This window comes from Vulpes lagopus, chromosome 4 (genome assembly GCF_018345385.1).
Source record: "Vulpes lagopus strain Blue_001 chromosome 4, ASM1834538v1, whole genome shotgun sequence".
Lineage (NCBI taxonomy): Eukaryota > Metazoa > Chordata > Mammalia > Carnivora > Canidae > Vulpes > Vulpes lagopus.
The window spans coordinates 14,247,231-14,391,409 of NC_054827.1; the positions used below are offsets into that span (position 1 = coordinate 14,247,231).

The window sequence follows — 144,179 nt, forward strand, 5'->3', positions numbered from 1 at the left end:
TTTTTTGCATTAAAGAAGCCAATCTTAGTAACTTCAAAGCTACCAATGATGGCCAAAATTCTTTAAAATTTAGTTATAAGAATGGGGTATCTGGAGTCAAAGGGTCTGAGTTCCAGCTCCACTTCTTAATAATGGCAGTACCTTAGAGAAGTTATTGAACCTCCCTAAGCCTCAATTTCCTTTCCTGTAACATAGAGATGGAGCAGATAATAATACCTATCTATATTAATCTTGGGGCATAGCAAGTACTCAATGTCAGTTTATCAAAATAAACTGGAGACATCATTTAATATAATTTCTTATTTATAAATCTTTATTTTACATCGCTCCTCTATGTGTATCATATTCTGCATCCAGACTAGATTACACATAATTTTCTTATTTTTTTTTTCACATAGTTCTCTTAACACTGGAAGGTATTTTATACTCCTTAGCAATACTCTTCCCTTCACGGACTACCTGGCAAACTTCTATACACACTTCAAGACTCAGTTCACATTATCTTTCATTCATTTGGTCAGTCATCATCCAACATTTTTTTTTTAAACATTCACTCTAAATAGCATCCTCCTTCTGGAGATACATCTACCAGCAAATTAAACATAAATAGAATTAACACTGCTTAGAAGACTGCCCGTTGAATATGCATCTTAGATCATTTTCCTCTTTAGAAAATTTCCCACATGCTACATGTTCAGTAATAACTCCAGCTGCTTGCTCATAAGATAGTATTTCTTCCCCAAATGTAATACTTCTATTTTTGTGCTCCACCAGTTTTGTTGTTTTTAGAAAGCTTTTAGGCCCATTACTAAGAGTAAACCAGATACTTAGCTGAGACATAATTTTTCTGAAACATTTGAGCAACGGACAAGCAGGAAGTGATTAAAAGGAGAAAAGCTTTAACAACTACTCGCAAAATTCCGTTTCCTTGTGAAACTTACATATATAACAAGAATTCAACAGTAATGACCAGACTTAACACCTGCGGCATAGAATCTTGTTTTAAATAAATTTGTAATATGGAGGCAGATTCACTGCACCAATATCCCATTGCACATGTTAACTGCAATATATGCTTAGAATTCTAATAATTTCTCTGATAATACCTTGCATCATTTAAGAATTCCTAAAGATGAATTCTAAAATTCAATTTCATCTGTGCAAACCTGAAAATTTCATTATATGCTTTTTAAAAAACAGTGCTTACCTAACTGATACATAAAAGGGAAATTGGCCATGTGATCATGTGTTCTCACATATCTCTGACATTCTGCAAATACCATAAGTTTTTTGAATGGTTTCAACATAAAAAAAAAAACACCTGAACACAAGCATGATTCTGTGTTTGAACCTAAATACACACACATACACTTATGTTCAGATATGCATACGAATAACAATGTTGAAAACTACCCCTTGTACTTGGGATGATCACTGGGTGTTATATGATGTTGGCAAGTTGAAGTAAAAAAAAAAAAATAAATGAGTGGGAAAAATCTGAGAGGGTGACAAACCATGAGAGACTCCTAACTCTAGGAAAGGAACAAGGGGTAGTGGAAGGGGAGGTGGGCGGGGGGTGGGGGTGACTGGGTGACGGAAACTGAGGGGGGCACTTGGCGGGATGAGCACTGGGTGTTATGCTATATGTTTGCAAATCGAATGCCAATAAAAAATACACATTAAAAAATAAAATAAAAAATAGATAACTAAGAAAAAAAGAAAACTTGTTTTATGGCTTAATACGACATAATCAAGATCCTGTAAGCAAAATTAGAACTAAAGGGCCAGTCACCCAGCTTGTCCCCTAAAAGCATAATAGACACCCTCTCTTTATCAGCCCTGCTCTCAAAGGTACCAGTAGTCAGAAGTAAAGCACTGATGATGTCTAAATAAAGGTTGGAGCTTTTGTTTTTTTTTCGGCGGGATTAATCTGAAAAAAGCGTTTAGGCAAGGGCAGTGCAGAGGTGATGGATGCCGTGGACGCTGCGGCCTGAAGTGGTCCAGAAGGACTGGCTGGAGCAGGCCAGCCGGGAACTCCGGGGAGCCACTGCCCCGCCCGCGCTGTGCCCTCCGCGCCCCCCCGCCCCGGGACCAGCCCCTTCGGTCACAGACGCCCGCGGCCCGGTCCTCCCCCATGGGGGCTGCTGGGGCCCATAGGTCCCTTCCCAGGCGGCCGAGGGGCGCGCTTCCACCTGTCGCCAGGAGGGGACGCGGTACAACGGTCGGCTCATTTCGCCGGATTTCCCAACAGGGGCCCGGTGTCCCCGAAAGGGCCCGATTTGAAAAATCATTTAGTTTTTTGGGGGAGGGCGGGGGTGGTCGGAGCAGTCGCGGGGAGTAAACCCATCACCTCCGTTCACATTAGCCAACCTCCCCGCCCCTCGCCGCCCCACCCGGCAGCCCCCGCTTTGCTCCCTCCAGGCCCAGGGCGTCGGGGGCACGGGGGGCGGAGCGGTCCCGGGGTCAAGCCCATCCCCCTCCACTACGTTAGCCCCTCTCCCCTCCCCCAGCTCCCCCCCCAGCCCAGGGCGTCGGGGGCACGGGGGGCGGAGCGGTCCCGGGGTCAAACCCATCCCCCTCCACTGTTAGCCCCTCTCCCCTCCCCCAGCTCCCCCCCCAGCCCAGGGCGTCGGGGACACGAGGGGCGGAGCGGTCCCGGGGTCAAGCCCATCCCCCTCCGCTACGTTAGCCCCTCTCCCCTCCCCCAGCTCCCCCCCAGCCCAGGGCGTCGGGGGCACGAGGGGCGGAGCGGTCCCGGGGTCAAACCCATCCCCCTCCACTGTTAGCCCCTCTCCCCTCCCCCAGCTCCCCCCCAGCCCAGGGCGTCGGGGGCACGGGGAGCGGAGCGGTCCCGGGGTCAAGCCCATCCCCCTCCACCACGTTAGCCCCTCTCCCCTCCCCCCGTCCCCCAGCTCCCCCCAGCTCCCCCCCTCCAAGCCCAGGGCGGCGGGGACCGGCGAGCGGTGGGGGGCGGGGGGGAGATTTTGAACGTGACGCCAAAGCAGCTCTTCCTTCCTCGGGAGCCGGAGGGTGGGGGGCCCGGCGCCAGCAGCACGCTCGGCGGCTTCCCAAGGCGGCGCTGGCGCGGGGCTCTGGCTTCCTGGTTACGTGCGCGCCCGCGACTCCCGCATCTCCACAGGGACCAGAGGGCCGGGCCCGCTGCCGTGAGACGTGTCCAGCTCCGCGCGCCTCATGGCCGCCGCCGAACCCCACCGCCCCGCGGCCTCGGCGGCGCACGCGCACGGGCGCCCCGCGGGGGTCACTCCGGGCCCCGCCCCGCGGTGGGCGGGACTGCGCCCCCGGCCGGCCAATCAGCGGGCGGCCCTGCGCCGGCCTCCCCCGCCGGCCTCCCCCGCCGGCCGGGCGGCGACACGTGCGGGTGTTTGCGTACGTGCGGCTCCCGCGGGGGCGGGGCGGGGGCGGGGCGGGGGCGGCCCGCGGCCCGGGCAATCTAAATTCCCCGGCCCCGGGCGGGCGGCGCATTCGTACCTCCCGGTCCGCGGCGACTGCTCCGCCGCTCTGCGCTGGCCCAGGGCCTCCGGTCCTCTGCGTCAGGCGGAAGATGCAGTTGCTGGACTGCAACCCGGAGGTGAGGCGCGGCCCCTTCCTTCTCGGGAGGTCCTTGTGTCTGTCTGTCGGGGGCAGTAGCGAGGGGACTGGGCACCGAGCGCGGCCGGGTCAGGCCTCGGCTTAGATCTGGGGCGTGGGGGCGTTCGTGCAGCCGCGGGCGAGGCGGGAGCGGGACCCGGAGCGGGAGCTGGAGCTGCGGTTCTGCCCCCGCAGGTGGATGGCGTGAAGCACCTGCTGGAGGCCGGGGCCTCGGTCAACGCGCCGCCGGACCCCTGCGAGCAGGCGCCTGTCCACCTGGCCGCGGGTGGCGGCCTTGCTTGCTTTCTTCTGTGGCAGCTGCAGAGCGGCGCTGACCTCAACCAGCAGGTAACCAGGTTACGGGCCGTGGCCGCGAGCCCCCCCCCTCCACGCACCGCCGCACGGACGGCTGCCGGCGCCCCAGTGCTGCTGCCCTCGTCCTCCATCAGCCCGTGGCCCAGGTGCCCGAGAGAAATACTCGAGCGAGACGCTTCCGTGGTGTGAGATTTTCTCGTGGCCACGTTAGGGAGGTGGAACAGGAAGCTAATGTTATGATTTAGCTCAATTTACCTAGATGTTTCAATATGCAAGCAGTGTAAAAAAATTGCATATATCTTTTTTTTTTTTAAATTTATTTATTCATTCATGAAAGACACAGAGAGAGAGAGAGGAGAGAGAGAGAGAGAGAGAGGGGCAGTGGCAGGCAGAGACACAGGCAGGCTCCATGCCGGGAGCCTGATGTGGGACCGGATCTCAGGGCTCCGGGATCACGCCCTGGGCCAAAGGCAGGCGCCAAACCGCTGAGCCACCCTGGGATCCCCCATCTTCCGTTTTCTTCTCAGACCTGCCTGGTATGTATGTTGCATTTACAGCCTGTTTCAGCTCGGTCTGGCCACGTTGGTTTGGCCACATTTCAGGTGCGCGTTAGGCATCGGCGGCTCCTGGCTGCCACACTGCACAGCGCACACAGGTCTACAGTTTATTTCAAAGGGAGCAGTTGCTACATGACTAGGTTAAAAGGGTCAGTACAGTAATTACTTAAATAACGGTTGTGAGGCAAACTCATAACCATGAGAGCTTTCTGCAGAACTTTACGATCTTATATTGAATTTAAAGTAGAGTGAATTTACTTACTTTTATCCCCGGGTGGCGCAGCGGTTTGGCGCCTGCCTTTGGCCCAGGGCGCGATCCTGGAGACCCGGGATCGAGTCCCACGTCGGGCTCCCGGTGCATGGAGCTTGCTTCTCCCTCTGCCTGTGTCTCTGCCTCTCTATCTCTCTGTGACTATCATAAATAAATAAAAATTTAAAAAAAAAGATTTTCTTTAATTATTCATGAGACACACACACACACAGAGGCAGACACTTAGGCAGAGGGAGAAGCAGGCTCCCTGCCGGGAGCCCCATGTGGGACTCCATCCCAGGACCCCAGGATCACGCCCTGAGCCAAAGGCAGACGCTCAGCCATTGAGCCACCCAGGCGACCCGTAAAGTAGGGTGAATTTAAATTGTAAACTGTTAAAAAAAATTTAAAAAAAAATTGTAAACTGCTTTACCTTTGTAAAACTCTACTTCACTTTTATTCACTTAAATTTTAATGTATGGAGCTGTGGCTGCATGTATTTTTATTTATGGAAATTTTGCATTTGACAGAACACAAAGTGGACTTTATTAAAAAATTTTTTTGAAGTAAAAACTTCAGTACAATGTAGTTCTCACTGGCTTACTTAAACAGTCATTAGACTTCCCCTGCCACCTTCCACAGAAATTGTTTTGGGGAGAGGCTAGAATGTACTGTCTTATCTTTAAGGATGTTTTTGGAGAAGCACCACTACACAAGGCAGCAAAAGTTGGAAGTCTGGAATGCCTTAGCCTGCTTGTCGCCAGTGATGCCCAAATTGAGTAAGTATAAAATCAGTGGTTTCAAATTTCACATTTTATTGGATTAAGCTAATCAGACTCCTGAAGCATAATTATGTACTTTTAAAAAAAATGATGCTTGCCTAATTGACCGTTTAGTTATTTAAATGTTAACTTAGGCTGTTAACAATACCTAATACTATTAAATTTTAGTAAAAAATGGATCCTTAGCAATCGGAGATGGAGTTCTTTTCATCTGTTTTGACAGTATTACGTCTTAGGTTTGGTTTGGGATAATATATTGATTTCCTTTGAGTATTACTTATTAGATTGAGCACAGAACACACTTTTATCCATTCAGAAATGGAATGTTCACTGTGCTGAACTCTGTGCTAGCCACTGAGCATGCAATAGGAGGGGATATTGGAATTTCTTGGATTCCTTTACTACTTGTATTCTGAAACCAACATTTGTATGAGTCCAAAGCTCTTTTGTAGAGAGATTATTTAAAAAAAAAAAAAAAAGGCTAACAATTGTCAATTTTTATGTAACTCAATTTTTGTCTTAAATTCAGTTTATGTAATAAGAATGGGCAAACAGCTGAAGATCTTGCGTGGGCATGTGGATTTCTAGAATGTGCCAAGTTTCTTACAACAATTAAATGTATGCAGACTATAAAATCGAGTGACCGATCCGATAGAGATCACTGTGTTCCAGTGCTTAGACAGAAACGAAGTTTTGGAAGTGCAGAAAATACAACTGGAAAAAGGAAATGTTGGTACGTAACTCAGTTGTTTTCTTCCTCCCTCGGAGATTGCTTATTCAGCACAGTTAGTTTTTTTCATTTAGATATTGGCACTCTTATTTCAGTGTATCTTTTTATTTTCATGAACACATTTTAATACTGGTTGTAGTAACTACTGCTGATTCTAGAAACAGGAAATCATCCTGCATGATGGAAGGATGGGGAGAAAGCCTTTTTAAAAAAGTTTTTAATGTCACTATGTTTTATCACAGATTCATGTTGGTTCTGAAAAGGTCTGAAGAAAGGCTTTACTCCGTGCAGATCTACTGCTCAGCTCTAAGCTATGGCTTTTGGCTCACCAGGCGTATCTCCCAACTCCTTCTAAGAAGGAGGAAAACTTTCTTCTAAGTGAAGATAACATTTAAGAATACATGTTTTTACATGCTTGTAATATTTTGGTTGTGTGTGCTTTTTGTCTTTTAAGTTATTAAAGAATGTCTAAAGAATAAACTTTTCTTTGTGGAGTATCTACAGCCTTTGAAAAAACTTGTACTTTAAACCATCAGACTACACCCAGGATTTAACTGAAGTTAAACTTAGTCTTTATTAACAAATTTATAATACAACTTTACTACAGTATTTGAGTCTGAGATACTTTAAAAAATATTTGGTCGCTGAGGAAGACATAAATTATAGTAAGCATCTTTGTTCCAAAAGTCTGGGCCTTTCCATCCACACCAGCCCTAGATTTGGGAGAAGGGATAAGAAAACCTTTTACTAAATTATAGGATTACATGATCAAAATCATAACATTTTACAATCCTGTTCTGTCAACTGGATCCCAGAAAAGACTCTTATCTATATAACTCAAAAGATCTGAACTCTATAAAGCACAGAAAAGTAACATACTTGGGTCCATTTCAGATAGAGTTCAAAAAAAAAATGTCAATTCTATAGTATTTAACCAAAGAAATGATAAAAAAAAGAAAAAGCTTCGTTATGGTAACCTTACTCTTGATTCTAAGTTTTATGATTCTGGTAGCCAATGGCAGGTAATAGTTGAATGGGCAATCTGCTTTTGTGATCCATTAAAGGCTGTTCTAGGGATCATGATGTGCATCTCAGCTACGAGGAAATGTGGCAGGAAGAAATCTACTGGCCTCTTGAATTGCCCTTCACTGTCCTTCCACTTTCCAATCTTTTCCATCCTTTTCCCCAGCAGAGAAAATTACTTTCAAACAAAATCTCACTGTGAATACAAAAGTCTATCAAATTTCCTCTAGGGCCGTCAATTTTCTTAAAGACCCAGCTAATGACTAGTCTGAGTCTTTCTAGAGCGGGGCCCTTGCAAGACTGAATGTTTGTGTCCTTCCAAAATTCATGTTGAAACCTAATGGCTGGTACCCAAGGTGATGGTATGTGGAAGCGGGGCCCTTAGGAGGTGACTAGGTCATGAGTGTGGAGTCCTCATGGATGGGATTAGTGCCTTCATAAAGGAGGCCTCAGAAAAGTCCCCAATCCCTTCCACTTTGTGCAGACACAGTGAAAAAGACTGCTGTCTGAACTAGTAAGTGGGGCTCACCAGACCAAATCTGCTGGTGCCTTGGGTTTTCCCACCTCCAGAACTGTGAGGAATAAATTTCTATTGTTTCTAAGCCACCTGGGCTATGGTGTTATAGCAGCCCAGGCTATAAGACACTGCTCTAGATTCTTGAGTCAAGTGAGAGTCAATAGTTCTAGTGATGGCCAGGCCTTGGCTTCATGGTGCCTTATTATGTGCTAACAGGGCAAAGGGTTTTCTAACATTGAAAATTCTTCAGAAATAGAACTAGCAAAGAAGGACAGTACAATCCACAGAGAAAGTAATCCAGGACAATGCCTTATTCTATCCAACTGCTTCAGAAAACACTACCTACACACTTCCATGTACTGCAAAGTTCCTTAAACCAGCCAGAAAGCAGTAATTTTATTATCTATATCACACTTTTAATTAAAATGATTAAGGCTTCCCATTGCCTCTAAGATAAATCTAAATGCTCCTTTTCTCTGCCTGGCTTACAATTTTAGTTCTTGCCTCTCCCTCCAGCCAAACCTCTTCGACAGCTCTAATCATGTTAAGATTGCTTAGTTCTGGGAACATGTCTGACGTCCTTTCACTGTCTCTAAGAGATCCCCCTACTGCATCAGCCTTGTTGTGAATTCCACCTTAGATAATCATATTTTTTCTTGGGAATACTTTTTTAGATTGCTTTTGTCTTCTACACTAGACTAAGAGCTTCTTAAAGACCTTTGTAATGCTCCTATTACCTTGGACAGTGGATGGCACATAGTAGGTACTTAATGCTGAATAGGTGGATACTTTGCTACATAAAGAGAATAAATACTGATCTCATTTTCATGTACCAGCCAAAAACATTTCATAGATTTAAAAGTCCAAATGTTTTGAAAGAAAAATGCAGGACACATATATATCCTGTTAGTATTTATAGTCTTATCGCTGGTAAAATACTAAACTGGCCTATAAAGAGTTCAGCTATACACACCCCAAAGCTCAAACCCCTTATCCTTAGGGCTTTGGTAACCTCATGCAGTTACATTCTTTTCAACTTCTGAAAGTGTCTCACCAATGAATTTCAATGCTAAACCATGTAATTTCCCAAGAATTGTGCTTTTTTTTAAAAAAGGACCTAATTAAATTATAACTTCAAAGTTTAGAGAAAGCTATTTCTTGGTATTAATGATATTGACTTAAGTGACAGCATGAGAAAAATGAAGGGTAGTGGGTAAGAGTGATATATTCCTTGGTTTGTGGCTGAAAAAGTTGTATGCATTCTTTGTGATTTTAATATATTTGGCAAAGAATACAGAAGTTAAAATTCAAGTTAATTAAGTCTTATACTTGCCTACTATGAGTTTTCACATGTAGAATTAGTTGCCTATAAATTAAGTTACATTTATAACTCCTTTCACTGATATTATTAGTATCAATGAATACTCTTAAATTTGTCTCAAATTCAAATATTTTATAGAATGAGATTAAACTATATGTAAATAAATTAAAAGGTAAGCCTCCATAATATCTAACACACTGCTTAGTTTATTTTTGGCTAATAATACAATTATAAGGTTATTTAATCCACTCTATTTTAATACATTTGTTTATGCAAAGCTGTAACATCTCCAGAGGAATATATAAACTCTTTGTTCCATTAAGTTTAATAACTAAGAAACTCTTCATAAATCTAACCTAAATTTTGTTCTCTGCAATTCATGTTAGTTCCCTCTTATCCTATCTTTTTTTTTTTTTTTGGTTTGTCCTCCCTATCTAGACAGATACTACTCACAGCCCTGAAAATACCTCGAGTGTGGCTCACAGCCCTTGCTTTATAATCTTTCTGTTAATGGCCATTTTGGTCTCCTTTTCTTCCAGGTTCTTTGCCATGCATCTAAATTTGTTTTAAACAGATACTTACCTTTTCCAAAATAACTTGCAGATCTTCAGCGCCTGTGTAATGTGGATCTAAAATCAGAAATTTTATCTGCCCTGTAATCTCATTCCATGCCACTCCGAGTATTGTGTGGGCCAAAACTCCTCCTCCTATAGCAAGGGAAATATGAAATATGAAAGGGCATATATGAAATATGAAAAGGCATATATGAATCTCAGCTTCCTATTCAATTTCAATTTAAAAAGATTATTTTGCCAATTAATTGATCTAACACCTTAAAATAGACTAGCTTATATTACTAAAGACCACAGATAATGTCAAGTATACTCTGAGAAGATATTTTAAAGAATTATATCTTTAAAATCAGAAAAGATTCAATCATATTTGTAATCATAGCAGGTTTATATTCCACTGCCATATCCATGGAATTACCTAAACTGGATTTAGAAAGGGCTATGAGGATCACAGTCACTGCTGTGATGTCTCTCTCAGCATATGGACAATGCTCTGAGTACCTCCAGTGGGACAGCCCACCTCCCTGTTCAGGTCTTTCTGATATTCTGCTAAAATCTGTCTGCCTGCATATTTTATATTCCAGTGTTTGTTTGCCCTCTGTCATCACATCACAGATCAAGTCTTATTCTTTACAAAATCATCAGCGTTTAGATCAATGAATCTGATCCTCTTTACAAATAGAGCCCAGAGAGGTGAAGCAATTTATATAATGTTACATAGCCAGCTAAGTTAGAGACAACACCATGACTTAACTGGCTCAGTTGAGTGGCCTCTTTTCTATACTGCTCTTGACTCTAGGTATTTCAACAGTTAGCACTTCTCAGCTTTTACTTCTGTTTATTACAATCTTTTTTATAACTTTCCTCCCACCTTGCAAACTGAAAAATAAATATCCAGAGATCAGTAATGGTATAAAAGCTAATTTTAAAATGTTTTAAAATGACTGATATTATGACATTATTTATATTAACAATGAATTTTATATATTCTCCCCTTTACTCAAAGAGCCCAAGATGTCCAAAACACCTTACCGATCATGACCGGAGTTCCTTCAGTCTGGAAATGATTAGCCAGCTCCCGTCCTTGAGAGGCCATTTCACAACCTTGGCTAGAAAGAAATCATTTTCCATCAGATGAACAATTTCTCACACTAATGTCAAATAAGGGGTTTGGGAGCCAGTGTTTTCTACTGTTTTTGGTTTTGTTTTTTGGTTATTGAAAAAAAAAAAAAACGGTATAAATTTAACTAACATTAAGTAGTAGGGAACTGACTTGAGAAGAACTTAAAACACCATAACCTCTCTAAGTATTTAAGGCCACTAAATGTGCTAGGCCACTAACATTATATAAATTGCTTAGTACCATACAAAATTTTAATGTGCCAAAATGTTCACTCTTTCATCACCATATGCTTCACTACTTAATCTATCATTTATTTGTTAGTTCTGGTTTCCACAGAAAATCCAAACTGCAATTGTGAAATCATATGTTCTTGGACATAATCACATGGACAAAAAAGGATAATGTTACTCTATCTATTGAGATTATTATAATAGAAAACTTACTTAAAACATAAGGTCACTAACAAGGAATAGGCTAGCTATTGTCATAGAAATCAATATTATTTAGTTAATATTTGCTCATTTTTTATTTTTATTTTTTTAAGGATGTATTTATTTAGAGAGAGTAAGTGCAGGGGTGGGGAGGAAGAGAGGGAGAGGGAGAGAAAATCTCAAGCAGACTCCACACTGAGTTTGGAGCCTGATGCAGGGCTCAATCCCAGAGCTCTGAGATCACATGTTCATATTTTAATACTAGAATTATGGTTAAACTGTATTGGGAAAAAATGACTATATTACTTTGACACATTATTAGCTTACTGACATCTTAAGAGGAAAAAGAGCAGTCACAGATCAAATTTGATTTTCTTCTTTCAAGACTTTCTAAGGACTTGAGGATAAAAAAAATTTATTTTCTGTAACTCTAGTCAAAATTTACATATTTCCAAGTTTTCTTCTTCCTGGCTAAAATTAAGCCTACAACCTGCAAGTATATATCACAAAGTTTATTCATCAACTCAAAGTCTTCTAAAAAATAACCAAAAAATTTAGGGTTTAAAAATGAGATTTATAAAGTAATGAGGCAACATGGAGGAGAGGAAGTAAAAACAGCATGGAGGAAGAGAAAGGAGAGAAATATGCAATTTTCCTCTTACTTTAATAAAATGACAAACTTGTTTTGAAAGGATTTCACTAATTTCTTAAAGTATCCTCACCTGACAAACAATATTTTTGAAGTTACACCAATCAGTTGGTTCAGTACCAGCTGTACCTCGATGGATCCAATCCATTGTCGTGATCCAACAAATGTTGCTGGTTTGTCCCCGGCATCAACTAGGGCCTTTGTGTATTTAAAAACACAAAAAGATCCATATACAAGACAGCTATTAAAAACTATAGTTAGGATCTCTTCCCTGATTACCAGTATATTTTTTTCCTTCAAAACAGAAATAAGTCTATAACCATGAGGTAATAATAATTATTAATAGTATATTAAGGCTAATGAAATGTACAATTGATTATAACTTTAAGTGGCATGTTCTGTACCTGCTGAATTTCTCTGTGTGTTGGAATGGATCTCTCTGTGTAGCCTTGGTGTTTGAACCAAGAGCAGATTGTCTGCAGAGATCTGTAAGCACAGCCCCAGCCATTGTCATCTACCCGATCCTGCATATAGTGATGATAGCCATAGATACCCTGGACCATATAAATCTAGATAAAAAGAAGAAATATAGTAACATATTAACTTAGGATAGATACACATATTTTATACACACATCCAAGCCAAGTTTACTGTTCGCAGAGCTAGACAGTTACTTAGTTCCTTACAAAAATGACTTCAGAAAACTACAGTTGAACATTATATTTTCTTGTTTTTTTATTAAATGTTCCAAGTCCTTACCATAGGCTATAAAGCCTGGCAAGTCCTGCCCTCTGGCCTCCTCTCCAGTTTCATCTTGTACCACTTTCCCTGTTGCTTGCTCTGCTTTAGGTTCAGGTATACCAGGGGTAATCTAATGTCAAAGCCTTATAGTTCCCTCTGCCTGGAACACTTTGTTCCCAAATAATTTGCAGCTCTGCCCCTTACTTCACTCAGGTCTCTGCTCAACCTTCTGTGATCACCCAGCCTAAAAATGGCACGCTTACCCCCTCACCACCCATCTCCTGCTCTGGTTGTCATTCTATCCTGCTTTATTTATTTTTCAGAGCACCACTTGACACTTACTACTGTTTAAATCTCTGCTTAACCACACTAATATGTGAGTTTAATAAGAGCAAATACTATCTTATTTATTTCTGGGCCCAAGCTTCTACAGTGGGTCTGGCAAATGGTTAATAGATAATAAACGTTTGTTGAATAAATGATGAAAGAAGGAAGGAATAAAAGAATGAACAAAGGGGCCATATGGGGATATATGAAGAATATTTCTCCAATTTTGTAAATCTGCCATTGGTTACAGCCCAGGAATGCTATTTAAATATCCTTAAATAGAGGCCAAGGTCATATAACTTCTTTCTTGTAGTATAAAGTTAAGAATATGTTTTTAAAAATTTTTCCCCACAAACTGGTATTATTTTTTAAAAAAATTAGGTAAGAGGAGGCATGGACAGATATAGAATCCTTACCCAACAATTAGACAATATATTCTCAAGCACACACAGAAAATTTATAACTAGAAAAAAAAAAAAAAAAAAAAAAAAAAAGAAAATTTATAACTAGAACATTGTGGTAGGCTGAAAAATGGTCCCCAAATGGTATCTATCTCCTAATCCCTAGAACCTGTGAAGTCTACCTTCAAAAAACAAAACAAAACAAAAAAAGGGTGGGAGGGATTCCTTTGCAAATGTGGTTAAAGATCTTAACATATGGGGAATTTTCCTGGACTATCCAAGGTGGGCCTGAAATGCAACCACAAAGTATCCTTGTGAGGGAGGAGAAGGGGAAATCTGACACAGGAGAAGAGGAGGCCAAGTGACCACAGAGGCTGATGGGAGTGATGCAGCCAAGTAGCACTGGCAGCTACCAGATGCTGGAAGAGGCAAGGGATGGATTCTCCCCAAAGCCTTTGGAGGGAGTGTGGCCCCCCTAACACCTTGGTTTCAGCCTACTGATAGAGATTTCAGACTTGTGGCCTCCATAACTGAGAGAATACATTTTTGTCATTTTAAATACCACATTTTTGGTTTCTATAGCATTCACAGGAAATGCCCATGTCTCAATGAATTTCAGAATCTATATCATAAAAATTGTTTCTGCCAGTAGGCAAAAGAGTCAGAAATTAGTAAAAATACATATACACATACCTACATAAATACACCTACCCTATCTAGAGGAGTTCCAAATACAGTCTGAGAAAAGACATCTATACAATCATCTACTAGAAAGCCATCAAGAGTTATGTTGTTAGAGACTCTACATTTTGCATTGCATATTCTGTGACTCTAGGACTGTGACAGAGCAAGATTTTTAACCAGGAAGAGGTCTCCCAGGATTTCCTCCCACATAAGCAAAATATATGAAAGGATTTAGTATCATTGACGTGCTGACTAGAGACTCATCTGTCCGCATGTAATGGTAAGTGCCCAGCCTGGGTCTCTCTGTGGGAAGCTGGTCTGTCCACAGCTCTTGCGGATACAGGTGCTGTCCTCAGTGCACTCTGATGGCCAGGACTAGAAGTGAGCCCCTAAGTCCTCTAGGTAGACATGGTATCATATATTCATTTTTTATTCTTAAGATTTCCTTACAAAGCACATAGAGACTCAGCAGATACTGAATAAATGCCATGACGTAACAGACAATTCCTCTTGGGAATGTAAGTTGAGAGGTACAGTGAATCAGGCAGTATGGGGTGGGAATGGAGCTGAAGTGATATGGGCAGTGAGCAGCTTTGAGGGTGGTAAGAAACAGTTGGAAACAATGAGGAAACAGGCTGAGAAAACACAGAGTAAAAGCAGGCCAGTCAGGATCAAAGCATTCCCCTGGAAAGCAGTAGAAATGTCACCAAAGAGTCAGTGGAGACCTGAGACAGGAGGCTGCCAGTTACAGGGCTGCTCTGCTCTAAGAGGCTGGGCTGAGCAAGTATTCCTGTTCTTGAATGCCTAGCAGATCCTTTCTTCCTGTCTAGAGATGCCCTTAAAGAACCCCTCCCCACGCTCCGCCAATCCACTGTTATTTGAGCTTTCATTAGTGAGGATCCACCACTTGCACCTGGGTACTTGCTGCGCAGTAACATGCTTTGGGGAGAAAATGCTCTTCAATTAGTGTGACTTCTCAGGATCAGAATGAAAATAAATGGGGATAAGCCTTTAAATAAATTAGGGAATGGGATTTTAGTAGGAAAAATGTGGTACATACTATCTATTCCCTATCTTTTTAGACTATTGTGAATACTGCTATTTTAGGCAATGATTATTAAAAGAAACTAAATAAATTTTAGTAAATTTTGTTTTAGAGATGACATACATTCTGAATCGATCCTTAAAACTTCCATTGGATACAAACAAAAATACCACTGACATTGACGATCAGTTGACTCCATAAATAATTATTAAACTCACCATACCAGTCTCTATGTTAGGTGGATTGAGATAAGTATGTGGATTTCTAATGTAACCATCTTTGTATGGTTCATCTGGAAAGTGATAGGCATTAGATCTTCTGAAATACGGTCTGTCATGAGGCAGATTGAAGAGGTCATGTAACTCCTAAATGAAATCAGAATCAATAGAAGAGGAAAAAGTTAAATGTTAGATTCCTCGCTCATCAGTAAACAAACTCAAACTAAAGATATAAAAAAAAGGTACCTATATATTGGTATAAAAGTTGTCAAACACTTATAATTCACTAAGGTCAAAGAGGGTGAGATTTAAACTAAAGCCAAATGAGAGATATAAATGTTTTTCCACGGATATGGGTAGAAACTGGAAGGGAACACAGAAAAAATGAAAATGCAGTGAGCCTTCAACAATGCAGGGAACAGAAGCACTGACCCCTCACACTGTCGAAAATCTACATTTAGCTTTTGACTCCTCAAAAGATGAATAGCCTAGTGTTGACTGGAAGCCTTCTGATAACATACACGTTAATGATTAATACATATTTTGTCGTAATATATATTATATATTGTATTCTTATAATAAAGCAAGCTACAGAAGAAAATGTTATTAAGAAAATTATAAGGAAGGGAAATACATTTACAGTGCTGTACTGTATTTATTGAAAGTAATCTGTGAATGAGTGGACTCTTGCAGTTCAAACCTGTATTATTCAAGGGTTGACTGTAATTTGTCCGAGTGAAAAATAACATGATTTCAAATTAATTATTTATTATAACACAGTCTGTTAAAAGACATTCAGGCTCAAGACTGGTTTTGAAACAGCCTTGTGAATGAGTAAATTATAATTAACAATGACAGAATTGCATGACAGTATTTTGAAAAGTCATGATTAGAGTACTTAGCAAATACAAGTGGTGGGGATTAAATTAGGAGGAGAAATTGGTGGTAGGAAACCAAAAATATGGCATCAAAATTAAAATGCACATACACGTTTGAAACGTGTAAAATTTTCCCAACTATATAAAAACATGACCATTCCTTTGTAAAGCCTGACATTTTCTTTTTCGTATCTCCTAAGTCCTCTCTGTTGGAATGGGACCATCTGGTGCCTTTGTAGGTCAATTCCACCAGCACTAACAGACGATGCTGAGGGATACAGTACTCCACCTCCTCCCAGGGACAGATGAGCAAGACGCTCCCATGGAATAATTTGATGGGTGCCAGGCAAGACCATACATCAAAGATATGTACTCCAATACCAGTCATTTCATTAATAAATCTCAGTTCTTAGAATGTTGACCATTCTTCTTTCAAAATGTCTCTAATAAAACCCAAATAATACTGGGAGGTGGGGGATGAAGTATTATTATAAGTCTGACACAGAATTAGCTATAAATTCTAACTTTCCTTCTTTTTTTAAAAAATATTTTTAAATATTTTTTCAATTTATTTATTTATGATAGTCAGAGAGAGAGAGAGAGAGAAAGAGAGAGAGAGAGGCAGAGACACAGGCAGAGGGAGAAGCAGGCTCCATGCACCGGGAGCCCGATGTGGGACTCGATCCCAGGTCTCCAAGATCGCGCCCTGGGCCAAAGGCAGGCGCCAAACCTGCTGCACCACCCAGGGATCCCTAACTTTCCTTCTCTAACTGTAATCTTGTCTCTTTCACAAATCTGAAAGTAACAGAAGGGAAAAGGAATTTATTTATAAACACTCAGCAGCAGCTCCAGGCATGTAAGCATCTTTTCATTTCGGTATTTCATTATGGAAAAATTTCACAGAACATATGAACTACACTGAATGTCTGAAATCAAAATGTTACATATGGCTTAGCATACTTTTTCATTAATATACTTTTTAAAAAGTTACATATCAACACAAATTAAGTAACACGTAAAAATAGTAGTCTGATTCTACTTTCATATTAAATCACAAAAGAATTTCCATTTATTAGAAATGTTTAATAGAAAATGAATGATGGTCATAGTTTTTCTAAGAATAAATGTATTGGTTTTACCTTTCTATAAGCCTGCAGCTGACCATCTGGAATTCCTGATGGATATGAAATTGTTACAAGATTGTTTTCCCCTGGCAATAGAAAGTGCAGTGGTTCAGGAACCACAATAGATGTTCCTTTCATATGTTTCAAAAGGCACTTTTCCATATCCCTTAGTTGGTTATGAATTGCATCAACTAGAAGTTTACGAACTCTGTGAAGGGAAATATTTGAGTACATTAACAAAAGTTATAGTGGCCATGATAAATGAGAGTGGAGAGTTAAGATAACCCAAATACAGTAAAAAACTTGATTAGACCAAGATTATTAAATTATGCAAAGTTAAGTAAACTGTGTATTTCCTCTGTGTAGCTAAAGAGAAAACCCTATAGATTTGTATACTACTCTAATTCCTCCAAATAAACATTTAATTACTAGATGACGCAGTTTAATAACAAACAAGGAATAAATCATAGTAAAAATAACAATAATTCTGGATATGCCTACATGATCTTTAAAAATGGGCTCTGAATACTCTGCGGAGGAGTGCTTATTTAAATGTGCCAGTAGAAGAACAAGACACTTACTTTCCCCATGTTTCTTCTGGAGCAACAGATAGAACTACGTCAACAGGTAAAGTCATACTAACATAGTGGTGTCCTCCACTTTCTCTTTCAATGATGGGGGTTATAGCTCCCAGAGAGGTTGACACTTCCAGCATAAGATCTATATTTACTATTTGATGCTATAAAGATAAACAGTAATAGTCAACTTTTAGCACATTGAACATTAAATATAAAAGGCGAGTAAAAGGACTTTTTAAGGGCTACAGAAAGCTGTATTACAGTAAATTGCTTAAAAATACAAATCTTAAAAAAAAAAACTCTTCTCTGCTTCAAAATAATCTGAGGAGAGGCAGAGGGTAAGTGAGGATGAAGTCAGATTGATCATGTGTTGATAAATATACTTTTAAACATTTGTGTGTGTGTGCTGTGAGAGAGAGAAAGCATGTGTGTGTTGATAAACATTAAAACTGGTATAAGTTCACCAGGATTCATGTATTATTCTGCTTTTGTACAGACTTAAAAAAAATCAAAAACAAGATACAATAACCACAAACCAAAGGAACTTTAGAAAATACATTAGATTTATAAACCCATGGTCTAAAGAAAGAGAACCATAAACATACACTGAACACCATTAGTAGGTTTGATTTTGCTGTGGTACGTAGTAACCACTCAGAAAATACTTTCTATTTTAAACAAATCTGGCAAAACATTGAGAATACTGGAAGCCATGTTTTTCACTGGCAAAAAGTTATGAATTGTGTGAGGGAGAAGTAGAATTGGAAATTTTATTTATTTATTTATTATTTATTTATTTATTTATTTATTTTTAAACTTTTTAAAAAAATTTTATTTATTTTTATTTTATGATAGTCCCAGAGACAGACAGAGAGAGAGAGGCAGAGACATAGGCAGAGAGAGAAGCAGGCTCCATGCACCGGGAGCCCGATGTGGGATTCGATCCCAGGCCTCCAGGATCGCGCCCTGGGCCAAAGGCAGGCGCCAAAGCGCTGCGCCACCCAGGGATCCCTGGAAATATAATTTAGATAAATAAATAGGAATGTATTTTGTGTGTGTGTGTGTGTGAACATACATATGGTATATATGTATACATGTGCGTGCTCCTGGGAGAAATGGCTGATTCCTGAGCTGGAATATCGATAGTACATGATGTGCCTAGAACATCTTGTGGAAGAAAGTAGGAAGTACTCAAAAATAGCATCAGAAGGACATTGGAGCCAGCTTGAAGAAGCTTTCATTGGCCAAATCTTGGAAAATGTGAGCATCCAAATAACCAGTAAGAGTAACAGATTGTAACTCATTGCATAAAATAGGAACCCATGCTTCCGTGCCTATAATAAATAGGGAACAACAACTCTTCTTTATGGTATAATGTCATCTAATAAATGTAGAAGGAAATGACAGAAAAATCACCACTTTGTAATCATCAGGTTAATGTTGGACTCAGGCAAAAATTATCAGTTGATACTGGAAGTGGTGGGTAAAACTTTGGTGAGGAATAGGAGATACACACACACACACACACACACACACACACACACACACACACATATATAGCTCAAAGTATCTTACCACTTACCAAAGATACTTACTACTTACAAGGGAAAAAAATAGTGCCCTCACAGAGAAGGAAACCAGTAGACACCATGTTAAGAGATCAGAGTTAACATGACAACTACTAGGAGCAGACTGATAGCACACACCTCTTTAATATGATGTGCTGAAGAGGACAGTATATTACTTCTTATTCCTACCAATAGAGTACTACCTGAATTAATGATGAGGAAACCTAAAACAAACCCCAACTGAGGAACATCCTACAAGATAACTGACCTGTATTCCTCAAAATGTCAAGCTACAACTACTGGTAATTATGAAATCATTTGATGTACACCCCACGTGTTTTTTCGTACATTCCATATTTGTAAATCTAATAGGTCATGTGGATGTCTCATGATGGAAACTGACCTCATGCTTTCCCCATCATCTTTACCAGAGCAAGAAAATGGTCATTCCCCTATCCAGTTCATTTCCAAGTATCATCCATTTTATCCCCTAAATATCTCTTGTATCGCTTCCCTCCTCTTCATGACCATAGCTACTGGCTTAGTTCCATTTCTTCTGAAGAGGCCCCCACCTGCGTCTTTAACATCATGTCCAGCCTATTTCCCCATAACAGTCTAAAAAAGCACTGTAGTCATATTAAGTTCATACAACTTCCTCCTTTGAAGTAGCTCCATTTTTTACCTCCAGGATCTGCCAAGTTTGTGGCATCTGGCAGGTCCTCAATAACTGGTTAAAAAGCAGATCTAAGAACAATGTGAAGAAAAGTAAATTCTGTATTATTTACTCTCACCGCATAATGTGTCACTGTCATGTTTCAGGATGATTCCTTTTTATTTATTTTTAAGTAATTTGTAAACATTCTCGAGCTGTGTATTTTTGTGGGAGCAAAGAAAGCATCCCCAAAAAGGTATGTACTGAGATACATATTAATATGGAACAAAAGCTTAGATGAGTACAACAGAGATAGAACCTCTGACTAGTCATTTTCTGGACCTCAATAATCTGATCTGTAAAAAATAAGGGAGCTGCATTAAATAATCGCTCAGTTATCCTCCAATCCAAATTAAAAGATTATATATTTTTAACACCAAGAAGACAGGTGACTTGCTTACCATGTCTGGTACCTTTCTGTCTTTCTTTCTCATAAATTTTCGTTTTGTGTCTTCTTCCTGTTCAAAGCTAAACATTTAATACACAAAGATGTTTATTTTTTTAAAAAGATTTTATTTACTTATTCATGAAAGAGAGGGGGGCAGAGACACAGGCAGAGGGAGAAGCAGGCTCCATGCAGGGAGCCCAACATGGGACTCGATCCCGGGTTTCCAGGATCACACCCTGGGCTGAAGGCAGCACTAAACCGCTGAGCCACCTGGGCTGCCCGACAAAGATGTTTACAGTAAGAAATGACATTTTGAAAACATTTCTAGCAATTTTCAAACATACTCACTGAATAAAGCGCATTATGCTCTTACAAGGAGAACTATCAGCCAATTCTCCTGGGATGGTGTTAATATCACTGTTTGGCCATATGTACACTGAACTGTGGCAGATTTTGAACACAAGGGCATTTGAAGAAAGCTTGGTTGACAGGTCACTCAGCACATGTTTTAGTGCTTTCTTGATAAATATTTCTAAATTATAAAAATATAAATAGAAGTTAATATTAAAAATTTTAAACTTTTCAACATGAATGGTTCCAAACACATGAAAGTAGAACATAGTAAAATTGACTCCCAATGAACTAGTCTCTGGATTCAATCATATGAAAAAACCATTTTGCCTTTCTTTTTAAAAAATTGAGATAAAATTCACAGATCACAAAATTCATCCTTTTAACGTATACAATTCAGTTGCTTTTAGCATATTGACAAGATTTTACAATCATGATTATCTAATTTCAGAACAGTCATCAACCCAGAAGAACCTGACACTTATCAGCACTCACTTCCCATTCCTCTGACACTTACCCACAGCAACCACTAATCTACTGTCTGTCTCTACAAATTTGTCTATTCTGGACACTTCCTATAAATGTAATTACACAGTATGTGTCCTTTCACGTCTACCTTTCACTCTGTATAGTACTTTCAAGATTCATTCATATTGTTGCATAAATCAGTGCTTCATTTCTTTTCATGGCTGAATGATATTCCTTTGAATGGATACAACACACTTTGTTTATCCATTTATAAGCTGATACACATGCATTGTTTCTTTGCTTTCTGGTTATCATGAATAATGCTATGAACATTTGTGTGCAAGTTACATTTGTGTGCATATTTGCTTTCAAGTCTCTTAGGTGATCACACCTAAGAGTAGAATTGCTGGGTCACAGGGTAACTCTATGTTTAATCTTTTGAGGAACTGCCAAACTGTTTTCCAAAGGAGCTGTGCCATTTTATATTCACACCAGCAATGTTTGAGGACACCAATTACTTTCAAAATACCATATAACTTAGAGCAGTAAAACTGTTGAATGAAATTTAAATCTTTTTGGTGTTAAATCTTTTTCTCTTTGGACTACATTCCACTAAGACTGTACAACCAAAGTACTGTATTCTAAAATCACAGTTTTTTTGGGGGTAATGTGTCATTAACCTGACACTTGTTTGACTTCATTTTCAGGGATTTCCTTTTAATTTACTGCAATTTTTGGAATGTGCAAAACATATTCATGGCTCAAGAAGATAATATTAAAAGAAGACAATACATATATATTTATTTTAGCTTTATATTTTTGAATCTTAAACCTATTTATTTATTTTTAATTTTTATTTATTTATGATAGTTACACAGAGAGAGAGAGAGAGAGGCAGAGACATAGGCAGAGGGAGAAGCAGGCTCCATGCACCGGGAACCCGATGTGGGATTCGATCCCGGGTCTCCAGGATCGTGCCCTGGGCCAAAGGCAGGCGCCAAACCGCTGCGCCACCCGGGGTTCCCTTAAACCTATTTAACCTTGTGGTTAAAATATTTATTTAACTATCACATTGATATCTTGATAAATAAATACCTCAGGGATGTGGTAGAGAAAAGATTACTTATAACAGGTTAGATTTTAAGACATCTTGGTATGTTTTAGAAAGCCAAATTTAAAGATTCTTAGCTGCACTACAAAAGACAAACATAATTCCTGGATTATCTTCTGTATATCCTTGAAGAACCAAGAGGTAAAGTAATCTAAAAAAATTGTGATGTCTTTAAAGTTAAGCTCCTCCTTTCTCTATATTTTCTCATTAATGATTCCCTTCATTGAGTGTTTGAAAGAGTTTAATATTGTAGGAGGAATATAATCAAGTTGGAAGACAAACTCATATAAATTAATTACTTGGTAGAAAGCATTGTAGGCCTTGCTTACATTTGAAATTGCATTATTGTATCTACTAACTACTGGATTAATTATACTTTGCAATAAGGTCATATATAATAAAGTATATCTTCAATTTATATGAAGTTGTGAAATATAAGGCATTAACCACACAAGTAACGTATTACTGAACAACTACACTTTACTGACAAGATAGACCTGAAAATGAGTTTGATTTAGTCTTTGTAAGTTGGTTCTCATCTTGATGGCACATTACAAACACCCAGAAAGCTTAATAATGCCTGGGTCTCTGTCCCAGAGATACACTTTCATTCATCAGGAGTGGGGACTAGAACCAAGACTGAGAACAAGTTATTTAGCAGGAAGGGATGAGTCAGAAAGAACATTCTACATTCTTTCCCTTCCTATTTCCATGGGGCCAGGAAATGATGACCAGCTAGTGGAACTGGCACTTTTCATTCCTTATCCTTCTGAACTTCTCTGTGGTTTCTGACACCACTGATCATACTTTTCAGGAGTTATTTTATTTTACAGTGTTAATGACCATCCCTCAGAGATATTCTCTCTTTCTAGGCCTGACCACACTCCCCTAAGTTTCAGATTCAAGTTACCCGATGCCTGCTGGGAATCTGCACTTGATATACTCTGGCATCTCAAATGAAACACCTTTCAAACACAGTTCCTCACCTTCCTCCTCTGATATTCTTTACTTCTGTTTGTGGCCTTAGCCCAAGTCAGAAAGAGGAAGACATCCTAGAGTCTGCTTTATACAAACTCTGCTGATATTTCTCCCATAGAATTCATACATCATTCCAAAACAACATAACTTCCAACAGTGTGGGTTCTGGGGACTCAGAGTTTTGTATAGGTGCAAGTGTGCAATGTACAAATCTGCATGCCTCATTTACATTGTGCTCAGTGTGGATATTTATATATATTCTGACAATTTTCTGCCAGTGGGCAGTAAAGTTTTTTTTTAAGAAAGGGGACATCTTTTTCTAATTTGTAGAGAGGAGCCTCACAGGCTAGTGGTGGTGCTGGAACACAGTGCCTAAGTTTAAATCCAATTTCTGGAGCTTACTAACTATGATTTTCATTTATTTATCCTATCTCTCACTCAGTTTCATTTGCAAAATGAAAAAGTTCCCAGTATATTTCATCATCAACGTTAAAATAAAAAAGGAGAGTTTTCTGGTCAGACCTACCATTAGCAGTAGCTAGCTGAAAAGCTAGATCAAGGCCTCCTCTTATTCTGAAGAGTATATCCATAGCCTCTGAAATTACAGAAACAAACAGAATCAAAATTCCTTTGTAAAACAAAATGAATTTATTCTCATACAAATGAGACTCTACCTGAGTTTGGGTTAAGGCATTAGTTAATTCTGATTCTAAAAATTATTTCATGAGTTGATTTTGTTTTATGCAGAAAAATAAAACACCCTAAATTCAAAATCAGGGGTTCTCAATCTTTGTTCCTCATTGAAATCACCCGAGGAGCTTAAAATTACTTACACTTGGGCTGCAAGTGTAAGTATTCTTACATATCCTGCTTTAGGGATTCTGATCAATTGATCTGGGGAGAGTCCAGGCATAGAGATATCTCAAAGTTCCCCTATGCCAGTGATTCTAATGTGAAGAGGCTGAGGACCAAAGATTCTAAACAAATTTTGTTACAATCTTAGCAATGTGTTTAAGAATGACAGGAAAACATCAATGGTAAAGAACTAGTTTTAGAATGGGACAAGAACATTGAATCTAATAGAATGACACCAATGGCCAAGACAATGAGAGGAAACTAATGGTGGGAATATGAACTGTAGAAGTGGTCACAGGGCAATTATGGCCATAAGACTCAGAAGTCTTATATTCACATTCTTGGCTTAGTGATTCTGTATTTAGAAATGGAGTCTGAGGAAATCTGTGAAGCAAACAAAGATCCAGGTCAAAGGATGTTAAACTAAATGTCAGCAACAGGAGATTAGTAAAACAATTATGAATATTATGCATCTATGAAAAACACATATGCTTTAGAAGAATACTTAATGGCAGAGGAAAATGCTTGCAACTTATAAAGGGAAAAAGCCCTTGTAAAATGGAATCTCTTAGTAGTTCTTAATGTGGGTTTATATGTTGAGTTTCAAGTAGTTGATGACATGGCAAATGCCAGGAATCATTTTGTTGAGGGGGAAAGAGAGAGGAAGGGAACATCTAAGAGGTTTCAAGGCTTTATTAGATACTAAAAATAGGTCTCAATCAGGCTGAAGAACCACACTACACAGTAAGAATCCTATTTTGAAATAAGTGAATAAGTACTAACAATTACTGATCTCATAAAATGTAAAATCCCTTGATAAGGGATTGGACTATTTATTAAAAATCCTCAGAACAGGGGCAGCCCGGGTGGCTCAGTGGTTTAGCGCCGCCTTCAGTCCAGGGCATGATCCTGGAGACCTGGGATCAAGTCCCATGTCAGGTTCCCTATGTGGAGCCTGCTTCTCCCTCTGCCTGTGTGTCTGTCTCTCTCTCTGTGTCTCTCAAAAATAAATAAATAAAATCTTAAAAAAAAAATCCTCAGAACATCATGAAGTAGGTACCATTACTATTTTTTCTTTTTTCAATACCCTTGTCACTTTTCTTTTTTTCAGAGAGAGACAGACAGACAGACACTAGAGGGAGGGAAAGAGCAGAGGGAGAGGGAGAGAATCCTAACCAGGCTCCATGCTTGATCTCACAACCCTAAGATCATGACTTGAGCTGAAATCAAGGTTGGATGCTTAACCAACTGAGCCACCCAGGTGCCTCCTGCCACATTTTTTAAAGGATGATTGCTTTTATTTATTCCAGAAATTCTAACCTGTTGAAAGGTCATACCCTTTGCCTCAATCCTATTTCTGTATATTTGTTCTGAGGAAATAATCAAAGTTCCATAAAAAATTAACTTCAGTGTTGTCCACTGTTGTTCATCATAGCAAAAAAAAAAAAGAAAAAAAAAAGGAACCACCTAAATAATAGTTAATCAATAAGCAGTTGGTTAAAGAACAATATTACCATACAAATATTAGGCAGCCATTTTAGCAAAAAATAGTTTTTAAAATTTATTTATTCATGAGAGACACAGAGAGAGAGGCAGAGACACAGGCAGAGGGAGAAGCGGACTCCCTCGGGGAGGGGGGTGAGGGACTGGATCCCAGGACCCCGGGATCAGGCCCTGGGCCTAAGGCAGATGCTCATCCAATGAGCCGCCCAGGTTGTCTGGAGCAAAAAAATTTTAATGACCATGAAAAATACTGAAGACGACGACAAAAGTTAAAAAAGACAGGCAGGAGCAAATGTAACTGTGTATGATTTCGCACAACGGAACTGATCACCTTTGTACTCTTCTGTAAAATGACAAAAATCTACTATTTCACAGAAATGTGAAGATTCCCACAAAAGATCGAAATAAAATTTAAATGTTTTTTTCCCCAAGGTTTTTAATTTATTAATGACACACACACACACACACACACACACACACACACACACACAGGCAGAGGGAGAAGCAGGCTCCATGCAGGGAGCCCGACATGGGACTCGATCCCGGGTCTCCAGGATCAGGCCCTGGGCCGAAGGCAGGTGCTAAACCGCTGAGCTACCCGGGCTGCCCAAGATCGAAATAAAATTTAAACTGAGATGTGAAGGTTAAGTAGGTATGGGTATTAACAATTTCAAAGGGAAGACCGCGCGGGGGGGGGGGGGCGGTGGTGGTGGTGGTGATGGAGAACCTGTTCTACTCAGGGGCACAGACTGGGGGAAGATCTGCTGGAAAGGATGCTAAGGATGCTTCAGACACCCCCCCCCCCGACCCCCCGCAGATGCTTGGATCTGATGCGGCAAGGACGGGGATGGCAGGGGCAGAGTCAGTGACCATTGCCGCCCACGCAGTGAACAGAATGCACAGGGGCTGATTATCGCTCAGCTCTTCAGAAGTCGAGAAGAGGAAGAGCCAAGGATGATTTCGAGGGTTTCGGTCTGCACAACACGGTGGAGTCACGAAAAATGGGGCTCACTGGAGGAAGAGCGGGTGTGTGGGATGGGGGGGGGAGGGAGAGGCGGGAAACAGGGAGTCAGTTTTGAACCTGCTGAGTTTGAAATACATACGAGTTCTCCGAAGTGAAGGTGCAATTAGTGGGAACAGACCTAGAGCTCGCAACACAGCTTTAAAAGCTGGAGATGTGAATTTGGGAGGAAGCGCAGGGTGCAAAGAAAAGCATCCCTGAAGGACACTACCTCAGCCATAGGGCTTGGAGGGCCCCGGCTGAGCAATTAGGAGGAGAACCGGGCCGACACTTCTTCAAACCGTTGAGGAATCCAACTAGCACCTGGTTCTCGAAGTGCTTTTGAGGAGGAGGAGGCGCGGGCCGCCCGGGTCACCGCCCCCCCTCCCCGCCCCCCTCCCCGCTGAGCCGGGACATTTAGTCCAGCCTGTTTGGGGCCGACCGAGAGGAAGCCGGCCCAGAGCACCGCGGGACCCGCCAGCGCCAGCTCCTTCCAAGGGCTTGGCCCCACCGCTGCTACGAAAGTCCGAGGGGGAGCGCGGGGGTCGCTGGCGAGCACAGGTACTCACCACGGTGGCTCCGGGGCCGTGACGATGCGGGCGCCGACGTCAGCCCACGGGCTCAGCGCGCCGGCCCGGAAGTGGCGTTCCGAGGGGCGGAGCCTGGGGCGGCGGACTACAACTCCCGACATGCCCCGCGGAACGTCGAGGGACGAATCTTGCCACACCTCCTCGCGGATGGATAACGGGGCGGGGAGCCGAAGCCTTTGTTCGGTAAATTCTATTGGCGGAGTCGTTCGAGTTCCGCTGCCAAGGCTTTTCCGTGCGTGCCTCGCCGCGGCTTGGAACTGTCTCCACGGCCCCGTCCCCGAGGCGACGCGCCACGACCGGCACCTGCGGCCACGGTCAGCGCCCGCTGTGCGCGGGGCGTGCGGAGGGCGCTCCGCGGCGAGGTGGCCCCGCGGCGAGGTGGCCTCGCTGTCCCCGCTGCCCCTGTCGCTCCTGCTGCTGCTGCTGCTCCTGCTGCCTGAACCCGGACCCGAGCTCAGACGACCCGGGCTCGCCTGTCGGCCCGGGTCCCCTTCTGAGAGGTGACTTGGTCCCCGGGGCCGCAGGGTGCTGTCCTATCCGATACCCACCCCGAGCCCGTCTCCTTAATGCGAAATCCTTTTCCTGGCAGCTCAGCCAGTTTTCCGCGCCGTCTCCACCGCCGCCGCCCCCTCAGCGCTAAGCACAGACTTGCCAGCTTGCACTGGCGTTACCTTGAATTGCATACCCGCCTGATGAGATTGTAAGCTCCCCGGGGCCAGGACCCGTGCCCTTTTGAGATAAACATCCTAGCTTCTGTCTGCGAGCTTGACCCCCGAGGAGGGGTTTGCAAAGTGTTTGTAAAATGAACGAACGATTCTGTAGTGTGTTGCTCCAGATGAGCTAAGTGGTGGGAAAATTCAAGGCGGGAACTTCTTTCTTTTCCTCCCCCCGCAGGGGGTGGCTCGCTTTGCTGTGTGCCAGGCGCTGCGCAGACCGTGGAAATACCGTGGTGAGGAAGAACCAGACTCATCCCAGTTCCTGCCTTCGTGGAGCCAGCAGTTTATGGGAGGCGGGGGGCGGGGGGCAGCTGCTAATTAAAGGATGCCCACGCATTGCATGTAAACTGAGAACCCATTAGATAAACCATGGCCAGGGCGTGCAAAGAGAAGTACGTGATATGAGGGAGTTAAAGAAGTGGTGAGTGGGCTACACAATCCAAAGGATCGGTGTTAATTGGGGGAACTAAAGTTCAGCACAGTGAAGCACTCGCATGAAGTAAAACAGGTCCTGTGGCTGGAGAGAGCCTGATTTGAGAACTGAAAGAAGACAAATGGAGCCCAGGTGCCGGGGAGTGTGGTTCCCATGGTGACAAATGTGGGTGCCGGCAGACCTTGTGAGCCATGTAAAGAATTGCAGCCCTTGGAACAGCACAGGAAGCCCTTGTGGTTGGGCAACGGGATGGAGCTTTGAAACAAGCTGCAAATGAAAGTAGTGCATCCCCAGCTAACTAACATTTGCTTTAAAACAGACTCGATCAGAGGAAGAAGTGGAATGGGAAAAAAATGAGAAGATCTTCTTATGCTTTAGTTTTTTTTTTTTTAAGATTTTATTTATTCATGAGAAACACATAGAGAGAGGCAGAGACACAGGCAGAGGGAGAAGCAGGCTTCCTGCAAGGAGCCCGAGGTGGGACTCCATCCCGGGACTCCAGGATCATGCCCTGAGCTGAAGGCAGACGCTCAACCGCTGAGCCACCCAGGCGTCCCTATGCTTTAGTTTAAAGGGAATCTTCACTTGCTCCTTTGATATTACACATTAGCAATGATTGATGCTCAGATGAGCTACAGTTCCAAATAGGCAAGCGTGTTTAGTGTCACTGAAATTCAAGGCAAAAGGTTCTTACCCTGGATTATAAACTGGGGAGCATAAACCAGTGTTTGTTTTATTCAATAATGTGTGCCCAGTGCTTGGATCTAGTTGGTACTTAAAAAATACTGTGGGGGTGCTTGAGTGGCTCAATTGGTTAAGCTTCCCAGTCTTGATCTTAGGGTCCTGAGTTCAAGTCCCTCCACTTTATTCCTATAATATACATATAATATTTCATACTGTAGTGATGAAATAGAGGCAGATATTCTTTAGCTATTTGGTCTTCTTTTCTAGAACATGTTTGTTTGTTTTTTTTAAAAGATTTTATTGGGCAGCCTGAGTGGCTCAGTGGTTTAGTGCCTGCCTTCAGCCCAAGGCGTGATCCTGGAGACCCTGGATCGAGTCCCACATTGGGCTCCCTGCATGGGGCCTGCTTCTCCCTCTGCCTGTGTCTCTGCCTCTCTCTCTTTCTCTCAAATAAATAAATACAATCTTTTAAAAAATAATGTATTTATTTATTTGAGAGAGAGATAGCAAGAGAGAGCAGAGCAGGAGGGGGGTGGGCAGAGAGAGAAGCAAACTTCCCATTGAGTAGAGAGCTTGACCTGGGGCTTGATCCTAGGATCCTGGGATCATGACCTGAGCCAGAGGCAGATGGTTAACGACTCAGCCACTCAGGGGCCCCTCCAGAACATGTCCAACAACAGAAGTAAATAAATAGCTGAATGTTTAATGTGGTATATCAAAAGAAAATTGACAATTGGAGTTTGCCCTTGAACAAATACTCTTAATTCATTGTGGATTATTGTTTTTGTTTTTATTTTTTATCTTGCCTAGACAATTGTCCTTTCTCGTCCATCCCCTTAGTGAACTAATTTTGCCAGTGACACATCTCTTGTATTCATTTAAACTTGAAAAAACTCAAGAATTATAGGATAATAATAATTTTATGTGTGGTGCATTCTGAAACACTGTTGTAATTTCCTGTAGGAGAGACAATGCAGTATGTTTAGGTCATTTGATCTCAACTGAAAGTGCCCCTCCACCTTATGTAATTATGATGTTTAAACCCACTTTGAACTTCTCAAAAGAAAGATGTTTGTTTACATAGTATTTATTCTGCACTATACAGTAACAATTTTATAATTTACAATAGGTGAATGGCAATGTAATAGATGTCATACACATTCCTTTGTAATTTGCGGACACTTCACCTGGCCCACAAAGTAGATTCTTTCCCCACATAGTTTGGGACCTTTGTTTTATAGTGAATGCTAACTCTGAGGCTGAAAGTAATTTGGACTGAAATTTAATAATCACCTTTTTTCTAAACCTTTTTTTCTGTATTTTTCAATATAAAGTAGGATTTTGATATAAAATAGCCATAAGGAACCTTTTGAAGTTATCAATATAGAGAAAACCACCACAAGAAGCAACCATGCCTGCAGAAGGAGGGAAAACTGACATGGAGAGGATTGGCCTCTTCAGTGAGATGGAATATGTTACTGTTGGTGATAAATACTTGTCATCGTTTAACCGTAAGTACGTCTGGTTTTCTTTACAAAAGCCTAATAGTGGATTTTTTCTATAGAAAATTTTGGATTTAATATTCAGGTTAAGTGATATTTTTTTAATGCATTGTATTTTAAAGTGTTAAGTTTAAAGTTGAAGAAACTTATAAAATTTCAAGAAAGAGAGAACTTTATATGAGCAGGAAGCTACTTTCACTGGGATACCCTACCTTTGTATATTCTCGTCATTGGTAATTTTACTTCTTTCCAAAGGTGCATGGCAATGTTCTCTCAGAATATTTTGTTTTTAGCTGATGGTTTCTCAGATGGGACACTCTGCTACGCAAGCACCGTTTATATTTGCATCCCAAAAGGCCATCCATGATTAATTTCTTGAAAAATGAAATGCTAAGTGATAGCTGAGGGATTTTTAGAAGAGTTATAAATAATAAAGAGCTAAAGTCACTAAACATTTTAAATGTCTCGGTTAAATTTTTGGCTATTCAATGACTCCTTTGTTATAAGAAGAGAGAATACACTGACATTAAATATCTCCAAGGTATATTGTTAAGTAAAAAAAAAAATCGAGGTGCAGAATAGTTACTATATATTATGCTAAGCATCAAAGATGGAAATGTATATATATGAAAATATTCATTGGGACATGTTTAAACATTCTCTGGAAAACAAAATAAATATCATGATTTCCTGTGAGAGAGGAACTGGATGGATGAATATGGGAGGAATATTTATTGTAAAAACATATTATTGAATTTGGAACCATGTGAATATATTACCTTTTCAAAACTTTAAGTGCAAAATCAATGATACAAATTTATATTTATTTGTTTATTTTTAAAGATTTTATTTGTTAGAGAGCACAAGCAGGGGGAGTGGCAGGCAAAGGGAGAGGGAGAAACAGGCTCTCCGCTGAGCAGTGAGTCTGACTCTGGACTCCTTCCCAGGATCCTGGGATCTTGACCTGAGGTGAAGGCAGATGCTGAACTGACTGAGCTACGCAGGCACCTCACAAATTCATATTCAAATAACTGATTTAAGATTGTTTTACTTCAAAAAAATTTCACATTGCTGGACTTCCCAAATTGAGCTCTCCTAGATCTAAATTATATAAAAGGTTCTAGATACTTATACAACTGGCCTTTTAAAAAATTACTGGGCTGCTAGTATTTTATTGTATAAATATATCACATTTATCTGTTCTCTTGTTGATGGACATTTGAATTGTTACTTGTTTTTGAATATTATGAATGAAACTGCTATGAAAATTCTTGTTCATGACTTTTAGTGAGTATAGACACTCATGTGTGTTGTATATATATCCAGGAGGAGAATTACCTCGGTTTGAGTATGGAACACCTTTCCCTTGGGCCTGAATACACACACCCACGCACACGTACTGATAACTCACACAGTGTTTTTCTAGTATATAGATGGGGAAGCATTGGATTAGATGACTTTCAGGGTCTCTTCCAGCTCTAAAATTCAGAGTCTATAACCAGGACCTAATTATTAAAATGAATTAATGGAAACCTCTTAGGTCTTTTTTTTTTTTTTTTTTAATATTTTTATTTATTCATGAGAGACAGAGAGAGAGAGAGAGAGAGGCAGAGACACAGGCAGAGGGAGAAGCAGGCTCCATGCAGGGAGCGTGACATGGGACTCGATCCCCGGTCTCCAGGATCAGGCCCTGGGCTGATGGCAGCGCTAAACGACTGAGCCACCCGGGCTGCCCAGGTCTTATTGTCAATGCAGTATGCAACACAGACCTTTCAGTGAATATCTTGAGATAGCATTTTAGAGCTCAAAACTCACGGCTCCAATCACAGTTTGAAACTTTTCTCGGTTATTTTTCATGTTCTTTAATTATTAGTGAGCTCAAAATTATGATATTCTTAATTTATTTTTAAAGGACCCTTTAATGAGGCTGCAAGCAAAAATAAACAGATGCTACCTGGGGGATCCAAAGAAATGTCAAATCTCCAGGCAGGTTATTTTGATCCCCATTTTGTAAGGATATTTGAAGGTGAAGGCTATGTAAATCTGAATCAAGTGAGGAGACGGCATATGATGGAAGAAGCCAAAAAAAATCTAGGCAAAGCCTTCCTCCCTAGTAGTGGAGAAAAAAAGCCGTAAGTGTTTGGGGGAAAAGTCGTAAATACATCTTCTGCACCTTTCTCTCCTCTAGCCCAAATTAGGTGTTTTTCTGGGTGACTTAAGTAGGATTCATTTATTAAAATATAAGTTTTAGGATGAACTTGTCTTAGGTGGAGACAGTTATATTGGATGATATAGGTTGATCGGTAGTTTTGATTCTCATCTCATTAAATTTATGATTACTCCATTACTCTCTATTGGTTTATATAATAAAAGCCAACTAGGTAATGCAAATACCTAGTTTGTTTGAAAACCTTGAAAATACTACCTTGGGTCATCATATCTATGCTCTTTACTGTTTTATCTGCTTTGTAAAAACTTTTAAAAAGTATAAATAAAAATTATAAAATTAGGAGAAGCCTTTTTTGGATAAAGAAGATAATTCATCAAGATATATTATTTCAAAATCATTGCGAAGATACATGCAGGGAGTTTAACAACATTTAAGTTGTGACAGTTGTCAATGTGAAGGTTCATTTTTTTTTTCTTACCTTTAAACCACTAAACAAAGGAAATCAAATAGTAGGCTACATCATATTATAAAGCTCAGCTATATAATGCTGAGCTTTATATGCACACACTATAATATTGACTCTGTAGAATTTATGATAGATGAGGATTGCCTGAAGGCCAATTTTGTGCTTAATTGTGCTATTTTTTTCTTTTTGAGGTTAGTAAAACTGCTATATTTTGAATTAATGGAAACTATTATCATTTCCTAGAGATTATGTAATTTTATGTGGAACATTTGAAATAAGCATTAAAAATTAAAAACAATATCTCATCTGAAGATTTGTGACTTTGGAAAATGGGGAATGGGATTAGAATGGGATTAGAAACTAAAAAAATGTTTTTTTTTTCTTAGTGATATTAGGCAAGTCAATTCCATTGCATATATTTTGTTACCTTTTCAGTGATTTTTTATAAATTGTGATCCAATGTGAATAACACAAAATTTGCTGTATTAATTTGCTTCCTTTTTAAAAAACTGAATTGAAGATGTGGTTTAGGAAGCTACTATGGAACAATAGGTGGTCCAGTGCCATTCTTCAGTGCACAGTCAAAACCCAGAGAAAAATATGAGGCACCTGGAAAGAATTTGTACACAAACCCGGGAAAGAAAGGAACTGGATATGGGTAAGATATTTTTCATACTTTCATATCATTTGTTTCAAACTTAAAAAAAATAAAATTTAAAATTTCTGAATCCTAAAGTCACCATTACTTAATTTCCTTCCTTAGCTATGCAAATGTTACCATAGGTAAACAGTTTTCACACTCTGCTGATTTCTACGATGCACCCAAACTTAATTTTAAGGTAAAATAATTTATTTTAACTTTCTTCAGTCTTAATTGACCTAGGGAATTCTTCTACTTTGAATAATTTATGTTACATAATTTCAAATTCTCTGATTGACAGAAGGAGAATGAAGAACACCATCGTTTAGTTAAAGGAACACCTTTCAAATTAAATCTTTACCCAAGGGAATATTTTGATACTAATCCTTATTTGTTTGAGAATCCTTTACCACCAATTAAAAAAATAGAGAAGAAAGAATTACTTACACACCCCTTTAAGCCCTCTTCTCCTGGTAAAAAGGTAAGTTAAAAATTTTAAAATTAAAAAATATTAAACATTATAAAGAACTATTGCTTCTTCCTATCAATTCATTTTGTTATCCGTGTAAATAATAAACTTCTGTTTATTATTCACATTCTTATCATTCATATTAAGAATTGTGAGATTTATTTTTAAAAGATTATGAAAAAATCACAAAGCCTGGCTAGTGTAGGGAATAACAAAGCTCTTGAAATGAAAGAATGTCACTTCAAGTGTATTTGAATGTACAGTGGATTTTCTAAATACCTCTCTAGGTCCTAGGCATAGTTTTTCACAAAACGATGAAAAGCCAGACCATCTTTTAGTTTTTGAAATAGTAGTTAAAATGAACTCTCTCCTACTGTGCTGAAGTTTACAAGTGTGAATAAAAATAAAAATGTTGTTGGAGAAGTCCAAGATGATAGAGGAGTAGCAGACCTTAGCGTCATTGGTCCCAGGAATTCACCTAGATAGCTATCAGATCATTCAGAACACCTGTAAACTCAAGTGGAGATCTAAGAAAAGAATAGCTGCAACTCTACAATAGAAAAGCAGCCACTTTCTGCAAGGTAGGAGGTGTGGAGAATTGAATCAAGATGACATATGGGAAGATAGATCTTGGGGAAGGGAGCCTCCAGCTGCTGGCACTGGAAATTAATATAGCAGTGGACCACAAAATCAGAACTTACAGAAGTTTGTTCCGGTGAGGGACATTCTGGCCTGAAAGGCACTGAGGTGGCTAAGTGGGGTGGAATCCTAGGTGGGATAGTGTGGTTTCAGGATCCTTGGGGGCTCAGGAAGACTGGGGGTTACCTGAGTGCAACAGATTTCCCAGACCTTGAACTGGGGAAGCCAGCTGCAATCAATGTGCCCACGAGTGGCCTCTCAGCTCAGGGTTGCCTTAAACCATGAACCACAGCATGATCAGGCAGCTGCTGTCCAAGCAGGGCCCAGCAAGTGGCAGAACCACAGTGAGATCACCACCTCTTCCTCCCCTGGGAGGAACTGTGTGAGTATGTGCTGCAGGAGTCTGCAGGGTTTGGAGACTCAAAATGGGTTGTATGCCTGAGATAGAAATGCTCAGTCACAGACTGGGTGAGCACGGAGTATGGATGGAGACCAAGGAGGTGAGAATGATTGCTTTTCCTTGAGGACATATTGAGGAGTGGGCACTGAGCTCTTGGTTCTGGGGCTAGAAATTGGGAGGCTGCCATTTTCTTCTCATCCCCTAAAGAAGTGTGGAAAGTCTTCAGGGAACAAAAACCACACAAAGCAATCCAGAGCAGATTGCGTAGCCTGGCCCCCTGGCAGGGTGGTGTCATTCAGCTGGGGGCAAAGACACCTGAGAACCAGTGCAACAGGCTCCTCCCCGAGAAGACCAGCAAGAACATTGGCTAAAACCAAGTTTACTGATCACAGAGAACTGCAGAATTCCAGTGGTAGGGGAAAATAGTATATAGAATTCATGGTTTTTTTTCCCCATGATTCTTTAGTTTTTCAATTTTAATTTTTTCTTTCCTTTTTCAATGAATTTATTTGATTGGCTTTTTAAAAAATCATTTTAAATCTTCATCTTTATAGTTATATTCTCTCTTTTCAATGTATTTAATTTTATTTTTGTATATATAAATTTTTCTTTCTTTACAATTTTGAGGTATAGTTTGTTCTAACAAACCAACCAAAATACACTCAGGGTATCGTGTATTCCTCTGTTCTGTTCACCTGTCTATGTTCCTTTTTTTTTTTGGTCTTGTAATTTTAATTTTTACAGTTATATGCTATCCTTTCATTGTATTTAATTTTATTTTTGTATATGTGTAAGTTTTTCTTTCTTTACAATTTGAGATCTAGATTTCCAACAAACAGGCCAAAATACACACAAGATCAAGTATATTGCTCTGTTCTGTCGACCTGTCTGATTATATTCTCTCTCTTTTCAATTTTTTTGGTTTGGTTTTGAGTCTCTTCTGATATGTTTAGTGTATATTTATCTGATGTCATTGCCATTTTAGCATTTTGTTCTCTACTTCATCTATTCTTCTCTGGACAGATGACAAGACAGAAAAACTCACCTCAAAAAAGAGAGCAAGAGGCAGTACTGATTGCCAGGGACTTAATCAGTATGGACATAAGTAAGATGTTGGAACTAGCATTTAGAATAATGATTATAGGGATCCCTGGGTGGCGCAGCGGTTTGGCGCCTGCCTTTGGCCCAGGGCACGATCCTGGAGACCCGGGATTGAGTCCCACATCGGGCTCCCGGTGCATGGAGCCTGCTTCTCCCTCTGCCTGTGTCTCTGCCTCTCTCTCTCTGTGACTATCATAAATAAATAAAAAATTAAAAAAAAAAGAAAAAAGAATAATGATTATAAAGAGAACAGCTGGGCTTGAAAAAGGCACAGAAGACACTAGAGAATCCCTTTCTGGAGAAATAAAAGAACTAAAATCCAATCAGGTTGAAATCAAAAAGACTATTAATAATATACAATAAAAAAAATGGAGGTTCTAACTGCTAGGATAAATGAGGCAAAACAGAGAATTAGTGATATAAAAAAGACAATAATGGAGAATAAAGAAGCTGATTAAAAAAAAAAACCCAACTACTGGATCATGAGGGTAGAATTCAAGAGATAAGTAATACCATAAGGTGAAATAATATTAGAATAATTGGGATCCCATAGGAAGAGGAAAGAGAGAGGGGTAGAAGGTATAATGAAGCAAATTATAGCAGACAGCTTCCCTAATCTGGAGAAGGAAACAGGGATTCAAGTCCAGGAGGCACAGAGAACCCCCCTTAAAATAAAAAAATAAGTCAATACCCTGACATATAATAGTGAAACTTGCAAATATCAGAGACAAAGAGAAAATCCTGACAGCAGCTTGGGACAAAAGGTCCTTAACCTACAGGAGTAGAAACATTAGACTAGAAGCAGACCTATCCACAGAGACCTGGCAGGCCATAAAGGACTGGCATCATATATTCATGGTGCTAAATGAGAAGAACATGCAGCCAAGAATATTTTATCCAGCTAGGATGTTATTCAAAATAGAAAGATAATAAGCTTCCAGGACAAATAGAGACTAAAAGAATTTGTAATCACCAAACCAGCCCTGCAAGAAATATTAAAAGGGATCCTTAAATGAAGGGAGAGCCCAAAAGCAACATATACCAGAAAGGAACAGAAACAATAAACAGAAACAGTGACTTCACAGGTAATACAATGGCACTAAATTCATATCTTTTAATAATTACTCAATGTAAGTGGACTAACTGCCCCAATCAAAAGACACAGGGTATAAGATTGGTTAGAAAATACAAGACCCATAGATACGTGGTTTGCAAAAGAATCATTTTAGACGCAAAGACACCTCCAGATTAAAAGTGAGGGGGTGGAAAACCATTTATCATGCTAATGGACATCAAAAGAAAGCTGAGGTGGCAATCCTTATATCAGAAAAATTAGATTTTAAACCAAAAATTGTAATAAGAGATGAGGAAAGACACCAAATAACGATAAAAGGGTCTATCCAACAAGAAGATCTGACAAATGTAAATATTTATGCCCCTAACATGGGACCAGCCAATTATGTAAAGAAGTTAATAAGAAAATTAAACACATTTATGATAATAGTAGGAGACTTTAGCACCCCATTTACTGCAATGGGCAGTTCATCTAAGCAGAAGAACAGCAAGAAAACAAGGACTTTTAATGACATACTGGACCTGATGGACTTCATAGATATATTGAGAGCATTCCATTCTAAAGCAACAACACACATTCTTCTCGAGTGCAAATGGAACATTCTCCAGAATGGATTACATACTAGGTCACAAATCAGTTCTCAACTGGTACCAAAGGATTAGGATCATTTTTAGGCTACAGTACTTTGAAACTTGAATTCAATCACAAGAGGAAATTTGGAAAGAACTCAAATACATGAAGGCTAAAGAGCATCCTACTAAAGAATGAATGGGTCAACCAGAAATTAAAGAAGAATTAAGAAACTTCATGGAAACTAATGAAAATGAAAACACAACTGTTCCACGCTTTTGGGATGTGGCAAAGATGGTCATAAGAGGGAAGTATATAGCAATACAAGCCTTAAGAAACAGAAAGGTCTCAAATACACAGGCTAATCTTACACCTAAAGGAGCTGGAGAAAGAACAGCAAGTAAAGCCTAAACCCAGTAGGAGAAGAGAATAAAGATTAGAGCAGAAATCAATGAAATAGAAATCAAAGGAACAGTACAACAGATCAATGAAACTAGGAACTGGTTCTTTCAAAGAATTAATAAGATAGATAACCCCCTGGCCAGACTTATGAAAAAGAAAAGAGAAAGAACCTAAATAAATAAAATCCTGAATGAAAGCTCATAATCAACATCGAAGAATACAAACAATTATAAGAACATATTTAAGCAACTATATGCCAACAAATTAGGCAACCTGGAAAAAATGGATACATTCCTAGAGACATATTAACTACCAAAGCTGAAACAGGAAGAAATAGAAAATCAGAACAGATTCATAACCAGCAAGGAAATTGAAGTAGTAATAAAAAAATCTCCCAACAAACAAGAGTCCAGGGCCAAATGGCTTCCCAGGGGAATTCTATCAAACATTCAAAGAATTAATACGTATTCTTCTGAAGCTGTTTCAGAAAATAGAAATGGAAGGAAAACTTCCAAACTCTTTCCATGAGGTCAGCATTACTTTGATCCCAAAACCAGACAAAGACTCCATCAAAAAGGAGAATTACAAACCAACATCCCTGACAAACATGGGTGCCAAAATTCTTACCAAGATACTAGCCAATAGGATCCAACAGTACATTTAAAGGATTATTCACCACAACCAAGTGGGATTTATTCCTGGGCTGCAAGAGTGGTTCAACATATGCAAGTGAATCAATGTGATACACTACATTAATAAAAGAAAGGACAAAAACCATATGATCCTCTCAATAGATGCAGAAAAAACATTGACAAAGCACAACATCCTTTCTTGATTAAAACTCTTCACAGTGTAGGGATAGAGGGAACATATTTCAATATAGAAGCTATCTATGAAAAGCCTAACCCCTATAACCTTGGCTACAAATATCATTCTCAATGGAGAAAAACTGAGAGCTTTTCCCAAAGGTCAGGAACATGGGAGGAGGTTCACTATCACCACTGCTGTTCAACATAGTACTAGAAATCCTAGCCTCAGCAATCAGTCAACAAAAGAAAAGGCATCCAAATTAGCAAAGAAGTCAAACTCTCGCTCTTTGCAGATGACATGATATGTGGAAAGCCCAAAGGACTCCCCCCCCAAAGTTGCTAGAACTCATTCAGCAAAGTGGCAAAATCAATGCACAGATGAGTTGCATTTCTATACACTAAACAATGAGACTGACGAAAGAGAAATTAGGGATCCCATGTACAATTGCACCCCAAACCATAAGATACCTAGGAATAACCTGACCAATGAGGCAAAAGATTTGTATTCCAAAACCAGTAGAATGCTCATAAAAAAAATTGAGGAAGACACAAAGAAATGGAAAAACATTTAATGTTCATGGATTAGAAGAACAATTAGAGTTAAAATATCTTTACTACCTGGAGCAATCTAAACATTTATTTTTTTTTATTTATTTTTTTTAATTTTTATTTATGATAGTCACAGAGAGATAGAGAGAGAGGCAGAGACACAGGCAGAGGGAGAAGCAGGCTCCATGCACCGGGAGCCCGACGTGGGATTCGATCCCGGGTCTCCAGGATCGCGCCCTGGGCCAAAGGCAGGCGCCAAACCGCTGCGCCACCCAGGGATCCTGCAATCTAAACATTTAATGCAGCCCCTATCAAAATACCATCAACTTTTTTCACAGAGCTAGAACAAATATCCTAAAATTTGTGTAGAACCAGAAAAGACCCCAAATCCCAAAGGTATTTTGAAAAAGGAAACCAAAACTGATGGCATCACAATCCCAGACTTCAAGCTCTATTACAAAGCTGTAATCATCAAGACAGTATGGTACTGGTACAAAAAACAGACACACAGATCAATGAAACAGGATAGAGAACCCAGGAATGGTCCCTCAACTCTGGTCAACTAATATACAACAAAGCAGGAAAGAATATCCAATAAAAAGTCTCTTCAATAAATGGTATTGGGAAAATTGGATAGCCACATGCAGAAGAATGAAACTGGACCATCCTCTTACACCATACACAAAGATAAATTCAAAATGGATGAAAGATCTAAATGTGAGACCGGAATCTGTCAAAATCCTAGAGGAGAACACAAGCAGCAACCTCTGTGATCTTGGCTACAGCAACTTCTGGCTAGAAACATCTCCAAAGGCAAGGGAAACAAAGGCAAAAATGAGCTATTGGGACTTCATCAAGATGAAAAGCCTTTGCACAACAAAGTCGACAAAACCAAAAGACAACCAACAGAATGAGAGAAAATATTTACAAGTGACATATCAGGTAAAGGGCTAGTATCCAAAATGTATAAAGAATTTATCAAATTCAACATCTGAAGAACAAATAATTTAAGAAACGGGCATTCCTGGGTGGCTCAGCAATTTAGCGCCGCCTTCAACCCAGGGCGTGATCCTGGAGACCCGGGTTCCAGTCCTGCGTCAGGCTCCCTGCATGGAGCCTGCTTCTCCCTCTGCCTGTGTCTCTGCCTCTCTCTCTCTCTCTCATGAATAAATAAATAAAATCTTTAAAAAAAAAGAAATGGGCATTCCTAGTGATGTTGCAGATTTATCTATTTAATTTATTTTGTAAGGCATCATCTGATGGTTTGTTTATATATTTTTCTATTTTTAATTCATCCATTTTAATGAACATGCTTTTTCTTAAGTTTATTTATTATTTGTTGCTCCTCAAAAGAATCTATGTGTCCTCAATCTGGAAAACTTGAAATATCACAATTATATCTTTAATTTTTATGTGTATTAGTCTCAGATACTGTAAGATATACTTAGTTGATAAAGCAGCAGCAGGACTTGAGAGGATGGACTCCAGTTTGAAAGAAGTTCTACTGTGGGTAAAATGTTATCAAACAGCATTGCATGCTACAGGGAAATCATTCATGAGAGAAAGACTCAATTGACATGGCAAACTTCATTTCTTATTTTAAGAAATTGCCATAGCCACACCAACATTCAGCAGTCATCATTTGGTCAGTAAGCAGCCATTAACATCAAGGCAAGAACTTCCACCAGCAAAAAATATGATTCACTGAAAGCTCAAATGATGTTTAGTATTTTTTTAGCAATAAACTATTTTTAAAGTGTGAACGTTGTTTTTTTAGACACAATGTGATTACATACTTAATAGACTACAGCATAGTATAAATATAACTTTTGTAAGTACTGAGAAACCAAAATATTCATTGGACTTTTTTGTGATACTCACTTTATTGCAATTGTCTGTAACTGAACCCACAATATCTCTGAGGTATGTTTGTATAGACAACTTCCTTTAAATGTAAAACCAGCTCTATAGACAATACACAAATATGTATCAAATTCTTCAAAATCTAATTTTGTTAGAAGCATTTTACCCAACTATGTTGAATTATCTCATTTTTATTTATAGGCAGGTGGAATGAAGGCAGGAACATTTGACCCTTATCCTTCACATTCTGCTGACCCTTATGTGGTTAAGTTGTCAAGCCAGATTTCCGGCAAAGGTGCTAAGATTTTCCATCCACCAAGTGGACCAAAGAGCAGACCAGTTGAAAGCATAATGACTTTGAATGTCAAAAGGTATCAGTATTATGTTACCTTAGCCTATAAACTAAGAAAATTTGTTTTGACTTTCGAACTCTTCAAAATAATATCTCCTATTTGTACATACTTTAAACAATAACAAATACGGGTGTCTTTGGAAACCTCAGCTCCTTCCATATAGAAACTGTCCCTTGTAGAAGTTTTTTTTTACCATCTTTTGAAATTTCTAATTAAAAAAGCTTAATTTATATCATATCATTTATTCATAGTTTTTCTTAAAGGTTTTATTCATTTAGTCATGAGAGACACAGAGAGAGAGAGAGGCAGAGGGCAGGCCCCATGCAAGGAGCCCAACATGGGACTCGATCCCGGGACTCCAGGATCACATCCTGGGCTGAAGGCAGGTGCCAAACCGCTGGGTCACCCAGGGATCCCCCCATAATTTTTAAATCAGATCTATAGTACCTTATTATGATTTGTTGAGACTGTTTAGATATTTATAGTTCATTTAGCAGTACATGTTAACATTGTCTATTTATCAAAGGGCTTTTTAAAAAAAATCTTGGTTAAATTATTATCTCCATGAGGGCTCGAGGCTCTCAGTAGTTGTAAGGAATCCTAATGACACTTGAGACTTTTCTCCTTAAGTTTGAAATAATCTTTTACGAAATTGTCCAGGAAATATTTTGGTTAGTTAAAAAAAGCTATTAACATCACTTTATAAAGTATTATAATACTTTGAAGAAAATATTTTATTAAAGTATCTTAAAAGTTCCAATTTTACCCAGGTTTTGAGCATTCTGAAAACAGAAATTCTCAAGAGTTCAGAATATAAATTAGAAAAGGACAGTCCATCATTCCTTTTTTGTGTCTGTGCAAGATCTGAATAAGTGAAAGAATTGATTTGATTACCTTTATGTTCATTGAAAAAGTTTTATTGCTGATAAAGCTAATTTACATCTTTCTAACTTCTGTGTAATCATATAATAGATTAGGTAAAGGACACCAAATTCACTTCTTTTCTTTTATAAAAACATTTCTATACATCTGTATCACTTCTGGGTGGTGATTTTAATGTCAGTCTTATTATTCTATCTCCAAAATAAGACTGCCTATCATTATTCGTGTAATTTAACTGTTGTCTCCAGGCATAATATTCTAAGTGGTCTAGTTGGTGGAAGTGGAAAAATATATGTAGTCTTTTTTCATGTCCTTTGATCTTTCTCCTTTGGCAAGCCCCCTATCTATCAGTACTCTGCGCAACTTTATCTATGTAATATAGAACAGAGAGTAGAATTAGAATTTTCTTCACTACATTCACCCTCAAATAGATAGGATTCTTTTTTGGGTCAGGGGAGTGGGCAGATTCAGGTTTTCTCTGTGTCCTTTTCTATCCAGAGAGCAGACCTGAGAAACTGCTATGATATATATGTTTGGAGCAGAGAAAAGAAAAGAATATCTGATTGCTCTTTTGGAAAATCAGAAGTTTATCTTCTGTTTGGTAATTTTGAGTTTATTGATACTTTTTATATTATCACAAATATTATCCTAAAGCAAGTTTTAGCTTCTTTTACCCTAATTTTACTTATTTATTACAATATTTTACTTAAATATTTACTTATTTTAGAGCATGCACATGAGTGGGGAGAGGGGCAGAGAGTGAGGGAGAGAGAATTCCAAGCAGACTGTATGCCAAGTGCAGAACCTGACATAGGGCTTAATCCCACAACCCTGAGATCATGACCGCAGCCAAAATCAAGAGTCAGATGCTCAAGTGACTGAGCCACCTAAGCACCCCTTACCCTAAGTTAAAAAAAAAATAAACCTTTTGGTTGTATTTAAAATTGGTCCTCAAATCCAATTTTTCCATCTTAAATTATATTTTAAGTGAAGCTTTTTATTTTTTTTTAATTTTTTTAAAGTGAAGCTTTTTAATGTGAGAGAATTTGGTTTTGAATTATTAATTTTTTATTGCAAAACTTTTTTTACAAGAATGTACAGATATATTACCTGTACCTTAAAACTAAATATGCATTTATTTTCCAATTTTAGGGCACTAAATATGAAGAACTACAAGACTGCTTCAGTCCAGTCCTATTAGCACGAGGAAGACAAATAGCTTTCTAGGTCCCATCTACCAACAATTCCATTATCAAATGCGAATTATTTGCAGAAAAATGTAAGATATGGAACAGGTGTCTCAAGCATTTAAAATATATATACCCTGCAACTCTAATACTCTTCCTTGTTTTAGTACCATTGCTAATGAATAAATAGTATTTGTTAATAATATATGATTGCTAATCTTTGTTTAGGTCTCTGTTTCTGGGGAAAATAAACTGTTTAAACATTTCATAAAATCCTGAAGTATAGTCTATTGTTGGAAAGCTTACTTCTAATCTGTCAAACCTGTCCAAACCTGCCTTCCCTGAAACATCCCTGTGCCCCGCACCCCACCCTCCCACGCCGGGTCTTAATCTCTTATTCCCAGATTATCTCTTTTTCATTTGCCCTACCACTTAAAAAAATCAGTTCTTAAGAGATTTGATTTAAATACATTACTGTAATTCACAGTGAGGTCTTTTTTATTAACAGTCCCTGTACAATTGAGGGTAGGGGTAGTACTATTTAAAAAGGGAAATTTACAGTATCTATTAATATGATATATTGGGGAAGTTGTTTTTGAACATGGTGATTTCCTTAGTACTTGTCCCTTTGTCATTCTAGGCTTCTCAGACCTGGAAATCAAAGTGTTTAGAGGCTGCAGTACTCTTGATTTGCTTTTTATTCAGGGTGAGAGGTGGTAAGAACACTGTCAATTCAGATGTATCTGACTTTTAAAGGGATTGCAGATGGTATAGAGAATTTTTACTATTATAATATATATATGTATGTATAAAATTTTATTCATTCCTGAGAGACAAGAGAGAGAGAGGTAGAGACATAGGCAGAAGAAGCATGCTCCCTGTGGGGAGCCCGTTGTTGGACTCAATCCCAGGACCTTAGGATCACACCCTAAGCTAAAGGCAGACGCTCAACCATGAGCCACCCAGGTGCCCCCCTATTTATTTATTTTTATATCTCATGCTATTTACTTTTTTCTAAAAGGATATTTAAAATCTTTATTTCCTATCTGGAGGACAGTGTGGAATGAACATCTTAAATACATTATCAAGGATATAATGTGACCCAAAGGAAATACATCTGTCTTTAGGAAAAGATTTACTAGATGCACATAACTGAATTAAAAGTCATATATATTGATGTTACTAATAAATAAGCATATAGATATATGCATTCTTTTGGGATAGGAGGTATATATTTTCAAATTTTATTAAAATCTAATTACATTTATGCCTTTGTTAGCTATAATTAATTTTTATTGTTGGACCTCTAGTAGCAATTCACACTTCATGTAATATTCATAGATGGGAATGCTCATTTAATGTCTTACTAGGAGTTATAAGAAGCATTATGACAATTGGGAAAGCTCATTTAGAGTTTACATAAATGCATTGTGTCAATTTACAGAAAAGCAAATGCAGAAACCAGTCACAGAAATAGTGAAGCATGTAGAAAAACTAAGATTTTTGAAATAAAGCAGAGGAACACACACACACACACACACACACACACATTTGATTTAAAGGGTATAAATTATTTATGATGTCCATTGATTTTTTTCTTTTTAAGGATTTTATTTATTTAGAGAGAAAGTGTATGTGTGCAGCAGAGAGAGAGGGGCAAAAGGAGAAGGAGAAAGAGAATCTCAAGCTGACTCTGTGCTGAGCATGGAGCCCAGCTTGGAGCTCCATCTCGGAGCTCCATCTCACAATCCTGAAATCATGACCTGAGCTGAAATCAAGAGTCAGACACTTAACCAACTGAGCCACCAAGGTGCTTTAACCTTTTGTTATTTAAACTGTCTTGGCCATAGAAAAATATGAAAAGAATTTCAATCTATTTTATGAGGCTAGCATAACTGGACAAGGATAGCTAAAAAGGAAAATAATATTTGTTTTTTTTTTTGTTTTTTTTTGAAAATAATATTTCTAACTCATTGAAAAAACCCCAAATCAAGTATTAGCCAATGGAATTCACATTTTAAATGATCATAAAATAAGATTAATTGTTTATTTTATTTTTTTAGATTGATTGTTTAATGACCACTACAATAGCTTGACATTAGTAGATCTGTTATTTATTTATTTATTTATTTTTAAATATTTATAGCAGCTTTATTTGTTTTTTTTTTTCTTTTTAATTTTTTTTTTAAAATTTATTTATGATAGTCACACAGAGAGAGAGAGGCAGAGACACAGGCAGAGGGAGAAGCAGGCTCCATGCACCGGGAGCCTGACGTGGGATTCGATCCTGGGTCTCCAGGATCATGCCCTGGGCCAAAGGCAGGCGCCAAACCGCTGCGCCACCCAGGGATCCCTAGATCTGTTATTTAATTAGCTTAATCAATATATTAAAATGGAAAACGTACATATTTTCCCAGTAGATGCTGGAAAGCTATTTGATAAAATTAAATGCCCTTTTCACTTTAAGCCTCTTAGGACATGAGGATTAGGAAGAACCTTTCTTACTTTTTAAAGAATATCTATCAGAATCATAACAGACGTTAAGCTAGAGACATCAACGACTCAAACACTGTGCTAGATGCTAGAAAATGCAGCTAATGCAGTAAAGACAGGAAAAAGCCCTGAGGAGAATAAATGTCACATACACACAAAAATACATCATTCCTCCCAGGTGATATAGTTACTTACCTACAATGTAAAAAGAAACTATTGAACAGGGCAGCCCAGGTGGCCCAGCGGTTTAGCGCTGCCTTCGGCCCAGGGCGTGATCCTGGAGACCCGGGATCGAGTCCCACATCTGGCTCTCTGCAGGGAGCCTGCTTCTCCTTCTGCCTGTGTCTCTGCCTCTCTCTCTCTCTGTCTTTCATGAATAAGTAAATTTAAAAACCTTAAAAAAACCCTATTGAACAATATTAGAAATAATAAAATAGTCCAATAAATGTAAAGATCTCCAAAAAAGATATTTTTTATATGACAGTTAGGAAGTGTGAAACTTGTCTACTTATAATAGAAAAAAGCTGTGGAAACTTAGGATTAAAATGTAGATATAAAAGAGTGGCCTGAATAATATAGCATGTTCCAGAGAAACTCAATATTGTAAACATGCAATTTCTCTACAATATTAATAGATTTAATGCAATTTAACCAAAATCCCTACAGAATTAAAAATAATAAAACTTGATTAGCTACTTCTCAATTTTATTTTGAAGACAAAATATGAAAATACTGATAGGAAAATTTGAAAGAAGATATTTGTCCCAACCAAAAATATACAAGGCTGTTTATAACATAATTACAACACTAATATGTTAGGAGATTCCAATTAAAACATCCAGGTAGAACACATTTATTTGCTGGCTTTCTCTGACACCAAAAACATAATACTAAAATAATGAGCCTAGAAAAATGTATAATGTAAGGGGATCACCAGAGAATAAGAAGTTTAAAAAGATACAATAGATTTAAAGGAAATAAATAATTTAAAAAAGTAAAAAGTAAGAATAGAGCTAGAAACATTTAATTGTGCTTAGGAAAGACTTTTCCTGTCTATTTCTTTTTTATCTCCTACCTCCTTCCTATCCTCAGTGCTTTCCCAGTTTGGGCAGCCCAGAATTTTTACCCCTACATAAAAAATAAAAAATCTCACCTCTAAACATTTGGAAGATACACTTATGAAAAATTAGGGCTATAAGAGTATGGTTCTTATTCTGGCATTATTCTCATAATAATACTTATCCTGGTTAATTGTTTGGAGGGCTCCATAGCCTAAAGTGTGGCTCTCTACTTATACAGCTTAAAGTGAAGAATGGCTAGTCAATAGCCCTGTACATGGATACTCATAGTCACAGACAGCTTTCCTAGAGTTGGGGGAGATTCAGTGGAAAAACATTCCTATAGATACCAGCTACCTAGAAAAATTACTGCTATGTTTTATCCATTTATAGGACTTTCTAAACTTCCCAAACTTGACTATCCCAAAGAAGATTAAGAGGGGCTGGATTTATTCTCCTTCCTTAAACAATTGAAAACTATACAAAACATACAGAACCCCTCTTCTTAGACATTAGACACAGTGCAGGACTGTAATCAATGAGAAAAAGGAAACAGCTGAGTGAATCCTACAATTGCTTTTTATTTGGAAGCAATTCTGAAATGGAAGGGATGGAACGGAATCTTTATAGCCTTGCTCAGATGAGACATAAATTGGAACTCAGGGAATATAAAATGTCTTGAATTTGGGGTAGAGTTCTAGAGAGGAAAGAACTACATGGGAAAAGAGTTCAGAATTGTGCACTGGAGTCCCCTTAATCCTGCTAACTACTAAGGCACACATAGGGTTAAAATCCATGGAGGAAGGCAAAGGACAACTAGGGACCTCAGTTAACTGCTTCGCATAGCTTACTGAGGGCCAGGAATCATTTGAGGATAGGAAGTTCCTACCAGCCCACAGAGGGTCTTTGTCAGTGTCTCAGGGTATTCAGTGCAATCCCAGAGGATCTAGACTACACTAGAGGTTGCACTAGACCCACATAACAAAAAATTTAAAATAAGCCTCAAAAGGATCAAATTGAAACAGAAGTAACTAATCTCAACAGAACTACCTCCTTTTCTTTAAAGGAAAACAAAAAAATCTGGACAATTAATATGAAATTTAGTGTTTGCCTTCCAATAAAAAACTAGTAGATATGCCAAGAAGCAGGAAAATATGACCCTAACCAGAAAAAGATCATTAGAAACAAGTCCTCAAATGGCAGAGAAGATGGAATTAACATCAAGGACATTATAGTAGTTATTATAACTATGTTTATTTAAAAGAAAAGATGAGGACAATGAGGAGAGATATTAAAGGCATAAATAAGACCAAATGGAAAATCTAGAGATGAAAAATAAAATAACTGAAATAAAAATTTTCAGTAAATGGGCATAATAGCACATTCAGCATTGCAAAACAAACAAACAAACAAACAAAACAAAACAAACAAACAAAAAAACTAGGGAACTTGAAGATATAAAAATGGAAAGTATCCAAAGTGAAACACATAGAGAAAAAAGACTAGAAAGAAAATGAAAGGAACATCAGTGAGCTCTAGAACACTATTAAGGTCTAATGTATGTCTAACCAAGTCTTAGAAAGCAGTAGAGAGAAAAAGATTAAGAAATAGGGCATTCCCGGTGGCTCAGCAGTTTAGCGCTGCCTTCAGCCCAGGACATGATCCTGGAGACCCAGGATTGAGTCCCATGTTGGGCTCCCTGCATGGAGCCTGCTTCTCCCTCTGCCTGTGTCTCTGTGCCTCTCTTTCTCTCCTATGTGTGTGTGTCTCTCATGAATAAATAAATAAAATCTTAAAAAAATAATAATAATGGCTGAAAATCCCCAAATATGAAGAAAGTTAAAAACCCCTAGTCTAAAATGTCCAAGGAATAATAAGTAGCATAAAGAAAAAAAATGCATACCAAGACACATCATAATAAAATTATAGGAAACCAGTGATAAAGAGAAAAATCTTAGTATCTACCAGAGAAAAAAAGACTGTCTATGGGAATTCTTAGCAGAAATGATGTAAGTCAGAAAAAGAATATCTTCAAAAAATTCAAAGAAATTGCCAATTCAGAATTCAATAGTCACTGAAACATATTTTTCAAAAGATTAAGGTGAAATAAAGACTTTGTGAAAGAGAAAAGCTGGGACCTGCATTACAACTAATGTTAAGGAAGTTTTTAGGTAGAATACAAATGATCAGATAGAAATATGGGTTTTAAAGATGCTAGGGAGGCCCCTGGCTGGTTCAGTCAGTAGAGCATGTTGGGTATAGAGCCTACTTGAAAAAATAAATAAAAATTTAAAAATTTTTTAAAAAGGATGCTAGAAATGATTAATAAAAAAACTTTTTTCGGGGATCCCAGGGTGACTCAGCGGTTTAGTGCCTGCCTTTGGCCCAGGGAGTGATCCTGGAGTCCCCGGATTGATTCTCACGTTGGGCTCCCGGCATTGAGCCTGCTTCTCCCTCCTCCTGTGTCTCTGCCTCTCTCTATGTCTATCATAAATAAATAAATAAATAAATAAATAAATAAATAAATAAATAAATAAATCTTTAAAAAAAATAATTAAAAAAAAAAAAACCTTTTTTCTCCCTTCTGGTGTAATTTCTTTAATCAAAGATAACTTATTATTTATAGTAAAAATATTAAAAATCTGTTGGGTTTATAACATATTTAAAAGTAAAGGCTAAATTACAGTAGCATAAAAATGGGAATAGGGAAACAGAGATTTGTTATTGTAAGAATCTTCCATTGTATATGAGTTGGTATAATATCATTTGAAGAAAATCAAAGTAAGCTAAAAATATGCAACTCTAGAGCAGCATTTAAAGAGTAAACAGAGATTTCTGACAAATTGGAGAGAAAAATGTAATCCTAAATAATTCAAAAGAAGGCAGAAAAAGATAAAAGGAACAAAATATATGGGACAAATAGAAACCAAATACATAGAAATCAATTACATTAAACATATTGATAATTATATTAAATGTAAATAGCTAAACGCTGCATGTTAAAGGCATAGATTGTCAGACTTGATAAAAAGAAAGTCTCATTTATATGCTTTCTAAAATAAATCCATGTTAAATGTAAACACATAGATTAAAAGTAAAAGGATGTACTTAGCTTGTGAGTTCAATTGTTTTTTACTGGCAGTGTTTTAACATAAATACTCTATTTTGTAACCATTTAGTCTCACAGTTCTTTTTTTTTTTTAATTTTTTAAAATTTTTTAATTCATCCATGATAGTCACAGAGAGAGAGAGAGAGAGGGGCAGAGACACAGGCAGAGGAAGAAGCAGGCTCCATGCACTGGGAGCCCGACGTGGGATTTGATCCCGGGTCTCCAGGATCGCGCCCTGGGCCAAAGGCAGGCGCCAAACCGCTGCGCCACCCAGGGATCCCAGTCTCACAGTTCTTTAATCTTAGTTCTGTATATAAATGGATGCAATGCTCACCTCTACTTCTTTTTTCAATACCTGAATTCATTCTTTTTTTGCCATTTATATGATTTTATAATAAAGGAAAATATGAGACCATAGTTTTTTACATTGGTGAGCATCACTACTTATTTTTAAGTTGATTTTTTTTATTTAGTCCATTTTAAGATTTTTTTGTGTGTGTGGTCCAGTTTCAGTTTTTTGCATGTAGCTGTCCAATTTTCCCAGCATCATTTGTTGAAGAGACTGTCTTTTCCTTTATTTTATATTCTTGCCTTTTTTAAGTTAGATAAATTGACTATATAATTGTGGGTTTATTTCCAAGCTTTTCTACATTGATCTGTGTGTCTGTCTTTGTGCCAGTACCATACTGTTTTGATTACTATAGTTTTGTAATATATCTAGAAATCTGGAATTTTAATACCTACAGCTCTGTTTTCCTTTCTCAAGATAACTTTTGTTTTTCAGGATCTTTTGGGATTCCACAAAATTTGAGTAATTTTTGTTCTAGTTTTGTAAAAAATGCTGTTGGTATTTTGTTAGGGATTGCATTCAGTCTGTAGGTTGCCTTGGGTAATATGAACATTTGAACAATATTAATTCTTTTAACCCAAGAGCATAGAATAGTTTTACATTTGTTTGTGTCATCTTCAATTTCTTTCATCAATGTTTTATAGTTCTAAGAGTGTAGGTCTTTTACCTCTCTTGTTAGGTGCATTCCTAGGTATTTTATTCTTTTTGGTGTAATTGTGAATGGAATTATTTTCTTAATTGCTCTTTTTGCTACTTTTTATTAGTATATAGAAAGGCCAATTTCTGAGTATTAATTTTGTACTTGTAAATTTACTGAATTCATTTATTACTTCTAGCTTTTTTTTTTTTTTGGTGAAGTCTTTAGAGTGTTCTATGTATAGTATCATGTCATCTGTAAATAGTGATGGCTAACTTCTTTACCAATATGGATGCTTCTTTCTTTTTCTTGTCTGATTGCTATAGCTAGAACTTCTAGTGCTATGTCGAGTAAAAGTGACAAGAGTGCACATTCTTGTTTTGTTCCTCATCTTAGAAGAAAAGCTCTCAGTTTTTCTCCATTGAGTAAGATGTTAGCTATGGATTTTTAAAAAATGGCCTTTATTATGTTGAGGTATATTTCCTCTAAACCCAGTTTGTTGAGAGGTTTTTTTTTTTTTAGATCATGAGATGTTGTTGAATTTTGTCAATGCTTTTTCTGCATCTATTGAGATGATCATATGATTTTTATCCTTTGTTTTGTTGATGTGGTGTATTACATTGATTTGCAAATATTGAACCATTCTTGCATCCTCAGAATGAATCCCATTTGATTGGTGAATGATCCTTTTAATGCATTATGGAATGTGGTTTGATATTTTGTTGAGGATCTCTTTTTGAAAAAATATTTATTTGTGAGAGAGAGAGAGCACAAGCAAGGGAGGGAATGAGGGAAAGGGAGGTTCCCCACTAAGCAGGGACCCCGATGCAGGGCTCAGTCCCAAGACACAGGGATCATGACCTGAGCTAAAGGTAAATGCTTAACCAACTGAGCCACCCAGGTGCCCCTTTGTTGAGGATCTTTGTATCCATGTTTTCTTTTTTGTAATGTCTTTGTCTGCTTTTGGTATCAAGGTAATGCTGGCCTCATAGAATGTATTTTGAAGCATTCCTTCTTCCTCTATTTTTTGGAATAGTTTGAAGGGAATAGGTTTTAACTCATCTTTAAATGTTTGGTAGAACATTTCCAGCAGAAACCTTCTGATCCTGTACTTTTATTTTTTGGTAGTTGTTGATTACTGATTAAATTTTGTTACTAGTAATTGGCCTATTTGGATATTTTATTTCTTCCTGATTCAGTTTTGGAAGACTGTTTCTAGGAATTTATCCATTTTCTAGGTTGTCAAATTTGTTGGCATAATTTTTCACGGTATTCTTTTATAATCCTTTGTATTTCTGTAATGTCAATTATTCTTGTTTCTGATTTTATGTGAACTCTTTGTCTTTTTTCCCTTAATGAGTCTGGCCAAGAACCAGACTCTTGGGTTTCATTCATGTGTGTGTGTGTGTGTGTGTGTGTGTGTGTGTGTCTGTCATTTATTTCTGCTCTGATCTTTATTATTTCCTTCTTTCTACTCACCTTGGGTTTTGTTCCTTTTTCTAATTCCTTTAGGTGAAGGTTATATTGTTTGAGCTTTTTCTTGTTTCTTGAGGTAGGGCTGTATAGCCATATATTCTCTGTTAGAACTCCTTTTACTGGGTCCCAAATATTTTGAACCATTGTGTTTTCATTTTCATTTGTATCTATGTACTTTTAAATTTATTGATTGCTTCATTGACACACTGGTCATTTAGTATCATGTTGTTTAGCCTTCACGTGTTTGTGTTTCTTTCTTTTTTTTTTTTTTAAATTTTATTTATTTATTTATGATAGTCACAGAGAGAGAGAGAGGCAGAGACATAGGCAGAGGGAGAAGCAGGCTCCATGCACCGGGAGCCTGACGTGGGATTCGATCCTGGGTCTCCAGGATCACGCCCTGGGCCAAAGGCAGGCGCCAAACCGCTGCGCCACCCAGGGATCCCACGTGTTTGTGTTTCTTAAAATTTTTTCTTTTGGTTTAGTTCTAATTTCATACCACTGTGCTCAGAAAAGATGTATGGTATGAATCCAAACTTAAACTTGTTGAGGCTTGTTTGGTGGCCTAACATGTGATCTATTCTGGAGACTGTTCCATGTACATTTGAAAAGAATGTGTATTCTGTTGTTTTTGGATGGAATGTTCTATGCATTTTATATCTATCTGGTCTAATGTGTCATTACAAGACACTGTTTCCTTATGGATTTTCTGCCTGGATGATCTATCCATTGATATAAGTGAAGTGTTAAATCCCTTACTATTATTGTATTACTGTCAGTTTTTCTCCATGTTAATATTCACTTTATGTTTAGGTGTTCCTGTGCTGGATGTGCTTGCAATTGTTATATCCTCTTGTTGATTTGTTTTAAAGTCTATTTTGTGTGATATAAATATTGTTACTCTGGCTTATTTCCTCCTCATACCCATTTGCATGGTAAATGTTTTTCCATTCCCTCACTTTCAGTTTGTATATGTCTTTAGGTCTGGCCAGGTAGCTAAAGCTGAAGTGGACACATGCCAAGGTGTCCGAAGATTCTGTATTGATGGCAGCTGTCTGACAGGACAGCTGAAGTTGATGTGGGATGCCACTGGAGTGCCCTGGGATGCTCTGAGCAAAGTGTGTCTCACTGAGGGGGGAGCTGCAGCTTAGGTGATATGCAGGCCCAGAGGTCCCTGAGCTCTCTACACAGAGGATGCTCTGATGAGACAGCTAAAACTGAGGTGGATGCACACCAGAGGGCCTGGGTCTCTATATACAGAGGGCACCTTGGCAGGTTAGTGGAGCTGAAGTAGATGTAAATGGGTGTCCCAGGACTATCTATAAAGAGAGTACCCTGAAGGGGGACATCTGATCTGAGATAGGATACAAGGCAGGAGGTCCTGGGATGCTCTGCATAGGAGGTACCTTCATAGAACAGTTAAAGCTGAATTGGTTGCAAACCTGGGTGCACCAATGGTCTCAGTTCTGAGGGTCCTCCGGCCAGGCAACTGGAACTGAATCTGGTACAGTCAGGTGTGTTCTGCGGTGCTTTGCATGGGGTATGCTCTGTGGGGTGGCTGAAACCAGTGCAAGCACCAGCCAAGGGTTTCTAGGGTACTTTCTGCAAGGCGTACCCTCTCAGACAGCTGGGTCTGAAGTAGACATCAACTGAAAGGTTCTGGAGTGCTTTGCACCAGGGGTGCCCTAAAAGCTGTCTGAAGCGGTGTGGGCCTTTTGTGTTCTGGGGTGCTTTGCACCTGTGTCACATTGGTGTGAGGGGTGGAGCTGTAATGAACACTAACCCGGGTGACCTGATGTGCACTGCCCTTTGGCTGCCTTGATGGGGTGGCTGTGGCTTATATGAGCTATAGGTCTAGGGCTCACTGAGGCGGCAGGTCAGCTAGGGTATCTGGACCATGCATGGGTCCATGCTTTCAAAGGGGAGCATAAACCATATCCGTCAGATCCTCCCACCCAGAAAGTGTTCCAGCAGCAACCCTAGCCATCTGGTGGAGTGCTAGTGCTGGCTTTTATATGCTAGTTGCAATTTTAAACTTCATCTTTTTAAAGGGAAAAGAAAAAAAGGGGGGGGGAATAAAAAGCATAATAGAAATATAAGGCAAAAACAAATATAAAAAAACATTTATTTTTAAATTAAATTAAAATTTTCTCCCCATGCCCAAGTGCAACTGGGACTAGTGTTGGCTTGTGTTCCAGGGCTTGCTGAGGTCTTGAGCCAGTCCCTCTGATCCAGGGAGTGTTCCTGCAGTTCCTTTGCCCTTTTTTTAAAAAAATTATCTTAAAGATTTATTTATTTGAGAGAGAGAGAAAGAAAGAGAGCTTGGGTGGGGAGGGGCATAGGGAGAGAGAGAGAAAGAATCTCAAGCAGACTCCTTGCTGAGTTTGGAACCCCACACAGGGCTCGATCCCAGGACCCTGAGATCATGACCTGAGCCAAAATCAAGAGCCAGTCGCTTTAACTGGCTGACTGGGCCACCCAGGGACCCCTCCTTTTCCCCTTTAAACCATAGCTTTTTTTTCTGTGTCCCAGCACAACTGCTTGCAGTCCCAGGGCTTACTGAGGCAGCCAGTCAGTTATGGCAACCAAACTCTGCTCTCATCTGTGCTTTTAAGGTGGAGAGGAAATGTAAACCTGTCATTCTCCAGTTTCCTATGACCTGGAAAGCATTCCCTCAGCTCTTCCATGGTGTGACAGGGTTCTACAACTGTCTCTTTTTTATGCTAGTTGCTCTTTTAAACTGGTAGCTTTCTTTTCCTTCCTTCCTTCCTTCCTTCCTTCCTTCCTTCCTTCCTTCCTTCCTTCCTTCCTTCCCTCCCTCCCTCCCTCCCTTCCCTTCCCTTCCCTTCCCTTCCCTTCCCTCCCCTCCCCTCCCCTCCCCTCCCCTCCCCTCCCTTCCCCTTCCCTTCTTCTTCTGTGCCCAAGGACAGAGGAATAAGTTCCCCGTCCTTTAGCATTATCCCTCCTTATTGCAGTTTGCAACATCAGGGGTAGGGGTTCTCTTTGTTACCATGTCTCCATCTCTCTTGCTGTTATTCTACCTTTTGTTGTGCAGAAGCTGTTCAGTTGACCCTCAGTTCCTCCTGACGCTCTTCAGGAGGAGGTGTCCTATAAATAGGTTTAATTTGGAGTGTTCCATGAAGGATGTGAGGTCAAGGTCTTTCTACATCACCATCTTGGACTGGAACCACCCTCATTATGATTGGTTTTCAGGATTTTGTCATCAATTTTTCATGGCATATATTTATGATTTGACTGTAAAAAAATTCTACTGACTCACCATTACAAATATAATAGTAAAATGATGCAAAAATATATACTATGCAAACACTAGTCTAAAGACAACTGGAGAGCCTCTATTAATATCAGTCAAAGACATTAGAATGAGGAGAATCATTAGGGACAAATGAGCTCATTTTATAATAAAGGGATTAATTCACTAATGGAACATGAAAATGTATACATAAAAGAATTTTAAAACATATGAAACAAAAACTGATAGGATGGACAAACCTACTTCTCTATTCTTCTGTAGTAATTGTTGGGACAACTAGAAAATCAGTAAGGATATAGAAGATTTGATCAACACTGTCAACAACTTTTCCTTGGTTGACATTTATAGAACACCCTAACCAATAACAGCAGAATACACATTCTTTTCAAGTTAGTGTGAAACACTGACCAATATAGACCATATGCTGGGCAGTAAAATAAGGTTCAATAAATGTAAAAAGATAAATTGTACTGAGTATGTTCTTTGATCACAATAGAATTAAAGGAGAACTAAGTAACAGAAAATATCTGAAAATCTCCAGTTGGTAATTTAGCAACATATTTCTAAATAGTCCATTATTTCACAGAATAAATCACAAGGGAAGAGAAAATATTTTGAACTGAATGAAATTGAAAGCATTAAAATTTGTGTGATGCAACTAACATGGTAGTTGAAGGTTAAGTTATAGCTTTAAATGTATATAGTAGAGAAAAATAAATTTTCCAAACCAATGATGTGACCTTCCACCTTAAGAAACCAGGGAAATTACAAATAAGGAGCAAAATAAAAAGTAGGAAATTACTAAATAAGAACAGAAATCAATCGATTAAACATAGCAAAGTTAAGAGAAAAATCAATAAAAAGCTCATTTTTGAAAAAAGCAATAAAAACAATTGAACTCTAGAAAAACTGTTCAAGAAAGGAGTACCCCTAACTTACCAATGTCAGAAATTAAAAATGGGATATCACTATATGCCCTCTGGACAGAGTATTTTGACCAACTTTATGCCAATAGATCTGAGAACATATATGAAATGTATGAATTCCTCAGAACATACAAATGATCAAAATAGAAAAAGATAGAAAAATCTCAATAGTTCTATCTCCATTAATGACATTGATTTTGCAGTGTAAAACCTTACCATTTAGAAAACTCCAGGCTCTCCAGTGAATTCTATTATGTACTTAAGGAAAAAATAATATCAATAGCCAATCCTACACTAATTATTTTCAAAAAATGGAGGAGGAGGGAATATTTCCCAACACATTTTATAAACCCAGATTTTCCTGATATCAAATCCAGATAAAGACATGAAAGAAAATAACAGAGACTAATATTCTTCTGAACATAGAACAAAATATGGTTTAATTGAATCCAGGAGTATATATTATGATAATACATGACCTGGTGGAGTTTATCCTAGGAATGCAAGATTGGTGTAACGTTTCAAAATTAATCAATGGAATTACCACATTTACAGATTAAAGGGAGAAAAACCCCCCACATGATCACTTCAATAAATGCAGAAAAAGAATTTGACAAAATTCAACCAGTTTATTTGTATCGCAATCAGTCTTGGAAGCTAATGATAGTGTCTCCTTAGGAGCAAGGACAGGTATACGAACTGTTCTATCTAATACAGGTAATGTTTCCACCAAGAAACATTAGGTATGCATAGGTATGCTTAGTGTGCTCATAAAAGATTTGAGTTTGAGTTCCCTAGGTTCAGAGTTCTCTCCTGTAATGCAAAGTGCTGTGTGACCCTTTTCATGTTGCCTATAGGAACTAGGGCTTGGAGAATAAATGCAAAAATGCTGGTGTTTTGGCTACTGCTAATTGCTGTGAGTAACAAACTGCTCTTCATCTCTGACCCAGGACTCTCATGTCTTCCACTAGAACCCATGACACTGTGTCAGGCCAACATTAGCTTACAAGTTCAGCAAAATCTCAAGGATGTTCACAGTTTTGACAATATAAAAATGTATACCCAATTCCAGTTTCTAATTAAAAATTAATTAAAGGTAATAATAATAATATATAAAAGTGAATTTAAAATAATTTTGTGGAGAGGGTGCCTGGGTGCCTCAGTCAGTTAAGCACCTAACTCTTGAATTCAGCTCAGGTCATGATCTCAGGGTCCTGAGATCAGGCCCCACATCAGGCCCTGTTCAGGATGGGGAGTCTGCTTGAGATTCTCTGTCTTCCTCTCCCTCTGTCCCTCCCCACCTCCTGCAGTGCTCTCTCTCTCTCTCAAATAAATAAATTTTAAAAAATGATTTTGTAGAGAAAAAAGTACTGGACAAAGCATTTTGAAATATTGATTTTAGAAATTTATTTACATATCTTAGATGGAAGCAATTGATACAGTTGACTTGGAATTCCTGGGGGAAAAAAGAGAATTTTTTTAAGGTGGGAGTACCAAGTATGCTTCAGGAAACAAAAACAAAAACCCCACTCCCTGCCAAAGTTGCTTTATGCATCTTCAACGTATAGAAGTAATATAAATAAAATAACAACATGAATTTTATCAAAAGAGCAAAATTCCTTTTTTTTAAAAGAGCAAAAGTCTTAAGTAATTCCAGTATATAATAAATTGGATACAAAACTTACAAGATTAAATTATATTCATCTTAAAAGTTGCCTTCTTTAATTACTGTGCTCTGGCTTGTGCCCAATAGGTGAAAAATACCTTAAACACATCTCTATTAATACACCAAATTGCATACCTTTCAAATCAGGAACGAGAGATTTACTCCTAGGACCAGAGGCGTCTTCATAAGTATCAAAATGGAATTTCTCTCTTCTTGAAATATAACCCATTTTTGATAGGTCACTCTGTGTACTACATATTTTTTCACTTAGGTTTAAATAATCTCTTTGAAGATTCCGCATCTCAAATTCTAAGGTATCCCTTTCATTTTCTATACTTCTTACATAGTTTTCTAAAAGTATTTTGTCTTCTGAAAGTCTATTGATGCTGTTTTCAAATTTCATATTTTCTTTACTATGTTTTTTTAGTTCTTCTTTTAGAATCTGATTATCTGTTTTAATTTCCATTACCATTTTTGATAACATTTCACATTCATTGCCCATTTCTGACAAACTATTTTTATAAATACTTGCTTCTGATTTTGCATTTTTTATTTCTTTCAGAAAATTCTCTTCTGCAGTAGATTGGTATGTTTGAATATTCTCAATTTCTCTTTCCATCATTTGTCTAGCAGCAATAGATTCTTGTAATGCTGTTTCAAGATTAAGTTTTTCATTTTTAACTGTTTCTATTATTTGAAGAAGTGTCTCTTGTTCAGTTTTTGCCAACCTTTCTTTCTCTTTTAGTTGCATTATCTCTAGTTGGTTTTCCTTCAGTTCATTTTCAACTGAGCTTCTTTCCTTTAGAAGCTGGTATGTTTTTTTCTCTAGCATTTCCTTTTCATCTTGTATCAATAGAATATTTGTTTTCATTGATTCCAATTCTATACTTATTCGATTATTTTCATTATTGACAATGGCCATATCATTTTGAGTTTTGTGTTCCTTACTTTTTAGTTGATCTAATGTTTCTATCATTTGTTGCTTCTCCAAAGAAAGTTGACTGTTTTTTTCCTCTAGAGTTTTATTTTGTCCTACAAGAACATTATATTTGCTAATTATTTTTTTTAATTCTTTAAGACATTCTTTACCATCTTCTTCTGTTTTAATTAACTTGGACTGAATAGCATTCTTTTCTTCAACCAAATTCTTAAGTTGCTTTTCATAGGCTTCAATTTTTTGTATCAGAGATTGGGTAGTAAAGACAAGAGGTTTTATTTTGGTTTTAAGGGTTAGATTTTTATTCTCTAGTTCTGTGACTTTTTTCTGTACCTGCATAGATTCTTTTAGGTAATTCTGTAAGTACTGAATTTTTGCAACACACTGCTCAGTAACAGAACTGACTTTGGATGTTTTCTCATTTTCAAATATTATTGGTCCTTGTTTTACTACTAATGGTTCTGTTTCTTTGTCTTTCATTTCATATTTTGTTGGGTCAAAGAATGACAGTGTATGTCTTGGAACTCCGGAATGGAATTTTAAATCTGTAACATTCTTGAAAGTGATAGGAATTTCTTTGCTGTTTTTCTCATTTCTCTTTCCCCTGTGTATTTCACTCTTAGATAACCTTTTACATTTCCTGCAAAAGTTCACATGCAATTTTGACACTGTTTCCCTGAGTGGGAGTAATTTGTTTACTAACGCCTCTAATTCTGAAATTCTCTTTGATTTTATATCTTCATTTAAGTTACTTTCTATATTTTCTTTCTTAATAGAGTTAATTTTTTCCTTGTGACTGGGGGACAGGTCATATTTATCATTGCTTGGGACATTTGTATCAGTTTTTAAAGTTTGAAGTTCATTTGTAAGTGCCAGTTCTCTATCATGTGACTTTTGTAACTCTTCCTTCATTTGTTTGATAGAATTGCAGATATCATCTAAATTTTCACAAAATCCATGCTTGAGGAAAGGCTCAGTAATTTTGAGTTTATCCAGAATTGCTGTATCAGCTTGAGACATCACATTTTGGGGTGCACGAGGTAGAAAACTATAAAGGTTATTATAATTCTTCAACATGTCAGAATTCTCTGAAAGGTTCATAGTTATGTTTGAAGCTTTATTATCTGTTGAAGTTCTCTGAGTTAATAGGTCCTTGAAATGTATCTGGGATGGAATATCAATACCTTGAGAGATATCATTGCTGAATTTTTCTTCTGCTGAATGAGTAGTATTAGACTCCTCAAAATGATGAATTTTCTCCATAGAAAGTATTTCTTCTTGATTCTTTATGGGCTAGTGACAATAAAAAGCATACTATAAATGTACTATCATTTGCCACATGACAAGAAAATCAAGAAAATATTTTGTGGAGGATTTATTTTTACAACTAAAATGAACATTCTATCCATTTTCTACAAGAAAATCAAGAAAATATTTTGTGGAGGATTTATTTTTACAACTAAAATGAACATTCTATCCATTTCTTCTCTACAGGCAGAGAAGTCTAAAAATGTGATTCATTTTCTCCAGAAAAATCTAACAGATATTTTGAGATCTGTAACTTTGGTCTTTACAATTTGCTTAGAAATTATACTTATTTCTGCAGTAGATGACCTACATGGGCCAATCCTTTAATTGCAGAAATAGAAATTTAGAATCCCCCAAGAGACCATCAAATGTGGATGGGGGAGATAGAAGCAATAGGTCAAATGCAATAGGAAGTTTAAGAAAAATGAGTATTCCACTTCTGGGCTGTTTGTCAACATTAGCTTGCATGCCTATTTCAGATGATTCTAGGGGTGTGACTATTCTAAAAATGCGAGTTCTGATCAATGTAGACAGAGTGAGTGACTCAGTTCCAACCTGTTTCTAGAGAATTCACCTCAGGTCTTGGTCAATCTTTTTTTTTTTTTTTTTTAAGATTTATTTATTTATTTATTTATTTATTTATTTATTTATTTATTTATTTATGAGAGAGAGAGAGAGAGAGAGAGAGAGGGGCAGAGACACAGGCAGAGGGAGAAGCAGGCTCCATGCAGAGAGCCCGACGCAGGACTCGATTCCGAGACCCCAGGATCGCGCTCCGGGCCAAAGGCAGGCGCTAAACCGCTGAGCCACCCAGGGATCCCTTGGTCAGTCTTTTTTTTTTTTTTTTTTTTTTGGTCAGTCTTAAAGTAGAAAAAATCCTAAGTGGATAGAGAGGCTAAGAAAAGCTGCCTTATATTTTAATTTACTTGGGAATCTTTTAGGTATTCCTATGACAGTCGATTTGCCCCAGAAGAAGGTTTAGAATGTAAAGATAAACTGGTTGTAGTAACATTTTTGAAGTAACTAAATATAGAAATAGTTTGGACAGAATAACATACCAGAGCTTTTTCAATGTGTGTGCCGAATACTAGATTTTTTTCTGAGCTAAATTGTGGGTTTTCTACATCAATAATGCTTTTGTTCAAGATTTCACTGATTTCAGACTGTACCTTTAAAAAATAAATTGATAATGTTAGAATTTAATTTCAGATTTATAAACTTATGAATGTCTAGAAATAATAGATATTATTATTGAAAAATACCTTTAAATTTCCTGGACATAAAAATTCTTTTCCATCATATAGAATATAAATTAAATATTTAATTTATCATAATCTTTATCATTAAAGGAATTTTTAAAGAAAATTATGCCTTTATTATATGGTTTTAAAATCAGAAAAACTTAATTTCATAAAGCAATAAAATTTTAAGAACTATATTCAAGTAATTTTGGATGTTTGATTCTTATGTTATCGAATAAAGCAGAGAGTTTTTATCTCTGCCATCAGAATAAAATTTATTCTGTCATCTTCAGGAGGAGTTTGTCTTCTCTTGCATTTCCCTGCAGTTGCTTTTAGTATAAGAACATGATGACGAACTTTGTATTCGGTCTGTAGTAAGTATGTGTTATGTTATGGATGACCAATACCCATACCCTATTCTTCTGTTAATATTATCCCTTATTTGTTCTGGATAAAGTCCATGTGCTTTTGGTTATCCGATTTCCAGCTGCATGTGACTAAGAGTTAACCAGTCAGAACCCTGCCTTCCTTTCCACAGTGATTTGTTCAAGCATTGCATATAACCCAATCTTGGTCAGTCAGAATCAGGTCAAGAATTTCAGTATCAACTATTACGGGAGAAAAGCATGGCCTCTTTTCTGACTGGGATCTGGAAGGATAAAAGCCTAGAGCTTCTAGCAGCCCTTTTGCTACCACATGGAGCTGAGAATCCAGGAACCAGTGAGACTGGTTCCTGATGATCTAAGTCCTGACCATATGGATTAAGCCATCCCAAAGTGAACTGACCCTAGGATTTTCAGTTACCTGAGCTAATAAAATACACTATTTCCCTAGGTCAATTTGAGTTAGATTTCATATCACTATAATGAGAGTTCCCAATATAGGTAGCACTTTAAACATGCATTAAAAAAAAAAAAAAAAAAACAAAACAGCGAGTGCTATTTCTTTTTGGCTCATATCCAAATTCAACTATAATAGAATGTAGTTTCCCCCAAACAAATTTTGATCCTGGAATATGTTGTGGCCTTATTTTATTACATTATACATGAACTAATAAGTTGGCTAGTGATCATTAGCTTACAAATGTGGGGTGATATCTTATGTTTGGATATTTCCCATATAGAGATCAAAAGAAACATACCATGCTAACATTCTGCAAAGTCTGTATTCGGAGAGCCTGAAATGATTCCAGTTGATGCTGAAGGGCCTATAAAAAAATTAAATATGGTATGAAATCAGACCATTTTGAAATTGCTATTATTTCTTTTTATATATATATCCCCCAAAGTGCCTATTACTAGAAAGGATCACATGAGGGTCAAAAGACTCAGATTCTTAGCCATTCTTGCTAATTCTTCAATGCATTTTCATGAAGATTTTTGTGGAAAACCCATGTTTATTTAGGAAGGATTTATTCTGAAAGAGATCAGCCTTTACACAAGCATTTGGAGAAAAAAATGAAAACGAACTTACTTTCAATGCTGATTGTGGTTGGATTTGATTTTCTGATTCTGACACGCAGCCATATTCTAAAGAGCAAAATTGAAAAACCATGTGATCTAATTCTTAAGTTTTATTTTTAAACAACTGTAATAGAAAGTAGTCTCCTAACTTTCTTGGGTAGTGAGACAGAGATAGTAAGAATTTTGATGTTCACATTAGGAAGAACTCAATGGGAGTCACATAATAAGGTCAAGATAAATTTCCATGTGGCTTAAAATACCTACTTGAGATTGTAATAGTGGTTATACTTTTATAATAAACAATCAACTTGTAATGCCAAACTTGTAACTCTCAACTCGATTATCTTTATTTTTGCAATATAAACTGCATTTAAAAAGAAAAAACAATCTAAAAAAAAAACACAAACCAATCTCATAATCCTGTTATGGGAGACCTTTGACAAAATACTGTATAGGTCTTAGTGTCTATGAAATGGCCATGTAATGCTTTTCCTCATCATGGAAAACAAATTGGATTAACAGAGCATGATTTTTGTTATGCCTTTAGGCAAAGTACTGTAAAGATCCATGTGTTCCTTCCTAGAAAATAGACTATAGATCTGTAACAGGGAAGAGACCATAAACCATTTGCAAATTTCCTGACATACATCCCTCTTTGTCCAAATAGGCCTTTTGCTTGCTTTTTAAATTGTTATTAAAGAATTTAAAAAGCATTCTGTCCCAAATGAAATGAGATTTATGATGGAATTTCCCATAGGCTGACAATTTCTGCCCTGAGAGAAGTTTTTTTTTTATTTTTTAATTTTTATTTATTTATGATAGTCACAGAGAGAGAGAGAGAGGCAGAGACACAGGCGGAGGGAGAAGCAGGCTCCATGCACCGGGAGCCCGATGTGGGACTCGATCCTGGGTCTCCAGGATCACGCCCTGGGCCAAAGGCAGGCGCCAAACCGCTGTGCCACCCAGGGATCCCCTGAGAGAAGTTTTTAAAAGAGGTCAGCACATCTCCCCTTTGGAGTGACAGTCTGCCAGATGTTACAGGAGCTAGTTGCGAAGTATAGGAATCCCCCAACCCCATCTGCCATCTGGCCCTCATCATTGAGAGAGCAACTCTGGTTCAGAGAGTGGAGCTCTTTGGTCAATTGAAGAATCCCACCTTCATCAGAGGGCAGGGAGGGACAGTGAGTCTGTTTGGATATTGCTCAGCTTTGCATCTTCCTAGAAATAAAACAGTAGGCTGAAATGCTCATCTCAGAGATATTAAAAAACAAAACAAAATGAACTCAGGTGAGATCTGGACAAATGCAACAAGGCATCCCAAAGTTTCTCAGACTCTCAGACAGCTTTTAATAAACTCAAATAAATCAAATTGCAAATCAAAACCAGTATCACCTAGAACTCCACCACCCAGAATTAACTGTTATGAATTTTAGGTACTCTCAGTCAGCTCTCTATGCAATATATGCAGAAAAAAAGAAATTATTTTAGAATGGTGGGATCATATTATACATGTAACTTTTGATAAGTAGTATTAGATTTATGTTTATTTTAACAGAATAAAGAAAATCACAATTAGTTGTTATCACTAGTATTCGGATTTTTTCACTACATGAAGGATTGTTTCCTATGAGATCCCTCTAAACTAATGAAAGTATATCATGAGAAGGACTAAGAGATTGGAACTTTTATGTTTTTAATGACATGCACTTCCATTGTATTCAGTTTTGATTTAGCCCCTGCCAAGAAGGGGAGTAAATGATCAGAAAATCAGCATTACACTAGCTTTCACATTTACTCCCCACTTTTCATGATATTTGCTTATTACATTATTTTCATACTGTGATGTTTTATGGTGTATTACATTTTGTTATGTGATCATAATTTCCACAAAGCTATTTAAACACAAAGATAGGACATTATTGTAAATATTTTCAGCCTTCAACTTTATTCTTATGGATTTACTGTTCAAAATTCCATCTCTTTTTTGAATCTGCAGCACCGGGCTCCCTTTTCTACACAGGTTTCCTTTGTCTCATTAGAAGGATTTGCAAGTTCAAGGCTAAGTACAGGATTTCTTTTGCTAAAACCAAGTACAAAATATGGGTCAAATTTAAAGACTTGGTAAAGGCTATAGCAAATACAAGATTTTAAAGAAAGAACATAGTGTGTGTGTATATATATATATATATATATATATATATATATATATACACACTGTGATAGTGATATATATATATATATATATATATATATATACTGCTTCTACATATATTTCCCTCCTTCCATCTCTTTCTTCTTTTTTGACCATAGTATGATTGCAGTTACCATTATACTTCTTTTCATATGGTTCAGTGCAACCTGAGCAACTCTGCTCAGAATTTCTATTTTCTTTGAAATAGTGTAGATGTTTTCTCTTGACACCCTTCTCAGAGTCCATTGGTCTGTTGCTCTGAGATATAGTTTCAGGGCCAGTATGTTTTCCTATCCATTTTCTATAGCCTTAAAATTAGGTGATGGGATCTGGGGTAAGAGACATCATTTGGAGCTGTGTTAAGCCTCTGTTGGAGGAAGTGATTTCTGCTGTTTTATTGTTGTTCCTTCAGACTGGTTAGAAATCTAGAGGAGATATATCTTATTATCTACGGAGAGAATTCTCTTGTTTGGGATCATTTCCTCAATTCAGTATGGAGTCCTGGGACTAGGACTGCCACTGTAAAGGTTGTTCTTTACACAAGGGCTCCTGGCCTAAAGAAAGGTGGCTGAGATGTGGCTGAGATGCTCCACCACACTCCGCTAATTGGTACCCTATGTCAGTTTGCATATATCTAGAGTTGGATATACCTTTCTCTAATTCATGCAAAGTCAGAACTTCTTTCCTCAAAGTAAGACCCTGTTGATCAGTGTACAGGTTTACCTATCTATTCTCCCAGCTGCTCCTCTCTACTCATCCAAACCTCAGTCAGCAGAAAGGAAGACAGAAGAGGCATTAATGAATGTTTTCAGAATTTTGACTTGTTTTATTGCTTTGGAAAGTCAGAAGCAGTGTCAGAAGTCAGTCTGTAGTTTGCCTCTCCAGAATCTTCTGTTTTATTCTTGGCCTCTATTTTCCAGTTTTTTGTTCTTTTTCAAGTGTTGCTGGTGAAGTTTTTGCTGGTCTTCTAGTTCTTTTTTTTTTTTTTTTTTTTGCCTTTTTCATTTCAGTTGGTACTGGAAGAAGGAGATCTGGGATCTTCCTTGGCTCTAAAATCTCTACCTGAAAGTCTATAATAATTTTTATAAGTTAATGATTTAGGTTTTTTTTTTGTTTCACATTTAGTAGTTCATTCCTTCAACATCATTCATTCAAATATTGAGTGTCTAGTATATGGTATGCCCAGTTGTAAGTACTAGAGACACAGCAATGAATAAGACTAACAAAACTACTGTGGTACCTCTCGCAGTTCCTACATTCTGGAGAATGAACAGAAAAAAGAAGCAAACAAAGACATAAACAAAATACTTTCACTTAAAAAAAAAGATTTTATTTATTTATTCGTGAGAGACAGAGAGAGACAGAGAGAGAGAGAGAGAGAGAGAGAGAGAGAGAGGCAGAGACACAGGCAGAGGGAGAAGCAGGCTTTCTCCAAGGAGCCCAATGTGGGACTTGATCCCGGATCCGAGGATCACGCCCTGAGCTGAAGGCAGATGGTCAACTGCTGAGCACCTAGGCGTCCCAACAAAATACTTTCAAATAGTGATAACACAAAGAGGATAGGCTGTTGTGAAGATGAAGATAATACTGGAGAGAGTGGTTAGTAGAGGCATATCCCTGGACTGAATGTGGCGAGTTTTAGCTAGATGTGCTCTGGACTGCTTGTGAAATGAAACTTGTCATCACCTCCAATAGAACCGAGGCCCTGTAAAACTCTGGTCAGGAGATATGATGTGGGCAGGGGTTTGTGCTGGTTTTCTGAGGGAGGAACCTGCCGTGCTGAGATTGAAGCAAGCATGTTTGAGAAGGGCAATTCCACTGGGTTCAGCCAAGATTACTATATGATGAGAAGAGGCCAGCCATGTGAACATCTGTAGGAAGATATTTGGAGCAGAGGACATGGTAGGGTCCTGAAGCAGAACATGCTTATCTGTGTTTGCTGAACAGAAAGTCAGTATGGCTGTGGCTTAATAAGCAGATGGAAGCCCATGATGATTAGAGGTCAGAGGAGGACACAGGGCTAGATTTTATTTAGGACCTTGTGGACCAACCTGAGGAATTTGGCTTTTATTTTAAGTGAAAGAGGACTTCAAACACAAGAATGATTTGAAAAAAAAAAAAGAAACATTTATAGGTCACTGTACTACATGATAATGGATTATATGGTGGAAATTGTGGGACTACTGCAGTAATCCAAGTGAGGGAGAAAAGTATCTTGGACTAGAATGGCAGAGGTAAAGATGGAGAAAAATAGGTGCATTTAGAATAGATTTTAAGAGATAAAGCATTACTCGGGGATTAAATGTGGCTGGAAGAGATGAAAGAAGGATGATTCCTGACTTTTTGGTGAGAGCAGATGGATGATGAATGATGATGTTATTTACTAAAATGGAAAAGAATGGAGTTGGAAGATGTTTTAGGGAAAACTTTAAGACATGTTAAAGTTTTCTGTTAGCTGTCAAAGTGAACATCAAAAGGCAGTGGGATATTCCCATCTCTCGTTCAGGGGAATGGTTATGAACACTATTGGAAAATACAGATGTTACTGCTGGCCTAGACAAGGGCAATTTCTATGCGGTGTCAGGCACAGAAGCTCAACTGAAGTAGCTGGAGAGAATGAAATGTAAAGATTTGTGGGCACTGAGTATACGGAGCTCTTTTGAGTTTTACTGTGGAAATAAATATTAGGGTGCATATTAGAAGAGACGTGCAGGTCAGGCAGAATTTTTTTAACCATGGGAGATTCTAACATGCCTGCTTCCTATTGGAATCATGTAGTAGAAAAGGAGAAGAGTAATTCTGGAGAATGAGGGAGGTTAATTGCAGAAGCTGAGTACTTGAGAATTCCAGAAGAGCTAGGATAAAGAGGAAATGAGCTTTGATTGAGCAGGGACAATTCTTCCATTGAAACTGGGGACAGCAGGAAGACGAGTAGGAAGATTATGGCAGAGTAGGACCCTAGGCTCATTTTGTCCCATGAACACAACTAGATAACTATCAAATCATCCTAAATACCCCAGAAATTATCCTGAAAAGGATAAAAGACTGACAAAAAACTCCACAATTAAAGCAAGAAAGGAGGCCACGTTGAAGAAAATGGGAAGTGTGGAAACATGGTTTAGGGGAGATCACAGCTGCAGGAGAAGGAGCCATGGCTGCAGAGAAGAGAGAGAGAAAGAAGAGCACACAAGGGAATTCACAAGGAGAAGGTTGCCCCAAAGCCACTTGTTTAGAAAATGAGAGGGGCTGTATTCCATGAGGTTTGGAAACCACTGGGGCTTAAAGCCAGGAGTTTTAAATATCAGCAGGCTTGCCTGGGATAGAGCTAAGAGAGGACTATGCTGCTCCTAGAGAGAAGGCAGGCAAACAACCAGGGGCAGTCAGTATGGAAATTACAATCTGAAGAGCACCTAACACACACAGTGAGGAGATTATTTGCTCTTCTTAGAGTATGTTTCTGAGAAGCAGCATTCATAGGGACACCTCTGAAGGAGCAAAGGAGTTTGCCAGTGCCATTTCCCTCCCCCATCCCTCAGCATAAACACACAGCCACCTGTGGGAAGCAGTGCAGCACAGGCACTGGTTGCCTAACTTGCTTACCCCAAGCCCCACTGCCCTGAGTTCCAGTGGAATAGCCCTTCTCAAACATGCATGACTCAGTTCCAGCATTGCATGTCCCTCCCCCAGAAGACCAGTGCAAACCCCTGCCCACACCATGACTCCTGACCAGAGAATTTTGCAGGGCCTCAGTTAGAGTGGACGTGATGACAGGTCTCATTTCACAAGCAGTCCAGAGAATTCTAGCTAAAACTCACCACATTCAGGCCAGGGACCAAACACTGCCCAAAGCATGCAAGGAAAGGCTCTGCAGATAAATGGCCTGAAGGACAGAGCAGCCAGGACACAACAGCAGAGTGCACACACTACAGATACTCTTTTAAGTGCTAGGCCTTGGGCACTACATGACCTCTTCTCTATAAGGGTATTAATTTCAGGAGGAGGAGGCATAACTGGTTTTTCTAACACAGAAATAAGGCAGACTTAGATAAAATGTGAAGACAGAGGAATTTATTGCAAATGAAAGAGCAGGATAAGGCCAAGGCCAGAGATCTAAGCAAAACAGATATAAGTAACATGCCTGATGGATAATTTAAAGCAGTGATCATAAAGATACTCACTGGGCTTGAGAGAAGAATAGAAGACATCAGTGAGACCCTTACCACAGAGGTAAGAGTAAAAAAATAATCGGAAATGAAGAGTGCAACAAATGAGAATAGAAACACCCTTGATACAATGAACAGCAGGCTGGAAGAAGCAGAGGAATAAATTAATGACCTAGAACAGAGTAATGGAGAGTAATCAAGTTGAACAAAAGAGAAAAAAAAAGAATTGTGCAAAATGAGAATAGATTTAGGGAACTGGGCGACTCCATCAAATGTAATAATATTCATATTATAGGAGTACCATAAGAAGAAGAGAGAGAAAAGGGACAAAATTTATTTGAAATAATAGCTGAAAAGTTGCCTAATCTAAGGAAGAAAACAACATCCAGATCCAGGAGGCACAGAGAACTCCCATCAAAATCAACAAAAGCAGTCCAACACCAAGACATAATTAAATTTGTAAAATATAGTGATAAAGAAAGAAATCTTAAAAGCAGCAAGACAAAGTGAAAATCCATAAGGCTAGTAGGAGATTTTTCAAAAGGAACTTGGCAAGTGAGAAGAGTGGCATGATATTTTCAATGTGCTGCACGAGAAAAATCTAGTCAAGAATACTCTATCCAGCAAGGATATCATTCAGAATAGAAGGAGAGGCAAAGAGTTTCTCAGACAAACAAAAACTAAAGGAGTTCATGACCATCAAACCAGCACTGCAAGAAATACTGAAAGGCATTCTTTGAGTGGAAAAGAGGACAAAAAATGACAGTATAAAGGCAGGAAACACAAAAGTAGTAAAAATAAATATTTCAGTAAAAACCAGGCCAGGAACTAACACACAAAAAGGATATAAAATATAATAATGTATACCTAAAATGTGGGGAGGAGAGGAGAAAAGAATGGATTCAAACTTGAATGACAATCAACTTAATATAGACTATTTGCAGAAAAGGTTATATACAGGACTAATGGTAACCATTTATCAACAAAAACTAATAAACATGCAAAGCATAAAGAGAAAGAAATACAAATATATCACTAAAGAAAATGAGCAAACCATGAAAAAGAGAAAGACAAGAGACGATTGAGAAAATCTCCAGAAACAAGCACAGAACAAGTAATAAAGTGGTAATAATACATATCTATTAATATTTACTTTGAGGGTAAATGGACTAAAGGCACTAATCAAAAGACATAGGGTGTCAGATGGATAAAAAACAACAACACAAGACTCATCTATATGTTGCCTATAAGAGGTTATTTTAGACCTAAAGACCCTTGCAGATTGAAAGTGAGGGGACAGAAAAACATTTATCAGCAAATGGATGTCAAAAGAAAGCTAGAGTAGCAATGCTTACACTTTATTCAAAGTTGACTTCAAAATGAAGACTGTAATAAGAGACAAATAAGGGTGCAATATAATAATAAAGTGGACAATGCAACAAGATACAATAATTTTAAGTATTTATGTACCCAAATATACAGAACAATTAATAATGATTAAACAACAGCAACAAAAACAATAACAAACATAAAGGAACTTACTGATAATACTACAATAATCATAGGGGGCTTTTACATCCCACTTACATAAAGGGACAGACCATCTAAACAGAAAATCAACAAGGAAACAATGGCTTTGGCTTTGAATGATACACAGGATCAGATGGACTTAATAGATATATTCAGACCATCTATCCTGGGGTGCCCAATGGCTCAGTTGGTTAAGCATCCCACTCTTGGTTTCAGCTCAAGTCTTGATGTCAGTCAGGGTTATGAGATTGAGCCCCATGTTGGACTACATGCTCAGTGCGGAGTCTGCTTAGGGTTCTCTCCTTATCCCTCTTTCTCCCCTGTGCCCCTCTCCCTTCTCTCTCTCTCTCCTCATCCCTGTCTCTAAAATAAAATCTTAAAAAAAATAACATTCCATCCTAAAACAACAGAATACATATCCTTTTCAAGTGTTCATGGAACATTCTCCAGAGTAGATTACATATTGGATCACAAAAGAAGTCTTAACAAATACAAAAAGACTGAAGTCACACTATACACCTTTTCTGGCAACAATGCTATGGAACTAGAAGTTAACCACAAGAAAAAAAATTGGAAAGACCACAAATACATGGAGGTTAAATAGCATGCTTCTAAACAATGAATGAGTCAACCAGGAAATCAAAGAAGAAATTAAAAAAATACACAAGAAGAAATGAAAATGAAAACACAACAGCCCAAAAGCTTTGGGATGCAGCAAAAGTAGTTCTAAGAAGGAAATATATAGCAATACAGGCCTACCTCAAGAAGCAAGAAAAATCTCAACACCTAACCTTACACCTAAAGGAGCTAGAAAAAGAATAACAAATGAAGCCTAAAGCCAGCACAAGGAAGGAAATAATAAAGATTAGAGCACACATAAATGATACAGAAACTAAAAAAACTTAATAGAACAGATCAATGAAAACAGAGGCTGGTTCTTTGAAAAAAGTAATAAAATTGATACACAAGCCAGACTTATCAAAAAGGAAAAGAGAAAGGACCCAAATAAATAAAATCACAAGTGAGAAAGGAAAAATAACCAACACTACAGAAATGCAAACAAGTATAAGAGCATATTATGAAAAAATACATGCCAACAAATTGGACAACCTGGAAGAAATGGATGAATTTTCAGAAACATATAAACTACCGAAACCGAAAACAGGAAGAAGTAGAAAACTTGATCAGACTGATAACCAGCATTTTACTGAGTCAGTAATAAAAAAAAAAAAAATCCCAATAGACAAAAGTCTAGGACTAGATGGCTTCCCAGGAGAATTGTACCAAATATTTAAAGAAAAGTTAATATCTATTCTTCTCAAACTATTCCAATAACTAAAAAAGGAAGGGAAATTACAAATTCATTCCATGAGGCCAGTATTACTCTGATATCAAAACCAGATAAAGATAACACTAAAAAGAGAACTACAGGGGGATACCTGGGTGGCTCAGTGGTTTAGCGCCTGCCTTCGGCCCAGGGCGTGATCCTGGAGACCCGGGATCGAGTCCCACATCGGGCTCCCTGCATGGAGCCTGCTTCTCCCTCTGCCTGTGTCTCTGCCTCTTGCTCTCTCTGTGTCTCTCATGAATAAATAAATAAAATCTTAAAAAAAATTAAAAGAGAACTACAGGCCAATATCCCTGATGAACATAGATGCAAAAATTCTCAAATACTAGCAAACCAAATGCAACAATACATTAAACAAATCATTCACCAAGATCAAGTGGAATGTCTTCCTGGGTTGCAAAAGCAGTTTAATATTCTCAAATCAATTGATCTGATGTGATGTCACAATAATAAAAGAAAGGATAAAAATAATACAATAATTTCAATAGATGCAGAGAAAGCATCTGACAAAGTACAACATCCATTCATGGTAAAAACCATCAATAGTAGATTTAAAGTAAACATACCTCAACATAATAAAGTCCATATAAGAAAACCCCACAGCTAATATCAACCTAAATGGGGAAAAACTAAGAGCTTTTCCTCTATGGTCAGGAACAAGACAATGAAGTCTACTCAAACTACTTTTATTTAACATAGTACTGGAATCCAAGAAACAGCAATCCAATAACAACAACAACAACAACAACAACAAAAGTATCCAGATAGGCAAGGAAGAAATGAAACTTTCACTATTTGCAGAGGACATGATACTACATGTAGAAAACCTGAATAAATTCACCAAAAAAATGCTAGAACTGATAAACGAATTCAGTAAAGTTGCAGGATGCAAAATCAATGCACAGAAATCTGTTGCCTTTCTATATACCAATAAAGAAGCAGCAGAAAGAGAAATTTAGGAATCAATCCATTTTACAATTGCACCCCAAACAATGAGACACCTAGGAATAAACCTAACTAAAGAGGTGAAAGACCTGTGCTCCAGAAACCATAAGACAGTGATGAAAGTAACTGAAGATGACACAAAGGAATAGAAAGGCATTCCATGATCATGGATTAGAGGAATAAATATTGTTAAAAAAATATATATATATATATAACCCCCAAACAATACACATTTAATGCAATCCCTATTGAAATACCAACAACATTTTTCATAGAGCTATACCAAACAATCCTAAAATTTGTATGGAACCACAAAAGACCCTGAATAGCCAAAGCAATCTTGAAATAGAAAAGCAAAGCTGGAGACATCACAATTCTGGACTTCAAGTTATATTACAGAGCTGTAATCATCAAAATAGTATGGTACTTGCACAGAGATCAGTAGAACAGAATAGAATACTCAGAAATAAACCCCCAGGTATATGGTCAATTAATCTTCAACAAACCAGAAGAGATTATGCAATGGAGAAAAGATAGTCTCTTCAACTAATGGTGTTGGGAAAACTGGACAGCTACATGCAAATGAATGAAAATGGGCCAATTTCTTATACCATACATGGAAATAAATTCAAAATGGATTAAAGGCCTAAATGTGAGACCTGAAACCATAAAAATCCTAGAAGAGAACACAAGCAGTAACCTCTTTAACATCAGTCATAGCAGTTCTTTTTTAGGTATGTCTCCTGAGGCAAGTGAAACAAAAGCAAAAATAAACTATTACAACTACATTAAAATAAGAAGCTTCGGGATCCCTGGGTGGCACAGCGGTTTGGCGCCTGCCTTTGGCCCAGGGCGCGATTCTGGAGACCCGGGATCGAATCCCACGTCGGGCTCCTGGTGCATGGAGCCTGCTTCTCCCTCTGCCTGTGTGTCTGCCTCTCTCTCTCTCTCTCTCTGTGACTATCATAAATAAATAAAAATTAAAAAAAAAAAAAAAAAGAAGCTTCTGCACAGCAAAGAAAACAAAACTAAAAGGCAGCCCTTCAGAATGGGAGAAGATATTTGCAGATGACATATCTGATAATGGATTAATATCAAAATATATAAAGAACCTATAAAATTCAATAACTCTAAAATAAATAATCTAATTAAAAATGGTCAGTTAACATGAATAGACATTTTTCCTAAAACAACGTACAGATGGCCAACAGACACACGAAAAGATGCTCAACATCACTTATCATCAGGAAAATGGAAATCAAAACTACAATGAGACATCACCTCATAGCTGTCAGAATGGCTAAAATCAACAACACAAGAAACAACAGGTGTTGGTGGGGATGTGGAGAAAGGAGAACCTTTTTGCAGTTAGTGAGAAGGCAAACTGGTGCAGCCACGGCAGAAAACAGTATGGAGTTTCCTCAAGAGCTTGAAAATAGATTTACCCTGTGATCCAGCAATTGCACTACTAGGTATTTACTCCCAAAATAAAAAAGTACTAATTTGAAGGGATACATGTACCCCGATGTGTTCAGTAGCATTATCTACAATATCCAAATAATGGAAATAGCCCAGGCTGTCCATTGATTGATAAATGGTTAAAGAAGAAGCAGTATGTGTGTGTGTGTGTGTATATATATATATATATATATATGTACATATATATATATATAAATATACACAATGGGATAGTTCTCAGCTATAAAAACAGATTGAAATCTTGCCACTTGCAATGACATGAATGGAGATAGTATTGTGCTAAGTGAAATGAGTCAGAGAAAGACAAACACCATATGATTGCACTCATGTGAAATTCAAGAAACAAAACATAGGTGCAAAGGGGGGAGAAAGAGTGGCAAACCAAGAAACAGACTCTTAACTATAGAGAACAAACCGATGATTACCAGATGGGGTGAGGTGGGCGGATGGGGAAATAAGTGATGGGGATTGAGGAGGGCCCTTGTGATGAGCACCGGATGACATATGGAATTGTAGAATCACTATATTGTACACCTGAACTGGAATTAAAAAAAAAAAACTTGACAAAAAAGAAATGGGGGACAGCAGATAATATGCTAATAATATCTACACAAGTAGATGGGTTAGCAAATTTTAAGTTTGAGCGTCAGAGAGTTTGGGTCTGATTGTTTCCATTTCTTTTTAATATAGTGTGAGATTTTGTTAATGAGATGAGTGGTAGTGATGAAGGGTTTTGGAGATTGAGGAAACTATGAGCGTGAAGTAGTTATCTTGGAGAAGTTTTGAAGAAGCATTTGCTGGGGAAATAAAGTGTTCCAAACAGCACTGAGATCCATGTTATATGACTTGGAAGTGAGTGGTTTTCTCCTGCAATGTTCAGATGATTCAGTGAAGGGATAGGAAGGCAGACAGTCAGATTTATCAGTTTTTAAAGGCCATTAAAATAACTTTTTGTTTTTTTGATGAGTTTAGAGACATTGGCTACTACTTATTCCCAAAGGACAGTTAATCTTAAAATTCAGCAATAGTTAACCACATAGAATTATGTGATTCTAGAATTGGAAGGGAAATTACCAAAGAGGCACAGGAGAGAGAACACAATCACAGGTTATCACTTATTAAGTCCTTGCTAAACATGCAATATTGAGAGGTGTGTAGAACTAAGTGGAAGATATGGTCCCAGCCCTGAAGAAGCTCATACTCTACGGAAATGAAATGCAAGAAATAGTATTCATGTTAAATTCAATTAAATTTTCTGTCTCATATTTAAATGCGAGGAGTAAAAAACAGGATGGTTATCAGTGGGATGGCTTTTGAAGTAATTAAAAATATGGGAATTTACTATGAAACCTGCAGAAGATTATGTCATATTCAATGTACAGGCATACTTTGTTGTATTGTGCTTTGCAAAGATTGTGTTCTTTTTTTTTTTTTATACACTGAAGGTTTTTGGCAACCCTATGTCAAACAAGTCTATTGGTGCCATTTTTGCCAACAGCATCAGCTTACTTTGTGTCTCTATGTCACATTTTGGTAATTCTCACAGTATTTCAAAAATATTTGCTTTCATTATACTTGCTATGGTGACCTGAAATTAGTAACTATAACTTGCTGAAAGCTCAGATGATGGTTAGTATTTTTTTACCAAAAAAAAGTATTTTTTAATTAGGGTATGTACATTGTTTTTTTTTAATAGACATGATGCTATTTCATGCTTAATAGACTACAGTAATATAAACATAACTTTTATATGCATTGGGAAACCAAAAAATTCATTTGACTCACTTTATTGTGACATTCGTTTTATTGCAGTGGTCTGGAATCAAACCCACAATATCTCTGCCTGTATTAAGTGCATCCCTGAAGCTAACAGACCAAGGAGAACAAATCAGGCAAAGGAGAACAATGAGTTTTTAAAATGCCACATAGTAATGATTCAGTATAGGATTTTAGATACTGGGTAGTCAAAGCCTTATAATTCTCAGGTTCAAATGCAGAGTTTTGCTATGGCAATTCAAATTAATTCCTAGAAGGAACTGTTTTACAAAGCCTAATGAGGTGTGACACTGTCTGCATGAGGCTCTATCATGGAAGCCACGGAACCAGGCTGCCTGTGCTTGAATCCTGGCTTTGCTATACATTTGCCATGAGGGATAACTCTAGGTAGTTGCCCAGTTTGTAGAGAAAGCCCTTTGCAGAATGCATGGTGCAAACTAAATGCTCACTACTAATCACTACTGCAGAGACAAGGGTATTACTGATATGATGATGATTCGGTAAATTTAAAATTCCAATTGCGATGGAGGGGAGTAATGACTGCTCAAAACTCCTTGTTTTCCATTTTGTGCCAAATAACCCTCCAGATCCTTACATGGAACTACCGTGCTCCCTACCCCAATTTCCTTTCTGATCCTTTCTCTTCCCCTTCCCCTTACTCAATTCTGCTCCAGTCACACCAACTGTTCCTCAACTGTGCCAAGCTTCCCCCTCCCTCACGGCCCACACAGTTGTTTTTCTCTCTGGCTCTTTCCCTGGAAATCCATAGTGATTTTTCCTTTATCTCCTTCGGGTCTTTGCTCAGATGTGATCTGCCAAGTAAAGTTTCCTACCACCCTATTTAAAATAAAATCGCACAACTCATTCACCTCTGACACTCCATGTTCTCCCCCACTCCCTCTGTACCTTACTTTTCATCATGGGATTTACAAATCCCATCTTACACGCAATCGCCTTTGTTCCTTCCAGTGGAAGGTAAGCTTCATGTGAATGGGGATTTTGCATATTTTGTTCACTGTTGGATCCCCAGCACCTAGGACAGCACTTGCTCAAAAATATTTGTTAGATGAATGAATGAATGAATGGATGAATGAATGAAGACTTGGTGGAACAGGGGTGCTAAAAACACCACACTGGATATCTTGAAGCTTCAGAGTATCCTTCACATCTCCATTCCAATCAACCAAGGGTTACATAGGTTAACCACTTACTCTTTTAAAATTAAAGAGACCTCAGAAATATTATAGAGTTTCTTTGAACTCAGCATTATTTATGCAAATGGGGTTAATAATCTGTTGGTTAGCGTCACATGGTGACAATGAAGTGTAGATAAGAGAATAGAAAAAGGAGAGGGAAGGAAGTCATACCTCCTAATTTTGCAGTCCAAGGCAGTACCTGACTTCAAATCCATGGTATTAAAAAGCTGCCCTTGCTACACTCTGTTGTAATCCCTCTGCTTTAGCAAGATAGACTGTAGCTCTTAAATAAGCGTATGTGCCATTTTGCAAGGAACTTCATTTTCTGTTATGCTGGCATCTTCCCCCAGGGCTCCAAATCTCACTCATGTTAGAGACCATGTGAAGCCTCCTTGGGCTTCTCTCAAGGCAGTGAGAGTCCAGCTTCAGTGTTCTCAGTATGATACCCCTAACTGGGACTTTACACACATCTTATTGATAGTTTAAGTGGAGCTTGAAAATGTAGCTTCTTGGTTATTTCAAATACCCTCCCTATACAATACCCTGTAGTCCACAAATATTTATTGTAAAAAGTAGTTTCTTTTGGGAAAAGTATATGTCTTTTCAGAATCTGTCCCAAATATCATTCTTATTGGTGTTCAGAGAAGCTGTACAGTATTGCATGGTGTTTAAGGCCTGGACTCTGGAGCCACCCTGCTGAACCAAGGATTTTTCACTCCCCACCTATGTGACCTTGGGGAGTTAGCTAATCACTCTGTGCCTCAGTTTCTTTATAAAATGTGGCTGATGGTAGCACCTACTTCATAGGGTGGTTGTGCGGATTCAGTGAATTGAAACACTTAAATGCTTGGAACAACATCTGGCACGAAGTAAGTGTGCTGTGTTAGCTATCTGGAGCGTCATAACAATAATTACCCGAAGTACCTATGTGCTGGAAGCGCACCTGTCGGGCCAGTGGATTTAGGCAAGGTAGCCCTTGCCTATGGTAAAAGGCGGAAACATCACTGCCGTGGACAGTTTACCTGTTTCACTGCCACCACTTTCCTTTACCCCGTCAGAGGAATTTAGGATCTTGGACGCTGAAAGGAGAACGCAGTCCACTTCATCCTCTTCCTCGTGATGCTTCTCTGTAGCAGAACCACAGGTGGCCTCAGCTTGGTTGGGAGGCGGCGGCCAAGCGTGCGAGTCGGGCCGCGGGCGCCCTAAGCAGCCACGGGAGGGCGCGCTGGGGCCACGCAGCGCGGCGGGCCCCGGGGCCGCAGGGGCTGGAAGCGAAGGCCGGGGCTGGGGGCGGCGCTCTTCTCCCCGCGCAGCGCAGGGTGCGCGGCTGGTGGGCGAGGGCGGCGCCACGGCGGGGACCCGCGCTGGGGGTGCGGGCGCCCTCCACTGTGCGCCCCCTCCCCAGGGCTCCCCGTCCAGGGACAGCTCCCCGGCCTGGCCCTCACCCGGGCTCATTCCTGCAGCTCAGGGGCTCCTCCCAACTGTCTGCCCCACGCATTCCGCCCACTAGCTTCGCGCCGGCGCGGCCCGTTGCCTGGTAACCGGGTGGCCGGCCGCCCGGAGCAGCTGCGGGGTGCGCGCCGGGATGCGCGTGGGGTGCGGCAGGGGTGCGCGCGGGTGTGCGCGCGAGGTGCGGCGGGGGTGCGCGCGGGGGTGCGCGCGAGGGTGCGTCAGGGTTGCGCGCGGGGGTGGGCGCGTGGTGCGGCGGGTGTGCGCGCGGGTGTGCGCGCGGGTGTGCGCGCGAGGTGCGGCGGGGGTGCGCGCGGGGGTGCGCGCGAGGGTGCGTCAGGGTTGCGCGCGGGGGTGGGCGCGTGGTGCGGCGGGTGTGCGCGCGAGGGTGCGCGCGGGGTGCGGCGGGGGTGCGCGCGGGGGTGGGCGCGGGGTGCGTCGGGGGTGCGCGCGGGGGTGGGCGCGGGGTGCGGCGGGGGTGCGGCGGGGGTGCGCGCGGGGGTGCGCGCGAGGGTGCGTCGGCGGTGCGCGCGAGGTGCGTCGGGGGTGCGCACGCGGGTGCGGCGGGGGGTGCGCGCGGGGTGCGGGAGGTGCGCGCGGGGTGCGGCGGGGGTGCGCGCGAGGGTGCGGCGGGGGTGCGCGCGGGGTGCGGGAGGTGCGCGCGGGGTGCGGCGGGGGTGCGCGCGGGGTGCGTCGGGGGTGCGCGCGGGGTGCGTCGGGGGTGCGCACGCGGGTGCGGCGGGGGGTGCGCGCGGGGTGCGGGAGGTGCGCGCGGGGTGCGGCGGGGGTGCGCGCGAGGGTGCGGCGGGGGTGCGCGCGAGGGTGCGCGCGGGGTGCGGCGGGGGTGCGCGCGGGGTGCGGCGGGGATGCGCGCGGGTCTCCAGGGTCCCAGGGGGCGCTGCTCGTCCCGCCCGCGCTGGTCCAGCTGCCTCGCGGCGCCCCCCCTCCCCCCCCCCCCCCCCGCCTCCGCGGACCAGGACTCGATCTTGATCGTAGGCTGACGCTTGAGACCGCACCTGTTGGACTGCAGCTGTGTGGACCAAGGGAGATGCTTGGAGAGCCCCGCAAGGACCCAGGAACTTGCTCTGCTTTTCATTCCGTTGTTTTTTTTGTTTCCCTCTTCGTTTTTTTTTTTTTTTTTTTTGTTGTTGTTGTTTTTTTGTTTTTTGTTTTTTTTTTTTCCCAGCCCATCCGCCGCCCGAGTAGTTTCAGGGTTTGGGTATTTGACCGATCCAAAAGCAATACTGTGAAAGGACTTTAGTTTGCTGTGGTGAAAAGATGACCCTTATTTCTAATAAGGACCTTAAAATAATAATGAAATGTATGAAAATGTGCAAATTAAAGCTGTCGCGCACTCACTGATCTCCAGATGTCAAAGCGCGCTAATTTCCTGTGCACCTGCGCAAACCACTGCGGAAGATGGATGTTGCATTGGAATCTGGAACTTGTTCAATTAAGGACCGTCTGGCGTGGCTGCGGTCCATACATTGTGCAGACCACAAAATGACGCTCTTTAATAAAGGTTTTAATGCATATATATTACTTATTTTGCAATCGCAGCCGTTACAGATAGACTATAAAATAATTGAAAATTCAAATTTTAAGTCACAATAAGGGATTTAAAGTCATGATACAATGATTTATTATATCATGATTACATGTTTTGCTTTTATGGAAATGAAACTCATCATGATAAGTCTCAATGTTGACTTGCTGTACTTTCTTGTTTCCTATAGAAATAGTCTCTAGAAGATTTGATAATCTTTCTTGTGGCATCGTAGACAATTTCAATAAATTGTGTTTTGAGAATTTATGTTCTCCATTGATGACTGGTAGTGACAAAGCTAGCTTTTTCCCCTGATAGCTACACAAGTTTTCAGCAATGTGTCTGTTAAATTATTACTCTAAATAATTCAGAGTATTTTGAAGTGAGAATGTAGATAAAACACTACTGCACTTTAATAAGGTAATTTCTATACCAATGTCATTTCCATAACAAATACTGTATTTCATGTAACAAATTAATATCTAACAATATGTTAATATAATGTAAAGTTCTCTAATAACTCTAATTTGTGTGATATATGTAGATGATGATGGCAAGTAAATATTGGTTATTACACAGAAATTTCTTGGGGATTTAAATGGGAGGACTTTGCCGCACCATTTAATATAAAAAGCAGATGGTGAGGGCAGCCTGGGTGGCTCAGCAGTTTAGTGCGGCCTTCAACCCAGGATGTGATCCTGGAGACCCGGGATCAAGTCCTGCGCCGGGCTCCCTGCATGGAGCCTGCTTCTCCCTATTCTTGTGTCTCTGCCTCTCTCTCCCTCTCTCTCTGTGTGTCTCTCATGAATAAATAAAATCTTAAAAAAAAAAAAAAAAAGCAGATGGTGAGTTACAATGTCAAACTCAAATTTACCCAGTGCTCTAATTTCAGTAGAGACGTACTTTAAGATACTTCCTCATCAGTTGGAAAGGCAGTTCTTTACTTAGAAGGACAGTTTATTTTAGAAGTTAGGTCAACAAGGCCTTTGGTTTTCAAACATTTTTTTTTTTTGTAAACTAAGTCATATATATATATTCTCAGAAGAAAAAATAATTCATCAGAAACTTCTTATAATTAACATAAAAAAGCCCATCTTTGAAGCCTACAAAATTATAAAAATTAATACATTAAGAAAAATGTTTTAAATGATGAAGATGTCTATGATATGAATGGCATCCTCTCCGAAGAGGCCCCTTGGGTAGGGCCTCACATCAAGACCCTCTTTGCTGATGACGGAGAACCTGCAAGTTGTAAGAAGAGAACATGTCCCTAAAAAATGAGGGTGGATGGTGGACATATCTCTCTGGGGGCATTCACTGCATTGGCGAATATACATTGAGGAAGTATTATCTGAATACTCGGGATCACTTAAAACCATTGTCACCTATCACAGCCTATACTTGAAATTCTAGTCTGAATCTAGCAGTGATTCAATGACTTCTCCGATCTGACCATGAGATTACTTATCTGAACAACAGGGCACCAACAAGATTGTTCTGAGGATTAGTGGGATTCTGTGTGACGGGTCCCACTATAGTAGGTAGGTACAGTAGCTACATAGGAGGCGGACTGTGAACCGGAGCTCTAGACCTCAGAGTCTGCGGTGAGATTTCATGAACTGTTGATATCTTTTCCTTATTTAAAAAGATTCGATACTTCAATTAAAAAAAGATTCAACAATTCTAGCTCAAAAATAAGAAAAAATGTATATTTTAAAAAGCAGGCGTGTTGTCTAATTTGTATTGTATGTTAACTTTGTTGATGCATTTACCAAACTTCTAAAAATTTTACAAGCTTCTAAGTAAATGTACACTTAGATGGCCTATAAAATGTAAAGTCTTCATTGTGTTTTATTAAACTATTTTTGATAAGTTTTATAATATTGCTTCCATCTCCCAGAATTAATAATTATAACTCTATTGACATATTTCATTTATATTTATTTAGAAAAATTAAAACATTACATAAAAGTAAACTCCCTACTACCTCCTATCCTGTTCCTCCTCCCCACAAGAAACCACTATAATGAATTTGGGATATAGCCTTACAGTCCATTCTTATATTTTTATAGTAATTGCTTATGTATTCATGAGTAATGTAGATGATTGCACTTGTTTGTCTTAACATTTTTCAGAAATGGTATGATAATTTGTTTTATTCTGCAGTTTGCTCTTTTTACTCAAAGTTGTATGTTTTTTAGGTCTTTCAGTATTTAAAAAATAAGTCTTTGAGTTTTGAAAATGGGCTTGAAATATATTTGAGTTCTTTCAGCATTTTTGCCTTTTTGGTCTCCATTTATTTATTTAAATTAAAAAAAGATTTTGTTTATTTTTGAGATAAGAGTGAGAGGGCACGCGTGTGCGCGCACACACACACACACACACACACACACACACCACACAAGTGGTGTGGGGAGGGGTAGAGGGAGAGAGAAGCAGACTCCCTGCCAAGCAGGGAGCCCAAAACAGGGCTCAGTGCCAGGACCTCAGGATCATGACCTGTGCCGAAGGCAGATGCTTAGCCGACTGAGCCACCCAGATGCTCCAGTGTCCTTTTTTTTAAAAAAAGTTTTTGAATTATCACCAACTTTTAGTAAAATTGGAGCTACATGTTTCATTTTTTCTTGAACCATTAAGAGGGAGTTGCTGACATCGTGTCCCATTACTCCTAAATATTTTGATACGTATCTTACAAGGACATTCCTCATTATGAGCACAACACAGCCATCAAAATCCAGAAATTGGCACTGACACATTAGTGCTATCTAATCTTCAGACTCCACTCAAGTTCCACTGATTCTCCAATATTGTCCTTCTGAGCAAAAGGGTTCAGTCCAAATTCTTGCACTGCATGTATTTGTCATGACATGCATCCTTAATCAGAGTCTCATGGACTCAGAGTTTCCTATTTTATTTGGTGGATTGCAATTGATTATCTTCTTTTGCTAATGTGATCAATACTGTTGTTTAAATTTTCCTAGTTGGGTCAGTGGGCATTTCTTTAGCTGGCTTCTGTGTACTTTTGACATGTCTCCTTTATCACTGGAGCATTTTGTCTTTTTTTTTGGCTGGACAACCAGATGTTCCAGTCTCATCCCATACTTTCCCTACCCTTGCCTTGAAATCAGCCCTTTACCCAAGGCTTCAGCCTTGGTTTCTTTTAGAAGAGAATGGTATTTAGGAACTAGAATGTGAGTGTGAGGTGTGAGTGTTGGTATCTGGTAATAGCTGCTCCGGGGTCATCTTAGTGGATAGAGCTGGGGAATCTCTGTATGTGTGTGTGTATGTGTATTTACATAGATATATGTGCCTATATTTGCATATCTGTGCACACATAGACACATCCATCTCCATATACATATACAAACACATGAACATTCCAACTATATTTAGTTCTCTATCTCTGTGTACTGAGAACCACGAGTTCATGATACCTCCAATTCCAGTCCAACATCACAGTCTCCTTCTAGTCTTCTCTCTTTCCATATTTGTAATTTCCCTTGCCAACAGTGAGAAAGTTGACTCCCATTATCTTTTATATGTTTATTTATATGAGCAACACCTTTGTAAATATCCATTCTCTCAATGCCAGTCTCTCACCAAGTCCCCATGTGGAGGCTCTGACTACTTACTGATGCCAGTGCTCCCCCACACATGGGTGCTCCCTGGTCCCTCTTTGGGAATGGATACCCAGTGTCTGCTTTTACAAGGTTGTGAAATGATTCCTCCATTTTTTTCCTAAAAGCTGGATTGTTTTACCTTTCATATTTAGATTTACTAATTCATCTGGAATTGATATATTTTTAAAGGTTTTATATATTTATTTGAGAGAAAGAGTAATGGGGGGGGGGCATGAGCAGGGGAAGAGGGAGAAGGAGACTCACCACTGAACAAGGAGCCAGATGTGGAGCTTGATCTCAGAACCCTAGGATCATGACCTGAGCCAAAGGCAGGTCCGACTCAGACACCGAGGTGCCCCTGGAATTGATCTTTATATAGAGTGTGAGGTAGGTGTCAACATCCATTTTTAAAATTATGGCTATCTGTTTGACCCACCATTTATTGTAAAGAATATAATTCCCCATAAAAGTTATATGCTTTATATTAAAATGTATTTTTCTTATATGTGCTCTCATTATACCATCTTGACCCTAAATTTCTTCATTGCCAAGTTGCTCAAGTCAAGTAAGATGATTATTTGCTTACCTAGAACTTAGAATTAGGTAAAAGGGATAGTATAACACAATTTCCTTTAGACTTCCAAAATGGGGAAAAGCTCATTCTCCTGGTCCTCTGAAATTCTTGCGGGCTCTTCGGCTGCTGTTAAGCCTTGAGTGTCTTCTACAACACTCAGATTTTCAATATTTAGAAATGAAGTGTCACTGATGATCAGAAAAATCTGGCAAATTATGCATTATACTTGCTGGAGCCTACCTGTCACTGTTCCTGCTCCCGTAACACTGAATGAATCATTATCTTATTTAAAATCGATAAACAAAGTTTATAATCAGAACACTTACTCTGAGGGATGTTAACTTTCCTCCCTTCCTAATGAATTTATTTCTCCAATAATTAAGCTTTTGGTGAAATATTTTTACTTATACTTACTGGTATTGAGAATTGTGGAATTTTATGAAGCAAATAATTTTCTAGATTGGTATAGGAGAAAACTGAAACATGGGAAGGTTTAGGAACTTTTGAAAAGCTCTGTAACTGGTCAGTGACAGACTTCCTGATTCTGACACACTGGTTTTGCCCAAATCAGTTTATTTTAATGTTTTTCCCCCTATAATACATTATGGTTTTATGAGATAGGACATTTCATCTAAATTTTATAAAAGTATAGAGGAAGTATAAATATAATTAATGCTAGAACTCAAAGTTCCTATTTCCTGATGTGATATCACAGTTCACCTGTCCTTTCTCAGTGGGGTGAGACTGTTTCTATTTCATCTGACTTTATAGACAGTGGAGCATATTCTATCAGGAGATGTGCTATCTTGGGTCACATGTCTCTGTTGATTCAACAACTTTCCTGAAAATGTATGATTTTTTTTTTGATTGTGAAATTCATTGCTAAAGGACAGAATTAGAATCTGTACTGACAGTGAAAAAAGTCTGTGAGTCACAGTATTTCAAAATCTTCAAATGGTAGCTCCTCCTAGAGGATCCGCTTTCACCTGTTGATTAACAGCTGAAGATTCAAGAATCTGGAACAGATTCAGGAGAACTGCACAAACACAAGCTAGTCAAATCTTTTCTTAGCAATCCATTACCAGACTAAAATACTTCTTGTTTTTTTTTAGCCTTGGAAGATCTTGTTTTAAGCCTGAGATCACAAGGCTATCAACCATAGCTGAGATCTACAGTAGTGTGAAAAAGTGATCAAACTTCTCCCAAGATATAACACATTTGGGTAATTTCCATAAGACAAGCACATTGGTCAGAGGGAGGAGACACCACAGAGGAGGTCTACTGTGTGGAGTGGGCCATTGACAGCTCAAGGGCTTGCTTCAAATTGAACACCTCTACTCTCCCTCCTCCAAGTTTCCTTTAGTGTTGATTTTAGCCTGATTTCATCTGTACAGAATGAAGCCCACAACTCACTAAGGATGGCCACTAGCTTCTGCTCTCAGGAAGTTGGTTGCCATTTTAAGAGGACTTATTGGTTGTGGTAAGCTGGGGACACTGTGAAAATGGGGTTGACCTAACTCAGAAGTTTGGTGTGCTAAAGGGGTAGACGTAGGTCACTATCAAGGTAGCTTGAGAAGGAATAGTTGTTAGGGAAAGAGATATTATTATATCTCATATAGTACTTGAGCACCCTCACAGACTGGGAAGAGTCAGTGACAAGGACAGCATGGGAAAAATAAGTTGGGAAGACAACTTGAGGAATGAAGTAATGAGCATGATTTGGACCAAGAAGAAGACAGAAAACCAACAGTCTCTTTGAACATGGGAAGCTTAGGCCATTTTGTACAGATGATATGGAGATTTCCTCCTCCTGACAGAGGCCAATGATGGGGAATGAATGCCCTTTCTTTGGAACAAGGCCCTTAGGGCAGATCAGCCGTCTGTGAAGCTTGCTGAGGATGAATAGGTATTTATTGGTTTGGGCAAATTTAGAGGTAGCGGTTTCTGTATCCTGCTCTAGACTGAGGAGTCTAATTCAGCCTGTACAACTCTGAATATACTAAGAAACTTCACAGGGGTGGATTATGTGGTATGTAAATTATATATCAATAAAGCTATTATTTTTTAAAAGAACACAACATAAATATGTATTTGTCACGAGTCTGTTAAATAGATTCTTAAGATTAGAAATGGTTAGGACCAAAAGAAACAACATGGGTAAGAAGGGGCGCCAGGGTGGCTCAGTCAGATAAGCATCTGACTCTTCAGCTCAGGTTGTAATTTCAGGGTCATGATCTCAGGGTCACGATCTAAGGGTCATGATCTCAGGGTTGTGAGATGGAGCCCTTTGTAGGGCTCATGCTGGGTGTGGAGCTTGCTTAAGTTTCCTTTCTCTCTCTCTGCCTCTTTGTCCCCTCTCTCTCTTAAAAAAAAATAACATAAATAGAAATGTTCCTCCTTGTTCAGATGATTCATAAATTCCTTTTCTGGAAAGTGCTTGATCAATGCTAAAATAATAGCAATATCCAATGCTCTTGCTATGTACCAAGCAATAACCCCAGTGTTTTACATGTATGAACTCATCCGATCTTCACAGTAGCCCTGCGAGGAAAGCATTATTTTTCTTCCCATTTTACAGACAAGGAAACTGAAACACCAAGAGGTTTCTCCTATGTTAACGATGGAGACAGAATTTGAACCTGAGTCATCTGGTTTTAGAATCCATGCTCTTGAATACCTGTCTCTGCTGCTTCATGTGATTTCTGCACAAGAGATGTAATAGCTTTTAAGTTTAGGATGATTATAAAGCTTTCATGAGGGATGCCTAGGTGGCTTAGTGGTTGAGCGTCTGCCTTTGACCCAGGGCATGATCCTGGAATCCGAGATAGAGTCCCATATCGGGCTCCTTGCAGGGAGCCCTGCTTCTCCCTTGGCCTGTGTCTCTGCCTCTCTCTCTCTGTCTCTCATGAATACATAAATAAAATCTTAAAAAAAATAAAGCTTTCATGGGACAACAGAGCCCTCAGTAAGCTTTGTAAAAATTATCTCCTAGATTTCATTTCAATATAACTGACTCCAGGTATTAGAACTTGGTGATTATGAAAATGAGCTCTGGACACTGGCAAAGCTGAACCCAAACTAGCTCTGCTATCTTCTAGATGTAAGCTATAGAGAAATCATAAAATCTTGCCAGACCACAGTTTCATCAACCATGAAATGAGGATGATTATCCCTACTTTACAGGGTTGTTTTAAGGCTTAAATTAAAATAATTCATAAAAAATATCTGACACATTTCCAACTAAGTAATGTGTAAACCTCTAAAAACTATTATGATGTATACTTTTCACTATTTAATCCCGGGTTCAAAATGGTGTTTTATGCCTTTTAAATATTCTTTGGTGTCAAAAATCAAGAGCCAATTAAATGAGCACAGCTATATCAAGCCAGAAGATTCAAGAACTAGATACCCATTCCTGATGGTTCCAGGAGAGTTGCCATTTCACACTGAGATGGATCAAATACATGAAGTTCGTTGGAACTTCTCTTCATGTGAAGAGGGTAATTTTATTTTTTTTAAAGATTTACTGGGATGCCTGTGTGGCTCAGCAGTTGGGCATCTGCCTTTGGCTCAGGACATGATCCTGGAGTCTCGGGATCCAGTCCCATGTTGGGCTCCCTGCATGGAGCCTGCTTCTCCTCTGTCTCTGTCTCTGTGTCTCTGTGTCTCTCATGAATAAATAAATAAAATATTTTTTAAAAATTTACTTATTTATTTAAGAGAGAGGAGTGTATATATGTGTGTATGAGAGAGAGTGGAGGGGGGCAGAGGAAGAGAGCAGACTCTCCACAGAGTGGGGAGCCAGACAAGGGGCTCAATCCTAGGACCCTGAGATCATGATCTGAGCTAAAGGGAGATGCTTAACTGACTGAGCCACCCAGGTGCCCCTGAGGAAGGTAATTTTATTTATTTATTTTTATTTTATTTAATTAAATTCAATTTGCTAATATATAGTATAATCCCCAGTGCTCATCACGTCATACCTCCTTAATGTCTGTCACCCAGTTATCCCATCCCCTTACCCACCTCCCCTTCTGCAACTTTTTGTTTCCCAGAGCCAGGAGTCTCATGATTTGTCTTCCTTTCTAATTTTTCCCCATTCAGTTTCCCCGCCTTCCCTTATGGTTCACTTACTATTTTTTATATTCTACATATGAGTGAAACCATATGATAATTATCTTTCTCTGATTGACTTATTTCACTCAACATAATACCTTCCAGTTCCATCCATGTTGATGTAAATGGTAGATGTTCATCCTTTCTGATGGCTGAGTAATATTCCATTGTGTGTGCATTTATTTATTTATATATTTATTTAAATATATATAATTTATGTATAAAAATTACATACATATTACATTACATATATTATATATATAAATATAAATTACACCTTCCTTATCCATTCACCTGTCGAAGGACATCTTGGCTTGAGGAGGGTAATTTTAAAAGCTTGAGTTCATGCAACCTGACTGCACCAAAGATTCACGGCAATATTTGTTACCCCCAATGGTAAGTTCAAAGCAGTTCTTATATATTTTAAGAATTTAGAAGACTAACAGAATTAAGGTTGACCCCAAGTAAAAATTTTGGTTTCTCAATCAAAGGCAAAGAATGACAGCAACAACTAAAACTTTAGTTATAATTTTGTAGCTATAGAGAAGACGAAGGTCCTATTATTGACTATATGCATTTTATTTGAGTGTGTAGATTTTTAACTGAATGCTTACAAAATTCATGACATAATACCAGCCACATTTATACATTATTTCTAATTCTTATGATTATGCCAAATAAATATTTTACAGATGAGGCGAAGTATCAGAGAACTTAACTTTTGTACAAGACCACACAATTAGAAAAGAAAAATTTAAACTCACTAATATTCCCTAGTAATAAGTAATATGTTTTGGAAATCTTTAAATCTATGAATTCTAAACACTATTACAATTCTTTTTCTCTGTAGTTTTGTTTATTTATATCAGTATTAACTTGTAGTCCATGTTTGTTCTCTTTATAATAAAAATCATCTCTCAAGTACTAGGTAATGTGGAATAATAAAAATATTAAGTAATGATTTTATTAAGTAATGAGTAGGTAAGGAGATTGTCACAGAATGTGCTCTGATTAAGGATCTAGATTCTTTTTTTTTTTTTTTTAAAAGATTTTATTTATTTGTTTGAGAGAGAGAGAGCATGCAAGCGAGAGAGCACAAGTGGAGTGAGGGGCAGAGGGAGGAGCAGGCTCCCCTGCCAAGCAGGGATCAAGTGAGACTTGATCCCAGGACTCCAGATCATGACCTGAGCCAAAAGCAGATGCCCAACCGATTGAGCCACCAGTGCCCCAGGATCTGGATTCTAACTGCAGGTCTGCCGCAGGGCTTTAACACCTTAATCTTCAGAACAAGGGAGCTAGACTGGACAATCTTTGGGACTTTACCAGCCCAAACAATCCAGACTTGCACTTGACATTGTGTTTATCATGTTAACCAGTTGGCTATCCCATTCAGTGAGGGCATGCTATCCACGTGGCTAGGTTCTTGATTCAATTTAGAAGTTTCATTCTGTTCCAAGGGTCATGGACACCACCTCTGACTCGTGTCATAGCTTCTAGCTGAAGGCAAGCAAGGAATATGGATTTCTTATGGCAAATTCGGGGGGTGGGGCAACATGGCGGAAGAGTAAGTGTCCCCAAGTCACCTGTCTCCACCAACTTACCTAGATAACTTCCAAATCATCCTGAAAACCTATGAATTCGGCCTGTGATTTAAAGAGAGAACAGCTGGAATGCTACAGAGAGAAGAGTTGGTGCTTCTAACAAGGTAGGAAGATGGAAAAAAAATAAAAAAGAATCCAGTGGGGGACGGTCCCCCAAGAGGAGCTGGGCTAAGGCCGGGCAGCGAGATCCTCCAGGACAGGAAAGCCCAGTCCCAGAGAAGCAGGAACTTTAACAGTCTTCTTATGGCAAATTCATTTGCTCTGTTGAAAGTACACTTTAATGGTATTTTCACATAGCAAAGGAAACATACTATTTTTAAAGTGTAACAAAGTGGTCCTTGCCAATGCAGCTCCTTTAGTGTGCAAGAACCAGAAGGAGTCTAGCATCAGAAAGAAGGGGGTCACATACTTTCAGGAATGAAAAGTTTTGTAACATGAAGTAGTGCTCTGAAAGGGTCATGGTTGGGAGCTTCGGGAACTCAGCAGCAACTGGAGCCCAGATGCATAAAAGGCAGGCCTGAGCTACTAGTGCATCCATGGGCATGATTGTGCCTAAAGCAGGCTCTTCTTATATGTGACATTAGTTGCATCACCTCAGTGGTTTTGTGAACCAGAGATATGTGCACACCTTGGCACATACACATATGATGGCCAATACACACTCCTGTGTTTTTCAACCCCTATTCTGCAGACCTTTCCTCATGAGAGGTAGTTCTCAAACTCACAACATGGTTTTGCTTTTGGTGCAGAAATAATAACTTGCCTATACTCTCTCACCACTGAAAGATTGAGTAAGTGAATGAATGGAATAATTTTTATCTCCAAGTATTTGGCATTTTGTATAATCTTAATTTAAAACTAATTTGTGCTTAATATTTATGATATAGGTAGCAATTAGGTTTTGAGAGCAGATATTGTATTCATCTTTGAATAATGGACAAGGGAATTGTGCCTTGGATTTTCATAAATTAAAATATGCTGACATGCCTTATTTCTAGAGAAAGGAAAACATGCTGTTGGACATTCTCTGCATATTTAGACAAAGTTTTCAATTAATTAAAAAGGTAATGTTGGTATCTGATTTTATGTTCTTCTGAAATGAGTGTTTGATAATATTACTAGAAAATTTGAAAGGAAATAATTATAAGCAACCACTTCTTATAAGTGCTTTGTTTTAAAATTAAGCCCACGAAGCATTCTAGTTGGCTTTAAAACATCCATTTGTAAATGTACACAAATGTAAATGTATTCAAAAGTCCTATAAAACGTCTCTTACTTGGTAGGTTTTCAAGTAAATATTTACTGAGTGCTCTCCAAAATGAATAAACTTGAGAGGATTGTCTTGAAATGGTCATTTAGAGAAGATAAATGGTTTATTTACTTGAATTATCTAAACATCATTCGTTTTTTGAATTGCCCATTTTATGCTTATGGTTCAGATGGTGCAGCATAAATAGTAAAAGAACATCAGGTTCTGATGGCATGATCATTAAGAGTAACGGTTAAAGTTGCAGTTATCTAGGATGGAAATAAAATCCGTTCAAAGGTCAACTTGACAAATTTTGGCGACTACAGTTGTTAATAGAAGAGACCCAGAGTCACATTCTGTTTATCTTGGAGTGTTCCCATGTTGGACAAACTGGAGATTATCTTACGTAGAGATGAGTAAACTGTCCGTGTGTCACATTAACCACTATGTTTTACTCTGCTTACACAGGTGCAAGCATATGTGATAACTAGGACTGGTTTTTATTCAATCATTCATCCTATTGGTAGAGAGCGTAGCAACCCTATCCTGTGTTTACTCTGAAAACAAACAAACAAACAAACTTGCAATTTAGTTAAACATGAGTCCAAAGTTCATAGATGCCCAGTTTTTAATCTTAGTGGATAATTTCATTGATCATTGTTGACTTTAATAAGCTTGTAAATAGGAACACAGTGATTAGTTTTTTACTAAGAAAATATGTTATTCTGTGAGCTAAATCAAAACTGGTTGGCACTCTTTCTTCATGGCATGAATTCCTATGTAGAACCTGGTGTGAACTATTGAGAGACAAAATACTGATATAGGGGGACATATTGCTGTCTCATTTTTTAAAAGTTTTAATTCCTTTTCATTTTAACAATGCTATTCTTATTTTGTACTATATGTATTTAAAAAAATTTTCCAATTTCATTCATTTCTTTTTTATCTAGGTTTTATTTTAATTTTAGTTAACATACAGTGTTATATCAGTTTCAGGTGTACACTATAGTCATTCAACAATTCCATACATCACCCAGTGCTCATCATGATAGGTGAACTCCTTAATTCCCTGTCACCTATTTAACCCATCCCCTACTTGCTCCCTTCAGATTGTACTCTATAATTAAGAGTTTGTTTCTTACTTTCTCTCTCTCTCCCATTTTTTCCATTTGCTTGCTTGCTTTTTTTAAAAAAAAGGATTTTATTTATTCATGAGAGAAACAGAGAGAGAGGCAGAGACACAGGCAGAAGGAGAAGCAGGTTCCCTATGGGAACTCGATGCAAGTCCTGCCTTGGGTTCATGACCCCGGGTTCATGACCTGAGCCAAAGGCAGACACTCAACCACCGAGCCACCCAGGTGTCCCTGCTTGTTTGTTTTGTTTCTTAAGTTCCACATATGTGTGAAATCATATAGTATTTGTCTCTCTCTGACTTATTTTGTCTAGCATTATACTCTCTAGTTCTATCCATGTCATTCCTAATGCAAGATTTCATTCTTTTTTTTTTTAAGGCTGAATAGTATTACATAATATAATATAATATAATATAATATAATATAATATAATCACATCTTCTTTATCCATTCATCAGCCTATGTGTATTTGGGCTCTTTCCATAATTTGGCTATAGTTGATAATGCTGCTATAAGGCTTGGGGTGTATGTATCCCTTCAAATCAGTATTTTTGTGTCCTTTGGGTAAATATCTGGTAGTGTAATTGCAGGGTTATAGGGTAGCTCTATTTTTAACTTTGTGAGGAAACTCCATACTGTTTTCCACAGGGGCAGCATCAGTTTGCATTCCCACCAACAGTGTAAGAGGGTTCCCCTTTCTCTGCATCCTGGCCAACACCTGTTGTTTCCTGTCTTGTTAATTTTAGCCATTCTGACTGGTGTAAGGTGATATTTCAGGGTAGTTTTGATTTGTGTTTCCTTGATGGTGAGTGATGTTGAGCATCTTTTCTTGTGTCTGTTAGCCATCTGTGTATCTTCTTTGTAAAAATGTCTATTCGTGTCTTCTGCCCATTTTTAAACTGGATTATTTGTTTTTTGGCGTGTTCAGTTTTAGAAGTTCTTTATATATTTTGGATACTAGCACTTTATCAGATATTTTATTTGTAAATATCTCTTCCCATTCCAAAGGTTGCCATTTAGTTTTGTTGATTGTTTCCTTTGTTGTGCAGGAGCTTTTTATTCTGATGTAGTCCCAATAGTTTAAGTTTGCTTTTGTTTCTCTTGCCTCAGGAGATGTATCTAGTAAGAAGGTGTTCCACCCAATGTCAAAGAGGTTACTACCTTGTTCTCCTCTATGATTTGATGGTTTCAGTTCTCAAATTTAGGTCTTTCATCCATTTTGAGTTCATTTTTGTGTATGGTGTAAGAAAGTAGTCTAGCTTTACTCTTTTGCGTGTTGTTGCCCAGTTTCCCCAACACCATTTGTTAAAGAGACGATCTTTTTCCCATTGAATATTCTTTCCTGCTTTGTCAAAGATTACTTGACCATATAATTGTGGGTTTATTTTTGGGTTTTCTATTCTGTTCTATTCATCTATGTATGAGTATTGTCCTTTTTGATGATCACAGCTTTGTAATATATCTTGAAGTCCAGAATTGTGATGCCTTCTCCTATGCTTTTCTATTTTAAGATTGCTTTGGCTATTAGGAGTTTTTTGTGGTTCCATAAAAATTTTAGGATTGTTTGTTCTTGCTCTGTGAAAAATGCTGTTGGTGTTTTGACAGGGATTGCATTAAATGTGTAGATTGTTTTGGGTAGTATAGATATTTTAACAATATGTGTTCTTCCAATCCATGAGCTTGGAATGTTTTTCCATTCCTTTGTGTCATCTTCAATTTCTTTTATCAGTGTTTTATAGTTTTCAGAGTATAGGTCTTTCACCTCTTTGGTTAGGTTTATCCCTAGGTATCTTACTATTTTTGGTGCAATTATAAATGGGATTGTTTTCTTTTCTTTTTTTTTTTTTTTAAAGAATTTTTATTTTATTTTATTTATGATAGTCACAGAGAGAGAGAGAGAGGCAGAGACACAGGCAGAGGGAGGAGAAGCAGGCTCCATGCCCCGGGAGCCCGACGCGGGACTCGATCCCGGGTCTCCAGGATCGCGCCCTGGGCCAAAGGCAGGCGCCAAACCGCTGCGCCACCCAGGGATCCCTGGGATTGTTTTCTTAATTTCTTTTTCTGCTGCTTCATTATTGGTGTACAGAAATGCAACAGATTTCTGTGCATTGATTTTGTATCCTTTGACCTCACTGAATTTATTTATCAGTGCTAGCAGTTTTTGGTGGAGTCTTTAGGAGTTTATCTATATGTATATTATTGCATTCATTTCTTTTAAAAAATATTTTATTTATTTATTCATGAGAGACACAGAGAGAGAGAGAGAGGCAGAGACACAGGCAGAGGGAGAAGCAGGCCCCACACAGGGAGCCCGACATGGGACTCTATCCCGGGTCTCTAGGATCAGGCCCTGGGCTGAAGGCGGCACCAAACTGCTGAGCCACCCAGGCTGCCCTGCATTCATTTCTTTTTTAAAAGATTTTATTTATTTATTAATGAAAGACAGAGAAAGAGGCAGAGACACAGGCAGAGGGAGAAGCAGGCTCCCTGTAGGAGCCCAATGTGGGACCCGATCCCAGACACCGGGATCACACCCTAAGCCGAAGGCAGACACTCAACTACTGAACCACCCAGGTGTCCCTATTACATTCATTTCTATTTATTAATTCTCTACATGTTGAAATTTCTAGATTTAATTGTCTAAAGAATAATTTTTATGAAATATGATGAACTTACAACTTCAGGGCATGCTTCCCAAGCCTTATAGTACATAAGTCTGAATTATCAGATTTAAGCCATATCTCTCTCAAATTTCAGATTAGGACTATACTATTTTTTTTAGACTGCACTACCCTTTTTCAAGTTCATTATTAAACATGTGAACTTAAGCTGTTCATTATTATTCTACTATATACTAAAATACAGTCTAATTAATGTACAACATAATGTTTAATGTACACTTTTATCATGAATCTTTCATTCTTAATTTAATCACTTTTTAGTACAATACGCATATCCTTAGCTGTGCTTCCTGACCCCGGTTGAGATGTTGTTTTATCTTTTACAGATAATCCCTAGCAGACTTCCACTGGAAAGGGCTGTGAGAAGTGAGAGAGGGAACAGCTCTGGGGATTAAATACTTCTTGAACAGTTTATACTTGCTTCTCCCAATCATCATTCCACCCTTATCCTCTCGCCCAGAAATGCTGGTGCTGTTAATTTCCACACCTTTGCAAGATACCAGAGGGTGGATTGGGTTGGTTTTTAGTTTTCCCCACTGCTGCTTTGGATTTCAGTGTTTTTGTGTTTTCTAAATCAGTTACCATTTATTTTCTCTCTGGCTTCCAAACCTTTAATTTTATGTCCTTCCCAGAACAAAATATTTTGAAATAACATCTGAACAAAAATTATAATCTATTTTTGGTACACCCATTTCTTTGATCTCTAAGTTTCTTCTTTATTTTATTTTAATGCCTCTGTTAATGAATCTGTTCTGGCGCAAGGGGCTCCAGTTGCAATCTATAATGCCTAAGGGGCCAGGTAGGTGTTGTGGCCCCTCTCACTAGATGAAATGCTTATACAGGTCAGAAATAATTACTTAAGTTCAGGGGAATCCCAGAGCAATACAATGTGTGCCCTATTTTCCATTTGGGACAATGGGAGATTACCTGTTTCAGGCCCATAGGGGAGGGTATAGATGTAGAGGGTAGGGCAATAGGGTCGAGATGATGTTGTGACCAGGGGGTGAGACCAAGGGCCTGAGACAGGCCCTACCTCCCCACCTCCACACCCTCCCAATTTCCCATGGTCTCTATGTGGAGGGGACAGTTTCAGAAGTTTCCCATGTACCCCCAGTGAGGAGCCCCGGAAGTAGGTAAGACATGCAAGGTAGGGGCATTGCCACATGGCCACCAAAGTGAGAGACAAGGTGACAAGGCAGAGCTAGGGGCCAGACGGAGTTCAGGTCTGAGATGCAAAGGACCCTTGAGTCCAAGGAAGGCTGAGCTGAGACTTCTGGAGATGATGCTGGAGGTGGGTTTGTTGCCTGTTTCCAACCATGTGGAAAAAATAGACCACAAGTGAAGCCATAGATTTTAGCAGTGGATACAGTAGGATCCAGGGAGACTAGCAGCCCCTCTCTTTCTCGGAAGGGCCCTAAGACTGTCTCCTCTTGGAGATGCTATCTTGAGAGGGAAGAGGCAGCAGTGGTGAAATTTTGAGCATAAAGAAACACCCGTGAGCGAGGTCTGAGCCTTGTATTGATTGAATATTTCGTCTAAAAGAAACATTTATAAAATGCAAGAGACCATTTCAAAGCACAAGAAACTGTTTTTATGGGAAAGGGACTGAATTATCTTTAATTAGCAAATTTAAATGTCCCTCCTATTAGCAGAAATTGTGGGCTCAAAAGAAAGAGTGAAGGAATTATAAAAACTAAAGAAGCCACATTTTTTCTTAAAATACCTAAGTTGTTAATGTACATGTCAAGATATGGTTGGGCCCTCTTGTTGGAATGTTGATTTTCTTTGAATTCATCGAGTGCCACTTCATTAGGTATTTTAAAAATATTTTATGTGTTTATTATGTATGTTGCATCTGGTGGTATAATTGTTTGAATATGAAACTAGAGCAATCTAGGAAATTTCTTTCTGACATGCAGTATAGTAGTTAAAACAGGTAACAGACAATTGCAGGTTGTGTTAGAATACAAGATTGTCATTTGGTATTTACTACATTCGCAAAATCAGCTTGTTAAGGAAAGATCATGAGACTCCCCCAAATATCTCGATGTCATAGCATAAATATAAATGGTGGAGTATGACATACAAAAAAAAATATTGTCATTAAGTTATTGCTAGCCCCAGAGAGAAAAAGAGCTGTAAAAAAAACATAGCTAAATGAATGTTTCCACATACATTTATAGCAGGCATTTGTCTCGCACTCCTTTTCTTCAGTAACAATAAGATAAATGTCTAAAAGCCTTGGTTTTAGATTTGGAGTCAACAGATTGCTCTACGTCTGCCCAAAGCCATCGATGTGTTCCTGTGTACGTGCATGTGAGTGTGCGCGTGCTCAGGGGTGTGTAAGGCTTAATTAAGCTTTGGGATAAAGAGTAACTGTGTCGTAGCCCTCTGGGGGCCTCGTGCGAGCTCTTGCATGAGTTTCGCAGTACAGCTCCCCCTCCACGAAGAAGTAGCCCTTTTGTTTGAGGTTGAGGTTGCAATCAGCACACACGAAGCACTCCGGATGCCGGTACTTATCCCGCGCCTTCACAACAGCACCACTGTTGAGAAAGAGGAGATGAAGTGAAAAAACACAAAGCCCCAAACATGATACAGGGGGAGACGACACTGCAGATAAGGCAGGTGTTATCTGTTTCACACTCAGGAAACAGGCTCCAGCTGTAAACCCAGCACAGCTGTGAAATCAATGCAATTGTCAGGGAGACCCCGGGACAACCATAGTAACACATCGGGTGTCACTCTCTGATGTCACCCTGTGAATATGTCTCAGAGTTTTCAAACAAGTCGTTTCTATAAAAGTTATAGGATCTTCCTTCATGATCTTTGCCCATTGTTTCTTTGAAAGAGGAAAACATGGTATAGACAAGGCAAAACCTCTGCAAAGGATTTTGATTTTGACCAAGCTTGCCTACATGACCAAACAGCCCTCTGACTGCCTTCTATCTTGGTGGTACAGCCTCTATTCTTTGGAGCACAGAGAAAACAGGTCAAAGAGCAGAGATGGAATTTCCATGGGTGGGTGGACTCACCTCTACTGTCAAAGCAGTTCACCCCAACATAGAGGCAGTGATTGCTTTGGGTACCATCATAAACGATTGTGTTTTATGAGATCCTCTTTGCTTCTGAGCTTGCTGTCCTCATTCTTTCTTTCTGTGTCACATTCCCCTCCTTGCTCTAACCAGGCCTATCTCCCCTGCCCTTCTGGGATAAATCCTGGATAATTGGACAGCTGGTGCCTCAGTGCATGAGCTAATCGTAGATGAACAGAGTAAAGGCTGGAAGAAGTGGCCTTGTGGGGCATTTGCAGTAGAGAGATTGAAACGATTTAGTTCACTTGAAGATTCAAACTAGCAAGGGTGGCTTTTCAAACATAAGGGCCCTTGAAATGTAAGCTGACTGTATTTAAAAAAATTATATTTCAATATTTGTGCAGCTTAAGAAACCGAGTAAAGATAACGTGTTTTAACTAACAACCTTATGGCCTCTGTGTTTGGTTTCCTCAATTTATACAAAAAATGAAGTATTTAAAGACTATACATTAACAAAGGGAGGGCTTTTTAAAGTGAAGTTATGTTTCTTGGAAGCAATTTTAAAATTACACTTCTAGGACAGTTTTTTTTAAATGGGACTATATCTGAAATTATAAGTCCAGGTTGCTGACTCACATTATATGCCAGTTTTAGGTTACGTTGAAGGCATTCTGGTCAAAATGTGCTAAATGTTGTGGATATATTTCAAGTTACTGAATAGAAATAGAGAACAGATACCGGGATCTGTAGTGAATTCTCAGGTTATAAGTGAAACTTACACAATGCCACTCCCACATTTGTCGCAGAGTGGCATCTTCTGTGTGCTGCCAGCACCACCATGGACTTTTGTAACTGGAGCTCTCACACTCCGTGTTCCAGCAGGACGATCATCTGAAAAACAAAGTGTTTCCATTTATGGCAAGGGAACAGCTGGCTACGGTTTGTATTTGGCTTCTATTTTAAGGTAGGCACTTTATAACCTAAGGAATTCTTAAGTTGCCCCAGTACTATCATTTCAAAAGGAGTAGGACCGGTTCAAGCATAACTTGTTCTGAAATCGGGCCTTTCAAAAAAAGAATCCATTAAAATTTGTTATTGTCGTCGTTGTTGGAGGGAGCTGTTATAAAATGCTGAAAGGAGTGGAGAGCATTTTGCATCTGTTTCTGATGGTGGCAAAATATACATAACATAAAATTGACCATCTTAACCATTTTTAAACGTGTATTTCAGTAGCAGTAAATACACTGACAAGGTTGTGCAATCATCGCCAACAGTTCTTTCCAGAACTCTTTCATCATCCCAAACAAAAACTCTGTATCCATTAAACAGTAATTCCCCATTCCAACTTCCTCCAGGGTCCTGGTAACCTCTATTTCTTTGTGACTTGCTTATTCCAGGTTCCTCACGGAAGTGGTTGTACACAATACTTATCTTTCCGTGTCTAGCCTATTTCCCTCAGCAGGTTTTTAAGGTTTATCCATGTTGAAGCCTGTATCAAAAGGTCACTCATTTTTGAGGCTGAATTATATTCCATTGGGTGGATAGACCGCATTTTGTGTACCCATTGATCAGTTGATAGACATATGTGTTGTTTTCACTCTCTGGCTACTGTGGATACTGCTGCTATGAATATTGGTGTACGAGTATCTATTTGAGTCCCTGCTTTCAATTCTTTGGGTATATACCCCAGAGTGCAATTGTTGGATCATACAGTAATTTCTCTGTTTAACTTTTTGAGGAATCATTATATTGGTTTTCATAGTGGCTGCACCATTTTGCATTCCCGTCAACAATGAACAAGGGTTCCAATTTTTCTACATGCTCACCAACACTTGTAAATTTATTTTATTTTTTTAAAATAGCCATCATAGTGGGGCATTTTGCATTTTTGTGCAACTTTGAAAGGACTGCATATATATTTTTGGGGTAGAAAAACATTGATAAGAGTATGAGCTCTGAGGATAACAGGAGTGGGCTAGAGAATCAGCCCTGCTTCTTACTGGCTGTGTCTCTTTGTACAAATCCATTCTTTCTGTGTGTATGTTTCTTAATTGTTAAAAGACAAAAAACAAGTTCCTATCTTCACAGGTTATTGTGAGGACTAAGTGATCAAGTATGCAAAGTATTTAGCACAGGGTTTGGAACATAGAAAGGGTTCATTTATTTCAGTGTTATTTTACATTTGATGATGATGATACCCTGGAGGGGGCAGGTGCTGAGAAATTTTGCAATATCCACTTAAAATTCTAACTTAAAGCTTTTGAGCCAAATTAGTCCCTCCACTGCTATGGATGGAATTTGCCTTTGGTGTCCTTTTGTCACCAGGTTGGTGGCTACTTGGATACATTCTGGAAGCTCCTTTCCTAAACCAAGCACCACCAAAATCCTTCTGAGGAAAGACTCATTTGATCACTGAATCCTGTTCATATGAACACTGAATTCATGTGATCACCGATCACAAATCAGTTTTTAGATTTTCATTCCCAGTATGTTTCTCCCAGTATATATCCACAACGTTTAGCTCCCCTTCCTTGACTTTTCCAACAGCCTCCATCAGTACTGTTACAGCAAACATTCATGGCTGCTCACCAGGCCCATCATTCACTAATTCCTGGAGCACTCTGAAAGAGCCCGACTGGCGAGGCTGAGTAGGTTCATTCCGATTGTCATGGAGCATCCGGTACACATCCGACTGGGGGGGCACCGAGGTGGTTGTGGGTTCACTGAAACACAGGATGGCACGTAAAGCAGTGTCAGGAGTGTTGTGAGGCATGGAATGTGCAAGAAGACACAAGACAGGAATAAGCAATAATCACTATATTTGCAGTTACTCCTCAACAAAGATTCAGTATTTTCAAGTTAATTTCTATTACAGTTAAAAAAATATGATATGAGTTCACATGAGTTACCTTAATGATGTCATTCATTAACCTGGGAGTCACATCAGCACTTCTCCATCTGGCACAATATGTTAGAGGGCAACTAAAATGTGATTGTTAGGGAATAGCAATTAAGAAAAATAACACTTGTGCCTGATGGATATATAATTATAATGTGAACAAAATTATTTTCTCAGAAGAGTCAACATACACATTGTAGGAAGTGCAGGAGTGAGCCCAGTTTGATTATTCTCAGTCATAAAATTGTCAGTAAAATTCAGATTCATTATTGATATCAATCTGAAAGATATGGTTTAATTTTATTTTTAAGGTTAATTTAACTACTGAAAGTGATAAAGGTATCTTTTTACTTATAAATTAAATAAATGCAACTTGTATGGGGAAGTATAAAATGTCAAAACTTTCATATATAAGTCAGTTATATTGGCTACATTGTTTTTTTAATAATACATTATAATTTATTTATAACAATGACAGCAGCTTTATTTTAATATTCTTCAAATAGAATTCATGATTAACAATAAGAAAATACCTCAATAATGCTACATGTCAGGCACTAAATGCTTTATTATTCTATGTCATTTAGTTGCATTATCTAGAAAAGTTAGTTGCTATCTGCATATTTTTACTACCTATATCATATTTTAAAATCATCATCTTATATATCTGAAATTCCTTGCAAAAACCCTTTGAGATACATCACACAATTATTATCTCATTGTTTTCATACCAAGAGATATGTTGGACTATTGTTACATAGTACTCTAAAACATTAAAAAAACTTTAATTTGTAGAAAGTGGTTATGTAACACTGAAAGAAGTAATAAGATTTTGTCTTATAATAAGTCTTTTTTGAAGCAACTGATGGCAAAAGTACTTTGAACAAATGTTCATAGTAAAGAAGCAATTAGTCAAAGTAGGGACCAATAGAAATTAAATATTTACGTTAATAGCTTGAGCTTATAAAACCTTATTCATAGTAAAAATTCTAAATGAAAACATGGTTACCTCTCCACAAGCTACCATTAAAAGAGAGAAGAGGTGTCATCCCTCAAAATTCCTCTGAACTTCCCATTCCTTTCCCAATTTTTGACCCCCAAAGAAGAAACATAGAGTATACTAGGTTATAAATCACTTTGAGAAGCATTGTACCGCATATTTGTAAAGAATGCTGTAGCTTTCCTAAAGACATAGATATTTGTTCCTTTCCTGATTGCATTTTACTGTGATTTGTCACATAAAATTCTATTTAGCTAATTCTTGAAATCACTTTTCTCTATAGGTCTAGATATTTGCAACACACCCCTAGTCCTTTTTTTCCCTTTAAAGCTTTCCACATAGCTTTCCTTCAATGAAGACAACCTTAAAAGACACCCAGTAAAGTTGACATTGCCCATGTGTTTAGTTAATACGCCCATGGTTCAAAAAGACTCGTATTACCTCATTGAGGGTGCTTCCCCTAGCGCTGTTGAAACCTGACCCTGAAGTGTTTCCATTATATTGTCATCTGAGTACAACTGCATAGGTGTATTAAACTGAGCATGTACAATCTTCACACCGGGAAGTTCCATTTCCAAAGGAATGTTAGGGGCCATCTTAGCAGCAACTTTCAAGTCACCTGGGCAAATTGTACTAAGAGTACTGACAGAAGAAGGGGTGCTACGTCCACTGCCACCGTCAATACCGGACGGAGTACTGCATCCACTGTGTTAATGACCACGTGACACAGACATGACACAGGAATCAGAAAATCCAGACAGAAGAACACAGAGAACAAGTATAGAAAGGTTAAAAGGAATTGAAGACAGAAAGTAAGAAGTGAATTAAACCAAATTCAAATGAAATACTTATTTCTGGCTAGCATGTATTTTACAAAGGCAAGACATTTCAAAATTTGTGATTGCAGAAAGTTCAAGAAAATGAAAAAGTACAGGTGATACTGCATTTTTTGGCTCTGTTCTACTAGGCAATATGTTGAGGGTTACACACAGAGTTGTATGTGAAGTAGAAAAATGCAACTATCTTTGCTTTTTTAAAAATAGGCCAAATAATTTTAAGCTTGCCCACGTCACAAATAATGCAGGGGAAGGACATTGGCTGGATGTCCTTTTACATTTATGAGCTGTGGTATTTAAAATTAAAATATTACTGAATGATCCTTCATAAATAGTAAGGAACTATGCAGCCTGAAGGTCCCATCAAAAATTTAGGCTAAACATTTCAAAATAAGAAGTATGTTTCAGCAATGCAGTTATGCTTTTATTGAAAAGTAACTAGCAACTTAAAGGTTCCATGATAAAGATTATGTTTTAAAGATATTTTGTAAATGTCTTATAGTTGCCATTTTAACTTTCTCTACTTTCATTCTTTAACTTTGTGAAAATACACCTTAATAAATTGTTCAGTGATTTGATACCGGCTCTAGAAACAGCCAATAAATGCTTGTCACCTTGAAATTAATTGATTAGAGTGCAAATAAGGTGGTCTTAGACTCTTTGGATATTACCTAGGGCTAAGCTATATTTCTTTCATAGCTATTTCATGTAACATTTTGGAGGCACACATGTATTTACATGCATATTTCTCATTTCCTTTTAAAGATCAATTGAGGAGACTTATTATTAAAACATAAGAAAGGTCAATCATGCAATTGCAAGAATAACTAGAGATATTTCATATTCTCTATGAATCTAGATAGAAATCTAGTCACAGCTGGCACACCAATGACTAAAATGTCACTTTTTTACATGCATTTTAAGTGCAGAATAAGAAGTTCATTTTACAAGAAGAATATGCTAAGATTTCTTTTTTAAGCACAGTCATTTAAGACTAATCCAAAAGAAATGTTAGTATTTGTAAACTTCTATCATGCTTGCAGGTTAGTGTTGCTATAAACCCCAGACAGAGAACAGTTTGTATGATGTGTTTATGTCAAAGTTCATTTTCTCTTAGGGCTGAAGTATGGCTGTTACATTTACTTTCTAGGGCTACTTATGCTAACCTGAGCGCCATATAGACAGCAAAACCCGAAAGGATATTGGACATTGATTTTGTTGACTTCATCAATGTTGTAGCCTGTTTAGTCTACGCAACCCACGTCACTAATGGATTTTTAAATTTTTTGTCTTGTGTTATCCAGTTAAACCACCTTGATGACCTAAATGAGGCAAGTACATACATATGGATGTGCTCCTTCACTTCCTGGCTGTTGAGAGCCTATTTAAAACCCAATCTGTAAATTAGCTAATCACATACAAAATGCAGAGTGGTTTATTTACCATTTTTTGTAGGCTCAACACTGTCCTAGCTCCTGACCTTGACCTCAGTTGGTAAAAGAATAAAAGTGAATTTTCAGTTACAGTGCAGTTTACTCAGGCTTATATTGACTTGACCTAAGTAAAATGAAGCATATTAAATTGTGATTTTTAGGACTTGAAACACTGAGTTGTATCTTGGGAGAGTGGGTTTAAAATAGTGAACCTTGTCAGCTAGCATTTATAGCTCCTCTGACCCTACGGTGTGCCAGGCATAGAGCTAGACATAGGGTAGATAAACTATGAGCAATCAGAACCTACTGATAGACCTTATTTTATAATTGTAATTAGTAATCTTTTTCTATTACTAGTGTTCTTGTATATAGCATGCTTGTGTATGTAATTTTATTCAAGCAAGGATTGTGCCTTCTATTGCCTGGTTTCTTTATTATTCTATTCAGGGGTCCATGGTTATTTAAATGATAAGAAATAAACCCTAAGTAAATAAGAACAATCTTTATATGAATTTCTGAGACAATTTCTCAAGATCTCTTGAACCGATTCTTTAAATAAATAGTTTTCATTGACCTCATTCACTGTGGGCAGTATCATGGGTCACCATGACCTATTCCTGTGACCTGGAAAGGAAAGTACTAATGAGATTCTTGGCTTTGACTTAGTGACTTGGCAAGACCACCTGTAAGCTTGATGATACACTCAAATACTTCTCGCCTCCATAGATCATCAGACAGAGAACTAATTTCCCTGGCCTTTTTTGGGGGATAAGCTTCTGGAAGTGACCTGTCCAAAACCACTCACAGGATTCTATTTTATCATTTGGATCTGTAAAATAAAAATTTAAAATGTACATATTTGCCCATGAAAATACTGAATTTTGAATATGCTTCAATTATGAAATAATTAAAAGAACCATAACTAGCAGTATGGCCCTGAGGAGATTAACACAGTAACAATTTAGCATCTCCCATTTCCTTCTGATTAAAAACTTGTTCATTGATGGTTGGGTGTAGCCACCTAAAGTTCTACTTTGACAAAGAATCATTTGGTAAAGAGCAAGAAATTCAGAAGCTAGGGCAAATAGTGAGGGGACACAAGAAAGGAAAGGTAGTAGAGGTACTTTTACAATTCTTTAAGATTTGTGTTCTGGTGCCTGTCTTAAAGCAAACCTTTTCATCCCTGTTCCTCCTCTCTCCTCTCCCAATTCAGCCATATTGAAAGGTACCTTTCAATGACAAAAGTATGAGTGGCTTGTTACCATATTAAAATTAAAGTGAAAAATATAAACGAAGGCCATGAGCTACCTGAATCTCTCGGACTTCCCCTGAATTTTTATAGAATTCAAAGTGTTACTACTGGTCTTTAGCAAAGGCAACATCTTGTGTGACTCTAACTCTAACCATGAAGTCCTATAATTCAGATTAGTGAATTTATAGTTAAACCAACCTCAAAAGAATGCAAGTGTATTAATTCTACTGTGCTTCTTTAGAAAGCTGTATATATATTTATTGAATAGTAACATAGCATTTTAGCTCTTAATCTAGTGTTATGATTTTGACGGCGGGGCTGGGAAGCTGTTGAATGTGGACAAATAGGGAAGAAGATTCAGAGGAAAAGGGAATGGGAACCAGAACACAAAAGAAGGGAAGTAAAAAAAAGGCTTGTGCAGAGTTGCATGTATGAGAGGGAGCGGGGGATAGTTCTTGATTCTTCTTGCCACTCAGAAAATATTATCAGGTACTCTTGGGATTTTGTTCCTTTATCTAATGAACATTTATGGAGCGTTTGATCTGTCCCAGTCTTTTTTCTAGGTGCTGGGAAGACAGAAGGTGCTCCATTCTAGTGGGGGAAGATGTACTTGGTAGCCACTACTTTTTTAGCATCGTCTCCTCCTCTTCCACTCTATTGCTCCTGTCTGAGTCTGATATCACAAAATTGTCCAGCTTATTTGGAGATAATCCTCTGGCCCTGACTCCAGCTTATGGAAGGGTCTGAACAAGGAGATCATCTATCAGTTTATGACTGACCATCTAGACCAGGTATCATAACTTGGATACCACTAGAGGCTAGCAGGGTTACACATGTATGAAAATGAGCCAGGTATCAGGAGTGATGAGCATCTTGACAGGATGGGGAGTAGATGTTTCAGCTTATGGCATTTACTTAAGTTCATTTTTTTTTAAACAACAGGAAGATTACACAAAACACTGTCTATAAATTGGGTGGGCCACTAGCCTGGGACACTGGATATAGATCATTAGTCAATAATCCTAACCACGTCCTTCCTTTGAGCTGAGTAATGTAGCAGAAGTCAGAGGAATAGGTTTAAGATTTCCTAAAGTCACTCTTTTCCAATGTGCCAACACAGGGCATTAATTTCTCCCCCCTTGGGTTGAAGTACAATTTCTAGAGAAGACATTTATTTTGAAAAGGATCACCTGAAGATTATCTGTTTCTCTGACTGACAGCCAGGAAGAGCTTGCTCATTCTTACTGCAGTGTGTACACAGTTATCCGTGAGGGTAACCAACATACCCCCTTTCTCCCAGCTCTCTCCTTATACTTATTTTCCCCCACATGGAAAAGTACCTTTTCAAGTGGCCTCTCTTTCTTGTCAAGTATCCATAAGATGTTTATATAAGAGCTAGAATGAGTGGGATTCCCCAGCGGGCTGGTGGTGCAGGGAGAGGCAGGTGTTTAGGTGGGCTACTGCACCAGTGCTCCCACAGGGCCCCATCTGCTTCCTTACTCCTGACCGGGGGCTGATTTCCAGATTTGTTTCTGCTGGCTGAGTCTTCCTGACCTGGGAATGGGGTACACCTGCCTTCCTCAAAGGTCACTGTGTTCTGGATGGGATCCTCAGAACAGCAGGGGGTATTAGTTATAAATATACGAGGTGATTGCCTAACTTTTCACAGCTCTATAATCTTGTCAGTATTTACTCTCATAAATGGAGGTGAGTGGCCTCCTATGCTGTGTGAAGTGAGTTTGTTTCTTTTGCTTTTGAAATAAGCTTCAAGATGAGCAGAGTCACTCCAAACACCTATGTGTTACTCTTTTAACTGATTAGTAAGGATTTATTAAAGAAACATGCACTCCAGACATCACAATCTCAGAGCTTATGACCTGCTTCGGCTAGGGATTATGAAAGGTTTGGGCCGAACATTGTGCTTGTGTTCAAAGTAGTTCACATCCTGTAACAACAAAGGGTTAAAAAGTTCCTCAGTGGAAGACAGTTGTTTTTGTTTGTTTGTTTGTTTTTAGATAAAAGTAAATGAATGATAATTGTACAGAGAGGATTATTTACCACTAAACATTGACATAACTAAAAGGGTGACAAAGGAACCAGAGCAATTTTCTTTGTTTTAAGCATCTGTTCACTAAAAATGTTCAGGAACTGGCAGATTGGACTCCAGAACATTACCCATGTTCTAGATGCTTGTCTTTAAAAATCTGATGTGCCTTCAGGAAAGTAAAAATAAAACAGCAAGAGCTGGACTTTTGAAAGAAAAAGAAACCGCACTGTCACTGGTAAGAGCATGGTGGCCAGAAGTACTGGGTTGGGTACTTACTTTTGAGGTGAGCTAGGAATGAGACCCCGCAGCTGTCCATGAAGCGCATCTTGTATATTGCTAGTTGAATAGAGCCCAATTGGTGAGTTATAGGAAGCGCTCACTACCTGTCTTTTGTCATCAATGTTTGCTGCTGCAACAAAAGGCTGGGCCCTTCTGTTGTGCGCGGTACCAATGGGTTTGAACTCCTGTACAATGGCAGACAAAATACACAGAGCCACAGAATGCACAATAAAGCCGTTAATGAGCAAACCAACCGCATCGCTATTGTTAATCAAGGCTTCTTTCCCCTACTGCAAGATTCATGGTGAGGTTAAAGGCGGAGGGAAGTGTAAACCTTTCTACGTTTTCCATGAACTTTTCATGTGCTGTTCTCAGCCACCAAATGGTGCAAAGGAACTGACCTTGCTTAAGTATTCTGAAATAATTTGAACCTTATACCTTTCACCTGGCCCTGCTGACTTTGACATCAATAGCTTTTAAGCGAGTCTCCTATGACTCATTTGAATACAGAAATTCTGTGTCAGAAATGAGATTCGGGGCTCAGAATAATTACTATACTTAACATTTTCTCAAGTAGGACTTATGTATGCTTTTTCTTCTATTAATATCTTAATAAAACGTCCTCCATTTTAGGAAATGGAAGAGCAAAAACAGAAAGAGAGGGAGCATTTATGAATAACTATACTAAATCATTTTAACTAATCCAAGTAAAAGTGCTGTTTTTTTTCTTAATACCTACCACCAAACACAAAATTCTTGATTTGCACTAAGGTCTAACCTTAAATTTAGAACAAGTAATAAGAATTAAAAGACTGTTTTTCCTCACAAGAGGTTTTCCAGTTTTTATATATAGATTTATAATTTTGTAAAGTCATTAAATATGTTTTTCTTTTAAGCAACAGAAGAAAACCAAATGGGAAGGCTAAAATACACACAAACTGATTCTCTTTCCAATTTTTTTTTTCATTTGGCAGCATCAGGAAGATAAATCTTTCCAATATTTTCACTCACACACTCACATTGACTTCGTTTAATTTTGTGAATGTGCCACCAGCTTTTCACACAGATTTCAACTAGTACAAACATTTATGATTCTTTGAAAGGTTACTGAAAAGAGGCTGTTTTTATTAAAAAAATAAAAAGGTCTTGTGATATTCTGCTCATGTCACTTTTTTCTCTTCTTGTCATCACAAATGAAGTCGTTGTGGGATGGTGCTTTTTTGTTAGAAAAAGAGGTTGTCTTCCTTTCTTTGGGATGGAACCAGAGTTTTGCACAGAGTCTTGTGCTTGAGAACACCAACAACTTCCTTTAGGGACCCATGCCACAAATTGCTTTGTTTTGGTTCTTAGCAAGCAATCACACGTCTCGTCCCTTTTCCCTCATCTAGCTAGGTCTATTGGCAGAGCTCACTTAAAAGAATAGTTATAACAGGCAAATGAGGTGCAGCTTCAAATACTAGTTGAGTTTTGACTCCAGTGCCTCAAATCTCATGGTACCTGAAAAATCTGTGAGGTGGTAAAGAGTAGATTTTCTCCCATCACCTTGGACAGCATAGTATACAACAGCCTCTTGAACCGAAAAGTCTGAATTGAATACAGTAGCCTGTGATCCTATAGTGTGGTTGGATTGACTAATATCTTACTGATTCATTATTTTTACCTCCAGAATAGTGGCTCACTGCCTAGGAGTTGGTTGGGTGACAATACAGTTTCTGTTCTTAGGTTGCAGAAAAAAATGAAGCAACCAAATGTGGCTTTAGAAAAATGCTGATCCCTCAACATGTGAAAACGTGTGTCATCAAGCATCGATATGGTGGTACCATCTGATTGTTTTGGCTGATTGAATAATGAATTTTGATTGGCTTTTTATGATTAACCATTCTGATTAGTCATTATTATCGCATGAAGAAAGTGAACTGGAAATAATTGTAAGTAATTACAGTGGTCATGACTCAAACTTTTGTTCCTCTTTTTGATATGAAAATAGACAGAAAGCTAATTGCCTCATTTAGTTTTGGTGTATTATAAATTTCTCAAGCTAATTAAAAAAGTGACTCAGGCACAACTGAAGGACTCAAGCTTTGTGGATTTTTTTTTTTTTTAACTAAGTGTGTTTAAGTATGCCTTAAAGACCTTGGTGAAGAGAATTAATTTTAAAAATTAGCTAATGTAATATGATGGTTTTGGGGTGAAAAAAGTCTCTGCCCTTATCACTTGTTAGTCTTAAAATGATAAATAAACATGGATGGTGCCTGTCTTGTAAATGAGGCAACTTCTTTGGAAATATTTGTGCACTAATAATATCTAGTAGTGCTTCCAAAAAGCAGCATCTGAGTTAATGAGCGCCAAGCTTTTTCTTTGCTGTTTTCAGTTTCAGTTACATATTGTAAAAGTTGCAAATGTGTAATTTGTTAAAATAAAAAAAAAAACCCTTCTATTTTCTGCACATAATCATAAAAGGATCATGAAAGGAAGTGCTTCTCATACAGCCTTCAAACATTTGTATTTAGGCTTTGCAAAGCATTAGTTTATGGGCTGCTAGAGTCATTCCAAAAAAAAAAAACAGGATGAAGTGGATACATCAAAGGTAAACAAATTTGAGTATGGCACAGAGAGGGAACATTCTATCCAAGTGTTACATCATCGTTGATGCTCAAATAGAATCAAGAGACAAAACCATTGAGAAATTTGCTATTCTCCTTCAATTCCTTTTCACTTTTTCTGGAAAATCATTAGTAATAGAAAATTCCCATAAAAAATTATATACCAGTCAATATAGTCCAGCTCTTGTGTTTATTTTACCCTGACAAAAGCATCCGAATGATTCTCAGCACTTAGGAATTCAATAATTAATTCTTAATTAATGCATTTTCAATAGTATTTTTAAATGTTAGGAGCTTATCTTAAGGAATAATAATAGCTTGAATTCATAAAATGCTAGAGCTGCCAGAGAAAAGTTAGGCAGCTGGATAGGGATTTGCTGATCCCGGGGAGAATGCAGGTCGTGACAGCCATCTCCTAAGCCCTTAAAATGACCTTAGCAGTGACAGCATTCACAGACACTTCCACCTTTCAACTTAACTTGAAGAAGTGGTCCAGAGATGGAGATTCAGGCCAAGAACTGAGGCAATTACCAGCTCCAACAGAAACATGGTTTGATAATGTGCATATATGTATTATTTACTTATAAAAAAAGTGGTGGGGAAATAACACAAACTATATCAAGTGACTGTATACTTCATCAAGCCATACTGAGAAACTGACAGTATTTTATCATGTCTGTAATTTATGAACAATCGTAATTGTTCATAAATTATGCTCATGCTCACCCCTCAAATGAAAAATAAAGTCACCGTTATAATTTTTTTTTTTAACGATCCGTTTCAAGTGTTTCCCATATATAATAGGGGAAGAGTTTGGGGAAATGGGGATTAAGAAACCTTGTTTTGTGTAGTCAGTCCACTTTCCAGTTCATCAACAAATTGTAGAATAAAGGTATCCTTTGAAAATATAAGCAACTTCAACTCGTATCTCACTTGATTCTATGTGTAGTTCTAAAACATCTTGATTATCAAATCTTCTATGGCAAGGATGCAGTCCTTTTATGGAAATAGAAACAGCTATCTTCTCATTTAGAAAAGAATGATTTTTGTTTCTGAAAAGTATCTTTCTTGTATGTGATAGCTACATTGTAATTTTGAGTTGTTCAACTCACATTAAACAAAGATGGGGGTAATGTTTTATTTGAGAATGTCAGCTTTTGAGAAGGACACAGAGCTCTAAAAATATACCTTTAGTGTAGAGCAATAATGCTTTGTATGGGAAAATGCATATGTCTGCTCATAGGCCACAGTTAGGATTATATGGAAGGCATTCATTCAGCGGCTGGAACTAGCTTTTTATATATAAATATATAACTTTTTATAAATAAATAACATTTATTCAATGGCTTAGAATAGCATCTAAGGCTTTTCAAGCCTAAGATTCAAGTCTAAATTGATAAAACAAAATTTATTAAATCATTAAAACGAAGTTTAACAATTTAATAATAGCATGGATAAATAAAAAAAAACTCGGTATTAAAAATTTCATGTCAGTTATTACTGTACCTGTGTATGATAAAGTCCTCAAGACCTAAAGCTAGATATAGAGAAAACACTGAAAAGAAATACATTAACTTTTTGTTATTTGTGGCTGGGTTTGGGTGGTAGGATATAATGTTCTTTCCCCTAATGGATATATATTACTTTTAAAATGAAAGAGTGTTATATTCTAATAGCAGAGTTCACAAAACTTACAGTAAACATTTCACTGGGGCTGAGAAACAAGAACTCAAATATTGTATTGCTCAATGACCTTTTCTATTAATCTACAGTAGCATCTGAAAGCATGATATATTAATAGCATTTGTTTCTCAGATGACACATCTTTGTTGTCCAGAAAGTTGTTTTATTTGCAGAGGTCCCATTTCTGGAGGGTGGAGGGAAGACCTCTCTTTGCAAGACCTCTTTTTGCATGGAGTGTGTTAACTAAAAAGATAAAATAAGACAAACATAACCTCAGTTTAGCTTTTCTCCAATCTCATGCTATAAGTTAAATTCACTGCTTTTTCTTTTTTTATCACTACATTTTGTTAAGTTTCTGCTTTGGCATTTCAGATAGCAAGGATTACGCTGAAGTTTAGCTATGTTTGTAGGGAATGTCCATTCTGAAGTGCCAAGTTATATGAACGGATCATGCAGAAATCTGGCCCGAGGATCAGAAGGACAGGAATCCTTTGGCCCATTAGGGGAAGGATTGAAATGGTTCTTATCTGTGAGACCTTCAAACACTGGCCTCTTGGAGGGAGTGCCAGTAAGAATTAGTCATGACTCAAAGTAAAGGAACGTTCAAAGGCTCCATCTGACTGGCTTCTAGAGTCTTTAACCTAATCTTGACCTTTTCTTTTTTTAACCTATTTCATTTTCTATCTTTTCCCCGTTTCATATCTTAAATGTCCATATTGTCAAACCCCAAAATGTAGGACGTGTGGGCTAATACATGACTGATGAGAGGGTAGAGTATTTAAAATTAGGGCTATTTAAAAAAATCCAGTTCTTAGGATAATCATGGTCATAAATTAGTACTTGCAGATTTATAAAAGGGGGTTCTTCTAGAAGGAAACTCAAACAATTTCCCTTAAACTCCAATTGCGGAGAGATGTTAGCAAAACACACGCTCCCATCTTGGTCTAAGCTCAGCCTCATGCTTAATAAATACTTGCTGAGTCACCCACATGCTAGAGCAGGCCCTGCAATATGATCAGGGATCACTGGAGATTTGGTACTTTGGTCAGATCTTTCTCATTTAACCCATATCTTAGCATCTCATACTGGTGAAATTGGATTTTAAAAATTAGGAGAAATTTTGAATACATGAATGCATAATTTGCAGAAGAGTTTTGGATGTGTACTATATATGGAGAGGAAATTCAGAATTTTATGCATTTTTTCCTGGTGATAATGAGATTGGGTGGTCAATAAATGCATATATGTGAGCCTTAAACTTTGCTTTCTGTTGTTTTTTAGGACACCACATGACGATTTCTTTTTCTCATGTGCTGCCTGTAAGTGATGAATTGATGAAGGTGGGAGGAAGCTGGTGGGCTTGGGCATTACTGCAAAGGACTATCTACAAGTGACAGCTCTGCGTGGGGAGCTTTGCTTTTTCTTCTTACAATCTTTCCTTCTATCAAAGATAATGCTGATTAGAAGTATTGTTATTATTCACCAATCCACATCCGATGCCAGGGGGTAAGCCACCACCAGCATTCAGATCCCTTCTCTCCACATTTATTTTTTTAATTTATTTATATTTATTTATTTATTTTTCTCTCCACATTTATTACCTATCTCATCCATTTCATCTTTTGCTCTCTCTTCCTGAAGAGCTGAGCTCTTACCTGAACTAAATCCCACTTAACCTGCATGACTACTCTTAGCCTGTAGCAGCTGGGGCTCGAGGCAGCTGAGCACCGTTCTGAGAACTGGTTCCCAGATGTGCTCCTGGGCAGGGTTAGAAAAGGCACTTCATTGGTAGAGCCTCACCTCCAGATCCTTTCACTCATGGGTCAGGTGTTTATTGAGTGCTTGCTGTGTGTCATACCTGGGAGACTCTGAGGGAAGAGAACAGACACAGCAATTCCCATCTTCGTGGATATTCCATATCCTGCTCCCTCAGTTTGGGCGCCTGTCTTTTCCTCCTTTAATCATAGTGATTTTTAGGCCCAGGCTCTTCCTTTCTTCCAGCTAGAAGTCTAGGTCAAGGACCTAATAAACTCATGCCTTCTAAAGACTAAGCTACTAAGGATGCTTTTTCTCCTGGAGGAGATTGTATCTGAACTGAATATAAAGTTTTAATCCAAAGTAATCTGTAATGACCCTTGCAATAGTAATGTGGAAGGCATTCCTGGTGTCCAGGAAGTCCTATCACATGCCAGAGGCCTGCCCATCACGGCCTGGTGTGAGGGTGTAGGAACTAGAATGGTATCACCGCAAGCTCCCACTAAATTGAATACCTCTATGAACAATTCTATGTACCAAGTTCTTTTTCTACAGTGTTTTTTTTTAAATATATTTTTTAAATTTTTCTTTATTTATGATAGGCACACAGTGAGAGAGAGAGGCAGAGACATAGGCAGAGGGAGAAGCAGGCTCCATGCACCGGGAGCCCGACGTGGGATTCGATTTGGGGTCTCCAGGATCACGCCCTGGGCCAAAGGCAGGCGCCAAACCGCTGCGCCACCCAGGGGTCCCCTCTACAGTGTTTTATTTAAAAACTATTTTATTTCAAATTTTAAAAATTTACATTAAATAGTTTAAATATTTTAAATTTAATTTAAATCTAATTTAAATATTTGCGAAGCCCTATGAGAAACAGGTACCTGTTACGCTAAATGTGTTTTATCAAGGAGAAAGTGGAGGCTTATGGAGAGGATGAAAAACTGGAAGCACGAATTCAGGAGTTGGTGATCCTGGAAAGGGAAGTGCTGCTGAAGCATAAGTGACAAATATGTCTTCAATGCATTTTCAGGAGATATATAGGGAAACTACAGCTTGGGGATATTTAATCCATTTAGCATGAATACTTGTTTAAAAAAGGATACCCAATTTATATTTCTGTCTCTCTAAACTTGGGAAACCTCTGGCTAACGAGAGGTTCTAAAATCCTTTTCTTAATTACATTTTCCCATACAGCATAACTGAGGGTTGGCTTAATTTCAGTTCTTTTGGAGCTCTTGAAAGCAGACATAATCAGATAAGCATCAGATTATTAGATTAATTTAGCTCATTAGAATTGCCTCAAGGGAAAATCCTCTGTCTTTTGTGATTCTACTGCATGGATAGAATTTCACCATCATTACATAATGTGAAACCCTTTTTTTGTAGAGCAAACTTAATCACAGATCACCAGAACTGGGAATTTAAAAAGGATGTAGAATAAGATCTGAATGAAGACCTCGAAGAATTGAAGTTCACAATAATTATTAGATTAGAGACACCTGTTTCAAATGGTAGACCCTAATTTCATTTTGCTTTGTTTTCACATTTTAAACTTCTTGGATTATGTCATAGTCCTTTGGGAGAAGTCCATCATAAAGAATGAAAAAAATAAGTGGACTGTAGGTAGACATAGCCAAATTTATCCTGAGAACCTATTTGTCTTTTAACAAGGCACTTGCCTGGGGATACTTCTCTTTTTTCTTGATGTAAAAAGACATGGATAATATAAAGTAATCTCACAGGGTAAAGATGGATAATGGCTCCATCATGTGGCTTATTCCAATTTTTTATATTTGCCAGTTCTGTCTCTTGGAAGGCATCCACATGATTTAAATGGGAATATAATATGAATATCATTTACTCTAAAATTCATACCTGTGGTTCTGATTCTAAGTTGATTTTGAAAGGATGAGCCTTTCCATCTTCAGATACCTGCGGAGACCATAGGCGAGTTTCTCCCCTGTAAATAAAAGAAATTTTGTAAACTCCAAATTCTAATGATACTTCCAGTTTTAGTATACTCTAATCTCCCATAGCATTTATGAAAATACTATCAAACCTTGATAATTTAAGCAAAAGCAATACTCCTTGCTCAATTATTCTGTATTCTCCTAACTAATTAGTTTTTTTGGGTACTTTTGGGGGAAACTCGAACGAATAAACATTGCACGGGGGACTCCTATACACTGAAGTTTGTGTCCCCCTCCCCACCAAGTTCTAATGCTGCAACTCTACCCCTCAATGTATTTGGAGGTGAGGTCTCTGGGAGGTAATTAGGATTAGATTAGGTCCTGAGGGTGGAACTGTCATGATAGGATTAATATCCGTATGTAAAAGGAAGAGACAGGAGATCTTGGTCTCTGTGTCCACGCACCAAGAAAAGGCCAAGTGAGGAAATAATCTGGAACCTGACCATGCTGGAACCCTCGGTCTCACACTTTCAGCCTCCAGGACTGTGAGAAATAAATTTTTTTTTAAATTTTTATTTATTTATGATAGTCACAGAGAGAGAGAGAGCGAGGCAGAGACACAGGCAGAGGGAGAAGCAGGCTCCATGCACTGGGAGCCTGACGTGGGACTCGATCCCGGGTCTCCAGGATCGCGCCCTGGGCCAAAGGCAGGCGCCAAACCGCTGCGCCACCCAGAGATCCCGAGAAATAAATTTTTGTCTAAGCCACTCAGTCTATGGTATTTTTGTTATAGGAGCCCAAACTGACTAAGGCAAAGACATTGCACAGTCTCGGTAATACCTGCAGGGAACAGCCCAGAAGAGGAAGATTCTGGAGGCAGACTCCCTAGGTTTCCTTCCTATCCTACCCAGGCCACCACAGGAGTGGTGAGTGGTTTGCCAGAGGGATTTGCTGTTGGCATCAAGGAAATGAGCTTTAGTCAATCTCATGTCCTTCTCATGTATCTGTTTGGGACCATGAGCTTCTAAAGGACTGTGCACTTGGCAGGAACCTTAGTTATACAGAAATAGGGAAAGAGTCCATTTTACCCCTGAAATGGTAGATTGGCTGATTGATTGTGCCTTCTGAACCACAGCCATTATTTTCACAATTCTGTTTCAGATCAGGGTTATGATGGCCAAGGATCAGTTTCAATTTCCATATATATATGGAAAGGTCTCATTTCCATTCATTTATATATATATAAAGGTCTCATTTCTAACACTTTCACTGCATGTGCACTCTTATACACCTTGTCAGATTCTTCTGGACTGAATTCTGTACAAAATAGCCAATGGCATACAGGGTATTAGCCACCAATTTTCAATATGATCATGTTTTGGCAAATCGAGAAATTCTTTTAAGAGACTCTTTAAATTCCATTCCATTCTCTACCACATTTAGAACAGCAGTACCAGTAGCTATGCTGTGCAGTGTTTCTGTGGCCAGTAACTTTAGTGGTTCTATTTTCATAGTCACTTAATAGGAAAAAGAATTCTTTTAGCTTCTTTGCTTATGCTGACATTCCAAGGAATTCTTTCCAGAAATCGTTTGTTAACAATTACTAGATTGGCAGGCATTCATGAAAAGCAGACCAAAGTGGTCGATACATTAAAAAAACAACAACAACAACAAAAAAAAAAACAACAAAACAGTCAAAATCCTAGGTCCTGTGACATTCTTTCTTACTGGGAGGATAAAATCATTTATAGTTCTGGTTTAGGTTCTCCTGCAAAACAGATCACATTTTTAACACCATTAATTAAAGAGCACCTGTCAATTTTGAGACACAGCTGGTGTGCTGCTGCTTTAATCCTGTCCTGTGCATCAGCATGAGTCATGGACTCTGTACCAAAGCCATCAATAGCCAGGATGACATCTCCAGGACACAGGTTGGCAGCTGCTGCCTTGCTTCCTGGAGTAATCTGTAAGAAATCATGGCATCATTTAAAAACCAACATTCTGCAATATCTTGAATTTTGTGCCTGAAATTTGTATTTCAGTTTAGTAACACTTTAAATGTTTCACTGGGCAGGGAATTTTAAATCTTACTTAAAATAACTCTTCTAAAAAAAAAAATAACTCTTCTAAGACATCTTCCTTAACACCCTGTTTGAATCATATTTTCTTTGCTTTAAACAAAATAATGTGTTCTTTAGGTTTTTTTCACCCATAACTCTCTATTTGGGAGTACAATTTCACACCAAATTTAGGGAGCTTTTTTTTTTTAAATTTTTATTTTATTATTTATGATAGTCACAGAGAGAGAGAGAGAGAGAGAGAGGCAGAGATACAGGCAGAGGGAGAAGCAGGCTCCATGCACCGGGAGCCCGACGTGGGATTCGATCCCGGGTTTCCAGGATCGCGCCCTGGGCCAAAGGCAGGCACCAAACCGCTGCGCCTCCCAGGGATCCCGGGAGCTTTTATATTTGAATTGAAACTACTGTAGCATCCCTGTAAGTAATGTGCTTTAAATTCACATGAAGGAGCATCTAGGATGTAGAAAGCTGGAAAGAGACTTACTCTTGCAGTAATAAGAGCCATATAATATACAAAATTATAACTTTTCATGAACGATTCAGAGAGCTGAAGCTTCAGGGCAACCAACTAAGCCTGGATCAAAGGAAAGACAGGTGCCTCCAAGGAAAGCCAAGATGTAAGCAACTTGTATTACTTGTATCAGAGCACAGAGGAAGATGGGGGCACCATTCTAGCCATAAAGAAGAATTCAGCTAAAATGATGACAAAGTAGTAAAGTTAACATTGAGAGTCTAGAGCCCCTGGGCACTGTAAACACAAGAAAAGTTTATTTTCACACACAACCTCTTCTCCATGAATGAAAAACAGATTGAGCAAGTAAAAAGCAACTAACAAGACACAAAATTGTAATTAAATCTTATCAGAAATTCCATTGAATGTAAATGGTCTAACCACATCATATTCTGTGTTTTAACAGAGATTGTCAAACTAGGTTAAAAAAAAAAAAAACAAAACCAAGATCCAATTTTATGCTGTCTACACGAAACCCACATGGATTTCTTTTCTTTTCTTTTCTTTTCTTTTCTTTTCTTTTCTTTTCTTTTCTTTTCTTTTCTTTTCTTTTCTTTTCTTTTCTTTTCTTTCTTTTTTCTTTTCTTTTCTTTTCTCTTTTCTTCTTTCTTTCTTTCTTTCTTTCTCTCTCTCTCTCTCTCTCTCTCTTTCTTTCTTTCTTTCGTTGACAAGGTATGTGGGGGGGATGAAAAGAATACTTAAGAATATGGGAAACATAGTTATTAAATGTTTTAAAATACTTAAGAATATGGGAAACATACAGCTATGAAATGTTTAAAAGAAAAAAGTGAAATTATTAATTACTATGTTGAGTATCGTTTTTGATTGCTATACCTACTCCTAATTTTTCTGGGTAAATCTCAATTATTTACAACTGCCTAATTGTCTTTACCTGGTCTTACCTTCCCTACTTCTTTAACACCATCTTACACTATTCCTGCTGCCCTCCACCCACTGTGCTGTAACTATTTCAATTTCCTTCCAGTTCCTCAAACAGACCAAGTGTATACCCTCTTCACGGTTCTACATGTTATTTTGGCCTGAAATGTTCCCCTACTCTTCACCCAGTTGCTCCTCCTCATCCTTTAGGTCTAGACTTAAATGTCACATTTTCAAAGAGACTTCCCCAAACATCTGAAGTAGCTTCTCCAGACCCTCTACCATTATTTTCCCACCATTACATTTTGTTCATTTCCTCCCTGAAGACAAGTTGTACTTGTTAATTTACTTGTGTGTTGTTTGTCTTTGCAAGTAGACTGGAAGTTCTTGAGGATATGTATAGTATTATGCATATTTCTAATGTGTAGGAGCGTATATTCCAGTGTTTGGAATTAATGGATAACTGAAAATAAATGAAAAGGTTATTTAAAGCAGAGCTCATGAAAGAAAAAGAGCTAGTCCCTACATATCCAAAGATTATAGCTATTAATCAATGCATCATTGTTACATTTGCAAGTTCCAACTGTTTAGAGCAGAAGAATGCACAGGACTTAACTAAACCTCAAACTGCTTCAGGAATAAACTAGATTGTTCCTGATATTTTACTTGAGGATCAGTCATTCAATCTTTTTTTCTCTATTTACTTAATTAATCTAGCTATCAATTCTATTTAGCTTTGTGGCTCCAAGGGATAGCCATGATTCATAGAAGTTAATAAAATTGTGAAGATAATAAATTCTTACATGTCTGAGATCTTCAGTCTCATCACTAAAATGTTTATTGTACTCACTTCATTTCTGTGATCATCTCATTGTAGTGATCATGATTATTTTTCAATAGGAACCGTTGATAGAAGCTTGGTGAAGACAAAGGGGATTATTATATCCCAGACTTTGGAGGTATTTCATAGCTGTTTTCCATTTGGAAATTCTCCCAGACCCAGAACTGTTAGGAGAATAAAAGTTTCCATCCCCATGTGACTTGCAGGGATAAAAATAATCTTAAACTTTTAATTTTCTCTAACTATAGTTTGTCAAAATCAGTACTATCTTTAAACTTTTGAGACCAGAAGTCTTTTCTTTGAATTAAAAAATAAGAAAGAATGGCTCAATTTGTTTGTTTTTTAAAGCCTCACATAGTTTTTCTAATATACTTACATAGATTTGTTATATAATCTTGATTTAGAGAAGTCTAACATTATTTTTTAGGTCTGGTTGGGATAAGTGGAAGGCAGGATTATGTGTGTATCTGTCTATATAAATTTTAAACTGAGACATCTGGTGTGTGTTGAACTTCAATACTGAACATTACTAAGTTTCACTGAGTATTAATACGTAAGTATTAACACTGTTTATATTTACTCCAAATATCATATTTGTAAATATGCACTTTCCAATAACTTTGACCATCACAACAACTTTAAGACAGAGTAGACAAAGAAGACTATTTTTCAGAGGAGGATAAATGTCCAAGTAACCTGCGGCTTCCTACTAAGATGGGAACAGCTGTTTGGTTATATCAGCAGTGGTTTAAGAAGTCAAATAAGAAAGACGGTTGATGGTGACACCAGAACCCACTTCTGACTTTGCATCAACCTAGTGATTGATGTTTTGGGATCTCTATGGGGGGAGTTGATAAGAAAAAAAAAAAAGGATGGAGAAGAGAGGGATGGGAGAGAGGGAGAACACATGGTCCTCTCACTTTTAGTTCTTTAGTTCAACTAGGTTAGTGATGAGAAAACGACCATTAAATTGGCCCGGTTTTAGCAAGTAAAACTATCTTTTTAGACATAAAAGTATGTTATGTCCCAGCATTACATTATAGTATTACTTTAATATATTATTACTTTATGTTATTGCTCATAGTTTATTATTAACATTTTCCCCCAAAACAGGAGAAGAGAGAACTAAAATGAAGCAAAGAGTTTCTCAATGGATTATTTATTATTAGGGTCATTACAGTCTCAAATATCAAATGCATTAGAGAAATCATTGAAAATAGTACTGCCATCAGTCATGTAGCACATGTTTTCAAACTTGTCTAATTAGAAGAATCGCCTGGGGTCCTTGCTGGACATAAAGACTACCATTCCACTCCAGATGCTTGGAATCACAAATCATAAGCTCTAGGAAAGGAACTAGGGAATTTAAGTTTTAACAAGTGCCTTGGATGTTCCCTATTATTCATATCAACCTATTATGTAGGTCCTTTTGGAAAAAACTAATCTAAATCACAGATAAAGCATCTATAATATTCTACTTACTATAGGAGACAAGAGGGAAACACAAGATATGGCCCTGGTGAGACTTTTTAAAAAAGATTTACTTAATTATCTATTTATTTGTTTGAGAGAGAGGGCAGGAGGAGGGGCAGAAGGAGAAGGCAAGAGAGGATCTCAAGTAGACTCCCTGCTGAGCATGGAGCCCAATGTGGGGCTTGGCTCAATTTCAAGACCCTGAGATCATGACCTGAGCTGAAATCAAGAGTTGGACACTTGACTGACTCAGCCACCCATGCGTCCCCTCTGGTGAGACCTTTATGTTAAGAATAAAAGTGAAATAGTTATGGGCAAGACAAGTATACACTGAAGGGCTATGCTGTGGGACATGGACCAAAATAGTGAGAAAGCTCATTCAGTTGTTCTCTGCTGCCTACCAATAAACTCCATTGCCCCACTATATTCTGCATTTCTAGGCCCATACTTCATACCAGTTACATCAGAACCTCTGCAAGTAGCACCTGGGCATGGATGTTTCATAAGTTATCTGGATGGATATGATGTGCAGCCAGGGTTGAGAACCATTGTGGTATTGTTATTATTACCCGCATTGTATTACTGAGAACCGTTATCTCACTGAATTCTCAAGACATTCTTTTAAGATGAGAAAACCGATGCTCTCAGAGTATAAGAAACTTGCTTAGGATCACGCATCCAGTAAAAATTTGCAATTCCTCATAGGGCTAACTCTGTTGTTCAAACTCTTCCACTATTCTACAAGGACATTCCTACAGGTTCATCTCTGCCCTGACTCCTCCTATCTCTTTTGCCATGCTTTTCTCATGGAATCCTGAACAGGATGTGTCATGGTGGTTTATGTACATGTATGTCCCTTCTCTTCTCATACTGGAGCATCTCAGGGAGTACAAACCTATTAAGTTATCATCGTATCCCCCAAAGTGCCTTCCACATACAGTACATTCTGCATTTAAGAGATATTTGTGGGACGTAGGACAGTTATGAACATATGACCCAGCATCTCCATTCAGCTATATCTTTGGTAGAATTAAAATTAAATAGGTTTTCCCATCAACCTTCCTACTACACTTGAATCCTGGTAAAGGATTGCATTCACCTGTGAAGACTTCTTACTAAAAGGTCGAATTTCAAATTGTTTATAGTAAAGTAAAATATTTTTCTATGCTCAAGCCTGCAAAAGTTAAGACTATAGTAACGTTTTCTATATTGATACCCAAGTCCATGTAGTGTTCTCAGTTACAGTGATGTTGGCTCTGAGTGTGCTCTGAATAGGAAGGAGGGAGGAAGAAGGGGAGGAGGCTTTGAGTGGGAAAGGACACACCAGCATCAGATGTATATAATAATCTTACGTCATATACACAAAAGAAACTTGTACTTTATTCCAAATTGGACCATTTGTGAAAACAAACCATCTGTAACTTGGCTGTGATAGTAGATCCACCTTCTGGGTGGTCCAAACGCTTAAAAAAGAGAGATTCCTTAGAATCTTCTTGCCAGAAAAAGACAAGCTGCTCACTTAGAGATGTGAACCTCAGATTTATTCTGTGAAAAGCAGAGGCCAGTTATATACGGTGTTTGCAGTAACAACCCTTTCACATCCACGAGCCAAGTTTATATTGCACAAAAGATAGCACACCTATTGCCTAGAAACTATTTTCCTACAAAATATGTATATCACAATGCATTGCTAATTTTTTTTTGAGAATGTCTGGTGTTTGGTTTACCTTACTTCTGATGTCTTTTATGATACAGATTCACCCAGCTGATTAATTGTATTGTAAATTATTTCTAGGGTGGAGACCCTTTGTCCGAATTTTGTGAATTGTAATTTCAATTGCTGGAGAGAGTTACATTTGTAAACCCTTCCCCCAACTCTGGCGGAGTAGAGACCCATTGCTTAGGATCATTTGCATTTGCAAAGTGTGAGGTAGGTAGGGAAGGTGATAGCTTGTAGGAAGGAAGACAAAAATTGATTTGACTTGAGAAATGTATCTCATTTATAAGAATTTTTGTGTGGTAATAAGTGCAGGCATTGGTTTCTTTATTCTTTGCATATATAAGAACTTATCTAAAACAGATTAATAAGAAAGCAATTCTCACTTTTGTCTTGGAGAATATCTTTGAGGATATACTCTGCACCTATTATGACAATAATAGTTATATAAAAAGTGAACAATTTAATCAGTCATTCATATTGTGTCTATATTCCTATAACATAGATGACATACTAGACACTATGCTCAGCACTGAGTGGCCTCTAAATTTAAAAGTTCCTGCATGCAATTTGTGGGATACAGATGTATTCAAGCATCTGTGGTGCAAGGCATGATGTAAAAAGAGGTTGTAGGCAAGAGCTATGGTAACCAAGTGGATGAAATGCTTATTATGAGTAGAAGGCTAGGGGAGTGGTGTTTGATTGAGTTTCCTTAGAGAGAGGACAGTGAGGTAGGGCAGAGAGGAAAAATCTGGAGAAAAATGATAGCAGCTGTGAACAGATAGAGGAATCATAAGTTGTCCAGAGTAGTGACATGACTACCTAATCTAGGGGAAGAAGAGAGAGGAAATGAAGTTGGAAACTTGAGTTTGGAAGGGAGTGAAGGCCGTGAATGTGCTCAGAGACCACGTATTTTATTCTCTCTAAACTGGCATTGCAATGAAGGGTTTCTAAGAATGAGGAGGATAGAAGCAACCTAGCATTTCCTGAAGATGGCTGGTCAGACAAATGCAGAGTGAATCGGAGAGAGGAGACAAAGACCTACGTGTGAATTTATGGAAGCTTGAATAAGGACAGAGGTAGGGGAAAAGGCAAGTGGTAGATCGTAAAGACAGAGAATCAATAGAACCAGGGGATGATGAAGTGGATGGCGCAAAACATCTATTTGGAAAGATCTGTACAATAAACTGTTTTGTTTTTGTTCATTTGTTTGTTCTACATGTGCAGACTTTAGAATGCAGCCTGCAGAGGCAAGTAGAACTAGTGTCAAGTTCTGTCCCACCATTTGTGATCTTCAGCAGGTTGGTGAAACTCTTGAAGCCTCATCTCTCATCTGCAAAAAGAATAGTAGTAACTACTCTTACAGGATTATTGTGAGGTTTAAGTGAGTTAGTATAAAGGGCTAAGAGATGTGCATGGCAAGCATCGAAGTACAATAATACACATAAGATCTTATTCACTACCATTTAATAAAATACAAAAATTATAAAAGTAATAAAATTTTACTATTTTATTACAACCCTGATAATCAGTTTCATGTAATATCTTTTACTCTTCTTACAAGTGATTTTTACTGTTCTTATGATTTCAGTGGGAACATTCTCAATTAGGTTTTCACTAAGGCAAAAAGGTTGAAGTGAATAAGCTTTCATTTATTCAACATGCATCTGCTATGTGCGTGGTTTGGGGAACACTTGGAATACAAAATAGTTGAATTTAACCTGCTATTCTTAAGTTAAATTAATTGAAATTAAATGAGATAATCATTTATAGTCATGCATTGTTATTGAAAATAACAAAATGAAGGATACAAATTAGTAATGAATTAGAAATTCGAAAAAGAATTGGTTTCCCAGATAATAATTGTCATATCAAATACATTTGCCAATAGCTCCTGTAGTCCAACTGGGATATATAAGCACTGCTTTAAAATAAGCATTGTTTGTAATGTCAACAACTCAACATTTCAAACATAGGATTAATCATATTGACATGTTACATAGTAATAGCAAGATATTTCTTTTATAAATCACTTAAAAGGTTTTGGTGACAAAATTATTTCTTTAGGATTTACTAGAAATGTGATTTATCCTTTGTTAGGATTCAACAGCTTATTTTCCTTTAATCTAAACAAATGAAAACTATACTTCAGAAACTTTAAAAATATTTCTTAGTAGAGATAATGGAAACTGTTTTGGTTGGTAGTTCCATAAAAGGCATTCATTGCTTGGCCCAGATCACTAAACCATTTTCTGCTTAATTTACTTAGGAACATTTTGGGGGGTATGTTAAGTTTTCATGTCTCATACAAAAACACATGTCAGATGTGTTTATATGTTTTTGAAAAATGTAAAACAAAGCTTGAAATGTTCCATGGTATGTGTATGTGTGGCACATGCTTTGAGATATTTACAAAAAGACATTGGTTCCCAAATCTCATAGATATATAAGTAGAACAGAATTTAAAAGATATTACCTTGTTCAAAAATCTATATGAGTAAATCAGATTACAAGGCATACATTCATAAAATACAATATAAGAAGTAAGGAAGGAAAGAAAACATAAGAAAAGTATAATATTCTGAAAGTTTATGCTTTTAGATGTGTTTAAAAATGCCTTTTAGTGGTAACAAATAATTTTCTAGTAAGACAAACACTTGCGTTAGAAAAAAAAAAACACTTGGCGTTGGTCAACTAGACCAACTAGAAATTTCCTAACAGGCCAGAAATCCCTAAATTTCTCTTTTCTTTCTTTTTCTTTCTTTTTATTTTTATCTTTCTTTCTTTATTTTTTCTAATTAGACAATACTCTGGGGGAATATTAAGTAAGTCAAACTTGACTCTGACAGTCAAGTATTACTTTTCAAAGTCATTAGGCTGACTGGTGACTTGCCATCAGGTAAACTAAACTATCTGCTCGCATTTTCTTTGTAGTTTGAGTTCTAGGAGATGATTCCTAAGCCAAATTCCCAGCTTTGGAGACTTTTTTTTTTTTTTCTTCCCAAAATGCTTGGAAACCTAGGAAAACACATTAGTAATAGTTTCCCGGTCTGGGCTGATAGGAGCGGCCCCGAGTCGGCCGACCCGGCTGCGCGCTGAGCTCCCCGCGCCGCAGCTCCGTCCGCAGGTGAAGCGCGCTCAGGTGCGCACCGAGGTCCCGGGAACCACCGCAACCCCCGCCGAGGTCGATCACTCCTCCCTCCTCCCGGGCCCTCATTTCTTTTGTTCCAGAAAGGACCCGGGGTGGCTGGGGCTGGGGGCAGAAGCCCCCACCGCAGCCTCCTCTGGGCCGAGGCGCAGTCGCGCTGTCAGGGCACCCCTCCTGGGCCGTTGCTGGGCACCCAGGGGCTGCGGACCGGGAGCCCTGGGGCGGCCTCGGTGAAGTCTCGGAACACCGCTCTGCGTCCCCCGGCGTCCGCTCGCCAGGTGGCTGCCGCGCCTCAGCTCTGAGCCGGTGCCGGGGGACCCAGCGCGGCGCACCCGGGGCTCGCGGGCCGCCCTCGGCATCCCGGGGGACCCGCGCGCCAGCGCCCCGCCCCGCAGCCGGAGAACGGAAAGCACCTACCCTGGTGATGACCAAAGGCTGGTTGAAGTCGAGGCCCCCCGAGAGCCTGAAGCCCCAGGGCGCGGGGCCCGGGAGGACCACGTTCTGCGGCATGGTGCTCTTGGCGCGGCCCGGAGCGGGCGCCTGGGGCTCCCCGAGCCCGACGGCCGCTCGGCTCCCCGGAAAGTGCCCTCGCCCGGAGCGCGGCCGGGAGCTTTATCCCGGCTCCGAGTGACGTCACCGCCGGCCCTCCTCCCCACCGCCCCCACCAAGGAGAGCTCCAACTTTGGAAGAAAGAGCCGCGCCAGGCCCGCGGGAGTTTGCAGCCGAGCCCGGGCTGGGTGCAGCCTCCGACCTCCGGGCGGCGGCCCTGGGGCAGGCTTCGGGTTGCAACGTCCCCTGGTCTCCTAAAGGGGCACCTGCCCCCTGCTTCTCTCCTGGCGGCTCAGCGGCGCGCTCCGTTCAAAGCTCAACGCGCTTAAACCACAGCTTCTCGGCTGCCCGTTAAAAGAAAACCCAAAGCCTCCTAAATGCAGCTGGTTATTTAGCAATTTTGAGCGCGTTTGAGATACTTACTTATGAGCTGTGCGACCTTCACGTTAGGCGAAGTTACCCGACGTCCTTAGGTCTCAGTGTCTCCATCTGTAAGAGGGGAGCAAGAACTGCGCTCCTCTCGTGGGGTTACCTTGAGAATGAGGTGAGCTGCTTTTCTGCACAGGGCCTGGCACAGCGTCACGAATTATTCAGCGTTTCTGCAGTTAAGCACCTACAGTAGCACGTATTTATGGGCCTAGGTAATATACACGGATACATCTACGAACATACTCAAAATGTAGTTTTTTTGAAAACAGAGAAACGGAAAAGTGAAAGTGTCATGCAAACGTCCTCAATGCCACGAACCATTTAAAAGTACACACGGGAAGATGATTCATCACTATACTCAAAATACAGTTTAATTGTGATTGGAGCAATCGTCACCTCCCTCAAATTCAGTCTCTAAACCTAGTTTTTGACACATGAGGGGTGAGTGTGACAGACACTAGGAGTTGAGAGTGTCCTATGTGGGTCCTATGTGGGTCCTATGTGGGTGCTGAGTGGAGCAAGGTGAACCAAGGGGACCCTAAACTGGATAAATCTGCGTGGAGGAAAAAGAGGGGGCCAAGCATTCACTGAGTATCTCTAGGGTCCAGGTGCTGTAGTGATTGCTGTGCTGGTGTCACCTTACTTCATCCCCACGACAAGTCCCTTAGAATGCTATTATTATTCCAATTTTTTTTTTTTTTCAGGTAAGGAGATAGTTTCTTTGCAGTTGAGTAATTTGTGTAAGATCCACACCCAGGTTCACCTGACACCACTGTCTGCCTGATGTAGGCATAAACGTTAGGAGAGTCTGGGGAGGGTCCTGTCATGGTTCCATTCCGCAGTGTGGAATCCAGTGTTTCTGGCATTACACCCCAGGATGTCCTGATTCACGAGGCAGGGGAGAGTGGGGAGGGTAGAGAAGTAGGAAATGCTTTAAAAATGTGAAAATGAGGCTCTAGGACTTCATGCCCAATATGATGGCCCCGTAGCAGTCCAGGAGAGCAGAGCTGTAACACACTTTTAATAGTGTGTCTCTTTGGAAGTTGGTTTGGAAACTGTTAAGAAAAGAGCTTCAGGAAGCTATAAGCAAAGTGCCAGCCTGGAGTAGTGTAAATCCCACAGCCAGGATTGGTACTACTTTGCCCATTGTGGTGAATTATGTAAAAGTCCCAGGGGATAGCTGTTTTCTGGTCTTAAAACATTTTCCAGTGCTCCACCTACATTGGGTTAGCATGAAAACAAGCATCATATATTCTTGTTGATTTTACCTGTTTGGGCTGGCTGTTTCACTGCAAATCACACTTCCCCTGTCCGTTACTGGCTGTTTCTGTGTGGTATACACACACCTCCAGAGGTCAATTCAGAAAGAAAAAATCAGACTAGATATTTGGCGTGTGTAATTGCACTAATCAATCACTCATACCGCATCTCAAGTTGGCTTATATAACCAGTTGACTATATGCTTTTTGTTTCTTGCCTTTTTACATACCATTTTGGTGTCATTTAGATATAAATACCACCTATACACCATCAGTATAATCCCTGATGAGTTCTTCAGGCTTTGCAGAGAGAATGGAAAGGAGGGACATGAAACAGGCAGTTTTTCTATATCCTACTGTTCCCTGAGGTCGGCAGGAAAGTGTTCAGAGGAGATTGTCAGGGTAGGGGTGGGCATTGCTATGAGGGAAAGTTCTAGAGAAGAAGCAACGACCCAGCCCTAATCACTCCCAGAGGTTTCTGCCTCTGGTTTGGGTACTATTCTAAGAAAAAGTACTTTCTGGATGACCCTTCCACATATTTTCTCTTTGTAGTTCCCTTTTTAGAGAGTATGATAATAGAGATGAAAAATGAAGGACCAACTGAAAAAAATGGATTATGATAAACTATTAATGATTCTGTTAAATGTGACTTTCATGTATTGTTTTAAATTATGTTTAGAAAGTTCTTTAACATTTTCTTTCTAGAAGAAAGTCAGCAAAAATTGTTTGTTCTACTCTCATTTAATTGGAAAACGCTTTTCTTGGTAAAAACAAAATCATCTCTCTTAGTTTAGTTCTCAAACTTACAATTTTAACCTTGAACTCTCATCTATTTTCTGATCTTGTTTTTCTAACCATCTACTGGTACTATACAATCCAACCTGTTCAAACACAAACCCATCATTTTCTTTTCTCACCTCAAGCTGATTTCCTGGTCCCCATGCTTTTCAGTTTCCTCATTTCTGTTCATTTTTCTACTACTGTTCCAGGTTTTTAGGGTAGATACTGTAAGTTTTGCCTCTTATTTATTTCCTATATGTCAAATGTCACTGTGTATTGTGGTTTATTCATTCATTTGTGCGTTCATTCAACAAGCATTCACTGGGCATCTCTGACATGCCGGGTGCTGGGAATGAGATGGTGAATAAGGCCCCCTTTCTGTCCTTTAGGAGCCAGTAATAAAACAAGGGAGATGGAGATGTAAAACATGACCGCTTTATGGGTTGAGTGCTGGGCCAGCATTCCATACATGGATGAAGAGTGAAATATTCAACTCTTCTTGGGGATGGTGTCAAGGAGTGTTTCCAGAAGAAGGGATATTAGAGCTGGATTTGAAGGGCAAATAAGAATTTCCAGGTGACTGGGAATTGAAAGGGGGAAAAAAGAAGGAGGCTATTCAAGGTAGAGAAAACTGTATAGGATATGCAGTGGCAGGGAGGAAAAATGTCAGGTAACTTGGTGTGGATAGACTCTATCATTCTGGCTAGGGACAGGACACAAGGGTGATAGTCGTCAGGGACCATATCAGAGGGATATTATGTATTCCACTGACACTTTGATTTTTTTCTTATTGGGAGCCTTTGAAGAGTTTTAAGCAACATGTACAATAACCAGATTTGCATTTTGCAAGCATCATTTTGGACATTGGGAAGACGAATCACCGTTGCAAGAGGTAGGAAGCAGAGAGTCCAGTTAAAACTTACAGAGGAAGATGTGGATATGGGCAGTGAGGTTGAAGACAAATGGGCAGATGTGGGAATCATTAAGAAGGTTAATTGACATAATCTGAGGACAGATCTCACATGGGGAATTCGTGAGGTTAGGAGATTTGGATGGCCCCCAGACTTCTTCATTTGGGTATTATGTGAAAGTTGGAATTATTAACAAGAAGGAAATATATAAGAAGCACAGCAAGATATCTTTATTTTAATGAGAGTGTGGCAGATTAATGCAGAGTTTTGGTAATGTTAGATTTGAAATACCTGTAGAATATCTGCTGTATAATATACTGGTTAAAAAACTACAAGTTGGAGCCAGACTACCTGAATGATATCCTTGCTGCATGATCTTAGGCAGATTATTTAACATCTTTATTAAAAAGATGATTACCAGGATGCCTGGGTGGCTCAGTGGTTGAGTGCCTGCCTTCAGCCTTGGGCGTGATCCTGGAGTCCCAGGATCGAATCCCACATCGGGCTCCCCGCATGGAGCCTGCTTCTCTCTCTTCCTATGTCTCTGCCTCTCTCTCTCTCTCTCTCTCTCTCTCTCTCTCTGTATCTCATGAGTAAATAAATACAATCTTAAAAAAAAAACCCATGATGATTACCATAGTACTTGCTTCTTAGAGTTATTATGAGGTTTATATAAGTTAACAAATACAAAATACTTAGAATTGTGCCTGGCACATGCTAAATGAGTATATAATAATTTGCTGTTATTGGGTCTTTACAAGGTTATGTATGGACTGGTTGATGAAAATGTTGTGACCAGAAGCTTATAGGAACTGAACCTTGTATTTCCCCTAGGAGCAATGGTTCAGCATTTGCTAATTTGGTGTTTGTGGAAGTTTAATAACATAACTAATGTGAATGATGAGATCTGACTATATAAGAGAAGTATGATGTGTATCATGTCACAGCTGTAGCCGTGTGTTGCAGCCCTTTTCTGATGATAATTAAGGACATTCCACAGCATCCTCAGCTCAGCTAAATTCCCAACATCACTATTTGGAGCCCAGGGTGAAGAGATTCATGCATTTATCCTTCTATCTCTTTAGTTTATTTGTCCTGATTGTTGGGAAGTTTAGGTGCAAGTCCATCTCTAACACTTGTTTTTATTTTATTTAATTATTTTTAAACTTAAAAAAAAAAAAAAAAAACCAAACCAGTTCATTCATTCTGTCTTACCTCCCTACTTCTTGCCTCTGGCAATCACCCATTTGAGCTTGGTTTTCTTTTATTTTTCTTTCTTTCCTTTTTGCTTTATTTTTGATTCTAAATAGAAGATAGATCATATGGTATTTGTCTTTCTTAGTCTGACTTATTTAACTTAGCACAAAGCTCTTAAGGTCCAGCCACATTGTTATAAATGGGAAGATTTCATTATTTTTTATGGCTGAATAATATTCCATATATGTCTATATGCACACACACACACACACACACATCACAATTTCTTTTTTCATTCACCCATTGATGGACACTCGCATTGTTTCCATATGTTGGTGGTTGTAAATAATGCAATCATTGAGGAGCATATATCTTTTCAAATTAGTGCTTTTGTTTTCTTCAGATAAATGCCCAGAAGTGGAATTTCTGGATCATAAGGTAGTTTTATTTTCAACTTTTTGAGGAATCTCCATATTGAGTAGTTGTGCCAATTTATATTTCACCAATAGTGCCCAAAGGTTTACTTCCTCTGTATTCTCACCAACACTTGTTACTTCTTGCCTTTTTGATTCTACCCATTCTGAATGGTGTAATGTGATATTTCACTGTGGTTTTAATTTGCATTTCCCTGATGATTATTGATGTTGAGCATCTTTTCATGGAATTGTTGACCATCTATCTGTATGTCTTCTTTGAAAAAGTGTCTTTTCAGTTCTGCCCACTTGTAATTGGATGACTTTTTTTTTTGCTGTTGTGTGAATTCCTTATATATTTTGGATGTTAGCTTCTTATCACATATATAATTTGTAGTTACTTTCTCCCATTCAGTAGGTTGCCTTTTCATTTTGTGGATAGCTTTTCACTGTACAGAAGCTTTTTGATTTGATGTAGTCCCACTTGTTTATTTTTACTTTTGTTGCTTTGGCTTTTGGTGTCAGATTACGGATCATTGCCAAGATCTATGTCAAGGAGCTTACTGCCTGTATTTTCTTCTGGGGGTTTTATGGTTTCAGATCTTATGTTCAAGTTTTTAATCCACTTCGAGTTAATTTTTGTATATGGTGTAAGGTAGTTGTCCTGTTTTTTTTCTTTTATGTGTCACTGTCTCGTTTTCTCAGCACTGTTTATTGAAGAGAGTGTCCTTTCATCATTGTATGTTTTTGGCTCCTATATTATAAATTCATCAGCTATATATATGTGGGTTTATTTCTGGACTCTCTATTCTGCTCCAACGATCTCTATCTGCTTTTATGCCAATACTATATTGTTTTAATTGTTTAACAGTTTGAAATCGCGAAGTGTGATGCTTCCTTGCTTTGTTCTTCTTTCTCAAGATTGATTTGGCAATTCAGGTTCTTCTGTGGTTCCATACAAATTTAAAGATTGTTTGTTTTATTTCTGTGAAAATTACCATTGGAAGTATGATAGAGATTTCATTGAATCTGCTGATTGTTTTGGGTAGTATGGACATTTTCACAGTATTAATTCTTCTGATCCATGAACATGGAATATCTTTCCATTTATTTGCATCTTCCTCAATTTCTGTCATTATTGTCTTGTGGTTCTCAACATTTAGTTCTCTTACTTCCTTGGTTAAATTTACTCCCAGGTATTTTTTATGCAATAGTAAATGGAATTATTCTCTTAAGTTCTCTTTTCTGATCATTCATTATTAGTATAACTAGATACATATTTTTGTGTATTGATTTTATATTCTGTAACCTTACTGAATTTGCTTATTAGTTCTAACAATTTTTTTGATGCAGTCTTTAGGGTTTTCTGTATGTAGTAGCATCATGCCATCTATAAATAATGACAGCTTTACCCCTTTATTTGCTGTTATTAGTAGTGTTAATAATACACTAAGCAATCTGATACACAAATATAGAGCAGTTAGATATAAAAGTCTAGAGATAAATATTTTAGAGCCATAGCAGAATCTGTTGTTGTGAGTGCCAGACATTTTTTGGACATCCTTCGTTTTGAGAGGGGGAGTTTGTATCCCAACCTCTTGAGCTTGTGCAGACATATGACTCTTATATTTCCAATAAAATATGGTGGAAATAATACTGCATGCCTTTTGATGGTAAGTCAAGAAAGGCAATGTAATTTCTGTCTTACTGATTTTAACACTTGGGAAAGAAGTCCCCAGCTGCCATTTGAAGGCTCTGAGGTGCCACGCTCTGAGGAAGGCCAGGCTACATGGAGAGGTCCCATCGGCACTATTATTGGTGGCCCCCAAACAGACACTAGATATGTGAGTAAAGAGTCCTTCTTCCAAAATGGATATCCAGAGACACACAACCTATCAAAATTGAGCCAGGAAGAAAGGAACATCTGAACAGACTAATTACTTGTAATGAAATTAAATCAGTAATCAAAATTACCAAAAAAAAAAAAAAAATCCAGGACCAGATGTATTCACAAAGCTAATATCTATTCTCCTCAAATTATTCCAAAAAATAAAAGAGGAAGGAAAGCTTCCAAATACATTCTACAAGGCCAGCATTACCCTGACACAAAATCCAGATAAAGACATCACATAAGAAGAAAACTACAGGCCAGTATTCTTAATGAAAATAGATTAAAAAATCTGCAACAAAATATTAGCAAACTGCATTCAACAATAATTTAAAAGGATCATTCACCATAATCAAGTGGGATTTATTCTGGGGATACAAGGATGGCTCAATATTCACAAATCAATCAACTTGATACACCACATTAAAAACAAAGGCTAAAAACCTTTTAATCATCTCAATAGATGCAGAAAAAGCATTTGACAAAACTCAAATTCATGATTAAAAAAAAAACTCAACAAAGTGGTCTAAAAGGGAACATACCTCAACATAATAAAGGCCATTTATGAACACCCACAGATAACATCATTCATAATAGGGAAAAACTGAGAGATTTTCCCCTAAGGTCAGGAACAAGACAAGAATGTCACTCTCACCACTCTATTCAACATAGTACTAGAACTCCTAGCCACTGCAATAAGACAAAAACAAAACAAAACAAAACAAAACAAAAAAAGAAGTAAGAGACATTTATAATGGTAAAGAAGAAATTAAACTATCATTATTTGCAGATGACCACGATACTATACATAGTAAACTTAAAGACTTCATCAAAAACCTGTTGGAGCTAATAAGCAAATTCAGTAAATTTGCACGATACAAAACTAATACCCAGAAATTGGTAGTATTTGTATGGACTAATAAAAAAATAGCAGAAAAAGAAATTAAGAAAGCAATTTCATTTTTTCTAAAGATTTTATTTATTTATTTGACAGAGAGAGAAAGAGAGAGAGAGAGCACAAGCAGGGGAAGGGAAGGCAGAGGGAAAGAAGCAGGTTCCTCACTGAGCAGAGAGCCCAACATGGGGCTCAATTCCAGAACCTTGGGATCATGGGATCATGACCTGAGCCAAAGGCAGACACTTAGCTAGTTGAGCCACTCATGTGCTCCAACAATTCCATTTAAAACACACCAAAAGTACAGGTGAAAAGACCTGTACTCTGACAACCATAAAACAATGATGGAAGAAATTGAAAATTGCACACAAAAAATGGAAATACATTCTGTGCTCATGGACTGGGAGAATTTATATTGTTAAAATGTCTATACTACTCAAAACAACCTATGGATTCAATACAATCTCTATTAAATAAACACAAACAGCATTTTTCACAGAGCTATAAAAAATAATACTAAAATTTGTATGGAACCACCAAAGACCATGAATAGCCATACCATCTTAAGAAAGAAAAACAAAACTGGAGGTATCACAATTCCAGATTTTAAGGCATACTCTAAAGCTGTAGTAATCAAAATAGTATGTTACTGGTACAAAAATAGACACATAGGTCAATGGAACAGAGTAGAGAGCCCAGAAATAAACCTACACTTAAATGGTCAGTTGATCTATGATGAAGGGGGCAAGAATATACAGTGAGAGAAAGACAGTCTCTTCAATAAATGGTGCTGGGAAAACTTTTGCTACTTGAAAAAGAATGAGATTAGATCACTTTCTAACACCATACACAAAAATAAACTAAGAATGGAATAAAGACCTAAATGTGAGATCTGAAATAATAAAAATCCTAGAAGAGAGCACAGGCAGCCATTTCTATGACATTGGCCATAGCAACATTTTTTTTTTTTTTTTAGATATGTCTCCTAAGGCAAAGGAAGAAAAAGCCAAAATAAGCTATTGGGACTACATCAAATCAAAAAACTTCTGCACAGCAAAGTAAACCATCAAAAAACAAACAAACAAAACAAAAACGGCAACCTACTGAATGGAAGAAGATATTTGCAAATGATATATCTGATAAAGAGTTAAGATCCCAAATATAAATAACACATACAACTCAACACCAACCTCCCCCGCCAAACAAGCAATTTGATTACAAAATGAGCAGAAGACTTGAATGGACGTTTTTCCAATATAGACATACAGATGGCCAACAGACACATGAAAGGATGCTCAACATCACTAATCATCAGGGAGATTCACATCAAAACCAAAATGAGATATCACCTTATACCTGTGGAATGGCTAAAATAAAAAAGACAAGAAATAAAGCACTGGTGAGGATGTAGAGAAAAAGGAACCCTCGTGTACTGTTGGTGGGAATATAAACTGGTATAGCCACTGTGGGAAACAGTATGGAGGCTCCTCAAAAAAAGAAAACTAAAAATGGGTTAATCATACAATCCAATAATTTCACTATGAAATATTTACCCAGAGAAAACAAAAACACTGATTTGAAGAAATCAGTTTATTCCCACTACATTTATTTATTTTTATTTTTTTAAAATTTTTATTTATTTATAATAGTCACATAGAGAGAGAGAGAGAGAGAGAGGCAGAGACACAGGCAGAGGGAGAAGCAGGCTCCATGCACCGGACCCCGATGTGGGATTCGATCCCGGGTCTCCAGGATCGCGCCCTGGGCCAAAGGCAGGCGTGAAACCGCTGCGCCGCCCAGGGACCCCTCCCACTATATTTATTGTAGCATTATTTACAATAGCCAAGATGTGGAAGTCATCTAAGTGTGCACTGATAGACAAATGGATAAGAAAAAATGGTGTGGGGCATCCTGGGTGGCTCAGTGGTTGAGCTCCGCCGTCAGCCCAGGGCCTGATCCTGGAGACCCAGGATCGAGTCCCACATTGGGCTCCCTGCATGGAGCCTGCTTCTCCCTCTGCTTGTGTTTCTGCCTCTCTCTCTGCATCTTTCTGTGTCTCTCATGGATAAATAAATAAAAATATTTAAAATATATGTAAATATATATATAAAAATATATATGTATGTATATGTATACACACCAATATACCACACAGACACATGTGCACAATGGAGTATTACGCAGTCATAAAAAGGATGAGATCATGCCATTTGTGACAACATGAATAGACCTAGAAGATATCATGATAAGTGAAAAAAGTCAGGCTGTGTAAGACAAACACTGTATGATTTCCCTAAGTGGAATCTAAAAAACCCAAATGAACGGACAAATAAAAAGCAGAACCAGATCTATAAGTATAGAAAACAAATTGATGATTTGCAGAGGGGAGGGAAGGAGGGAGGGAAGACAAAGTAGGTGAAGGGAAGTGGCAAATACAGGCTTCCAGTTATGGAATGAATACATCATGGGAATATAAGGCTTGGTTGGCATGAGGAATATAGTCAATGATGCTGTAAATGAGGAATTAGCACAGATGGTAGCTACACTTGAAGAGAGCTTACCATAATGGCTAGAGAAGTGGAAACACTATGTTGTACACCTGAAACTAATGTACCATTGTGTGTCAACTACACTCAAAAAAAGATTCCTCCTTCCAGTCGCCAGCCTTTACGTCACTCTCAGCTCCTGAGTCCTCTCAGCTCAGGCCATAGACATTGTGGAGCAGAGGGGAGTCAGCCTCACCTGTACACTTTCCAAATTGTTGACCACAGATTCCGTGATAAACATAATAGAATGGTTGTCTTAAGCCCCTAAACTTTAGGATAATTTGCTAGCTACACAGCAATAGTAACCGATACGGATGAAATCACCCAAGGAAATTAGGTGTGTGAAGCAACACGAAGATGATTAATGATTAAACTTCGAGGATCAGCAGAGACAGCAACATTTCCAGGGCAGGAGTAGAAGAAGTTTTTCTCTTATAAAACATTTAAAGAAACCATTTAAAGGTGGCATGGAAGACACACGAGAATTCAGGGAGAGACGGCAAATATCACAGGGAGGTGGAGAGAACGTGGCTATGATGATCATAACGTTCTAGGTCTCAGAGAGGGGTCAGAAATGGTGAGACAGAGGCCGACTGTGTGGTTCGAAGAATAACAGGAGGAGGGGTGAACACAGACTATCTTCTCAAGGACTTGGTAAACGAAAGGGAAGTGGAGACCTAGGCTGGTCAGTGGAGGGAATACAGGCCAAGAGAAAGAATTTTCTTTTTTTCCAAATGGGAAGCTTACTGATGTTTGCTGAAGTCAGAGGGAAGAGGATTTGGAAGAACTGAGGGGAGCGATGCTGGTGAAGAGCCATCGGGGGATGGACACAAGAGGTGGAGGTCTACGTCTTGAAGAGGACAGACCTCTTTTCTTCTGAGAGTAGACATAGTTTCCATAACTTGGGGTGTGTGAGCAGTACAATTGATGATCTAGTTGTCTTCATTTTATTTATTTTTTGAAGATTTTATTTATTTATTCATGAGAGACACAGAGAGAGGCAGAGACACAGGCAAAGGGAGAAGCAGGCTCTCTGCAGGGGGCCCGATGCAGGACTCGATCCCAGGACCCCAGGATCATGACCTGAGCCCAAGACAGACGCTTAACCACTGAGCCACCCAGGTGTCCCTAGCTGTCTTCATTTTAAATTCTGCGTGTTTCAGGCACTCTCAGTGATGGTGGTAAGTGTTCTGAGATTGACTCCTTGCCAAAAATCTCTCCCGTTCCCTCTACCTCCCAGACTACTGTCAGATTGAAATACTGTCACTGTCTTGGTTAGGAACCTGCAACAGCACTTTCTTATCCCTAGGAGAGAGGCCGACTCTGCTAAGGAAGCGCTTCCAGGTGCCCTTTACCTGGGGATGCCTGTGTGGTTCTATTCAGGTTTGGTTTCTTCATCACACGGCAGTGACTACAGAGCCTGGCAAGTAGACTCTGATTCCACTTCCCATTTGGTTCCTACATTTTGGTGTTTTCTCTTCTTTTTCTTTCTTCCGTTCTTCCTTCCTCTCTTCCTTCCCTACCTCTCTTCCTCTCTGCCTGTCTTTGAGATCACCTTAGCTAGTGGTTTTGGATTTTGATGAGCATTAGAAGAGCCTAGGTGCTTCTCAGAAATGCAAATTCCGGGCTCCACTCATAAGATATTTGAATTCAGTTTCTGGGGTCAAATCCATTGTGGGTGGTCTATGGACCACACATTTAGAAAAAGGAATTAAATGCTATATCCTTATATGTGCTGTTCCTCCTTTCTGGAATGTTCTCTTTTCTCTATCACATCCCACTCCCTTTTCACATCTTGTGGAAAGACATGATTGACCACCTGCATCTACATCAAAGTTTGTTTTTATTGAATTCTTCTTTCTAGCCAATATATCACATTTTTACACTCAGCTATTCTCCAATTTAACTGAGCACCTGGCAGGGAGGTGGGTGCTGGGGTTACACGAAGCCATAGGCCACGGATCTGAACTTTGAGAGGCACGTAATCTCAAAAGGATGACGTGCTCATGGAGTTATTTTTGCATTGCCAACCAGACAATAGGCTCCTCTAGGACACGGGCTATATTTATTTAGAATCTACCACAACTGCCATCCAGGGCTGGGCACTGAGGAGGTGCTCAGTAATTATTGGCAGGTAGAAACAAGTTTTGGTCTTGAAGCTCTATTGGCTGGGGAAGCTAGCTCTTCCTTCTAAATTGTTTCCTCCAAGTAGTCCTACCGGAAGCTCCTTCCTTGACAATTGCCATTATGTCCATTGTTTACCGTTTCATCTCCCTCAGCTTCACCTTGCTGTTGCTGTAATTGCACGCACTTGCTGGTCTGGCTGTGCAGAGCAACGCATCCAGGGGCCTGGGCAGTCAGCCAGCGCTCCCAAGCCCTTCCATGCATTGTGTCTGACTTCCTCTTTGGTAGGAGTCCGTGTGATTTTCATGCTTTGGAGGATTTGGGCCCTTGTGAAATCTCTTCTGGGGAATTAGCCACACCGAATTCCATGCTTTGTGTCTGCCTTCAGGGCTGGCAGGAGCCTATATTGTTTCATTCCCACGTCGTCACACTCCTTGGGACGAAGTGATGGTTCAGCTCAAGTTCATTTGGTATTCCCCTCTGAAATGTCACTGAGTTTTTTCACTGTTTGCACTGAATTAACTAATAACAATCAAGGGAATCATTAGTATGCTGGAAACATGAACTGAGGCAGTGTGGGCTGAGCATCAAATAAAGGCCTCTCCTGGGCACTCGCCTCTGTTACTGCTGGTGGCTGCCATTCAACGCTAGCACTTTTGCAAATTGCAGTCATAGAGAGAGAGAGAGAGAGAGAGAGAGAGAGAGAGAGGGAAAGAGAGAGAGTTGGTCAGAGTAGGGAAATCTTCAATGTTTTCCCATTGAAGCATCTTCATCCTTACTGGATTGTCTTCTGGGTGGACTTTAAGCTGAATGAGGGCATGTTGCTTCCTGCCACTGGCTGGTTGAGTAAGATGCTTCTTTCTTTGTGCACTAATTACCTGTTTCCGATCCTGGGAAAGTGAACTTGATCGGGAGAGCTACCATGATGTGTCAGGCGCCCTGCTGAACATTTAACATGCTAATTATTTCTAACCCTGCAAAGCAGGTATGATTATCCGACGCTGTTGACTCTGGGAGAGGATAAGGAATCTGAGATCTTACATCTAGTAAGTGGCAGAACTGGATTCAAACCTAGGTTGGCCTCTTTCTGCCTCTTCCTGATTTTTCTCCTATTCCATGTTGCCTTTTAAGGCACATTTGCTAGGGATTATTGCCCCCAGTGCACTTCCGACAGCCTCTGTAGATTGCTGGTGCAGTTTTGAGGTCGCTGAAAGGCCAGCAGCTCTGTTCACACTGAAGTTTCATTTTCCGTGGGGACTAAGGAAGCATCACAAAACATCGTGGAAAAGGACTCCCCAGAAACCTCTGGGTGGCTCAGGGCATGATCCTGGGGTCCTGGGATCGAGTCCTGCATCAGGCTCCCCACAGGGAGCCTGCTTCTCCCTCTGCCTCTCTTTCTCTGTGTCTCTTATGAATAAATAAAGAAAATCTTAAAAAAAAAAGGACTCCCCAGAAAGCTGAAGTCCATCTCACTGCAGCCTGCTGCTCACAGATCCTAGAAATTCCTGCTTAGATGTGTCTCAGGAAATCAAAGACCTAATTTTCAGTTGAATGGTATTTTACTCGATGTGGTTAATTGCCCTCAGTTTCTCTGTGGATGTACCTTCACATTTTTAATGACACTGGAGAGCAATCAGAAGAGCCAGGATGCATATTTATAATAAAACCACATCTGAACCCATTCTTGAGTAACAGGGAACATGTGTTTTGGGGCTTTTCTATTTGGAGTCAGTTTATCATCACTATAAAAACATTTCAGTTGAGAATGGAGTCAGTGGAAACCCTGGGGACTGTACAGGGAGCTCTAGATGTGGATGGCTGAATGCCTGGCCTGGGTTTAGTCACTCAGGAGGCTTGAAGTGAAGCATTAATGCTAGAATATAATCTCTCACAGACGCCCTGGCCATCTCCTTGAGCATTTCCACCTGTTTTACCACTGGGAGTCATGGCTGGTCTCCTAACAAATAAAATGTGTGTGTTCTGTACTCGATGTGTCAATTAAGTCGAGAGAGAACTGGGTCCCATATACAGTCATCTTAACAGTGTCTAGTTTTCTTTTAAAAGAGAATTCCTTAACATAAGATGAAAAACAGAAATAAGTAACGAATGAATAATTTAAATAGTGTATAAAGTACGTGGAAAATATTATCCTGATTGTAAAATAATGGGTTCAGCTTCCTTTTATGTGGGAGACACATTGTGGAGTGGAGAAAAATTAGTACTTCTGTCCCTTACCCCCCCCCCCCCCGCCCCCAGTTTTCTGGTGACATTGTGAAGGAAATGAACATTGTAGGGCCCAGGTACTGGCCCAGGTGACAATGCTTGGAGGGAAAGTCTTTACAGGAAAGCCATCTGCAAGGAAATTACACTTGTGTTCCCCTAGAATGATGAAATCACTAAGTCTTAGACATGGACTTGACTATGTTGTTCGTGGTAAATTAAATTCCAACTCAGTGACGTTTCTAGGCCTGGGCATTCTTTTAAATTGTACATCCCTTGGATCCTTCCATATCACAATATTCTGGATTTTCTCTCACATGTTTATCGGTGGGTACTCCTTCTTAGTTATTTCAAGAGGCCTCTTCTCCTCTTTTTTTCTTCTTTTTTTCAAGAGGCCTCTTCTATAACTGCTTCTTAAATTTCAGTGATTCACAGGCTCTTCTGCAATGTTTTGGAGTCTCATTAAGGGTTTTCATTAAAACCCATAGCTTTTCAGCTTAAAAATTGAAGCCTACCTTCCTCAATCAAATTTATATCCGATTACTACTATTTTTTTTGTGACGACAAGATCCAGATATTGAAGTGTCTATTCAATTTTTTCTCTCAGAGAAACTCAAACTCAATTTGTACAACATTCAAATCTTTTGCTCCTTTCCCCATCTCTTCCCTCTACTCTGATGAAAGGCAGCACCACCACCATGATAGTGATTCCAAGCTCAAATCTGAGCTTTGCCTTTCACTCCTGCCTTAATATATGACTGCTTACCAG

The 144,179-nt window shown here is 38.7% G+C and overlaps 5 protein-coding genes across 16 annotated transcripts; 2 read left to right on the plus strand and 3 right to left on the minus strand.

The window, feature by feature from the left end:
• Positions 1–3,413: 3,413 nt before the first annotated feature.
• Positions 3,414–6,712, plus strand: ANKRD37 (ankyrin repeat domain 37). The gene is made up of 5 exons (XM_041753513.1): positions 3,414–3,589; positions 3,784–3,936; positions 5,398–5,489; positions 6,022–6,225; positions 6,465–6,712. Coding segments are annotated over exons 1-5 (477 nt in total). The 5' UTR covers positions 3,414–3,562; the 3' UTR covers positions 6,466–6,712.
• A 65-nt stretch (positions 6,713–6,777) lies between these two features.
• Positions 6,778–27,422, minus strand: UFSP2 (UFM1 specific peptidase 2). The gene is made up of 12 exons (XM_041753511.1): positions 27,358–27,422; positions 23,957–24,025; positions 20,871–21,054; positions 20,536–20,602; positions 17,858–18,015; positions 17,292–17,484; positions 15,275–15,421; positions 12,263–12,427; positions 11,932–12,056; positions 10,688–10,764; positions 9,666–9,790; positions 6,778–6,935 (listed from the first exon to the last, which is right to left on the minus strand). The coding sequence occupies exons 2-12, from the start codon at positions 24,018–24,020 to the stop codon at positions 6,849–6,851; spliced, it is 1,392 nt and encodes a 463-aa protein (XP_041609445.1). The 5' UTR covers positions 24,021–24,025; positions 27,358–27,422; the 3' UTR covers positions 6,778–6,848.
• Positions 27,423–27,579: 157 nt separating this feature from the next.
• Positions 27,580–44,491, plus strand: C4H4orf47 (chromosome 4 C4orf47 homolog). 10 transcript variants are annotated; one of them, XM_041753931.1, is made up of 9 exons: positions 27,583–27,878; positions 28,273–28,515; positions 30,549–30,722; positions 32,626–32,845; positions 33,870–34,007; positions 34,113–34,188; positions 34,291–34,470; positions 42,068–42,237; positions 44,254–44,491. In XM_041753931.1, exons 3-9 carry the CDS (start codon positions 30,623–30,625, stop codon positions 44,300–44,302), a joined length of 933 nt encoding a protein of 310 aa, XP_041609865.1. In that variant the 5' UTR covers positions 27,583–27,878; positions 28,273–28,515; positions 30,549–30,622; the 3' UTR covers positions 44,303–44,491. The 10 variants fall into 10 exon arrangements, with proteins under 10 accessions (XP_041609872.1, XP_041609871.1, XP_041609865.1 ...); XM_041753932.1 differs by having other exon boundaries at positions 28,273–28,327; positions 30,546–30,722; XM_041753935.1 differs by having other exon boundaries at positions 28,273–28,327.
• Positions 44,492–59,332: 14,841 nt separating this feature from the next.
• On the minus strand, positions 59,333–80,309 carry CCDC110 (coiled-coil domain containing 110). Its single transcript, XM_041751030.1, has 6 exons — positions 80,300–80,309; positions 79,877–79,981; positions 64,237–64,292; positions 63,905–63,970; positions 62,581–62,691; positions 59,333–61,507 (listed from the first exon to the last, which is right to left on the minus strand). Exons 1-6 carry the CDS (start codon positions 80,307–80,309, stop codon positions 59,333–59,335), a joined length of 2,523 nt encoding a protein of 840 aa, XP_041606964.1.
• Positions 80,310–98,411: 18,102 nt separating this feature from the next.
• Positions 98,412–128,791, minus strand: PDLIM3 (PDZ and LIM domain 3). 3 transcript variants are annotated; one of them, XM_041752375.1, is made up of 8 exons: positions 128,617–128,789; positions 119,365–119,516; positions 117,518–117,602; positions 109,153–109,220; positions 104,196–104,459; positions 102,445–102,578; positions 100,635–100,746; positions 98,412–99,366 (listed from the first exon to the last, which is right to left on the minus strand). In XM_041752375.1, exons 1-8 carry the CDS (start codon positions 128,707–128,709, stop codon positions 99,177–99,179), a joined length of 1,098 nt encoding a protein of 365 aa, XP_041608309.1. In that variant the 5' UTR covers positions 128,710–128,789; the 3' UTR covers positions 98,412–99,176. The 3 variants fall into 3 exon arrangements, with proteins under 3 accessions (XP_041608309.1, XP_041608310.1, XP_041608311.1); XM_041752376.1 differs by lacking the exons at positions 104,196–104,459; positions 109,153–109,220 and adding an exon at positions 109,599–109,786 and having other exon boundaries at positions 128,617–128,791; XM_041752377.1 differs by lacking the exon at positions 104,196–104,459.
• Between the last annotated feature and the right edge of the window lie 15,388 nt (positions 128,792–144,179).

Coding starts and splice junctions, on each gene's coding strand:
- ANKRD37 (XM_041753513.1), top strand. CDS start 3,563: ATGCAGTTGCTGGACTGCAACCCGGAG. Junction 3,590..3,783: donor TGCTGGACTGCAACCCGGAG/GTGAGGCGCGGC, acceptor CTGCCCCCGCAG/GTGGATGGCGTGAAGCACCT. Junction 5,490..6,021: donor GCCAGTGATGCCCAAATTGA/GTAAGTATAAAA, acceptor TCTTAAATTCAG/TTTATGTAATAAGAATGGGC.
- UFSP2 (XM_041753511.1), bottom strand. CDS start 24,020: ATGGATATACTCTTCAGAATAAGAGGAGGCCTTGATCTAGCTTTTCAG. Junction 20,603..20,870: donor AGCATAATGCGCTTTATTCA/GTGAGTATGTTT, acceptor TTAAATGTTTAG/CTTTGAACAGGAAGAAGACA. Junction 18,016..20,535: donor ACAGAAAGGTACCAGACATG/GTAAGCAAGTCA, acceptor TTATCTTTATAG/CATCAAATAGTAAATATAGA.
- C4H4orf47 (XM_041753929.1), top strand. CDS start 30,623: ATGCCTGCAGAAGGAGGGAAAACTGACATGGAGAGGATTGGCCTCTTC. Junction 30,723..32,625: donor ATACTTGTCATCGTTTAACC/GTAAGTACGTCT, acceptor TTATTTTTAAAG/GACCCTTTAATGAGGCTGCA. Junction 32,846..33,869: donor AGTAGTGGAGAAAAAAAGCC/GTAAGTGTTTGG, acceptor ACTGAATTGAAG/ATGTGGTTTAGGAAGCTACT.
- CCDC110 (XM_041751030.1), bottom strand. Junction 64,293..79,876: donor AAGTGGTGGCAGTGAAACAG/GTAAACTGTCCA, acceptor TTTGCTCTTTAG/AATATGGCTGCGTGTCAGAA. Junction 61,508..62,580: donor CACACATTGAAAAAGCTCTG/GTATGTTATTCT, acceptor TATTGTCACTAG/CCCATAAAGAATCAAGAAGA.
- PDLIM3 (XM_041752375.1), bottom strand. CDS start 128,709: ATGCCGCAGAACGTGGTCCTCCCGGGCCCCGCGCCCTGGGGCTTCAGG. Junction 119,517..128,616: donor AGCCTTTGGTCATCACCAGG/GTAGGTGCTTTC, acceptor GATTTCTTACAG/ATTACTCCAGGAAGCAAGGC. Junction 99,367..100,634: donor AAATGTGGGAGTGGCATTGT/GTAAGTTTCACT, acceptor CTTTCTCAACAG/TGGTGCTGTTGTGAAGGCGC.